The 144,179-nt window shown below is 45.4% G+C and overlaps 2 protein-coding genes and 2 long non-coding RNA genes across 11 annotated transcripts; 2 read left to right on the top strand and 2 right to left on the bottom strand.

The window, feature by feature from the left end:
• The first annotated feature begins 59,980 nt into the window (after positions 1 to 59,980).
• Positions 59,981 to 120,358, top strand: Fam20a (FAM20A, golgi associated secretory pathway pseudokinase). 4 transcript variants are annotated; one of them, XM_039086178.2, is made up of 12 exons: positions 60,951 to 61,072; positions 74,950 to 75,135; positions 101,507 to 101,691; positions 102,296 to 102,346; positions 104,377 to 104,455; positions 108,866 to 108,958; positions 109,677 to 109,792; positions 110,220 to 110,400; positions 111,843 to 111,952; positions 112,600 to 112,681; positions 113,088 to 113,147; positions 114,172 to 120,358. In XM_039086178.2, exons 3-12 carry the CDS (start codon positions 101,664 to 101,666, stop codon positions 114,434 to 114,436), a joined length of 1,065 nt encoding a protein of 354 aa, XP_038942106.1. In that variant the 5' UTR covers positions 60,951 to 61,072; positions 74,950 to 75,135; positions 101,507 to 101,663; the 3' UTR covers positions 114,437 to 120,358. The 4 variants fall into 4 exon arrangements, 3 of the variants coding, with proteins under 3 accessions (NP_001012237.1, XP_038942106.1, XP_038942107.1); NM_001012237.2 differs by lacking the exon at positions 74,950 to 75,135 and having other exon boundaries at positions 60,104 to 61,072; positions 114,172 to 114,699; XM_039086179.2 differs by lacking the exons at positions 60,951 to 61,072; positions 74,950 to 75,135 and adding an exon at positions 93,879 to 93,896.
• Positions 82,484 to 93,747, bottom strand: LOC134480894 (uncharacterized). The gene is made up of 2 exons (XR_010055861.1): positions 93,303 to 93,747; positions 82,484 to 88,584 (listed from the first exon to the last, which is right to left on the bottom strand). It is a non-coding gene; the product is annotated as an uncharacterized LOC134480894 (long non-coding RNA).
• On the bottom strand, positions 118,129 to 136,620 carry Prkar1a (protein kinase cAMP-dependent type I regulatory subunit alpha). Of its 4 annotated transcripts, none has more exons than XM_008768311.3 (11): positions 136,111 to 136,422; positions 133,163 to 133,345; positions 127,590 to 127,760; positions 126,764 to 126,855; positions 126,533 to 126,594; positions 125,547 to 125,593; positions 124,727 to 124,885; positions 122,971 to 123,031; positions 121,875 to 121,996; positions 121,059 to 121,140; positions 118,129 to 120,357 (listed from the first exon to the last, which is right to left on the bottom strand). In XM_008768311.3, the coding sequence occupies exons 1-11, from the start codon at positions 136,420 to 136,422 to the stop codon at positions 120,185 to 120,187; spliced, it is 1,464 nt and encodes a 487-aa protein (XP_008766533.2). In that variant the 3' UTR covers positions 118,129 to 120,184. The 4 variants fall into 4 exon arrangements, with proteins under 4 accessions (XP_008766533.2, XP_063124556.1, XP_038941226.1 ...); XM_063268486.1 differs by lacking the exon at positions 136,111 to 136,422 and adding an exon at positions 135,930 to 136,035; XM_039085298.2 differs by lacking the exon at positions 136,111 to 136,422 and adding an exon at positions 135,596 to 135,729.
• LOC100912202 (uncharacterized) lies at positions 136,546 to 140,314 on the top strand. Of its 2 annotated transcripts, none has more exons than XR_010055860.1 (3): positions 136,546 to 136,684; positions 136,787 to 138,023; positions 139,298 to 140,314. It is a non-coding gene; the product is annotated as an uncharacterized LOC100912202 (long non-coding RNA). The 2 variants fall into 2 exon arrangements; XR_010055859.1 differs by lacking the exon at positions 139,298 to 140,314 and having other exon boundaries at positions 136,787 to 137,232; positions 137,797 to 137,909.
• The last annotated feature ends 3,865 nt before the right edge of the window (positions 140,315 to 144,179 follow it).

Raw genomic sequence — 144,179 nt, 5'->3', positions numbered from 1 at the left:
GTTAATATTGGCAATGTGACAGGCTCTTGAATAGCTTAGAAGACAAACAGTTGACATTTCTGTTAGGGAATTTTGGGACAGAGTTAATGTGATTGGGAAGGCCGTCTTAAAATATGGGTGCCACCATTTTGTGGTCTGGGGTCCTGGGCTGAATAAAAAGAAGTAAGCGAGCTGAGCACCAGCATTCGTCTCTCTCAGCTTCCTGAGTGCAGAGATCATGTGACCAGCTGCCTCAAGATTCTGCTGGGACAGACCACACCCTCAAACTGAGAGACAAAATACCCCCTCCATTTAAGTTATCTTTGGTCAAGTATTTTGTCACAGCAACAAGAAAAGTGATGGCTACACAAGATAATGTCAGAAATCTTATGGTTTTTCAGAGCTGGAAAGACAGTGCCTTAGCTGAGAATGCTTGCTTTGTAATCTTAAGGACCAGGGTTCTTTGGATCCTAGCACCCACACAACAAGCTAGGTACCCCCATGAAGGCCTGTAAGCCCACATTTAGAAAAGAGGGCAGAGACAGGAGTACCAATGGGGTTTGCTGGCTTCTAGCCCAGACTAGAAAACATGAGCCTTGGGTACAGGGTGAGACCCTGCCTCAGAAAGTAGAGAGTAGAGCTGGAGAGATGGCTCAGTAGTTAAGAGTGCTTATGCTCTATCAGAGGAGCAAGAATTGGTCCCCAGCATCAAGATGTTGACTCAATCATCTATAATTTCAGTTCAAGGTAATCCAATACCCACCTTTGGCCTCCAAGGCTACACACACACACACCTGCTTTGGAATATTGCTCTTGCTGTTCGTTGGGGTCCATGTACCTACTGTTCCCTCAGTGTATAACATTAGCCCCTTCTTTGAATGGAGGGATAGATGGGTAGATGGATGGAGAAAGGGAGGGACAGGGGGAGGGAGGAGTGAGAAAGGATGGGAGGGGAGGAGGGACAGAGGGATGGATGATGGAAGGGAGGGAGGAGTGAATGAAGGGAGGGAGGGAAAGAGGGATGGAGGAAGAGAAGGAAGAATTAATGAGAGAATGGCTGTCTGGATGGCAGAGAGTGGATGGACAGGCAATGTACAACTGACTGTTCTCCAGAACCGCCATCTCTTCAAACTAGAGAGGCATATTAGATTACCTCAAAGTTTCAACATCACAAGGCTTCAGTCAACACAAATAACACAATGAGTTAGGTCAGACTTTTAAAAAGATGGTATTCCAAGAAAAGATGCTGATGAGTGAAAGGTGAGAATTTTTGGAGCATTGCAGGGGCTGGTATTTTTTTGGTCCTTAAATGATACCTTCATCGCCTGCATAAAAATGTTAGTCCTGATGGGAAGTACCCACCAGCCACTCCGGTGAGGATAAAAATGAGATGAATGAAGAGAGACAGGAAATAAGAGTCAGACAGGAAACCATGTTTATTTTTTACCTTAAGTTAGCCACACTCCCACACCCATGCCATGCGTTTCCTCTGTTCTGTATTATAAGGTACTGCGAGAAAATAACTCTCCCCACCCCTTCTCCAAGAAGCTCTCTTTCTGTTACCCCACTGGGTGAAAGATTATAGTGGAGCTTGGCTAATGATGGGGGAAATGCCCCACCCTCCTTCCTGGATAACTCAAGAGAGCCATCTCTAGCCGAGAAAAACGTAGCTGGTATATTTAGCACACGCAAAGATTTCTTTATGAATGTATGCAGTAGAGACAAGGCAGCCTTGCAGAAAAGTCTTGACATCGCATTACTGAATCACCAGGTAGATCTGGTGCTGTTGAGAACTGTTCTGAAGGAAACCATGTTGAAGAAGACAAAAGAAGCAGTCACAGGATGTGCTGTCTATATATTCTTAATTCTTGCCCATGATGACTGACAACGCTCACCTCACCTCGTTATTTCGTTAATGATTCCTTCAGTGAACTTCCTTTATCCAATAGACTCTTCCTGAGAAGCATGAATGTGTTCTCTAATTTAGACTGCTCTTTTAAATTCATCTGAATTACTGTTATTATGCCCAGGCTGCCTTAATGATGCACCTTGTTAGGCCAAAATGTCTCCAAGGCACAGACCCTTAATGAGGATCTCAGGGCAAGAGATATAATTTGATCAGTCTGCCATGGAGTGCACCAGCTCAACCTGGCCTTGCTGCTACTTGCCCTGAACTTCCCACACCCTCTTGGGAGGTATGGTGTTTGACTTTCTTCTGTAGTGTTTGGAACAAGTCACCTGACTGTCTTTCTCTCCAGATATACCTGCCCACTCTCCATGTAGCTATAGCAGTAGAGTTTAACAATGACAGAAAGATTAGGAAAGTGCCCTACGTGTGTACATATAGGGAAAAAAGAAAGAAAAATGAAAAGAAGGAAGGAATGAAAAAGAAAGAGAAAGTAAGAGAGGAGGGAGGGAGGAAACTTGCTATAGAGTTGATTGATGAGTTATTGATACTCAGCTGAAATAAGGGTTTATTTAGAGTCCATATTGACACCTCAAACTTGAACTTAATCCTAAGGATCTTCCACTGGAAGATTAAAAAGGAGAATGTTTGAGGCCATGCCCTTTGACCCTCTGAGTGCAGCCTAGTTCCTTTGAGAACACCTTCTTGCCTCCGTACCACAACTAGCTTGTAGAGCGCCATCACCAAGAACTAGCCATCTCTGCCTCATATCTGCCAGGAAGATCCTGGAAACACTTGATTGGAAAGTGTATGTTACTGGTCAATGCATCCTGCCATGAAAACAGAAGAACTTTCCAGCATAGAACACCAGGCTAGAAAGCAAGAAGGTGGCGGTAAGTGGAAGGAGAAGGCAGGAGAAGTCCAAGTTCTAGTCTCACCTTTGCTTCCAACAGTAGAGTCACCTTGGGCTTAAAACTTCGTTGTTTCTTACACAGAGTACAAGGACAACTCGCAAGGCCTCTCTAGGTTTGGAGTTAATCTTTTAAAGGTGGTCTAGAATTGGGATATGAAGGGACATTGGCAGGAGCGGCAGAGGGCACAAGTAATGAGGGTGGCAGTAAATATGATCAAAATACATTATACTCTTTTGTGGCAATAAAATGAAGCCCATTATTGTGTATAATTTATATATGCTAATAAAAACTTTAAACAGAAAAAAAGGTAGTCCAGTCTAGGCTCTGTCTAGTCTGTTTGTTTGTGGAATAACTGCACAGGAAGGAAGTTGGCATTTCCAGAGACCATGGCAACAGACTTATCCAGCTGTACATGAAGATGTCAATCAACCACACAGACAGGTATGGGAAGGAGTCCACAAATTTGTCACTGTCTCAGTAAGAAACACCCAGCTGATCTGCTTCCATGCTGGACCCAATGTCAGGTCTTTCCTCCCTGGGCTTGTTCTTAAGGAAGGTCTAACACCTAGAAAAAGTCTAACACTCACAATGTGAACAGCTGCAGCTCCAGAACAGTGTGCCACTCTTTCTGACTCATCAGAAACATACCACCACCTTTCCCTTCATCTTCTTTTATTTTCAGATGGGAAATCTTTCTTAGCCTCCTGAAACTCCAAATATCATATATCCATAAGCTGCAGGATAGATTGGTGTAATTAATCACATATTTGTATTTTTCTGAAATAGGCCAGAACCCTAATTCCCAGTGTGATGGGATTAGGAGGAGGGATCTTTGGGAAGTAATTAGTTTGTGAGAGTAGAGACCTCATGAGTGAGTCTTGTGTCTGTAATTGTTGAATTTTATTATCAACATTGAGACTCATCACAGAAACACATTCTGGACGTCTATAAGTGTTTCCAGAAAGGTTCAACAGAGCAGAAGAGACCTACTCTGAAAGTGGGCGGCATCATTCCCTAAGCTAGAGTCCTAGGTCAAGCAAGCTGAGCACCAGCTTTCGTCTCTCTCTGCTTCCTGACTGCAGATGCCACATGATCTGCTGCTTTGTGCTACTGCCCTGCCTTTCCCACAATGATGGACTGTATCCTCTCCAACTGTGAGCCAAGAGAAACCCTTCCTTTCTTACACTGATCTTGTCAGGTATTTTGTTACAGTGATGAGAGCATCTTGAGGAGAAACTTGCTGACTGGCTGCAGCCTTGATCACCTTCACCAGACTCCAACTTTATCTCATGCCTGTGGTCTCCAGAAGTGTGAGAAATAAATTTTTGTTGTTCATAAAAACACTGCCTTAATTAGTATTCTATTGCTGTAAAAAAGCATTTATTTGGGCTGGCATACAGTTTCAGAGGTTTAGTCTATTATCATCATGGTGGGGAACATGGTGAACACAGGCAGACACGGTGGTGGAGAAGGAACTGAGATACATCCAGATCCATATGCAGGAAGAGAGGGATTCTGGGCTTGGAATGGGCTTTTATGAAACCTCAGAGACCATCCTCAGTGACACACTTCCTCCAATAAGGCCACACCTTCTAATCCTTTTAAATAGTGCCACTCCCTGGATACAAAATATTCAATATTCAAATCTTTGAACCTATGGAAGCCATCTCATTCAAACCACTATGGGTACCTCATATCTGGTAGTTTGTTATAAGACCTGGGCCAGCTAATGCTTTCTTCATTTAACATGTCTCAATCTTACCACTGTCCTTGCTCAGAAGTTAAAATGTACAGTTAAACATTTGGTTCATAAGGTTGCTTACTCAGAAGTAAGATCTCCTGGGTGTCATTTGTGACTTGCTTTGAGACCTCTGAACTTTAGTCTCAAACCAAAAGAAATGCAGAATAAGTTGGGGATGAGGTTGAACTACCAGCAGATCACTGACCTTATACTCTTTCTGGTCCCTGAATCTTGTCTAGCACTGACTTCAGGACAGAAATGTCACAAATATTAACAAGTAGAGCTAATTTTCCATCCAAAGTCTTCTCTGTATTGGATTCAGCATTCCTAGAATATTGAAGAGTCCCTCTCAATACTCCCTGCCAGAGTTGTCTTCTCAGTGGGTGGTCCTGCCCTCGTGACCTCCAATGTGGCCATCAGCTGACTATTGGAATCTTACACTAACCCCAGATAGTTCCCACAATTCATGCTCTTCCTTCTAAACTGTCCAGAGAAATGACTTTGCACTTAACTGTTGTAAGGGTGACTTGGGAAGGCATGTGTGAATGTGTGGAGGGCTCTGTGATTTACAACCCATTTCCACTGCAGAACAGTCAAAGGGGTTATGCACCACCTATTTCTCTAATAATGGAAGGTGACCAAAAATGTGTCTTGCTTCTCTAACAACCTCCAGATAATAAGAAAAGCAAGATGCAGACTAAATCTGTTCCATTGCAGAGGTATTCATTCAACTGGCATTTATTGACAAGCAAGCTCAAAACAATTATTTGTGTAGACCCAAAAGAAGTCTTATGGGGTTTGTGCCTTACATATACAACTATGAGCAAAGGTTTGGTCCAGACAGAGAGAACATTCCATAAACAAAATCCAGTAACTCTTACTCAGCTCAAACAACCAGAAATAGTTCAAAGTCAGAGGTGGTCAAAGGCCATGTGGTCACCTGAACTCAGATGTGTCTCAGGGACAAGTGCCACAACCCTGTACGTTTTTCATACTTGTCACCAAGAATAAGAGGTGGCCATAGAAATGCAACACACAAAACCTGGATTCCTTCATTTCTCTACTGAGAGATCACATTTGATGACCAGGGAAAGCCAACATGCTATTCTTTTACCAGGAAACATATGTCTCATGGTGCTGTGTAAGTTAGCAAAGTCTCAGGGTTTGAATCTGAACAACAGAGACCTAGATAGTAGCTCTAGATAGCAGCTTTGATACTACTAGATACTCCCCTGAATTAGATCCCGTACAGGTGCCATCCTTCATGTTAAAATATAATGTCTAGATATGGGGCTCGATTAGGTTAAAATAATAACTACCTGAATGACAAATGTGTACAGAAGTTATACTTCCCATTTCAGAAAAACAGAATAAAGAAAAGGCTTCTATAGTGGAGAGGAACCATGTGGAGTTGTGTCTCATTTGTGTTGTGCTTAAGTTACCTGTGAAATGTGAGACTTGTTGGAGTCCAGTGGGTAACTGTGTAGACAGGGAGGGGATTTGTTTGATTGGGTAAGTATAAGCACATAAATGCAGTCTATAGAGTCATAGAGGATGTAGGGGAATTTGGGAGTAATGTCTGGAAATTGTAGAGAGCACAGATAAGTAGGGATGGGTGGGAGGAATAAAGGCCAAGTGAAAGGAAACAAAAATACTAAAAGAGGCAACAGAAGACGGTAGGCAGCCATTGGAAAGTCTAAAGTTGATGGGCAAGCAAAATGTGGTACGATTACCTACTTGATCCTAAGGGTTTATGATGCTAGGAGTCATGCCCGGCTTGTGATGACATTGAACTGTTACCTTCCTGCCTCCACCTCATTGTTGTTGGGACTAAAGTTGCATACCATCAGGCCAACGTTATGAGGTTTGGGGGATGAAATGCAACGTTCCAGGCAGGCTAGCTGTCTACCAACTGAACTACATTCTCAGCCCAGCAAGAGGTTTTAAAGTGTTCTTCCTCGGCTCGCATTTGATGCTGTAGTTCAAGAATCTTTCATTGGTTATTTAACTTTCCCGCCTTCAGTTTTTCAATGCAACATGGAGATAATAATACACTTGTATGAGCCAACTTACAGTAGAGGTTGGTGCCTTCGTATTGGCACTCGCTACATCATGAAAATCCTGGCTCTCCCACTTAGCCGCTTTGCAAGTTGGGACAACTTATCTACCTTCTCTGTTTCTCTGTTCTTGTTAAATGTTGCTAGCAAAGGTCCAGTTCTTGGGCTCAGCGATTAAAAACACTCTGGCTCCTCTTGCAGAGAAGCTAGGTTCTATTCCCAGCACCTACATGGCAGCTCACGGCTGTCTGCATCTCCAGTTCTCCATGATCCAAAAGCCTCTTCTGGCCTCTGAGGGCATTTCACACACATGGGCACGGACGCACATGCAAGCAAAATACTCATACACACAAACAAATAAAAATTTAAAAGTCTCTTCTTTGACTGTTGTAGACATTGAATGAGTGAATACAGAAAGCAGAATGCCTCGCTTGGCAAGTGTCTGGTATATTACATGGTGAGGAAAAAAGTTTTCACCTTAATAAAAGGATTTATTGAAAACGTCCTTCAAAAAAACTAGTTTTTAAGAATGCTTTTTTCTCTTTCCTTTTTCTTTCTTTCTTTCTTTCTTTCTTTCTTTCTTTCTTTCTGAGCCTGTGTTTAGGATTCTACTGATTTCAACAGAGTTCTTCATGGTCTCCCTGTAGCTTCCATTACCCTCCCAGTGTTTTCTATGTCATGTGCTAGACAGACATTTTCTCAGAACTGTCCAAGGCCGTCTCGGCTTCTTAATACGTTCCAAAGCTCTTCATAAGGCCTGGGGAGATGGCTAAAAGCATCCACTTTATAAGCATAAGGAACTGAGTTAGAGTCTCCAGCGCCTGTGTTGAATGCTTTGGCTGCATGGCTTTGTATACCTGGAACCCCAGCATGGGCAGGGAGAAACAGGCAGAGCCTGGTTACTCGATGGCCAGATACTCTAGCCAAAATGGAAAGCTTCCAGTTCATTAAGAGGCAGTTTCTCAAGACAAAAAGGCAGAAAATAAGAGAGACACTCAATGTCCTCTTCTGATATCTATATTCATGCACACTCACATTCATGTTACACACATATCCCTCAGGCTCATGCGTGAACATAGAGTAACAACAACAACAAAGTAAATGGCCTTTCTATGCCTGGTGAGCCCCCTCGATCCACTGCCATGTACTCCTCTGTCTTTTCCTCTCCTTTGCTGTTGCTACAGGTGCCCTGGCCTTCTTCCTCATTGCCTAAGCACAACCTGAACTCTTCTCGCCTCGGGCCCTTGCTCCAGCTGTCCCCACGCTTCTTAGAATAGAAACAGAGCTTCCTCCCTCACTTCCTTCAGGTGTCTTCTCAAATGTCGCCTGTTCAAGAAGGTCGTCTGGGCACTGTGTTGGGAGCAGTGCCCCATCATTCCATCCCCTTGCCCTGATTTATCTTTCTTTATAGGACCAATCCCCATATAATATTTTACAGTTCTATTAAACTGTATAAGACCGCCTCCCCTCTCCAGTGGATACTTTTATCTACTATTGCTGTCCTTATGATGGTGTGTGTTACAGAACATACATTTAACTACTCTTTTGAGGGAATTTATTATTTTAATTACATGTAGACCTGTTTGCCTTTGAATTGATGTTTGCACATAAGTACAGATGCCTGCAAAGACCAGCAGAAGGAACTGATCATCCCCTGTCACTAGAGTTATAGGTGGTTGTGAGTGTCATGGTATGAGGACTAGGAACCAAATGTGGGTCTTCTGTAAACCAGTCTATATTCTTCTGGGCTATCTCTGCAGCCCCTACTCAATGCTTAACTAGATGAATTAACCATTAATAATTATGATATAAATAATTAGCTACAAAGTAAGATACACCTGTATTACTCATGCCTCTATTTCTTTTTTTTTTTAATTATTAACTTGAGTATTTCTTATATACATTTTGAGTGTTATTCCCTTTCCCAGTTTCCAGGCAAACATCCCCTCCCCCTCCCCTTCTCTATGGGTGTTCCCCTCCCCATACTCCCCCCATCGCTGCCCTCCCCCCAACAGTCTAGTTCACTGGGGGTTCAGTCTTAGCAGGACCCAGGGCTTCCCCTTCCACTGGTGCTCTTACTAGGATATTCATTGCTACCTATGAGGTCAGAGTCCAGGGTCAGTCCATGTATAGTCTTTAGGTAGTGGCTTAGTCCCTGGAAGCTCTGGTTGCTTGGCATTGTTGTACATATGGGGTCTTGAGCCCCTTCAAGCTCTTCCAGTTCTTTCTCTGATTCCTTCAATGGGGGACCTATTCTCAGTTCAGTGGTTTGCTGCTGGCATTCGCCTCTATTATGCCTCTATTTCTAGTTGAGACCCATGAGTCTTCTTTACCCAGAAATCAGAGGGGCAATGATGCAATCATAACTGAGAGCTCAGGTCATGTGATTCAGAGTCCAGGACTTGTATGCTCTGAGCTAGAGGCAGGTTGATCCCAAAGGGGGTTATTATAGATAATAATATTTCCAGGATGAAATAAAAGCTGAACATAACCACCACCATGTTCTATAGTCAGATAATTCAGGCCAGCAAAGCAAGGGGCTAACTCAAATGGCCTTTGGTCTGCAATGGAAGAGACTGGGTTATACTCTTCAGGGTTCATCTGCCACAAAGTGGATTCAGTATCATTGTCCTCAGTGGGGACTGTGCCAAGCATTTCAGTAGGAATAGGAGTGTGAGGGCTATGCCAGGCACTTTCACCCTTCGACATGGGGGCTGGTCCTGCAATCACAGACACCGGACATTGTGGGTATATGTGGAAATGTGTGGTGACCTTGGTATCTAGAGGGGACATCACAGGACACTGGCACATCTAAGACCAAGAAACTTGTTGTCCCTCTCTCTGATGACCACTTCTGCCATGAGCCTTTCCTGAGGGTTGCCAGGGAGTGTTCTGAGTGGAAAAACAAGATGACCAGGACAGCTCTGAGACAACACTGCTTCCCAGGTTAAGACTGGATCCAAATGTGAGACTAATATGGACGTATGGAAGGCAGATGGGGTGACCTGGGTGGTCGACTTTGGTCTAGATGCTTCGGCAGACACGAAGGTCCAATTGGCAAAACTTGTCATTGGCTTAAATGTGGAAAGCAATGAAAGAGTTAACAGGGCCTCCAGGTAAGGCTTGAACAACTGGGATGATGGCGGTACCAATCACTAAGGAGGAGTCCCTGGATGAAGAATGTTGAACTCCACCTGGAGTTCTTGAGCGTCAGGAAACAGTGAGACAGCTGTACTGGCTAGATTCCTACCTGTGAGTGTAGCTGTTAAGAAGTGGGACCTTTGCAGATAAAAATCTCAACACGGAGTCATACTGAATTGTGGAGGTCTTAGTATAATGACTGATATCTCTATGAGGACAGGGAAATTTAGAGACTGACATCACAAAGGGAAGATGGTACAAGCTGTGTTGTCACCAAGTAGAAAGAACTACCAGGCCACATAAAGCTGGGATAACTGAGGAGGCTTCCAGGCACTGTCTCTAAACTTGCGAGAAAAGGCCTTCGACACTCTAGGGCCCCCTCACTCCTTTTCAGAATGGAATTGCTTCGAATCAACTGAACTCAGGGGGCTTACTTGTATTAGCAAGCCCATGCAGATTTGATTCATTCTTATTTACATCCTGTAAAATGCAAATAAGTATGGGCTTCCCCTAGTTACCTTAGAAGAAATTAAAGGGAAAAAATATACACGTTCTGAGTAACCCTATTGAATTCTCGTGATAATACTAAAATCCTCCCTCTGATGCCTTGGAAGTAATTACGTTCCAGCTGAGTGACAAGATCTTCATTTTCTAATTATAGAACAGATGTTTTCCGGAAGCGGTTACCCTGACACAGTCCGTAAAAATAATCTAACAAACTGATCTTTGATTTCGACAACAGCTGTGCGGGTCTGCCACAACAAACCCATATTTAAATAGAAAAGCCTTGTCATTTCTCTGCACGAGATGATCCAAGCAGCTCTCCCGGGGTTCTGATGGTCCAGGAAGCAGGCCGCCTTTGCCAGCTCCGTGAAGGTGGTTGGGCCTGAGTAACACCTCGTTTTGGCAGAAGTTCCCCGGGCAGGCCTCTTTTGGATCTCAGGATCCAGTTTCATCTCGCGCATCGTCTTCTCTGTAAAGGTGCTGGTAGCTTTCTCTTCCACCATTTGATTGCCCCTCGATTCTGTTGAGTCCCTGCAATCCCAGTAACAGCATCATTTACTCTCAACAGTTTGAATGCATCCCTGTTGTGGTAAAAATTTTAAAAATGAACATTTTCTATCAGTTCCCTCAAGCCGGATCCAATCGCTCCGGCTGCTACTCTGCCACGAGGTCTGCAAGCCGCCCTCTCCCAGCTGACTCCGGTTTAGCCTCCCTCTCCTCGAGGCCGGTCCCCTAGGCGGTAGTTACCACACCTGGCATGCGCGTGTACACACAGAGAGACACACAGACACACAGACACAGACACACACACACACACACACACACACACACACACACCTCGCTCCGCGGGCCCTGTGCATTCTCACTCTGCACCAACAGAACCAGATTCGCACGCTCCAACTGCCTCTCAGCCATTTCTTTCACACACTGTCCTCTTTAGCCCGGTGACATCAAAGTTCCAGACACTTGTAATTTAGCAATTAGATTTACATGTTAAATTCCCAATCCACAAGACATCCACACAACAAATTCACTGCCAATTAATAAAGATAGAAACAGCCCACCTAGACAAGATAAAATTGACCCAGTCCACCTGGATCTGGATCATCCTGCTCTGTCGTCATCTCCATCTTGACTTTTCTCTTCTCTTCCTCTCTCCTTTCTAGACTTTTCCCCACCTACCCTTCCTTCTCATCCAATGATAGACTTCGCCTTATCCTGGGCCTGCCTTGCTGCATAATGACATCATCCTACACATCACTAAAGGTTTACATGCTAGAAACGAGCGTGCGTGGGTGCGTGCATGTGTGCATGCGTGCGTGCTCTCATGTCTGTGTGTAAAACGGTGCAGATACCTATGTGTGCACCTACATGTGAAAGTCAGAAGCCAAGCAGGGTGTTGTTCCTCAGAATGTACCCACCTTGTTTTTTGAAATAGTCTCTCACTGGGACCTGACGCTCACTAGATTCGTGGCCCACAAAGCCACAAGCCTCCTCCTATCTCCACTTCCCCGGGACTGAGATTTTAAGTGCACTCCACCCTTGGTGCTGGGGATGGACCTCAGGTCCTGATGCTTACAGGGCAAGCACTTACTGACCGAGCCATCTCTCCAAGAAGGAAGCAACCACTGAGGAAGGAAACCCTGACCATCCAAATTGCAGAGAAAAAAGGGGGTTCTGTCTGAGACCGCAGTGAGCTGCAGGGTTGTAGCTGTCATGAGTAGTCACCTGTGTTACAGTGGACTTGGCAGGGACGTGGCTACTTTTAAGTCATTTCTGCCCCCATGTAAGCAAACCCTTATCCACACTGTTAGTAACCCCAATATAAACTCGTTTATTCACCAAGTTGAACTTTGGTGCTATTATGGGTTCCTTGGTCTCGGTCTCTCTCTCTCTCTCTCTCTCTCTCTCTCTCTCTCTCTCTCTCTCCCCCCCCCCTCGGAGGTGGGGGGGGGCATTGATTCTCCCCAGGAAAAAGTCTGTCACTCAACAAGAACACAGAGAGCAAACACTCCAAACACCATACATGTTCCTACAGTTGTAAGATATTCAAAGCAAGAAACCGGGTTTCTTTGCGTAAACTGTGTCACAGACCTGTGGGATAGAAATGAAGAGAACGTGAGGGCGGGAGTCCCCTGGTGTCTTCAGTGGCTTTGCGGGAGGAGGAAGAGTCTGGAGCTAGCCCTGTTCTGTTTCAACGTGTGCAGGAAAAGCCCTCAGCAGAGGCTGAGCAAGTGTGGGTAGACGCAAATATCCAATTACAGCAACAGAAAACCAATCAGACATTCACCCTCATAACAACTGTCAGTGATTTCTCTGTACCCAAAGCAAGCTAAATGCTAGAGCTTACCAGGGGCTAGAGACTCTCCAAGGCAGCCCTCAGCATCAGGCTCCAGTCATAGCTCCTCTCCCCTGCACGGCCACTAATCGACCTTTGTCTTCTCCTTCCAGCGAGCTGAGTTCCCAGCCATGTTTATTCAAGAAACTCACTTCCTTGCCTCACCTCATGCTCCTTACGATCCATTATGGGTGCAGGAACATACAGGATATCTGGTGTGCAAACTCTCTGAACACATAAGGCTACGGGCAAGATTGTTCTCACAGATATGCAGTTGTCCTTTTTCTCATTTTCCCCCATGACTTTGTCTAATTAAAACAAAAAAAAAAAAAGCCTAAGTCATTCCTACCCACTGTAAAGTAATTTGATTTTTTTTTTTTTTTTTTTTTTTACTTACCTCCATTGCCCTTGGTTTCCTTCACTATCTGCTCTTCTAAAAAGTCATTACAGTTTGTCAGGAACACTACCTGGTCTTCCCTTTGCTCTCTCTTGTTTCATTCCAGAATTATGGGGGCTTCAGGCACACTCTTCACCAGACTCAGCGCCAGCACATGATAAATCTTTAGATGAGATTGCTGCGAAATGCATAAGATGGTTTAAGTTGCAATAATAAGAGTCGTTCAAACGGCAGCACGCAGTTACCACGGGCAGAGCTTCCCGTGCCTAGAAACGAGAGGTCAAGTTCTCAGACCAATAATAACCACGTGGAAACTGTGAGGGATTTTTTTTCTTCTTTTTCAACAGAAGAGGCCACAGTAGTTCAGCGATAATTCGGACATGACTTGCTGTGCAGTCAACCAGTTTAGGAGTTAAATCATGAATTGTGCTTTCTTTTTTACTGGAAATAAATTATGTTCTCATGCACTACATCCTGATGCATTTTCCCTCCCGCCACTCCTCTGAGGCGCCCCCTCCCCCACCATCTCTCTGCTCCCCCAGATTCACTTTCCCTCCATTCCATTCTCTACAGGTGGAGGGAGATGAAAACAATATTTTCAATCCTTTAATTCACAATCTAATAAAAATGAAATGACTCCTGAAATTTTTCATCCACTGGAGACTGGAAGGCCTCAGGTCAAGAGGCTGCATGGTGAAGGCCTTCTTACTGGTGGGGACGCTGTAAAAAGACGCCGGGCAACGTAAGGGATTTCATAGGAAAAGGTGTCAAACAGGAGACGGGACTAAACTGTGCAGACATTTGGGGCCTGGTTCAGATCCTTAGCACCTAGCATTTAGCACCTAGTTTATATTCTTAGAAGCTGGAAATGACCATGACCCCAGCCCTAGGGGTAGAGATAGTCTGATCCCAGGAGGCCACTGGCTACCAAGGCTAGCCTAAACAGGTGAGCTTCAAGTTCCTGAGAGATAAGGTGGAGAGTGATAGAGAAGGATAAAGACATTCGGCCAAAAAAACAAAAACAAAAACAACAACAACAAAAAAAAGACATTCGGCATTCCACAGGTGCACTCACCCACACCAATGTCCATCACACACAGAATGGAGTAAATGAAGAAATAAGATACCTCATTGACTCACTATCTATGAGTAGGTTAATGTATTCATGAGGGAAGAAGCGATGTCACCTAATTTCTTCCCGGAAGTCACACCTGCTCCTACTTCTTTGTATTGTAACATTGGAGCCTGTGAAGATACCTCACTCATGACATGAATGGCATGAGTGCAATTCCAAGATCGCCCACTAAAAGAGCCAGGCATTTACACTTGTAATCCCGGAGCTGGGAAAGCAGAGACAGGCAGGTTCCTGGAACTCACTGGTTAGCCTAATCCACCTAATTTTGTTGCTCCAGGCCTAATTGTGGTGATTAACCTCAATTGTCTACTTGACTAGATCTAGAACCACCTGAGAAACTGGTCTCCCCCGAATGCCTACAGGGCATTATTATCATGTTAATTGTGGTGGGAAGACCCGCCCCCTCCACTATGGGTGGCATCATTCCCTAGACCAGGAGCCTGGACTATATAAAGAGGAGAGCTGAGTACATGGCTCTCTGCTTTCCACTTGTAAATGCAACTTCACCAGTTGCCTCAAGTTCCTGCTGGCATGACTTCCCTGACATGGTGGACTGTACCTAAAAGTAGAGACTAAAAGAAGCAGTGTCCCAAGTTCCTTTAACTAGGATATTTTATCACAGCAGCAGAGAAATTAACTAATACAGAGACCCTAGCTCACACATATACACACACAAAAAAGGATGATACATGAGCAATGACACCTGAGATTGCCCTCTGACTTCCATGCGTAGGCACACTCTCATACCTGCACACATATGAACATGCACACACACATACGTACAGATAGAAGAAAATCCCACAATTGATTATCTGGAGGTACTGAAGTTCGATGAGAACCTTCCAAGAATGACTCTAGGTTTTTGTGTCCCAGAACAAGAAATTGAACAGACACACGGATAAGAGTAGCAGAAGCAATGGCAGTTTATTAAGAGAAGGAAGCAGGCTAGAGCAAAGGAAGGGTTTAGTTAAACAGCAATGCTATACCAAGGATCTACAAAGAGTTTCAGGGGTGTGGTGGGGGTACGTCATACAATGCAGACTTTAGGGCTCACTTCTTTGTGTAAGCTTTCTTACGTGTGTTCTGGGACATGTAGTTCTACAGACAATGGCTTGTACCACATGTCTTCTTAGCATCTTAACTCTTCACCCAGACCATACATTTTAGTGTTTTATGAAAGTTGTTTTTTTTTTGTTGTTGTTTTGTTTTTCCAGAGCTGAGGACCAAACCCAGGGCCTTGTGCTTGCTAGGCAAGTGCTCTACCACTGAGCTAAATCCCCAACCCCATTTTAGTGTTTTATATTGAGCGAGGTCACCTTCAGACACTACGGAGTACTTCTGTGTCTGTGTGGTAGCCAGATTTAGTGAGCCCAAGGAAAGTATTCAACTTCCTCTCTGCCAACTAGTTTCTTTCATATGCTAATTTTGAACCTTTTTCCTAGACCTCTCCATCTTACTCTCTGCCTTGTAATGTAAACTAAATTTCCATTCGGAGTGTTTAGTTTTGATATGGTTTGGGTTGGGTTGAATTTGGGTTTAAAGTCAAAGCCCAGAACTGTATTTGATAGACAAGGAATAATGATTGGTTTCTAGCAATAAATTCTAGGCTGCCAGTCAAGAGACCACTCTGGTACTTCAGACTCGATTCTGAAGTGTGAACGGATGGGTTTGGGACTAGAGGTCCAGCATCCTGTGATTTCTCTAACGTTCCTTAACCAGAGTCATGGGCATCTTGTAGCTACTGTATGTGGTGTGATTTCAGCCCCTGGCCACAGATAATTGCTTAGAGGATTATTCAAGGTAGTCCAGTCATTAGATGGCTCAGTAAAAGGTCAGTCAGAATTAGGGGTCGATGAGAATGGACAGTACCCCACCTCCTGCCACCCTCCTCATAATCAGCTTCAAGCCCTACCTCTCACGTCCCTGGTAACACACTAATTTATCAAGTGAGAATAGTCGTAAGTAATAAATGGGGGATGGGGGGTGGGAAATCACAAGTGTCTCTTCTTATAATTTGAAGTAATGTGCAAAAAATAAAGAGAGAGAGAAGAGAGAGAGAGTTACAATTGCTCCTCAGATGATTTAAAATATCATGTGGCAGTGTAGCTGTCGATTAGACACAGAAGAAAAGTTGAGAAAGCAGGATGCATGCAGGACTTTGTTAAGAGAAGAACATTTCCTGGGAAAGTAAGGGTCCTTTCATAGGCTCTGGGTGTGTGTGTGTGTGTGTGTGTGCGTGTGTGTGTGTGTGTGTGTGTGTGTGTGTGTGTGTGTGTGTGTGCTCATGCACACATACATAAGGGCCAGAGGACAACCTTGGGTGTCTTTCTGTCACTTGAGAAAAAGTCACTTGGCCTGGCACCCACTGATTCAGCTAAAATGGCTCGGCAGCAAGTCCTGGAAATCCAGCTGTCTCCATCTCTCCAATGCTGGCATCACACGCATATGCCACCAATACTCTGTTTCGTTATGTGGGCTCTGGGGATAAAACTTGAGTCCTCGTGAGCTGGAGAGATGGCTCAGTGGTTAAGAGCACTGGCTGCTCTTCCAGAGGCCATGAGTTCAAATCTCAACAACCACATGGTGGCTCACAACCATCTGTAATGGGATCTGATGCCCTTTTCTGGTATGTTGTGTCGGGCAGCTACAGTGTACTTATATATAATAAATAAATCTCTTTGAAAAATAATGGAAGTTGCTACAACAATGACTATACTAGTAACAGTTAAAAAAAAAACAAACAAAAAAACTTGAGTCCTCATGTTTGTACAAGTATTTTCCTGACCAGGCAACCCCCACAGTTTTTATGGATTTGTTTGTTTTTCCTTGTTTGCTTGTTTTTCTTTCTTTATCTCTTTATAATCTGATCTACTATATGACTTTTGGACAGACGAGTAGACTCAGAGGAGCCTGGAATGTATTAATGAGCATCCAGCCCAACATTTTAAAATGCTACCAGATAGCATCTGAGACCTACAGTGGAGATGCTCCTGCTTTCTTGTATCCTGCCTATTGGACATATCCACAACCCAGTGATCCTCTGCTGTCCGATGAGACAGGCTCTCCCCATATCTCCCAGAATTTACTCATCCCAGACAGTATCCCTTCCCCTTAAAACTTTGAGCATTCCTTTTAGACCTTAAAACCCATCCTCATGAGAGATGTCACTTGTACTTTACAACAGCTTAGGTGACTTCTGTGTTCTCTTAGGGCCAGGCCCATCCTGACTCCCACAAGCATGTGTTTATCCCAGTCATTCTCCCTAGACCCTCACCTAGAGTGTTGTTTCTAGGCCAATAAGAAGTCTTACAGATTGGGGCTGGGGATTTAGCTCAGTGGTAGAGCGCTTACCTAGGAAGCGTAAGGCCCTGGGTTCAGTCCCCAGCTCCGAAAAAAAAAAAAAAAAAAAAAAAAAAGAAGTCTTACAGATCTACTGTAGGAAACCATATGTGCTTTGCCGAGAACTTCAATGTGAACACGTCTTAAGCTTTCCTGTACTCAGGGGCCCAAGTTGATTGCCGCAGTAATACTGTTTCCAAAATGATGCTGGGCTTAAAACCTTGGCTAAAGTACAGCAATCTGGATTAGAAGTCCTGGCCCATCATTAGTTACAATAAAATTGGGCTGAACTGAGTGGCATTCTCACCTGGCCCAGATAGCTTTTTCCGTGCCTGCTGTAAAGCTTTTGGGAGAATCTCCACCCTGTGTAATTTTTATTTTTTTCATTTTTAAATACTTCTATTTACTCTTTGAAGAGTTCGTGCATGTGTATAACATATTCTAGTCACACCCAATATCCTCCAACTCTTCCTACCGCCATCCACCCCATCGCCCTTCAAACTTTGTGTCTTCTTTTTGGTTTAATTGTTGCTCTTGATAACTTCCTGTGTCCAGTCAGTACTGCCTATATGCAAATGGGACATTAGCAACCTTCCTGCAGTCATTTCCCCAAAGAAGAGTGACTCTCCCATCCCCAGCAACCTTCAACTGTCAATAGTTCCCTGTCAAGCACGGAGCCTAGGGCCTCTTCCCATTCATTCTGGAATTTTGACTGGCTTCATCTTGAATGGGTCTTGTGTAGTCAACTAGAGTTGATGTGTGCAACAGTTCTGTCATGGCCAGAAGTCAGCATTTCATAGCTCTTCTCCTCGTCAGTCAACTCTCATTTTCCCATCACTCTTGTTCAGATGTTGGATGGGAGGAGATGGATGTTGAATGGAGGAGATGGACATTGGATAAGAGGGTATTACTACAGATGTTCCTTTACAGCTAAGCACCCATGGTTGCTCATGCTTGGCACTTTGACCAGTAACAATGCTTTACATTAACACCTACCCACCGGAAAAAGAAGCTTCTCTGACCAAGTGGAGATCTGCTCAAATCTATGGCTATAAACATAAGTGTTTAGAAGACATTTGGACATCATGATCATTTAACAGAACATCAACAGTAAGTATCCCACAGTTTCCCTAGTCATGGGCTTTGAGCCAGGTTTACAGTACCAGGCATGAAATCTCTCCTGTGCAGCAGGCTTCGTATCCAAGCGGAAAGTGATTGGTTACCCCCATAACTGTCCTACCACTATTGTACCATTGGGCGCACCTTTCCAGGCAGGTTGGTATCATAGTATGCATGGTGCAGTGCTAGGTGAGACTACTGAAGTCTTCTCTCCCCCAGTAACCTTCGAGGCACCATATAGCACTATGTAAGCTAGCCAACAAGGAGAGACTTCTCTGGTCACTTGAGGTTTATTTCTCTACGTACCACATCAAAGTGAGTGGTGTCTTCAGCAGTAACAGCCTTACATTTAGTTATGGTGAGAAATCAAGAGCAATATCAATAGCCTGAGTCTTCAAGATGTATCTTGTGCTTGATATTTTCACTTAGTAGCCCATACCTTTGGAGAGTATCATTGTCCGCCTGTGGTGGACCCATCTGTTAAAACTCCTTTGAAAAATATATATTACATTTAAAAAAAGACTTGTTTATTTTTATTTTGTGTGTATGTGTTGGCCTGCTTGTCTCTCTGTGTACCATGACTTTTCCTGAGGCCAGCAGAGAGCATTGGACCCTCTAAAACTGGAGGTTTAGGAAGTTGAAAGCTATGTTGGGTGCTAGAAAGGAATCCAGAACCTCTGCAAGAGTGACAAGTGTTCTTGACCACCATTCTGCCAGCCCTATATTGGGTTTTCTAATTGCTTTGCAAAGTAGTGAGTTTCTGTAAGGCTTCTATGCACATCCTTAGTTTGAGTTAGCCCACCCCTTACTACTCTCCCTACCCCATCACCTGTATCTCGTCTTCGCTTAAGCCTTTGACCCAGAGTACTTCCTCAGTTCTTCTGTAACATTTATCTTTCTTCTGTCCCCTCTGATTATAGTTTGTACTGACCACCCATGTTTAAGAGTGCCTTGATTTATGACCTTCTTTTGTTTGTTACTATAAATGCTTCCTAAAACTCTTGCCATGTGGATACAGTGTTTGGGATAACCTGCATTTGTGCCCTTGGGCTATGGTCACTCATGTTGAGTGACCAGAATAAACTCCCTTACTCCCTTTGAGGGGAAACTGTTTCCACTGACAGGCAATCATTGCCCCCTTCTACCCTTGACAGGGCCTCATATGATTCTGTAATAAACCCTGCCTGGCTTCTCACCCACCTCCCGTGCATCTCATTTGTGTTCTTTCTACAGAGATCACAACCCTGGGAAGCTAAGGGAAGCCAGGGCAAGATCCCAAGAACAAAATCAAAATACCTCCTCCAGGAACTTGGAAAACATCAGCCTCACTATTGACCGGAACTATAAATGTTAACCCTACGGTGACATGATAACTATCCTCTTTACAGTTATTAAATGTTTTTGTTTTGTTTTGGTGTGTGTGTGTGTGTGTGTGTGTGTGTGTGTGTGTGTGTGTGTGGGTGTGGGTGTGTGTGTGTATACTAAGCTTCACTTACTCCTGTCCTAACTCAATAGACAGAAGTAATGATTTCAGGAAGATTGAAACTGACCTACTATATTATTTATGGCTCTATTCTCTCTCCATTTCCTACTCCCCTTCCTTCCCTCCTTTCTTCCCTTCCTCCTACTCTCTCTCTCTCTTTCTCAATCTCTTTTAGTCACACACATAAACAAAGGGTAGATGAACTCAAAGCTCCCCCTCTCGTGCATCACTTTCTGAGCCAGCTGCAGGCTATCCACAGCTCTCACTCTCCATCAGCTGTTTACAAGCAGCAAAACAATTTGACAGCTGGACGAAACGGGGTGCCAAAGAGACGGACAAATCTCTCCATAAGCCAGCAGCTCAGTTAGGTGTCTAAGCCGATGCCAAGCGAGTCATCTGGGTACAGTTTAGACATTTCAGCTTCTTCATAATCTTTAGTCAACCATTATTCACAAGCCTCCATCTTAAGAATCAGCTCTCAGAAGTAGTCACTTACAGGGAGCTTGACTGCTGAACCTCTACTGGACCACAGTCCTTTTCCAAGCCAACACTTTGCTCAATAAGAAGTAGACCGTGGGATTGATATTCTCGTGGGATGCTATTCTGGTGTAAATTATGGAAAGATAAACTGTTTCCAAGCCTCACTCTTACCATTAATGTTAAACAAAACCTAGGAGAGAGGCTTACAAAATTCCAAATGATTGAACCATATTTGGACCCTAGTATGGTTGAAGGACCATCTTATATCTACTCATTTTAAGATGTAGATGTTCCACTGAGTCTACAGCTAAATGAGAAGAAGCCCATAAATGATCTTCATTCACAAATGCAAGGTAAGACAGACACGAGAGGAAGTGTTGTTTGCCCAGCTTGTTTCCTGACTTGCTTTGGGGATTGCAGTTAAGTGATTGGATGGATCTCTGAAGAGACTTTGATCTTTGGACTTTTAACATTGTTGAGACTGCTATAGACTATGGGGACTTAGGAAGTTGGTCTAAATGTACTTTTTCATTATGCTATAGTTCAGTATAGCACCCATAGACTCCTGTGTTTGAACAAGCCTATGGGGTCCAGGGAGTGGAATGTGATGATTTGTATATGCTTTCCAAAGGGAGGGGCACTATCAGGAGGTGTGGAGTAGGTGAGTCACTGTGGGGGTGGGCTTTAATACCCTTGTCCTAGCTGCCTGGAAGCCTGTCTTCTCCTGTTTGTCTTCGGAACAAGATATAGAACTTTTAGCTCCTCCTGTATCATACCTGCCTGGATGCTGCCGTGCTCCTGCCTGGATGATAATGGACTGAACATCCCAACCTGTAAGCCAGCCCCAATTAAATGTTGTCCTTAATAGAGTTGCTTTGGTCATGGTGTCTGTTTACAGCAGTAGAAACCCTGACTAAGACAATGGTGGGACACTCACCTTGGCAGTAACCAACAGCCCTCTAATTGGCCTTAAGGCCCAATCAACAAGAGGAAAAGCATGCCTGGTACTTCAAACCTTGCCCACTACCAAGGACTAGTGAGGTCATGGCTCGTGGAAGAGAGCCTACAAATGCCACTTTACTAAATGAGTATGACCCTTAACTATATTCTAAATATTTGTCCTTATACCCACAGGTAAATGCAGGCCTCACCCCTCTACAAAAAAAAAAAAAAACTTCTCTTTACAACGGATGGAGACCACTACAGAAAACCACAGCTGATCAAAATGAATTGTGGAACCCAGTCCCAACTGACACATCTACGAAACAACTCCTACGCTTAAGGCTCATGGATCATTGCAAAAGAAGGGATGGAAAGATTATATCACCCAGAGGACAAGATGCTTGCCATCAGATTGCATGTGTCTCCTGGAAATTTTGGAAGCTACACCCATGAAGTCTCACTTACTTGGTTGCCCGAACGTAACCTGAACAGGGATGATTGTAATAACAATATCAGTGTGGAGGACAGAAAGCCATGGGGTCTCAACCTTAGGCAAAGAACTACAGGTGATCAAGCAATACTGGGTGGGAGGAATAGTTTTCCCAGGGGAAGAAGACACCGATTGATTATCCAACATCAAATCATCAGCATACACACACATATACATATGTGTAAACATATGTATGTGCACATATGTGTGTGACAGAGAGAAGAAAGAGACATCATATGATCTGAGAAGGGTGTGTGTGTGTGTGTGTGTAAGAGAGAGATAAAGAGAGAGGGATCATATGGACTGAGAAGGGTGTGTGTTGTATTTGTGTGTGTGTGTGTGTGTGTGTGTGTGTGTGTGTGTGTGTGTTTCTCAACAATTAAAGAAAACAGATGCCATAAATTTGAAAGAGATCAAGGATGGGGCACATGAGAGGGTTTGGGGGGACAAAAGGAAAGGAAGAAATTATAAAATCATATTTTCAAAACTAAAATTATTTTTAAAAAGAAGTCTACTGTTTTATAGACTAGCTAAAATGTGATTTTTAAAGGGGTTAGCCTGATCGGAATTACTTTCCATGGGTACTTAAGGCTGCTCCCAGAAGTCACATCTTGCAAAGAGAAATCCCAGCACCAGGCACAGGATGCCTCCCCACAAGTTTTTTCTAAGATATCCCCCAGAGACTTTACAACATACACTGCTGTCATTGCTCTTGGATCCCCAATGGAACTAAACCGCAAGACCATTGCTGAAGACACTACACACTCCGGATATAGGACCCAAATGAAGCAAGTAGGAACTGAACTTCAAGCCTCTTCCATGATGATCAGCATTCACAGTGCCAGGAGGTGCCATGGAGGCTGATGAAAGAGATAAGCCACCAACCCTAGCACCTGACTGTAGTAGAGTCTGTATGCTACAACACTGAACTGTTTGCCAAGCAGTGCCCACAATCATGGCATAAATGTGTTGAGGTACCTAACTGCTTCCAGTTTGTGTCTTAAATGGAACATACAACCCGCGTACATTTGATGTAAATACTGACAAATCTAAGCAGTTGTCGTTGTAGGTATTGGAGTTTCCACCCATTGGGTATCTGGCTCAAACCATGGGTATTTGTTCTCTGGCAGTGGAAGAGACGACCTGTATGAGAGCAAGAGGTTGTTTCTTCTGAGGTAACATCCTAGCTTAGCGATGGTTACCGTCTTTCTTTGTCTCCATTGGGTCTCTCTTCTGAGTGTGTGCTCTTGTACCTTCTCCTTAAATGATAGCTTTTAGGTTAAAAGCTCACTGTAATGACCACATGCAGCCACATTTACTGCCTAATTGCCTGACTCCCATTAGAACCAGTTTCTCAGATATTAAGAGTTACAGCCTGAACAAGTGAGTGAGGGGACACAATTCAACCCATAATAGTCATAACCACTCAATGTGTACTTTTTTTTTTTACATATTCATTGTTCCCTCTTTGTCTCCCTCGACTTTGAGGGTAGGGATGGATTTTTATTGTCCTGACTTTTCTCTATTAATGTGAAACTCCACACACCAATCTTTTAGTGTTGTAGATATACTTGTGAATTATCAGAGCACAAGCCAAGTGAGTTCTTTTTTTTTTTTTTTATTAACTTGAGTATTTCTTATATACATTTTGAGTGTTATTCCCTTTCCCGGTATCCGGGCAAACATCCCCCTCCCCCCTCCCCTTCCTTATGGGTGTTCCCCTCCCAACCCTCCCCCCATTGCCGCCCTCCCCCCACCAGTCTAGTTCACTGGGGGTTCAGTCTTAGCAGGACCCAGGGCTTCCCCTTCCACTGGTGCTTTTACTAGGATATTCATTGCTACCTATGAGGTCAGAGTCCAGGGTCAGTCCATGTATAGTCTTTTTTTTTTTTTTTTTTAAGATTTATTTATTTATTATATATAAGTACACTGTAGCTGTCTTCAGATACACCAGAAGAGGGCATCAGATCTCTTTACAGATGGTTGTGAGCCACCATGTGGTTGCTGGGAATTGAACTCATGACCTCTGGAAGAGCAGTCGGGTGCTCTTAACCGCTGAGCCATCTCTCCAGCCCCCATGTATAGTCTTTAGGTAGTGGCTTAGTCTCTGGAAGCTCTGGTTGCTTGGCATTGTTGTACATATGGGGTCTCGAGCCCCTTCAAGCTCTTCCAGTTCTTTCTCTGATTCCTTCAACGGGGGTCCTATTCTCAGTTCAGTGGTTTACTGCTGGCATTTGCCTCTGTATTTGCTGTATTCTGGCTGTGTCTCTCAGGAGCGATCTACATCCGGCTCCTGTCGGTCTGCACTTCTTTGCTTCATCCATCTTGTCTAATTGGGTGGCTGTATATGTATGGGCCACATGTGGGGCAGGCTCTGAATGGGTGTTCCTAGGTAAGCGCTCTACCACTGAGCTAAATCCCCAGCCACCAAGTGAGTTCTTTATCCATGTTCTAGGAACACTGAAGACCTCAGAACACTTTAACTCCATTTATCCACATGTTTTCTTGGCCTGTGTTTCAGCTCAAAATACAGTTTGCTACTACTGGTTATGTGACCAATATTGATTTCTACTTACTTGCATGTTATTCCAAGAAACAAAATTGTCTATTTCTTGTAGTTCCTATGCGATCCTTGGATAGAATACAGGAAAAGGGATGTTAGTCTTCTGATAAGGTAAGTAGAGGCAGAACTGACATTCTAAACTCTACAGTTTTAAGGGAAAAAGACCAGGGAAATCAGAAAGTTATTCCCCGTAATATATGGATTCTGTCATATAAGATGACATTGTTTAGCTTCTACGGTGTTTATTTTTGTTGTGTCAGTAGGGGAAAAGGTGAAGGAACATATCAAGGGTGAAGGAGGGTCTGTAGATGAGAAGGGGGACTCTTGAAAGACATCCAAAGACCTAAGAGGGTTAGCTGGGAAATGTAACTGCTGACTTCAGTTGGAATTCAGGAGTTGGTAAAGGTTTGTCATTCCCAACCTTCAATCGCTGGATTAAAGGAGATCAGGAAATAAGAGCAGAGGCCCAGAAACCATGCTGGTGACTGCACAGTGAGGGCTCCTTCATATTTATGAACTCTCCCACAGTAAGCGTTCACTGAAACCACTGTAAATACTGTCATCCTGTCCTCGGGCTTGTGAAAACCTGTCTAGAGCTTTGCAACCTGTGAATATTCAGCCTCAATTAATGTGAATGAGCCCCGTGCTCAGGGTGAGTTGTCCTTCCTCTGCCAGCTCTACAACTTGCATCTCCTTAGTGACATGATTCTGGGAGCAATGTGGACAGGTACAACCTACCCCGTGGTTCCCACAAGCATGTGAAGGCTTGCAGAAGGCTAGACTTTGAGTCTGGCATATTAAAATCAGTTTTTGCTAAACTGACACCCTCAGAGGTATAGTGAAGCCATACTTCTGGTGGCAAAGAATCCCAGAACTTGGGCTGCCTGCAGGCCTAGAGGTCAGTTAAATGAAGGTCTTTGGTTCTCTTGGGTCTTTTCCTTTCTCACAAGTGAGGACCAATCAAAGTGTCATTGGACGTGCTTCAAATGAGGAAGCTTTCAAAATATCAACTTTATTATTAGAAGATGATATTTATTCTGGGTTGGCCAGGGAGGTGCGTTCATTGTACTCAGATCCCGTTCAGACATGGCCACAGTGCTGCCAGTTGCTCCTCTTATTGCCATATGAAAGTTTGGCAAGGTTGAATAGCTTACCCAAGGTCAACTATACAGGAAGTGCTGGGATCAATAACCAAACCTACCTTCAGGCTCCAATGCTTATGTCTTTGGCCATGACACAGTAACACACTAAAATGAGTAGTCCTCACTAACTGAATGAATTAACCCTAGTTTTCCTTCTTCTCACTATAAACTCAACATGGGTGAGCAAATGAAGAAAACCCATGTTCAAAACTCTGATCCAGCCACATTCTCAGATGCATTGCCTTATCCCCACTCCTCTTCCAGCGTGGGAGCTCTCTGGACTTCTTTTCAATAGACTGAGACAACCTGCAAAGAGGACAACTATGAGGGATTTCTCCTAAGAGAATGACAGTACTATTTAAACAGGAACGGAGCCAAGGGATGGTGGTGTAGCCCAATGGGAAAGCATTGAGAGTAGAGTAGAAGGAGGTTGAGATGCATGAGTGACACAAGTTGCATGATGGTTGTCTCATACTAGCTCATATTTAAAAGTGATAGATTTCACATATTGACCAGTTGTGGTATGGCATCTGTACACACATGTGTATGTGCATGCACATGTGCACAGCACGTGTGCACATGGTGTGTGTGTGTGTGTATGTCTGTCTGTGTGTGTGTTTGCATGTGCACATGTGTATGGATTTAGTGTAAAGATCATGTGTCTTCCTCAATCTCTCCCTACCTTATATCTTGAAACAGGGTCTTTCAATTGAACCTGGAGGTCACAGATTCAAGCCAGCACAGAACCTCCCACCCAGAGATTTCTAAATTTCTAACTCCCCTGTGTATCCCTACAGTATTGGGATGGCACATGCCACTACATCTGGATTTTGACATGGGTTCTGAGGATTAAAAGACAGATCTTCCTGAGTGTGGGGCAAGCACTCTACTGATAAAGTAATGTCTCCAATCCACACATCTACTTTGATAGCCATCAAAGTCATGTCTCTTGGCTGGCTCATCGTATAGGAGCAGGACATGGGTAAAGAGGAAGGCAGAGAATGTATTATTTCCCTGGCTCTTTTGTTTTCAAAGCTAATGATGTCAGAGGCCAGGAAAGAGTTAACAACTTCAATAAAATATTTCCTGGAAAACACCTTTAATAAGAAAGGGTAAGACCATGAAGGAGTTATACCAAAAGGAACAAGGAAGTCCGTGGTGTCATGTTTAGGCCAACAAGGGAGGCTCAAATGGGAGGGGCAGATGTCTTATCCCATGCCCATACAACCAGATTATGTTCCTAAATTTTAAAAAAGAATCCAAGCACCGGAAGAAACTTCTTGTTATCCGAGATTAAGCTTTTCCACCTTCATTAAACAGGAGTTAGACTGAATTTCAAAGTGTCAGAAGTTGTTTTTCTTGTACACCTAAGCTCCGGGGCTGAGTGAGATTCACTCCTGTGACAATGCCCACCATTGAATGCAGAGAGGCAGGGCTCCAGTGGCTGACTAGGACAGGAGAGCAAGGAAGAGGTTAGAAACAAGTCTGGGAGGTTGGGGACAGGCAAGGGGACAGATGGGCCATGTTTCATTGCCAAGTCAGCTCGGATGAAAGGGCAGTTTGTCTCTTTACGGACAGTAGGGACGTCAACAATTTCGAAAGACTTCTGAAGGAAAGGCCCAAGATGTTCCACAAAGTTCAAAGGTGATTTACAGCCACAGGAGCAGTCCTAAGGCCAAAGCTTCTCTCCAAGTGTTCGGGGGTTTGTTTCCCTGAAAAGTAAGGCTATGGTTGTGCATCCAAACTGGATGCCATTGTTCATTTTGCTCTTAGCTAACAAATGAGAGGAGGGAGGGCTCCGTGATTGGGTCCACACCGAGTCTCCTTTGAATGCCAAGTGTCTTGTTTCTTCGCTGCAAGTTGGAATCCAGCTTCATGCACCCAGGCACTCAGTGGATGCCTTGGAGACAGGGCAAGGGGAGGAAGGGCAAGAGGGGTGCATCCTGCATTCATAAAGGGCTCTTGACCTTTCTTTCCAAAACCAAGGCTCAGCAGAAAGAGTGGTGCCTGGGCCCTTGTTACAAATGCTTTGTTTGGAGGCCTGCCCTAGTTTGGTTTCTGTTGTTGACATAAAATACTGTGGCCAAAAAAACCAATTTTTTAAAGGAAAATGGCGGCATTTAGCTCACAATTCCAGGTTACAGCCTATTACTATAGGAAACCTACAGCAATGGGAGCTTGAGGCAGCTGGTCACATCCCATCCACAAACAAGAACAGAGAGCAATGAATGTAGGCATGCTCACTTGCTTGTGCTCAGCTCAATTCCATCCATTTCATGATCCACTGCCTAGGGATTGGTGCCACCCATAGTGGCCCAGGTCTTCTCATGCCAATTAGATTAATTAAGAGAGTACCCTGCAGACATACTCAGAAGGTATCCCAGTGTAGACAACCCCTCAATGAGATGCTCCTTCCAGGTGATTCTACATTGGATTAAGATGCCAATTAAAGGTAACCATTCACCACGTCAAACCAGATTCACTTAATTAAAACATTTCAAGTTCACACAAGGTCCCCCAAGTGATTCAGAAAGCTCAAAACAGTGTGAGAAACTTTGCTCTATGGAGCCAGAATCAGGTTTCTGAATAAAGTAGGAGACTCTCTCAGTAGCCCGGTGAGAAATATTCCTCCTTCAGGGAGTGCTTGCAATTACTCAACTGTCAGCGAAAGAGAGCAGATGCTGGGGTTAGTCAGACTGACTTAGGTGTGTTACAAAGACTTTGTTCTAAGGACTGGGAAGACAGCCCAATAAATAAAGTGATTGCTATGCAATCATGAGGATCCAAGTTCAATACCCAGCATCTATATAAAAATGCAGATGTGGCAGTGTGCACGAGGAATTGAAAAGGCAGCTCTCCGAGGCTCACTGGCCACCCAGCTCGACCTAATGAGTGAGCTCCTGGGCAGTGAGAGACACTGCCTCAAAAATAGACAGGGTGAATGGTACCTGAGAAATGACCTGCAAGGTTGACCTCTGCTCTCTACACAAACTAACGCAGAGAGAGAGAGAGAAAGAGAGAGAGAGAGAGAGAGAGAGAGAGAGAGAGAGAGAGAGAGAGAAAGAAAGAAACTGGATCTTTACAGAATGCACTCTGAAGCCATAAGCAATGTTATATCTGGGCCTGAATTTTTTCATCTGTTATATTAGAACAATGATAACAGCTGCCAATGTGGTTGTAAGCTTAGATGATTCAAAGTACATAAAATGTTTGGAATGGAGGCAGCTCGACAAGCCCTAAAAAATGTTAGTTACTGGCACTTTTTAACTAATTAATGTGCATGTATGTTTGTGTATGAGTGTGTGTGTGTGTGTGTGTGTGTGTGTGTGTGTGTGTGTGTGTGTGTGGTGTAGGTCAGAGGACAACTCTCAGGAGTCAGTTCTCCCCTTCTACCATGTGGGTTCCAGGGGTCTAACTCAGGTCACCCAGCTTAGCAGCAAGCCCTTCTACCCACTGAGCCATATCTCTGTCCCCAGTTACTGGTATTTTTTTTAGAGGGGATAGCTTTGATGTTTCAGATGCAAGACAAAGGTGCTAAAATCATCTTGTAGACTCCTCCCCCATCCTTCCTTCCCAGCTGAAGACCTGAGGCTGATTTGAAACCCTCCTGACAGTCCTGTGCCAAGACATGGGTCATGGAAAAAGTGCTAGGAAAAAAGTGGACTAAATCAGGGTTACCCAAACTTTACCCATTCCAGAAGCATCATCTGCACTCTTTTCTAACCATACCAATATACAACCCTTACGTGCTATTTTTATTTAAATCAATATACAATGAACTTGACTTTTTACAAATCACATCCTAAAACCATAAATAACATCTATAAAGTCAAAAGTTCAATGCAATGGGTCGTAATTCTTCCTACTGCACAGTAAAGTAAAGCCATAACCGTGAGAATAAATATGTTCACACATACATAAAAAGGTTGCAAGAGCTCCAGGCCGTCTCTCGCTTCCTAGGTTAGCATTTTTATTAGCTTCCAGCCGCACTTTGAGCTGGTTTTGACAGCAAATCTCTCTGCCCAAGTGACCTGTGCAAAACTTTTGCTTCAGGCCCAATCTTCTCCATCGAGGACCAGAACTGCCAAGTGACTTGCCCGAGATAATACAGCTAGAGCTGGGCAGATGGGAGAGATCAGGTCCCAGCTGTTTAATAATATAAGTGACAGGAGCACCTTTGCTGTCACTAAGAGCATGGAGACAGGGGCTATGCCTATGTCCCTATCCCACCCTCCCTGCTTGGTGACTTTTGTCTTCTCATTGTTTGATGTTAATTGCCTTTCGGATCTAATGTGATTGCTGAATTCATCAAAAAGAGATCTACAGACAATTATTCCTGACACCCACAGCTTTCATTTCGCAATCTTTCCGCGTTGGGAGATGGGGTGAGGATTTTCCTCAGCCTCAACCTGCCTGTCACCAAGCGTCCTTTAGGGAATGAGCTTCCGTCCTCTTAACTATTCATAGCTACCGCAAAGCACAGTCGTGAGCAATCGCAGTGAGGGTCGGCTTCCAGCCCATTGCTTTCCTTCCGCATGTCTCCCCTCTCCGTGAATTCTCACTGCCGATATCCTAGAGATCCTAGTGTGTAGGAGAGAGACTGCAATGTATGCGTATGTGCTTTATGCACTTGTGTGTGTGCAGTGTGTATGCAGAAGGCAGAGGGGACTCTGGCGTTCTCCTGGACCACTCTGCCTTACTCCTTTGAGGCAGGATCTCTCCGTGACTCTGGAGCTTGAATTTTCCAGCTAGGCTGGAAACAAACAAGGCTTGGTGATCTTCCTGTCATCCCCCAAAGACACTAGGGTTACAGGCCTGTGTGAGACCATGCCTACCTTGATATATGCGTACCAGAATCTCAATTCAGATCTTCAAGCACTTTTAGCCACAGGGCTCTCTTTTCAGGACCTCTGGTGATTCTTAGCAATGTTATTCAGCATACAAGGAAGAACAGATTAGCCCTGTCTCCTGGGCTTCACGGTAGGCGTGGTAAGACCCTAGCATGTTGCCTATTCTACACTCAACTCCATTCAGACCAGCCACAAGTGCTACCTACTGGGAGGTCAAGAGTCAATGTGGTATCTCACGGTCTTCATTAAAGGAGGATGTATCTGTTCCATATGGTCACCCCACCAATAAAGGTTTTCAGCTGTGTGTTTTTAAACCCTGTATTCTCAATAGAGCAGTTTTGCCTGGGGTCAGAAAAGGGTTCTTGAAAGCCAAAATATCTTACACATTACAGCCCCAAACAAAACATGTGACTCATGTTTCATTTCTCTCATCGGGGAGAAACTTAATTTAATTTTAATTGATTTAAGCAAATAATTCAATAATCTAAGTTTCAATTTTTTTTTCTTGGGGAGGAAACAGAAAGGGGGAACACTGGTAAATATTCATCTAGATGAAGGAAAACCTCAATGTGTCTGTCTGCCCTTGGTCCCAGCAATTGGGTTGCTATTATCTTCCTCAGAAAGAGCCCAAGAGAGAACAAACTGCTCATGGCATCGTCACCTCAGTAATAAAGCTCAGTATCCCTCAATCAGGGACGGCTCAATAAAGTACGATGCATCTCCTTTGAGAAATTCACTCGATGAGCTTCTGTGCTATTTTAATGGCTAGAAAAGGCCATTTGAAGAATGTCCCTTGACATTGGAAGGGAATCACCTCCAGGGCCCTTCAAAGATATTCAAAATCCTTCATTCAAAGGGGTGTGTGTGTGTGGAGGTGGGTGTGGTGCAGATGACTTTGTGGGTAAAGAACTCACTGATCAAGCGTGAAGACCTGAGTTTGAATTTCCCAACACCCGTATACAGCCAGACGTGGTAGCACTCATCTGTGGTTCTGTTGCTTCTCCTGAGAGAGGGGGTTGGAAGCAGGAGAATTCCGGGGAGCTCAAAGGCTGTCTGTCCTGCAGCATGAAGAAAACAAGCGGGTCAACCTCTAAGATTGTCCTCCGACTCCACATTGGCATCATGAGACACGCACATGTGAACTCACATACATGAATACACTCGCACACGGATACATACAAAAATTTTAAATAATAATTAAGTGATACACTAGCAGAGAGTTTGGGCACATCCTTCTTTATAAATCATCTTTAGATAGTTTACTATAACTAAACTGATGTAAGGGCTGTGTGAATAGTTCCTATGCTGTATTGTCTAGGATGTAATGACAGAGAAGAGTCTATACACATTCAATATGGGTGCTTCTTACACAAATTACATATTCTACCTGCAGTTGGTTGGATCTGCAGATGCAAAGCCTAGGGCTATAGAGTATGTTGATGTAGAGAGAAACATGTATAATCATAACACGAAGACACACAGAGAGAGACACACACACACATAATCACACCTATATTAAAATAAACCCACCCAGGTCTGTGATTTCCTCCTCCTCTTCTTCCTCCTCCTCTTCTTCCTCCTCCTTTTTCCTTCTCCTTTTTCTACTTCTTTTTCTCCTTCTTCCTCTTCCTCTTCTTCCTTTTCCTCTTCCTCCTCCTCTTCCTCCTCCTCCTCTTCCTCTTCCTCCTCCTCCTCTTCCTCCTCCTCCTCCTCTTCCTCTTCCTCTTCCTCCTCTTCCTCCTCCTCCTCCTCCTTCTCCTCTTCTTCTTCTTCTTCTTCTTCTTCTTCTTCTTCTTCTTCTTCTTCTTCTTCTTCTCTTCCTTCTCCTTCTTTTCTTTCTTCTTCTTCAAAACATTTTTTCATGACAGGTTTTTCTATGTAACCTTGGCTGTCCTGAAACTCACTCTATAGACTGTGCTGGCCTTAAACTCAGAGGTCCACCTGCCTCTGCCTCTGCCTCGAGTGCTGGGATTAAAGGTGTGTGCCACCACCACTGCCAGTTGCAACCTTCTTTATAAGCATGGTCTATACACAAACCCAAAAGAAAGTCTATAGGAGTGAACACTAGTGTGATACGCATAGCTACCCTAGGAATAGGTCAGGGAGGTCAAAGCTTTTCACACATCTTACATACCTTGATTTTGTCTTTCTTTTCCTTTTTTTCGCTCTGAGTGTGTGTGTGTGTGTGTGTGTGTGTGTGTGTATGTATGCCTGAGTGTGAAGTTATGTGTGTGCCTATGTGCATATCTGTGTAGAGGTCAAAGATCAATCTCAAATGGTTTCCTCAAGACGTCATCCACCTCTTTTTTGGAGACATGGTCTATCCCTGGGACCTGAAACTCACTAAGTGGACTAGGCGGGCAAGCTATCCAATCTCAGCATTGAAATGACAAGTGTGAGCCACCGTGCCAGACATCCTCTGTTGGTTCTGGGAACTGAACTAGGGTTCTCCTGCTTGCAAACCAAACACTTTGCTGACTGAGCTCTCTCCCAAGAATGAGTTATAAAAAAATCTTATAAGTAAGAGTAATAAATACTTTAAAAAGAACCCCTACTTCATTCATGTAAGATTAAAAACTATTTCCTTATCGGAAGAAAGATTTATTCATCCCTGAAGAAAAGATCTGTCACCGGATTTCTAATAAAACTAGAAATCAAAAGCCTGTGTGTGCTTCAGGCGAACTAAAGCCTTATCTTTTTATCAAATTATAGAAAATGACATAAAGATTTGCCAAGTCTTTGAAGAAATAACTCCCTAAGGTTTGACATTTAAAAAAAATCAAAAACTAAGAAAAGTAGACTTTACTAGTACAAAAGGGACCTCCCTTCTTAGAGGAGGTTTGGCAAATGTGTACCAAACCTAAATAAGAGGGGCTGTCCACCAGCAGCCATGGTCCTAGGAGTCACGCAAAGATGCTTATTTCTGAGTACTTGCAATGGAGAGAAGGAGAAGCCATAATGATCCACTACAGATGAAGAGAAGTAGAAGCCATAATGAACCACTACTGGAGAGATGGCTCAACAGTTAAAAGCACTTGCTATTCTTCCCAGCGCACATTTCTGGTGGCTCCCAACCCCCTCCAACTCCAGCTCCAGGGAATGCAGAGCCCTCGTCTGAGTCCCATGGGCACCAGCACACACATGCACAGGCACACACTTACAGGTAAATAAAGTAAAATAAAATTTTTAAATAGATCATTGTACTAATAGTAAATATATGAGAAGACTACTTGGGGGGGAGGGGGGAGGAAGCCAGAAAGTGAGAAGAGAGGATAGGCTGATTATGTCAAAGTCATAAAAATGTCACGTTGAAAACGCATCACTTTATGTAATGAATACATGCTAAGAAAAAAACAAACAAATTATTTCTAGGGGTTCGGACATACAAAGTACGGGAGATACACTGTAGACTGTGATTCATACTGAATACATCCCAATGTACCTTGTAGACACCCAAACTCACAATGCCGCTAAAATTTATATTCTAGTAATGCTGACAGTCTGATGAGTAATGGCAGATAGCATTTATATCATGGGTACACTGGACAAACGGACAAACTAGACAGAGTGGAACAGGACGAGGTTTCACCATCCTACTATTTACTTCTGGAAACCTTCATTTAATATTCTGAGACTCATGGGTCACAGAGAGATGACACGTCCTAATGTGAAACTACACATAAGGGAGACCCGCTGTATACAAAGAGGCCCTTGGGAATCATCCTCAATGGTGTCCCATGTTCACTGACATAGGAAGAGATCCCCAAGACGTTTTACATCAAAAAGTTCCTTAGAGGAGTTCACATTAGAAACAACCACATATATATATATCAGATGTATCTATGTGTGTGAAGATAGAAGGGAGTTCTCGAAAAGGTGTCCACCAGGATATTAAACCTTAACTGCTTCAGAGAAATGACTCAGTGGTTAAAAGCCCTCATGGCTCGAGCAGAGAACCTGGATTTGATTCCCAGCACCCAAGTGATGGCTCACAGCCACCTACAATTCCAATTTCCAGGGACCCAGCACCCTCTTCTGTCCTCCATGGGCAACTGCATGTGTGCAGTGCACATAAATATGTGGTACAAATAAGTGCATATGCGCTAAAGAAATAAATAAAACCTTCTAAAAATAAATCTCAATGTTCTTAAATTCTTAGGATTATATATTAAGTAATCAAGAAATTACATTGAAAGAGAAGCCAAAAGTATGCCAGGGATGTAAGGAAGCTTCTAGTGATGACACATACTCCCATGCTATTTAAAATAACATAAATGACTGCAAATAACTTGAGACCATGTTCTCCGCCAGTCATCCACAAAGAGTAATAATATTCCATGCATGTTTGTAATGCTGACAGCTACTATGTGTGCTAACATGAAACTTTTCCCTATATTTAGCTTCTCTAGAAGCAGATTGTAGCCTACAACCGTGCTATCCACCTTATAACGGGTTGTATCGGCAGCCATGTTTCCTATTCCGAAAACATTAAGTGGTAGGTGACCTAGTAGTAGCAGCTCCTTAACATCCTCAACGCATGTGTATGCGTTAGCTTCTGCTGCATAACAAGCAAATGCCACGACTTGGCTAGCATCGTTAATTGTCTCCTTGGTGTTTGTTGGCCAGCAATCCAGGCTTCAGATCTGCCTCAGAGTCATGCATATGCTTCAGTGAAGAGATCCACTGACCCAGGGTTAGTGTTAGACATGGCTGGAGAAGAATCCATATCTAAACCGTGTAGGTGGTTTCCAGTTCTTGCCATTTGCTAGGCTGACAGCTCCAGCTCTCTGCTGGCCACTGGTTGGAAGTGACCTTCATTTCCTTGCCACAGAGAAAGTGGGAGGAGCAAGGGAACAAGAGGGCAAATGAGACAGAAGTCACCTTTTTATAATGTATACTCAGAAGTGATATCCCTCTGCTTCTCCCATTTTTCTTTTTCCTTTTTTTTTCCCTAGATGTAAATTCCTAGGCTCAGCTTAGAGTTGGTTTTTTCTTTTGTTTTGTTTTTGTTTTGACTTGATTTGTTTTGTTTTATTTACAGGAAACCATAGGAATCAGGAGACAGAGGTCTCCTAGAACCTTCTTAGAAGCTATCTACCATAAATGATTCATGTAAAGACATACCATGAAGAAAATATTAGAAAGGAGGGGACATAACGCTGTATTATTGATGCTTTCAAACAAAAGCAACAGAGGAAACCAACTGCCTGTCACTCATCCTGCGGCTGCCTACCAATGAGATGACTAACGGAAGTGAAGACCCAGGAACCTGGGCTTATACTCAGAGACTGTTCCCACTTCTCACACTGACAAGTCAGAGGGAAGTGTGCGTCCTCAGGCCTGGGGGTCAGGAGACCCTGACAGGTCATGAAGGCAAGAAGCAACTGACTGGAGACTATTATTACACTTGACATCGAAATTCTCCTGGCCAATCTCAGCCATTGTGCAAATCACACTCTGAAGTAAAGACACTCAAAGTCACCACACCTTCAAGCCTCTTGATCTGGTGCCACAAATTCCTGACCCTGAATTATAGCGATCATTCCTCTTATTCTGTGTCTCTCCATAGGCTGCCAAATATTGCCGGAGGCACTTCTAAAAGCATCACCAACTGGCTCTGCCAGGCACACCCATGGCTCCTGCCAGTGAACTTCGAATTCTTTCTTCCCACCGCCCCCAGGGGCCACAAGACCTAGTTCTTCTCAGTTCACCAACTGGGAACTAAGTGTGTGAATATGTGAGCCTATGGGGGCGGAGGCATTCTCATTCAAAGCATCACACCTGTGCTCTTTGTTTTCCTTTTTGGTATTATTGCTTTGTTGTGTGTTACTTTTCAAATGGGTATATCACTGGACTGCCCAGGCTGGTCTTGAAATCTTGTGCTCAAAAAATCCACCTCCTATGTTAACTGGGGCTATAATCACAGACTACAACACATGGCTCCCCATATGCTTTGATAAGCAATGTCCAATTGTCCAATACAGTTTCTGTCTCTAACAGTTTTCCTGAATGGTGCCTCACTCAGATCTCTATTCCCGCCGTTCGGGCCCATCCTACATGATACCTGCTCAAGTCTGATTGTGGGCTGGTGGGGTGTATAGCTCCATTGGTGGAATGCTTATCCATCATACACAAAGACCTGGGTTCAATCCCCAGCATCACACAGAACCAGGCAAGTGGAGCAAGCCTGTAACACCAACACTCAAAAGGTGGGGCGGGGCGGGGCGGGGCGGGGCGGAGGCGGGGCGGGGCGGGGCGGGGCGGGGCGGGGCGGGGCGGGGCGGAGGCGGTAAGAAAATCAGAAGTCGAACGACATCCTGAGCTACCTAAGGAGTGAGAGACCAGATTGGGCTGCTTGAGACCGTGCCACAAAAGAAAAGGAAAGAAAACCCCGTTGCTCGTTCTTGTACTCAGAATCATCTAGCACCCTGTCGACTGCCCAATTAAGACTGAACTTAGTAACACTTCTGAGAGCTTCACTCACTGCCTTACAGCTTCAAGCTCTTCCACTCCTCTTACCCACACTGAGTACCACATGTGCTCATTTGACTTGTACACCGCATTCCTACTCACCTACCATGCTACTTCTCTCTGGTGCTAGGTTATAAATTCCTTTGATCTTTGGTTCCTTGGCGGCTTATCTTTATAATATTCCCCTGGGCCTAGATGCCTATCTAATCCAGTGCCTTGTATGGGCAAAGGGGACTTGATTACTATCCCATGGGAAGAGTATCCATTACATACATACTTCAAGTCTCTCTGCCTTTTTCCATGGCCAAAGGGACTCATCTGATTCCAGAATTTGACTAAAAGATCTGAGTTTGCTTGTCCCAGCATTCTCTTTCTTCCTAGAAGAGCAAACCACAGGCAGGGAACCTATATGCTCAGCAGATCATCACCAGTTCTCAGCCATCCCGGAGCCTTCTAGGAGGGGTCATTGCTGCAAAGGGAGCCTTCCTTTTGGGGCTGCGCGGTGTTGTTATGATCCGAGGGATCCAAACAAGCTGTCAGACAACCAGCTCTGAGTCATGGCTTATAATATAAAGTTCCGTGAGTAACTGAGGAAATGTTTTTTTCTTTTGGAGACACTGATTAAGAACTTTTAATCACTAGAAGAAAAATACATGGACATGATTAAACACAGGAAAAAATAAGTAGAAAGGGTTTCACACTAACAGGAAACCACTCCTTCCTTTAACCCTTACCCTCCTTCACTCACATAGCCAGTGACCCTGTGTGAACTTCTGGAATATTCTTAGGGTTGCGCACAAGCACGCATATGCGTGGGCACGTACCCAGAAGTATACGTTTCTGAAATTTTCTCTGTTTAATACCGTGTCTCGTGGTAGCATACAGACATTGCCCATTCTTTTCTAACAACTGCATCGGTCTCTATTGTATAGAATAGAATTCTGTCTTCTCAGCGCCTGCTCCTCCCTGCTGACCACTGTTCTGCCTGCATTCATTTCTGCTGTGGTAAGCTCAGCTACCACAGGCATCTTTGTATACCCTTCTTTAGCTTCATGTGACGGTGTTTTTCTCTAATGTGTATCTAGGAGTGGTGTTACTGGGCTGGAAAATGCACGTATAAACTTTTTAAATGTTGGAGTAAATACAAACCCACAAAAACTTTGTGAGAACAGTACTCAAAAAGTTGGTTGTTATTTTTTCCACCCATAAATCTCTTGAGGTAAGTTTATGCTTTTTTTAATGTTTCTTTTCTTTTCTTTTTTTTTCTTTTCTTTTCTTTTTTTTTTTTTTCTTTTCTTTTTTTCGGAGCTGGGGACCAAACCCAGGGCCTTGCGCTTGCTAGGCAAGTGCTCTACCACTGAGCTAAATCCCCAACCCTTAATTTTTCTTTTATTGGCTATTTTGTTATTTTCATTTCAAATGTTATTCCCTTTCCTGGTTTCCCGAACATAAGCTCCCTATCCCATCTCCCTCCCCTTCTTCTATAAGGGTTTCCCCTCCCCACCCTCCCCCTCCTTCCCCCAACATTCCCCTACACTGGGGGGTCCAACCTTGGTAGGACCAAGGGCTTCTCCTTCCATTGGTGCCCAACAAGGCTGTCCTCTGCTCCATATGCAGCTGGAGCCATAGGTCAGTCCATGTATATAGTCTTTGGGTAGTGGTTTAGTCCCTGGAGCTCTGGTTGTTTAAGTTTATTATCTGATAACTTTGCTGCTGGAATTCCTGAACACTGAATTTTATTTCCAGCAAACAGAGGGCTATCACACAATGCCAGTATGTGAGTCTGAAAACCAGTTTAGCCTTGATATTAAATTACTATTACCTAATTAATAGTCAGATCTCTGTTCAAGTTTCACCAGCTACTCCAATAGCATGCAGTGAAAAAGCTCACATGTATTATTCCACTCAACTTCACAGTTTAAAGTATCTTTTAATCTGTGACTGTCTGGTTCTTAAGTCTGTTTTACAATTCTTTCCACTTAAGGCAGGCTCAGTGGTTGGTTTTCCAGGTGTGTTAAAAAGCTTAAGGACACCAAGATACTGCATGCATCCTGAACATGTCCTGATAGAGCTGACTTGAAGTCTACCTTAGAAACCAATTTTCCATTTGTTCACACTGTAGATGGTTAAGCAAACAAAGCCCTGTGTTATGAATAGTGTAACAGCCACATAGCCTCTCTCAACAAGGGACAGTGAAATGTGGGATTAGAGAAGCATCCTTTGCTATTGTTCAGACAGCAGGAGGTTGGGAAAAACCAAAAACAAAGAAGAGGAAGAAGAGGGAAGAAAGAAAAAAGAGGAGGAGGAAGAAGATGAAGAAGGGAAAGAAGAGGAGGAGGAAGAGGAAGAGAAGGAAGCAGAAGAAGAGGAAGAAGAGGAAGAAAGAGAAGAAGAAAAAGGAGGAGAAGAAAAGTTGTTTTCCATGCCCAATTTCTCTTCTCCTCTCAAGAAATCCAGTTTTATTTTCATTTGGTCATCGGATTTAGTTTCCCGGTTGTATTTTGTTTTCCTTTTTCAGTTGACACTCTAAATTTACAAAAAAGAAGAAAAAAGCTTTCCTGTTTTCGTATTCCAAATCTTGTCTGGAATTAACCCTTCATGTCTAGCACAATCCTTTCCCCTGTACATTTCTTTCTCAGTGATTCTACGTAGGAGTACATCTGCCTCCCTGTCAGCCATTTGCAGACTTTATGTGTTGCTTACTTTTTTATCCTCATCTTAAAACATCTGCCAATCGGTTTCATCATTCGCTTTGTCTAAAAAGTGAACCTTCAAGCCCCCATCCTCCTTGGCTCCCGGGACTCACATCTTCATTCTCCTTAGGTCTTTCCCACCGACCCCGTGTTCCTTTAACAAAGCTCCCCTTGCTTTGAAGACCCTCTCATTTCTCACATCTCTGTGGTCCTCCGCTAGGTACCTTCCTCTCTCACTCCCTGCCCTTCCCTGTGGAAACATAGACAACCAGAAGAGGCTAGACTCTCCTTGCCACAAGCCATTCTCACAAACATGAACCCACTTCCATATGAAGATTGTGTTTCTTAAGGACATAATCACCCCTTCTAGTCAACTGTCCCCCTTCTTTTTTTTAATGAATTATTTTAATATAAGCTTAATATATATTATACACTTACATTAAATCCAGCAGTTGTGTTTGTCTTTGCTAGTCCCCTTAACACACAGAGAACACAAGGTTTATTTCAAGCGGCACCTCCATAAGTAAATATTTAAAGGATCTACCTTACCCTCTAAGCCCCCTAGTCACAATCTCATGATACCTGCGTATTATTATTGGTCTGTCTCTTCGGCTTCAGATGTTTGTTTTCATGGTCTCTTCTCAGACTCTCCTCTCCTCATCTTGACCTGAAACTTTTCTGTCTCTCTCCTCCCCTGGCTGACATAACCTTCTTCCCTATTCCATCTTCTGCCCAGCCATTGTGTGATCAGCATTCATTGACAAGGCAGAGAGTAAGTGGTAGGAATTGTTTACCAAACTTGAGACAGGAGATTCTCTGGATTTAAACAAGATTCGAGGGCAGAGAAATCAGCATTGGAATAACACAAGGGTAAACTTCAAACAGTGTACAGGAACATTACACACCCAAGACACAAACTGAGAAAGCCTCCCCCTTCTAACATTGCCACAAGGACAAATTTCCACAACAGTGTCGTAGGAGACAAAGCAAACCTAAGTCGTACCTGGAAGAAATATTATCCACATCTGACCAATAAGAATATAAACATATAAGCTCGCTCTCTCTCTCTCTCTCTCTCTCTCTCTGGGGGGGGGGGTGTGCAGCTCTGCATGCACATGTGTGCAGGTATGTGTGGAGGTCAAAGGTTAATCTCAGATGTTGGTCTCCAAGTATCTTTTTGACAGAGATGCCCATTGGACTGGAGATTGCTTTGCAGGCTAGACTAGCTGCCCAAGGAGCCCCAGAGATCTATCTGCAGGTGTATGATTGACTCCCCAGTACCGAAAATATAAGCAAGCACCCCACAGCACCTGGATTCTCTTACATGGCTTCTGAGATCAAGGTTAATCTCTCATAACTGGGGGGGAAGTCAAGCACTTTACCAACAGAGCCAGTTCTCCAGCATCCCAAAGGTTACTAAGAAACATTGTGCTACCTACAAAAGAGGCATACAGGAGAAACCCGTCTCTTACCCATCCTTCCTTTCTCTCAGTATGTTGTTAGTTAAGAAGATGGAGTACTAGGCTGTGTCATCTTGCTGTCATAAGAGAAGGCCAAGCACACAGAAGCCAACATTGTGTTCCACCATCCTGAGAATCACCAAGCCTTTGTGGCAACTACTCAGTGACAACAGCCAACTAGCTTAAAGCATTCTCCTGAAACGCTTCAGCTGATTTGCTTTCACGGAATATGTTGGCATGTCTATGCTGACCTCACTGCGACCCTTACTTCCAAATATTTAAATGAAGGATACTCAGTACAAACAAGTGGAACAGATTTGAAGATTATATGCTAATGTGGTCAGCTCTTCCTAAGTGGACTAGGTGCTGCACAGTGGGATGTAGGAATAATCACATATGAGATGAAAGGTCCATAGCAAGAAGGGGGCAAAGATGAAGACAACAAATGTTGAGAGTAGTGACCACACCATGGTACAAGGCTTCCGAAAGAGTTCTCCCTACTTAAAGGACAAGGTGGATAACTTTCAGCCATAGGCCAATATGATTAGATTTAGATTTTCTTCTCTTCTCATGGCCTCTTTCTGGTTTCTTCATCAAAAAACAAACAAAGAAAAACAAACAAACAACAAAAAAAGCACTCTGACTTCACCCCTCCCAGTGGTTGAGCAAAGCATGACTCAGAGTATCTACCCAGCATGGAACTCTAGTACAGACACTCTTTGCTCCACAGTACATGAAGAGAGATCTTCAGATCTGCGCCACAGACAGCTGCTCTCAGCAAGCCTTTTGTGCTCCTAGTTGATTCAGTGTCTGCTTGACAGGGAACCCAACTAACCTGAAGGATGCTAAATGGGTTAAGGAGTTCCTATCCGTTACACAATTTGATTAGGTAAACATTAGATCATTTAATTTCAAAGTAAAAGGGAAAAGATTAGGGAGTCCCTCAACTATCCCAAACTATTACCCACTACAACTCTTTTTCCAGTCAAGGGCTTAGCACTCTCTGTTTTGCCATTGCTTTAACGCAGTTACCCCGATAACATCATGCACCTTCACCATCCTTCTAAAATGGCCTTCATTCCTGTCACCCCATTTGCCTCCTGAGTTTTACCGTGAAATTGAATACTACATGAAAAAAAATGAATGAAGCTAAACTCCTAATAATACAGAAAGTCACTCAAACCCATGTGTGTCATCATCTCTGATTATTACCTGGCTCTTGTGGCATGAGATGAAGCCATTCAACATGTAACTCGTATTTTCAAAGGCTTTGCCTGTGAAGGTCAGGTTACACGGAGGTACTGAACACATTCTGGGAACACAATGGCCAGGAGCATTGTCGCTGGATTCATCGAAGCCCTTCTCCTTCTGAGAACCCGGCCTTTTATTTCACAAAGAAGCTCATTTTGTTTCCTCCTCTTATGTCAGTCATCACTGAGCTCAAACTAATCTCCCAAGAAAATCGCATATACCTGAAAGTCTGTTAGCACTACCTCCTTACAAGGGAACCACAAAGCAGATAAAAATCAGCTTCTCCAGTCCCAGGAAGCCGCTGCCACTGGTTTCTGTCCCCTGATGTTCTCTCCCAACGGTCAAACAGCCAGCATCTGCAGACTAACTCTGGGCCCCTTCCTATTTTTATAAATAAAGTTTTATTGAAAGACAGCCATTTCCATTAGTTTACATCCTATCTGTGGCCACTCGAGTGCTACAATGCAGAAATGAGTCACCACAGCAGAAACCATCTGGCTTACAAAGTCCCAAATGTTTATTCTCCAGCTCTTAAGAGAAAAAGATGTGTTAACTTCAAAAGTCATGCCTTGCTCCTACACTTTATATAATTCAAGTTTACTGCACTAACATTTTAGCATGTCAACACCGTTATACATAAATGTCCTTGAAAACCAATGTTTGTAAAGGGATCGTAGTGCATGCTCTCCTGATTTCATAGATGATTATTTTTAAATATATAGGTTTTTTAATTACCTTCTTCCTAACGGCATTTAAAATCTAGAGCCCCGGGGGCTGGGGATTTAGCTCAGTGGTAGAGCGCTTACCTAGGAAGCGCAAGGCCCTGGGTTCGGTCCCCAGCTCCGGGAAAAAAAGAACCAAAAAAAAAAAAAAAAATCTAGAGCCCCAACAGCTGCTATTCAGTTGGTTTTTTTTTTTTTGTTTGTTTGTTTTTGTTTTTGGTTCTTTTTTTCGGAGCTGGGGACCGAACTCAGGGCCTTGCGCTTCCTAGGCAAGCGCTCTACCACTGAGCTAAATCCCCAACCCCTATTCAGTTGTGTTTTAAAACAACCGACTCAAGCTTTAGAATGATAGCAACAATAATAAAAAGATTCATTGTCAAAAGATTAAAAAAAGTCAAACAGGGGGTTGGGGACTTAGCTCAGTGGTAGAGCGCTTGCTTAGCAAGTGCAAGGCCCTGGGTTCGGTCCCCAGCTCAAAAAAAAAAAAAAAAATCTAACAGTTTTAACTTTAAAAGAAAGATTTTATTTTTGTTTAATTTTTTTTTACACTCCAGATTTTATTCCCCTCCCTGTCTATCCTCCGACTGTTCCACATCCCATACCTCCTCCCCAACCCCTGTCTCCATGAGGATGTTCCCACTCATCCCCAATCCCCACCCCACCAGACCTCTAAACTTCCTGAGGCCTCCAGTCTCTTGAGCGTTAGGCACATCCTCTCTAACTGAACCCAGACCCAGGAGTCCTCTGCTGTCTATGTGTTGGAGGCCTCATCTCAGCTGGTGTATGCTGCCTGGTTGGTGGTTCAGTGTCTGAGAGATCTCAGGGGTCCAGGTTAATTGAGACTGCTGGTCCTCCTACAGGGATGCCCTCCTCCTCAGTTTCTTCCAGCTTTTCCCTGTTTCAACCACAGGGGTCAGCAGCTTCTGTCCATTGGTTGGGTGTAAATACCTGCATCTGACTCTTTCAGCTGCTTGTTGGGTCATTCAGAGGGCAGTCACGTTGGGTCTCTTTTTGTGAGCACACTCCATAGCCTCAGAAATGGTGTCAGGCCTTGGGGCCCCCCCTTGAGCTGGTTCCCACTTTGGGCCTGTCACTGGACCTCCTTTTCCTCATGCTCTTCTCCAGTTTTGTCCCTGCAGTTCTTTCAGACAAGGACAATTATGGGTCAGAGTTTTCGACTATGGGATGGCAACCCCATCCCTCACTTGATGCCCTGTCTGTCTGCTGGAGGTGGGCTCTACAAGTTCCCTCTCTCCACTCTAGGGCATTTCATCTAAGATCCTTTCCTTTGAGTCCTGAGAGTTTCACACCTCCCAGGTCTCTGGTAGGGAAAGTTTTTTTTTTTTAAGTAATTATTCCCTAACTTGGAAAGTGGTTGTGTATTCCTCTTTTCCCTTTTACAAAATCACGTCTCTAAAAACGCCTCTCATCCTCAGATCTCTAGACACCATGGGCCATCTGATTTTTAATGATATGACGAATCTTCTAAGAATTTATCCATGAGTCATAGAAAAAGAGAGCTTTACACATTAAGCAAAAGTGATGCAAAAAGGAACAAAAATCATCTTCTGCTGTATGTTATCAAGTGCACAAAGCCTCGGTGTGCTAGGATTCAAACATACCCACAAAGGTAAGTGTGTATTTTTGACTGTCAGCTTCCCGTGTCCGCTTTCTTGCTGGGCTGCTCTCTATTCATTAGAGTACACGCATGAATGTGGTTTCTGCGTGACTTTGCTCTTCTCCCTGAGTTTCATAACTTCCCTCTACTGCCTCCTTCTCAAAGGAGATACAATCACTTCAAGTTGTGTCTGTATCCACAGAGTCATTGGTCATATCTGGTTTTTCATTTTTTTTTTCAATGGATCAAACCCTGACTTTTATTCTGATGTCTCTTTACTTCAAAAGTAGCTCGGAGTTCTTCGAATGAAACTCATAGAAATACTGATAACCCCAAACCACAGAAAATAAAGCTTTGGTCGCTCACTAACTCTACCACCCAAAGAAATCACCATTAATGCTCTTATGCACTTATTTCTATAACCAGGAGCTAAACGCTACTGACCCTTGACCATACTAGACAAGATGTTTGTCCACTCAAAACTAGTAGTTACAGCTTTATTTAGGAACAAAAGACTTTTGTAAAAGCGCTAATCATCGTGCTAAAGATTTCAAAATGACACAGTTCAGGATTGTCTGTCAAGCCCTAAACCTAAGGACAAAAAAAACTCTTATAAGGAAAAGGGAGCAGCATTTTGGAGGATAAGGAGACATGAAGATAGAATCTGGGGTTTGGAGTGATTTTGCCACAGGCCAAAGAATGTCCGGAGGTTCTGAAAGCTAGAAGAGGCAAGGACAGACCCTCCCTTCAGGCTGTCAGAGGAAGTGTGGTTCTGGTTCCAATTTCTGGTGTCCAGGAGTACAAGACAAATAATCTGTGTTGTTATAGCAGCTTTATGGAATAGCAATACGACAGCCACAGGAAGCTCAGGTCACACATGTGTGCCACAGATGATTACCGAATGACGAGCCAGTTAGGTTTCAAACTTTACACAGAAATGTACATAAAGGTATGTTTGAATGGGTCTTAATGTGGCTGTTTTATATCAACATGTTTCTGTCTAGTAAAATAACCATACGTGGAGCTACAAAGATACCTTAGTGCTTAAGACACTTACTGCTCTTGCAGAAGACCAGGTTCAACTCCCAGTGCCCACGTGGTGCCTCTCAGCCATCTGTAACTCCAGTTCCAGGGGATCCAGTGTCTCTGCTCAACTCCATTGTCTCCTGCATGCACATGGTGGTATGCAGACATACGTTTAGGCACATGCATACACAGAAAATAAAGTAACTACTTAAAAATAAACAAGTAATTGCCCTTCCAAGGCAAACAATCAATACCGATCTACCTTGTACATAAACCACAACTTTACTTAAGTAGGTCTTTGTGGGGTTTTTTTCTTTTCCTCTTTTAAGTATTTTTACATTTATTTTCCTTATTAAAGATACTCTTATTTCATGTGTGTGGGTACTCTGGCTGTATGTGTGTCTCTGCATAGTTCAGGTCAGGATTTACATCCTGCCTTTTCTATCCCATCTACAGAATAACATAGTTTGATCTCATTAAAGTGTCTGTAACACCCAGGGCTTAGTACCCAGTGGTGAGTCCACCATCTACATTTCAGCCTTGGGCTGGCTGTGAGGAAACCTCCCTAGTCCCTCCTTGTCACCTGTTCTTTCTGCAGCTCCTCGTCACTTTCACTACTTAACCGTTATCTCTACTAAAATTTTCCTTTGAAACGTTTGGTGAGCTCTCCATGTCCTAACTGGATATTATCAAACACCATCAACTCTGTTCTCCCTAATCCTCACCAGTTTCATTCTTTTTATTTTTTTCAATGAAAATATAAGGGGAAAATGACCCCTCGTGCACTGCCTTTATCTAATTTTTCTTGGTTGTTAGAAAGGCAGAGGGGACACTGAATATATAGCAGCTTGAAATCATTAATTCTAGGAAAGAGAACGTGATACAAGGGACAGGGGGAAGGGAGACACTATTGCCGCTACAAAATACTCTGTCACTCCAATAGTCTACAAGGAATAAGTGTTATTTGTAGAACGAAAGATGCACACGTCTGAAAATGAGCTACTTCCGCCTCCTGTGACTGCTCACTGCTGGTGTCATCGAAGCTGTTGACTTTTGCTGGGGTGTGAGTGTGCTCATCAAACCTAATCCACATTAAGTCAACTTCTCAGAGTCACACTGAGGAGGAGGGGCCCTGAAGAAGCTACTGGGGTCATGGGGATCCTATCTCATGAATGAATTATTGTTCTCCTTAAGAGGCTGAGTTGTAGGCATAAATTTTCAGCAACCTACTTTTAATAAGGGTTCAACCTGTCCTTTAGCCCACCACCCAGCAGGAGTAGCAGAAGAGAAAAGTTAGTAGGATATGGGGGAAGTGGACCTGTTCAGCAATAGTTCTTTGGGGGTGACCTCCATCTTCTTTGGCAGCAGTTCAGTCCCATAGCAAACACCAAATACGAATCAGCAGCCGCAGAGCAGTCCTCTAGGCAGGCAGACACCACATATGAACCAGCAGTTGTAGTTCAGTCCTGAAGAAACCTCAAGGAAGAAGCCACAAGATGCTCACAGGAACCTCGCAAGCAGTTCTTGGGCGAGTTTCCCTAAATGGCAGTGTTCTCACAAGTTGAACTCAATGCTATGTAAGGCGAACCAATACATGAGCGCTGTTAGGAAAGAATAGCAAGGCAGGGCTAAGCAAGGCTCAGTGCTCTTCTCCCACTGTCTGTGGAGCCATCTTTATACTCCTTCATCACGAGTCCTTTTACGTGTTTGCTATATACAAACATCCTTTCACCTGTGTCTGCTTCAGGAAAACAGTCTTTCCCGTGTCTGCTCCAGCAAAACATCCTCTCACCTGTGTGCCCCAGCAAAACATCACTTGACATACTGTCTTTCCAAACAAACGAGAAGTTTCCACTTTACTGGGTTAGTTCCTCAAGGCCTGGACTGGGGCTCACGGTACTGGATTAGTCACAGTTGACGTTCTCAGCTTACTCTCTGAGTTCACTCTTACCACATGACCTCTTCTGTTTCCTTCTAGTATCCTACCAGTAGCTGGTCAGATGTGTCCACTGACAGGAGACAGAGCCATGAACTAAAGTACACCTCTTTTTATGATGATGTACTTGGCCCGTATTATTTTAGTTTAGCAATAAAAAAAATGGACTAAGCCACCTGTCTCGGCAGAGCTGACTAAATGCTTTAGAAATGGCATATCCAATAATTGTCTCCTGAGAGACACAGACAAAGCATATCAAATACAGAGGTAAATGCTAGCAGCAAACCACTGAACCAAGAATGGGATCCCTGCTGGAGGAATTAGAGAAAGGCTTGAAGGAGCTGAAGGGGTTTGCAACCCCATAAGAACAATACCAACCAACCATAGCTCCCGGGGACTAAACCACTACCCAAAGAGTACACATGGACAGACCCATGGTTCCAGCTGCATATGTAGCAGAGGATGGCCTTGTTGGGCACCAATGGAAGGAGAAGCCCTTGCTCCTAGCAAGGTGGGACCCCCAGTATAGGGGGATGTCGGTGGGGAGGGGAACACCCTTATAGAAGAAGGGGAGGGAGATGGGATAGGGGGCTTATATCCAGGAAACCAGGAAAGGGAATAACATTTGAAATGTAAATAAAAAAATCCAATTAGAAAATTAAATTTAAAAAAAGACCTACTTGGGAGCTAGAATGGGAATTACAGTCTACAAGTTATATTATAATTTTAAATTATAAAATTTGTAATTTTATTTAAAAAAAAAAAAGAAAAAGAAATGGCATATCCAGAAAGAGGCACCACAGGCTCCAATGATGATCTCTGCCTCATCCCTCTAGAACACCAAAGCAGAGTGGAAGCTCAGCATCTGTTAGTGTTCTGAGATGAGGGCTATGGTTTTATAAGCAACATGTTGTTGAGTTGAAGCCCAGGTTCACAGTTTTGTCCATGGTGTGGTCAACCATACATCTGGGGACAGATAGAGGGAAAGTATGGCCCCCATTGAGTCCCTTTGCAAAGGAGGCTCAGTCTAACCCAGAGAGGAAGAGGCATGGATAATTCATCACAGACATGGGCTACAGTCATCTGCCTGATCCTAAACTGACAAATAGCTTTTGATCTTTCCATTCTTCCTTCCAAATTGAAAATAAAACCACCACTGAGAGAGTTGAGATGGTCAGTTGATTTTTTTTTTCAAAAAAAAAAATATATTTTAGAGTATGAGAGTTGGTGGGAAAGGGGGTCAGTTTAACCCCAGCACTTGAGAAGTAGGTGGATCTCTGTGAATGTAAGGGCACCATAGTCTACATTGTGAACTATGTAGTGAGGCTCTGCCTCAAAAATCAGAAATAAATAGATGAGGTGTGAGAGTTAGGATGACGTCAGGACTTTGATCCCAGTGACTCTTAATCATCTGAATCATGGTCTGACAGAATCCAATTAACTTAATATAGCCAATTGCACAATTTACTATAATAAATGGCAGGCTGTCACATCGTACATACATGACGTCCTCTCTTGGAAAGAAGACGCTTGATTACACAGCCAACTAAGATGGTGCTGTTGAACTGCGCTGTGTGGGGAATGGAATGAAAAGGGCGAGGGACAGGAGGAAAGAGGATCGTCCTCTGTGTGACCGGGACAAGGCTGGAGAAGAAAACAGACAGCAGGAGTATACACAGGAGCACAAGGAGGGAGGGAGAAAAAAAGAGGCCACAGACACTTTGTGCAGACAGAGACCGTACAAAAGATATTTAGAAACATGTTGTGGGGCAGACATCATGGCCAAGCCTGTCTACCTGAGTTCAAGTCTCTGGACTCAGGTGGGGAGAGAACCAACTCCCAGTTGATGCTCTCTGGCCCCCACGTAAGTGCCAATAAAATAAACGAACAAACAAAAATAATAAAAGCCCTTATAAAAATGTGTTGCTTACTTCAGTAAGCTAATTCTCTCTTTCCCACCTTCTCAAAAGTTATTTTGTGGAAGCCACTGCTAAGCATCCACGTTCTTTGGAGTTGTGTCTATTTATTTTAGCCTTGTTGACTCTCTAGGCTGAACTTTGAGCCAAAACAGCCGCTCCACTACGTGGATTGAATGTGCTGTTTAAGTAGGACGGGGAGACACAGCCTTGGTCACCCTGGCATCTGAAACTCACTAACCTATGAGTGGGTGCAGCTTAGAATTATCAGGGCTGGAAACAATCTGATACACAGGGGTCTGTGGATTTTTTCTCATCCTGAAACAAAATTACAATTGCTGTGGCTCAGAAGCGTTCGAGCTTCCAGTGTTTCCCCTCTGTTGTATCTCCTCAGGAAACGGGGTAAATGTTTGACTTTTATTAACCTTGTTTCCCCTTCCCTTTAAAGCCCACCACTATTGAAAATATCCATTCAATGAACTAAAATTGGGTAAACATTTGAGAAGGCAGAGGTGTTTGACCTGATTTATATGTTACACAATACATCCCGAACATCACATGGCATCTCATAAAATGTACACTTTTGTGGTTTTGTGTGCCCATTAAAAACTAATTTAGCTGAAAATAATTACATACTCTTTAAATCCCAGCAATCAAGGGGCAGAGGCCAGTGGATCTCAGAGTTTGAGAACAAGACAAGTCAGGATTACTTAGTGAGAACCTATCTCAAAAAGAAAATTAATTTAAATTATTTTAAGTTAAAATAACCCCCGTATATAATGCCATAAAATGAACCAAGCCAAGCTTGTTTTGAATTTTTGAGTCAGGGTCTCAGGTACCCAAGTCGGCCTCGAACTTGCTACCTACTGAAAGAAGACCTTGAGCTCCTCTGGTCTCCTCCTTAGGAGTGTTAAGGTTCCATGCCTATGTCACCATGCCAAGGTTTAAGCAGTTCTGAGTATTCAGCCCGGGGACCCTAGTGTGGTACAGGAGCACTCCCCAAACACAGCTACGTCCCCTTCCAAAGTCAAGCTTTTAAATGAAGCGTGATCAACAGTCAGGCAAATGTGGAGAGCATGCGCAGTAGCGGCGGATCGCCGTGCAGCTTTGTCGGACTTCAGCGGGTTTTAACAATCCCAGTCCCTCCCTTCGACCCCACAGGGAACGTCACTGATGAATGTGCTGCTCGTTATAGGCCGATCTGTTCAGATTCAGATGGCCAGGCCAAAATCCCCCGAGGGGAAGGTGATCGAAGAAGAGGTACTTGGGGCGTAATGGAGGCACAAGGACGGAGCTCAGATGAATGTGGTTAGTGAATCACAGGAGGGCGAATGGCCAGAGAGGAAATGAAATGTGCAGGTACAATGAAAAGATGTCCTCTGAGGGCCAAGAACAGTCCTCACGAGACACCAGATCCGCCACCACCTTCATCTGGGACTTGTGAGAAACCCGCACTGTTGAAGCCACCCAGTCAATGACAGATTTGTTAAACTCACCCACACTAAGAGCGCCTACCATTCTCCTCCGTGCCTTCTTTATAATTTTACTGCACACGTATCTATGTATTAGTATCGAGAATTACTTTTCCAACTTTAAAACGTACTTAAACAGTCATAGCCCATTCCGCTCATACACACGTCATGAATCTTTATATGTTCGTGCAACCGGAGGATGCATCAACATGGAAAATACAGAAGTGTGTTCCTCTGTCCTGAGGGCTGTTTCCCAGTGTATGGCAGAATCATGTTTATGAACGTACCCTCCCTAGACGAGGGCTTATTTTCTATTTTACTTCTTTGCTACTATAAGCCAGACTACATTAAAAAAATTTTTTTTTCCAGTGGAATACGTGCAGCCTTTTTTTTTAAAATCCCTTTTGGTTTTAACCTATAGCTAGTTGATTAATCTAACTGTAATGGTTTTATTCTGTAACTGTGAGATAGATAGATAGATAGATAGATAGATAGATAGATAGATAGATAGATAGAACCAAAAGCAACTTAAGGATGAAAAGGATTATTTGGCTTACATCAGTGAGAAAATTCAGGACAGGAATTCAAGGCAGGAACCTGGGGGCATGGACTCTAGAGGAGTAGAGCTCACTGGCTTGCTGTCTGGTTCATGTTTAGAATTAACATCAGAAATTACCTCTCACTCATCACACTTGTTTATACAGCCCAGGACCACCTGCCTAGGAAATGGTGCCACCCACAGTGGACTGGGCCTTCCTACCTCAATTAACAACGAAGACAATCCCTCACACACATGCCTACAGGCCAACCCTATAAAGACAATTTCTCAACTGAGACTCTTTTCAAGTGGTTCTGGGCTCTGTCAAATTGACAACACCAACTGGGAAAACACCCAATAATGTTGACTTCATTTTTTTTAAATGTGTGTCTGTTGTTTTTAAACACGTGAATTGCTATGACCACTGGGATATAGAACAGTTCCATCACCCGCTTACCTAACACCACTCCTTTGTAGTCCAACCTTTGTCACCCCGTTGCCTGGCAACCAGTGATAGACTGTAATATTGACAATGCCATAGTTTGTTTGTTCATTTGTCTGTTTCATTCCTTGGACTGTAGCCTCAAACAGTGTACAATCTTTTGAGACTGAGCTCTCTCACTCAGCACAGTGCCTTTCAGATCTACCCTGCCACTGTGTGTCTCAATGTGACAGCCCTTCATCTTACTACGATATAGTCTATCACGTGTGATTCTCATTGTAGATTCCAGGCCGTCCTCCTGCCTCTGCCTTGCACTATGCGCAGAAACGCTGATTCTTGGGGTTGTGGGTTTGTATCCATTTGAGTACACATGTATACATGCATGCATGTGTATGTATATAAACATGTGGAAGCCAGAGGACAGCCTCCCATGTCACCTCTAGAGATGCATACCGTCTGTCTCCTTTGAGACAGAATAGCTCATTGGCCTGGAGTCAATTGCCAGTGGATTTCAAAGACCTCCCTGCCTCTTTCCCCAGTATTAAATTAGATGACAAGAGACACTGTGACACCTGACCTTGTTTTTAGATTTATTTTAATTAATTTATTTATTCAAGCAATCCCCCACAGACGTATCCACAATCCAAGCCAGTATAGACAACCCCCCATAGAGACCCTCCTCCCAGATGGTTCCTGGTTATATCAAGTTGACAGTTAAAGCCGACCACTATAGCGCGTGTTTTAAAGAGCTTCAGAAAAGAATTATCTATCAGCTTTACAAAGATACTTGCCATTTCTCGGCTCTTCCTTCACCCCTGATGATCCAGGCTTCCTTCTGGAAACACTTATCTTCTGAAATTTTTCCTTTAACATTTGCAAGAGCTAAATTCTCTTTGCTGTTTTTTTTTTTTTTCCAAATCTGAGGATGGCCTTATTTCATCTTCTCTCCTGAAAGAAATTAATGCTGGAAGGGAACTTTGAAATTGTCTAGCTCAAAATGCTCATTTGCATGTGAAGCAAAGCCCAGAGGTATTAAATAACTAACCCACACCATCTCTATAGCTAATGGCTGAGCCTGGGCCACGGGCTAACTCCTCTCTCCCAAGCCTGCGCTCTTCCCTCTACATAATGTCCTGACTTGTTATTTCAATTATTTGGCTTGCACTGGGAGCAAACTGATGCAAAATCGGCTCTTACTTGTTTATTAGGAAAAAATGTAAAGTTACCTCTTTTTTTAGAACTGAAGAGGGCTTTAGAGATCGTGAGCTTTGACGTTCCATATTTCTAAGTGTGGAAAATGGAGCCCAGAGAAGGTAACGCAGTTCCCCTGAAGAAATTGTATTAATGAGAGCCACGACTTTCTACAGCGAAGCCACACTACATGCCCACCGTTTGTAAACAGCAGGCTGATGCTGTCTCGTCGGCCGCGTTCCCGAGAGTAGTAATGGCTTGTGCTGAGCCAACACACTTAGACCCCTTAGGACTTCCTAATTACAATTGCAATGAGCAGCATTAGACTGTGCAGCCTAGCTGGACATCTGGGACCCAGTCTATGCCTCTGCTGCCATTAGCCTTGTCCTCCTAGCCAGTGATTCCCAGACTTCATTTGGTGTCTGATTCTCACAGGCTGTTAAAACAGTCTTGGTTTAAAGGGCCGGAGAGATGGGATGATGCACTGGCTGTTCTTCCAGAGGACTCGGGTTTGATTCTCAGCGCTCACAGCATGACTTACAGCTACCTTCTATAGCTGCAGTCCCAGGGAATGTAACTTCTTCTAGTCTCTGAGAGCACACACACACAGAGACATACATGCAAACAAAACACCCATACACATACCAATAAGTAAATATTTAAAAATGAAAATAGGCTCGCTGAAAATACACATTCCCATTCCCAGCTTCTCCTTCTTCCAAACATGCTTGTGCATGTGTGCGCCTCTCTCTCTGTCTCTCTGTCTCTGTCTCTGTCTCTGTCTCTGTCTCTGTCTCTCTCTCTCACACACACACACACACACACAACACACTCTCTCTCACCTTTCTCTCTCACAGTCTCTTCTCTGTCCCTCTTTCTCTCTCTCTGTCTCTCTGTCTCTCTCTGTCTCTCTGTCTCTGTCTCTCTCCCTGTATCTCTCTGTCTCTTTCTCTTTCTCTGTCTCTCTGTCTCTCTGTCTCTCTCTGTCTCTCTGTCTCTCTCTGTCTCTCTGTCTTTGTCTCTGTCTCTCTTTCTCTCTCTCTCTTTCTCCCTCTCTCTCTCTCCCTCTGTGTGTGTGTGTGTGTGTGTCTGTGTCTGTGTGTGTGTGTGTCCACATATTTGTGGAAATGCAGGCATGCATGTGGAGTTCAGAGAGTAGCCTCAGGTGTCAGTCCTCACCTTGTACCTTGAGACAGGGTTCATCATTGTTCCTGGTACAGAGCCCAGTCTAGCTGGAGCATGAGCTTCTAGAGACTCTTCAGTCTCTGTTCCTCAAGTGTACAGTTTTATATGGGCTCTGGGGATCCAGATGAAGCTCCTCATGCTTCAGCCTCGAGTGCTTTCTCCACCGAGTCATCTCCTCAACCCCAGCCCCAACCCTTCCAAACATTCTAATCCACTCAATCCAGGGCACAGCCTGGAATTCTCACTTTTATAAACACCAGGTAATTCTGAGACCGTCTGCACTCACTGAAGAGAGACATTCATTCTATATTGAAGCACTATGTTTCGGTTTCGGGTAGAAAATTCTAGAGCTTCTAATTCAAAATAAACAGATAGGCCAGGCAGTGCAAGTTTACAGTCCTGAGTACTACACTGACTGAGGTAAGAGGCTAGCAGAGGCTACCACAGTGAGTTCCAGTCCACCCTGGGAAACTGAGAGGGCATGTGTCTGACAATAAAAAATAAAAATGGGGCTAGAAGATATAAGTCAATGTTGCTGTGCTTGCTTAGAGTATGTGAGGACCTAGGTTCACTCCAGGACACCACACAGAAAAGATGGAGAAGGGAATTCTAGGCTGTCTGGATCTGGTAAACACCAGAGGCTACCCTCTGAACTTTGCATGTATGCCACCGAACAAATATGTGGGCAGAGAGAGAGAGAGAGAGGGGATCTACCACTCAAGGCCATTTCAAATGCCCACCTCCTCTCACTGATGGCTGGGAGGGCAGGTACGGCAGGCAGCACTGCCCTTACATGCACCTATTCTGCAGTAAAGCCTTGGGGACCAGGTTGTTTGCCTCCCTAAAGGCTCCTATCTACCACACCTTAGATAGCTGCAGTGGGATTATACTAGGTCTCTATTTCAATAGAGTGCTTTAAATCTGGGCCTGGGATTTATAGCTCCATGTTACTTTTTTCATGATGAACAGCATTGGAATGTGTACTTGGTTTTGTTTACCACATTAGCAAATAATCGCCATCTTCTACTCTTGCAGGGAAAAAAAAAGCCCATTCCTAAACAACTGCAAAATCCTATGACCAAGTCAGTATATCTTCCAAATTTCCTTCTGAATCTTAGATTGATTTATTTGGGCTGGAGAGACGGCTCAGTGGTTAAGAGCACTGACTGCTCTTCCAGAGGTCCTGAGTTCAAATCCCAGCACCTGCATGGTGGCTCACAACCATCTGTAGTGGGATTCGATGTCCTCTTCTGGTGAGTCTGAAGATGGCGGCAGTGTACTCCTATACATAAAATAAATAAATAAATCTTTTTTATGTTAAGTTGCCTGCCTGCTTGCATTTGCACTGCATGAATACCCACAGACACCAGAAGAGGGCATCAGAGTTCCTGGAACTGGAGTTAGGAGCTGTGCAGCTGATATGGGTGCTGGAAACCAAACACCCAGGTCCTCTACAAGAGCAGCCATTCCTCTTAACTGCTCAGCCATCTCTCCAGACCCCCAAGTTTTTACATTAAATAAAATTCCAAGTCACTCCCTACCCACATCCATATGTTAATACACACAGACAGTCACACACACACACACACACACACACACACACACACGCCATTTATGCTACAAAAAAAGAAATAAATATTGGTTTTTATTCATAGGCCATACTGTAGATGATATTCTGTGAAGGCCAAAAAGGGGTGGGAGGGCACACATGTCTTCATGAAATTACAGCTTAGCATTAAAAAAAAACTACACAAATAAATAAGTTATGTTTTAAGCATCATGTGAATTGCCTGTGTGGTAAAAGCAGCATGCGAGCTTCACAGATGAAGAGCTGTTATCTTCACGAGTTGACTCCTGGAAAGAGCAAGCTTGCTCGTTCGCAAGCCTGAAGGGGAGCACGGTGCCCTTGGCATTTGCCACTGGTGAGCTATGGAGGGGCATGGATTCCCTAATCGGCCTCGGGGCTTCATTTTCTTAATTGGCTTGCAGGTACAGATAGATCCATCTCTCTAATGACCATAAAAGATGCTTGAAAAGGCAGGAAGTAACTGTGTCAGATATTTCTTCTGTGTCTCCTACAGGTTTCCAAATTGTGGCATTTTATCATCACCAATAGTTAAGCCCCCGTGGTGTTCCGGACCCTGTAATGGCAGAGATTTCCAGTGGGTCTGTACCTCACGCAGCAAGCATTCCCTCAAATGGAAGGCTGTTAGAGACCCGTGTCGGTTAATAAGTAGCCTGCTTTCCCTGTGCTCAGAGGGAGTGCTCGGTGAAGGGCACGTGCATACGGTATTAGCCTGCAAACGTGGCTGTAACAAGGTATCACAATGCGGGTAGTGCAAACAACACAAATGTATCAGTTCATAGTTCTAAGGGCCGGAGCTCTAAGCTCCCGAGGTGAGCAGGGTTGGTCTGGTCTGAGATTTCTGCTCTGGGCCTCTTGCCTAGCTTTCCGAGATTTGCGAGCATTGTCCGTCACACTTTGTCTTGTAGTTGAATTGTCCTGACTTCTGTCTTCATCTTTACCTAGTGCTGTCTAGATGTGCACCACTCTGCATCCAAACTTCCCCTCAAGCATCCGCTCTCCTCCAGGTTGTCTCCACTGTACCTGCAATGGCCTCACTTCCGAATGTGTTCACACTCTGAGACGTTGGACAAAGTTAAGGTTTCAGCACAGGAGTTTGAGAAGGGGGCATGTTTCAGCGCTGAATGCACACAATGAATTACATACAGCATGGGCGATGTTGAAGTGTGGAATTATATGAGGAGCTGGGGGATGGGGTGGGACACAAAAGCTAATAGCTCTGAGTTCAATGGGTTCAAGGACATGCATCAGGGGGAAAAAGGGACGCGTGGCCAGAGTTTCGGTAGGAAACAGATAGATGTTCATCAAGTGGGTAAAGGAGCAAGAAAGAGCATTCAGCCGAAGAGAGTCTCTTGGAACCTGAGGCACTTAAAGAATTGCAGAAACCACCGTGGGGTAAAGACTGGGGAGGGGAGAGATCTAGAAAGGAGGCTGGAGGGGTTGGGGATTTAGCTCAGTGGTAGAGCGCTTGCCTAGCAAGTGCAAGGCCCTGGGTTCGGTCCCCAGCTCTGAAAAAAAGAAAAAAAAAAAAAGAAAGGCGGCTGGAAAGGAAGTTAGAAGCCAGACGATGAAGACCTGTGTCACAGCAAATGGCCTAATCTCCATGAAAATCTAAGGTGCGGGATGTCCTGGTTGTATCTTCGTGCTAGAGTCCCATTCTGGTGAGTGTGGGGGAGCGCTGGAATGGAGCTGTGCTGGAAGCCAAGAGGCGAGCCTGGAGCGTGTCTGCAAGTCTACAAACGTATGGTGCTCTGGATGCATCCGAGAGGAGAAGAGATGGAGGGGAAGATGGGCTTCCAGTGGGAAGCTGAAGCAAGTGGCAGGTCACGGAAAACCATTTGGAAAAGAAGCATTCATGGAAATTAGGTAGCTGAGGCTCCTTAAGGGAACCTGGGAGCCCAGACATAGAGAGGCAGAGAAGGAGAGCTCGTGTCTGAAACAGAAAGAGATTTGGAGAATACCTTGAAAACAGCTGGGTGAGCAGTCGTACTCTCCTCCCTAACCTCACATTCACTTTGTATCTGACTTCCATACCCTTGACCTTTATAGGGTATGTATGTTTGGATAACCTTCAAGCAAGTTAGAAAGAGCATTCCCTATACTGGAGCCAGATGAAACTGTCTACTGAGGAGGCATGAGGGCCCATTAGCTGGGGATAATCAAAGTCACACAGTTTATGGCATCTTTTATCAATCTAGAAACATGCAAACAGAACCCTATCATAGACAGGGCACCATTGTTGATCACCTGGCTTTTTCAGTCTACTGGCCATGGTGCCTAGTTAGACAAGGCAGAAGTTGCGAAGTCTCTCAGAAACTGACCACCTGTTAATATATAATGCTAGATAAAAATGTCCAAGTCCCACGGATCTCTGAGGCTGTGACCACACCCAGCTTGTGCGAATTGGCTGGGAACGTAGGGTCTTGAGGGTTTCTGAGTCGGACTCAGTCTTAAGGAATCTAGTCGTTTTGTCTGGTGTTTTGTACTTCCAGTTTTTTTCCTGTGGTTTTCGTTGTTGCTTTTGTTTGTTTGAAACCATGAAGAGTCTCCAACCTAGCCCAGTGCTTTACAAGAAACCAGAAGTAATTATCACAGGCAGAACACGTCTCATAGTTACCTGGCATAGGCTGGGGATGTTCAGAGCAGTGTGTACACTTTAACTCATTGTAAGCCTCGGGATGACCTCATGGAGTAAATTTGCATTGCGGAATGCTTAGGCAACAGCTCAATTAGTAAACTTCTTGCTATGCAAGCACTACGCTAATCTCCAGTACCCTCATAAAAACCCAAGGTAGCATGGTGGCAGACATTTATAGCCCCAAGTGCGGGGGGGGTGGGGGGGGGGCAGAGACTGGATGGTCTCTAGAGTTTGCTGATCAGCCAATCTGGTCCCTGAGGAAGAACCTGCCTTAAAATCACCAGTGTGGATCAGTGGCCCCTGAAGAATAACACTCAGAGTTGACTTCTGGCCTCCCTGTGCACGCGCGCGCGCACACACACACACACACACACACACACACACACACACAGAGTTTCATCTAAAGGTGAGAGGACAGCAGATGCCACAACTGCAGAGAAAACTCCAGTGTGAACCCACAAGCTACAGTGTCTCAGAAAGGAGACTCTAGCAAGAAGAGCCTGGAGATCTTTAACCAGCAAAATTAGCATACATAGCGGTTTTGCTGCCCAGGCACGGAACAGCTGGCAAAAAAAAAAAAAAAAAAAAATCTTTTCCTGAACATTCTCCAGGGTGGGGCCACCTCTCCAGGCAGACTCACATTTACTATACTCCCAGATTATAAGACAGAGTAAGCCAAGATTTCAGGGCCACCCTCTTCTGCTCCTCACAGGGAAGGAGCGTGGGTGGAGAAGTGTAAATGACCTCACAGGATATCAGGAGAAAGTCTAAGTAAGCGGGTCCTCCAGTGATTCATTTGGGTGGACGACTTTCACACCAAGACACATTCAAGAGTTCGGAGTGGGGTCATTTGGGGCCCCTCCCTCCCTGCCATTTCCCCTTTCCAAAGTACTGGCAGATTTGGAGTCAAACTCTATCCAAACAGGAAATCGCTCAGGTTCTAGCTTAACGGGTGGGGGTGTCTTATTTTGAAAGGGAAAACTATTTTTGCACACCACGTGGGTATCTTCAGAGCAAGTGCCTACTATGTGCTGGACGCATGGTAGTTATGAATCCAGTGTATGCCCTGCAAGGACTATGCTGAAAGACGAAATCTAAACCCCCATACACACATCTGGCAAAGCTTACGGAAGAAAGGCATTGTCCTTTTTTTTTTTTTTCCTAAAAACTAAAATTGGAAATAAAAGGCTCAAACGCACCTCTCTTGGGCTCACCAGGGTGTGTGTGAAGAACCCTGAGCAGGGAAAGTAGGAGGCCAGGGGCAAGGAGGAGGGGATGGGAGGAGAAGAAGGTTGATGACAAGCAAGGTGGAAGGGCAGAGCCGGCAGCAGAGGGATTGGGAGTTTGGCTGGCAAGCTACGCCAGAGGCAGGTGCCAGCTAAGAGTGGGCGGAGGTACCGGCGCCGGGCCAAGCCAGGCAGCAGGGAGGCTCGGCTTTACCTCTGCCTCTAGGAGTCTAGGCGCAAAGACAAGCTCGCCCCGAGGCGCCCCTGCTTCAATTCTCCATTCCCTCCGCTCCTGGCAGCCTGGGGCACGGGAGTCCCTGCCGCCTGCAGGAGGAGCCGCTAGAGCTGTCTCAGCAGCTGCGGAGCGACAGCATCCTTGGAAGAGACGCCCCAGGCTACGCAGACTCTCCAGTCTTTTCCTAGGGGGGCGAGAGCTCCCTTTCGCTCCCTCCAGTGATCGCCCCTACCCGGTCACCAGAGCCAGCCAGCACTCGTGTCCCGGGGACCTTTCCACCTGAGCGGCCCCTGAAGGAGGGGGTCACAGGGCAAAGAGACTCAAATAACAACCGGGTAGCCAGGGAACCCCAACCCCGCGTCTCTACTGGGCGAGAAAGACGACGCTGTCAACACTGTGAGCTTCCTGCACGCGGTCCCCAAGTTCAGGGGAGACACCCTTCCAGGAGGAGCTAATCCCCTGTGTGAGCATTCCAGCCCCATCCGGACTCCAGGAGCTTCTTCCGTCTGCACCCTAAGTGTTTTCCGGGTCTCTGCTTGGGCCATGCCCGGACTGCGCAGGGACCGCCTGCTGGCCCTGCTGCTCCTGGGCGCGCTCTTCTCTGCCGACCTCTACTTCCACCTCTGGCCGCAAGTGCAGCGCCAGCTCGGGCCGGGAGAGCGCCCCGCTGGCTGCCCGTGCTCCGGCCGCGCCCCCTCCACGTCCCTACACTCAGCCGCAGCCTCCCGGGACCCTGGCACCGCCTCGCACAACTTTTCAGGAGCCTTGCCCCGGGTTGAGCATCCCAGCCGCGGCCACCCTGCCCCGCGCTCTAAGCTGAAGGCCCTCTTCGCCCACTCGCTCTACCAAGTCCTGGAGGATCCGCCTCTCCTGGGACCCGAAGACTGGCTCCTGGCCAGCCAGGAGGCGCTGCGGTATTACCGGAGGAAGGTGGCCCGCTGGAACAGGTGAGGACCCTGCCTGGGGGACCCCCAGGCGCCAGACTCCCTAGCGTGACTCTCCACGCCCTATCTACCCATGTCTGTTCCCATCCTGGGCTATGGGAGCTTCACCCTGCCGTCACAGCCTGGCATTAGGCTTCGATCCCCATCTGGAACCCCAGCAGCTGTAGCCGACTTCAGACCATAGTAAGATCTCCATGTGAGGAAACAGCAAAGAAATGCTCGCAGCCACTCCCGTTGAGTTCCCCGGTTCTCTAGCCAGTTACTCTCCTGGTCCAAAGCTTTCTCTGGCCTCTTTCTTTCTCTCTGTCCTGCTGTGGACAGCTGTTGTGTGTGGCTTTTGTTTTCCAGAATGAACTTTGCGAACAGAGAGCAGGGCTGGCTCAAATTTAGCACAGACCTCCGCTCTTTGGTCAGAACTGACTGCCACATTCCCAAAGACCCAGTGTTTGTCCCCTGTCCCTGTTGGGCAACCCCCGCTCAGGGTTGGAGACCAGAGAGGTCACTGGAACAGCAGTTAAAGGCTCAGCTGTCTGATGTGGCCAATCCCTGTTGCTCTCTAAACAGAATCTGTCAGGGTTTTTGGCCAATGTCCCGAACTGAAAGCAGTTTGTTATCTTTTATTATTGTGATGATTTGGGGTGAGGCTTCTGGAGGGGGCAGGGGGCTGGTAGAGGCCTAGGAATTTTGTAAGCTGGAAGCAAAATTTGCAGCTAAATATTAAAGTATGTAGGATAAGTCTAAGAGTGTTTTTACAAGAGTATGTTGGATAAAGTGGGATAAATGTAAGTGTTTTTACAAGAGTGTTGTCGAGATGGTGAGGTAGTGATTACTGGGAGGTCCCCCAGCCTAGAACAGAAAGCCCTCATATGAGTTAAGGACTCTGTTTCAAAGTCCAGAGCTTGTCTGTCACTTGAATCCAGGGTTCCCTGTTCGTGCCACACCCATCTGTTAATACAAGAGATTTCAGAATGAGGTGGCAGGGGTGGTTTTTAAGAGTCCCTCGGGAAGATGAGAAGACTATAAGTCCCAGTTGGAACTCTGTGGCTAGCCCAAAATTTAACTGTTTTCTCACTAATTGGTGGGACTAAAACGTGAGGGGGTGGGGAAGAGTTTCCTCGGATGAAGGGAAAGAGGTTGAAAGGGATTGGCTGACGTCGAGACAGCGAATTGCATTTGCCACCTCCATGCCTGGTGATTTTATATTAGACAGCGGTTCTCAATTCTGTTGCTAATTGCATGCAATAAAAAGATTGCTTCTCAAGTGCCGTCGCTTTCAATATTCCCTTAATTTCATCAATAATGTGGGAGCATTGTGGACCAGTGAACTGGGAAACTTGTCCTTAGAAAAATCATCCAAGAACTTCAGGCTATGGGCAAAGTTGCTTGCGATTGTAAACATGGACGCTTGTCTGCCTAGTCTCATCCTGCCGCCTTAAAGTCCCCTACGTTACTTGGGCCCTGGAGGAGATTCCAGGGAAATATTTAGGGAGAAGAGCAAAATTCTTCCTCGCCGAGCTGAGTAACTGATTTTAAGCTTGCTTCTAACAATGTGTGTAAACACACACACACACACACACACACACACACACACATAATTTACTACCCAGAAATGTTGGTCATTTTAACAGGGAATCAGTAGGGGCTGGGGACCTTTCTTGTTTGTCTGCAGCCGATCACTAAACGTAGCAGTTTCCCAGGTCAAGTCCTATGGGGGGCTCGAAAGTTGAAGCTGTAGATGATTGTGCCAAACCTTGACCTCTGAGACAGAAAACACATTCCCTCCACCTGAAGAGTCCTGTAGCTATCAACAGGGTGACGTCCACAAGAAAATGGGTTATGGTTACACCCACGTTAAAAATGCAGTCGCTCAGAGTATAGCTCAGTAGGTAGAGCGCTTGCCTGGCATTCAGGAAGCCCTGGTTCAGTTTGCAGAATCCCATAAACCAGGCGCACATCTGTGATCCTGATCCTCAGGGGGTTAGAAAGTGGAAGTGCAGGATCCAAGGTCGTCTACTTGCTGAGTTGGAGGTCAGGGCTACACGAGAGCCTGTCTCCAGATACATGGAACCCAAAAGACTTATTGGCTGGTGTAGTTTGACTCTTCAGAAAACTTCTACTGTAGTCACACCATCCCTGACTAAGGCATGTGTCCTGGTGACTATGAGGACGGACGGATGTGTTCATGGACCCCGGAGCAAAGAAGCATCCAGATCCCCGAAGCAGATATTTAGAATGGGCAGCCGCAAGGGAGGCATAAAGAGTAGTCTAGGCAACTGTGGCTTGCACAGACATGCCCTTGCTTGTAGCCACGACCCTGCTAGCATTTTAAAGCTAGCGATATTTAAATGGTGCTTCCCTGACAATAATTACCCAACATTAATTGCTATCCGGAAACAAACCTATCAGCAAACTGTCTAGCACATTAGGAGAGGCAGAGGTAATAACATAGCCAAATCAGCATTCTTCATCCTTTGCCTGGAAGGGAATGTGATTTTTTTTTTTTTTTTGCTACCACATTAAGAAATGACAAAGGGAGCCAACTTCCAATAGGGGGGCATGTAATGGCTCCTTCTACTCCCGACCCCTGAACGTTCCTTTTGGATTTCACACAGTACCAGATGGAGTCTGTGCGCTGTCCTGAATGTCTTGATCCTCATTCCATGTCAGTTCATCGGATGTATTTTAGTTAGGTTGGACTGTGGAAGCGATGCTGTGTGTTGAGTGGGGTTGGCTCCTGGGCAAACCTCCTTATACGACAGTCCTTCCTTGACTTACTGCTTCTCTCTCTCTCTCTCTCTCTCTCTCTCTCTCTCTCTCTCTCTCTCTTATTCGAAGTGCAACCAAGTGTGGTGCAGTCCAAGTTTAAAATGTAATCAGGGAAAGTGTCACTGTCAGGCTGTCAGCTCCTGATCACAGCGAGCAAACCAGTGCCAGGCTCCATCAACCTTGGTGACACCTCTGGCACCTGTCTGGAATATCAAAAAGGCAGGGGGACAGGGAAATGTCAGCATCACTCTTTCAGGCCGTAAACCAATGAGGCAGAACTGTGCCGCACTTGCTGTTAGTCCTTGGCCGTCACGGCAATAGTGAGGCTTACCTGGATCCCAGGTAACCGTTCACATCAGCAGCCATGCTGGCACTCTGATCTTGGAACTTCTGTGGTCCACACTGTCCCCGCCAGACATCTGTTCTTGGACGGACATGTCAAAACTGGAAGGCTTGTCCTGGCCTTTTGCCCGCATATCTTTGGTCAGTTCTTCCGTAATCCTCTGGTCTTGGTGGTCAAGGTCAAATAGGGTCATGCCTGTTTTGCATAGCAACTCCAGCAGCGGGAATACAAGCATAAGTTCTCCGACCTCTGCTTTTCTTCCTGTCTTCCTCCCATGTCAGGAACATGGTACTGGCCTGCAATCACAGAGTCAGTGTCTCTCCATCTCGAGCTTCTACCAGTTCCCCTCTCCTACCTCCTTGTCATCACGGAAAAGAACCCTGGCCCAAAAGTCTCTCTTTAGAAATCACAGCAAAGAGACTGGGCAACTTTTCAAAAATGACAGTTGTTCAAGAGGAGTAAGCTGGCTGAAGTTTTTCTGGGGGAAGCTCTGAGAAGATCCAGAAGCAAGGCAGACAAGAGGAAAATAGAGAGGAAAGGCCAGGAGAGGAAAGAAAGAGTTCTGCTGGAAATAAGAACTGTCTAGTCTAGGAATCTCAAAAGATTAGCTCTCTCCTCCCACAGCTCTGTGCTATGAGCAAGGCACCCTTCCACTCTTCTGCTTTCCTCCTCGGTGTCTCTGTAGGTCTTTCTGGCTTACCTCCAGACCATTTGCAACATCCATTTCTCAAGAGCAGGTCAGCCTTCGGGTGGACAGAAGTCCAGATGAACAGTCACTGACAATGGCCTTCCTCCCAGAGTCAGCAGGACTCTGCTAGCTTTTGTTGGCTTTTGTCTGAGTATTTGTCCAGCAATGCTAGGTAAAGAGAGATATGGCCGCCCAGGATTTGGGAATACTCCCCAGCCTCGACCTATGCATGGTGAACAACCAGAGTGAGGATTCATTTCCATCCAGCTTAATTAGAGCCTGGCTGGGTTGGTTTGGGAAAAGCTATCATCTTGATGGTTTCCCAGACCTGGGACTGCTCTATTCTGCTCAGAATCAGAAGCCGCAAGCAGATGGTTTCTGGGTGAGTTAGTCCAGGAAACCAGTTCAGGCTCCTCTCTCGTTGTACCCTGACTCACTCCCTCAACAAAGGGCTGGATCAGGAGAAGTATCAGTGGTGGTCCTCGAAGGAGGGTAGCACATCCTGCTTCTAAACAGATCAAAATGAAGACCTTTGCTTGGTCAAGAGTCCGAAGCCATGCCATTATTTCCTGTCCCTGGCTGTCTTCTCTCACCTCAACCATTTTCTCAATGATTCTGGAAATTCAAGTAGCTATTTTTATATGTGTAAAAACACACACACACACACACAGTTGATTACTCTGGCCTCAAGGTTCGGTAGAAGTAGGTACATGTAGTCAGGAGATTTCCTAGATGGGCTCCAAAGATTTCCAACCCTGGTATATGCGCGCACGCACACACACACACACACACACACACACACACACACACACACACACACACACACATGCCTACCCCTATCAATTCCTTTTGTGTCTGCTCTAAATATATTTGCAGATGTCCCAGGACAGGGGAACTCTCTGATGGGGCTGATGCCAACACATAAATCCCTAACTCAAGATCCCTTGAGTTTATGGACAAAGAGGAAACCAGAGAGTTTGACTAGTACTACTGACTTGAAGGGGGCAGGGAGCATTTGGCAGGGAATATAAATGACCTTTAAGAGTCCAGGTTGGCCCCTGCTGACACACAGCAAGAAGACAGAAATTTAGGTCCTGCGACCAGGAAACGAATTCCCACTCTCAATGGGAAAGGGTCTGGCAACAGAGGTTATACCCCATGCCACACTCCCCAGAGCCTCCACACAAGAATTCAGATCAATCGGGACCTTAACTTCAGCTCATGCAGGTCACATATCCACTGAGAGCAGGGCCTCTGCCCTCCAGAACTGGGAGGTGAAGTAGGGCGGGGAGGTGTTTAAGCTGCTGGATTTGTGATGGTTCTAAGGACTGTGATAAGTGAACACGGTGCTTCCCTTTGGTCTACTGAGTGGAGGAAACAGGATGAGAACATTATACAAAGCAGTCCAAGTCAGGCACATAGTCAACCATACCAGGCTTTCCTTAGAGTTGGGTCCAGAATCGTGTCTGTAACTACCAGCTCCCTAGCCCTCCCCCTGTCCGGTACCCTTTGACGTCCAGAAGCCATTGCCTGAACTCTTCAGGATTGTCCTCTCTGACAGCACCCTTACTGGTCCTTCTGTGGCTGTATGCCTTCTGACACACATGCCACAAGGTTTTACTTGATCATCTGCTATGCCCAACCTTCACTTCATGGGTCTTGGAGGGAGGCGGGAAGATGAATGGCCCCTTGCTCTTGGCACTGAAAGCTTGCCCACAACCACACACCATACCACACACCCCCATACATCTGTTTCAAGGTTTGCCATGGGGTAGATCTCAAGTAAACATCTGTGGAATGCATAATCGTGAACAGATGACACCAAGGCTTAAGGCTACCAGTAGATCGTCTCCTACTGGATAAAATAGATCCCAGCTGTGAAGTCACCCCCACCTGACTCGCTGACGCCTATGAAAATCTGAAGCGAAACCAGCCCAATGAGCCAACGTGAGGTTTGCATCTGGGTTCACTTCCCATGGTAGGAGCCTGAAGCAAGTCAAGTTCAGACCTGAGAGCCAGGCAAGAAGGAAAGTTGAGAAGGTGTCATTTGCTGGGATGAAGGACTTTCTTCAGCATCTTAGGCTTTCTTAGGAAGAGCAGCCAAGAAGCCTTGCATGGAATAAAAATGGGAAACGCGGGGGCTTTGACTGTGCCAAAGCGGTCCCTGCCCTGCCCCTTGGCAGGTGCCCACCTATATTTTTCTTGTGATTATTCATTAAGCTGGAAGCTGATGAGAAACTGTGGGTCCTGCTGAAGTACGCCTGCGTACGGCTTAAAGCCCAGCGGGGGTACCATTCTAAACAGCTGTGGCTTTAGTGGAGCAGAAGTTACTGGGCACAAATGACTACCTGTTATCATAGGCAGGCACTCGTGTATGTGCCTAACGAAAACCACAGTATGGAAAATACACTTAGCTGTTTGTGCCGCCGCTTGGCACAATGTCCTGGGGCTGAAAGTGGGAAATCGGGCCAGAATTGAGTTTGTGGGCTATGGGGAGAGGCCAGCGTCCAAGACTTTCCATCTGTAAAGCCTGGCTTTAGGGTCCAAGCCCTGAGGGCAGCCAGGAGAGTTTGGCTGGAGCAACAAGAGACCAAGTGGAGTCCCAGCGAGGGCCTGTTTTATTGAATTCACTAGTAATAAGCCAGATAATAAATTTGTGGTGCCACAGGAAACAGAGCAGTGAGGAACTGTGGTTCCCAAGAAGCCCTGTGTCTGTAATAAACCCAGCAAAATACAGAAATGCTGGCCAAGGGGCTGGAGAGATGCCTAGGTGGGGAGAGAGCCCTCTGCACAAACTCAGTAGGCTCAGTGGTGCACGCCTGTAATTTTAACACCGGGGAGGCAGAGACAAGGGGGACTCGCTGCCTCGCCACTCTAGACAAATGGGTGAGCTCCAGGTTCAGTCAGAGAACCTGTCTTTAAGAAATATAAAAAAAAAAAAAAAAAAAAAAGGAAAGCAATTTAGGAAGATACCCAATGGTGACTTATGACCTCTGTATTCATATGCAGGTTCGCGCATGGGCGTGAGTGCATTGATGCATGCGTGGGTAGGTGTGCATGCATACGTACATCTGTCTGTCTCTGTGTCTGTCTGTCTGTCTCTCTCTCTTTCTCTCACACACACACACACACACACCACACACACACACACACACACACACACGTTGGCATAGAAGAGTATATCTGAGAAACTGGATGACAAAAAGTACGGTGGCCTGGAGTTATTTTACCATACGGGGTGCCAAACCCAATCTAGATCCCCCTTGCCAAGCACCCACTCCACCATTAAGCCCAAGGCATACACCAAGGAAAAGCAAAGCTGTCCATCCACTAAGCTAAGCGCAGCTCTCAGACACTAAGCCTGTGTCAGTCACCAGCACTTGGGTCATAGGTAAACATTTTTGATGATGCTAACCAAACCAAAATCTACACACAGGAACAGATCATCTCTCCTGGTCTACCAAGTCACACGTCTCAGGGGAAGTCTCAGCTTCAGCGGTTGAGATGGGCGTGTGTAGCAGTCTGGTCCCTTTTTCTCTTTAACAGCAGAAAAGCCACAGGTCCTGTAGGAAGAGGGCAGATCTGTTCTCACAGCTCAGCTCACGGTCTTTCTTACCCTGAGAATAACGCACCACGGGTGGTGCTTATTTCTGCATCCTGTGCTCCCCTGAGCACTCAGGAAAGGAGTCAGACTGAGTGACCCCAATTCTGTAATCAAATCTAACCTCTTATATTAACCAAAGTTTCGTTGCAGGGGATTTTAACTGGGGTCACTGTTATCCCACTGAGTTCAGGTAGGATCCACATTTTTCCCTTGAATTATGCAAATTTGCATTCTGAGCATATGTTCGCCCTCTTAGGAAATAGTTCATTATACTTGCAAAGTACTCCTCGCATCCATCAGGCTACTTTGGTTTCAGGAGCCAGAAATACAATTCAAGGTGGCTCAAGCAGGACTAGGGAACAAACGTAGAAGTTCAAGAAGCCAAACCGGAGGAGAGGGCCAGCAACTCACAGTAGAAGCAACCTTTGGCCTGACCCTGTTCCTGCTCAGCACAGCACCCTTGCCTGTCTCCACCCTTCCTGTGTCCGTTCTTACTGTCCAGAGCCGTTCTTTCCACAGACCGACAAGAACCAGAGGTCTCTTGGCTCTCCTCTTTGAACCTCCTTAGCTTCCCTGCCTCCTAGATGACATAGCTAGTCTCAATCCTTCCATGAGGTAAAATAGTTCCTCTCCCCTTACTCCTTTAATCTGTTTATACAGGTAGACTGAAAGTCCTGCTTCTTCTAGACGCCCCTCCTTTGAAGTCAGAAGCTCAAAACCGGCTCTTTATGGTTCTCTTATTATATAACACTAATCGTCAGGGCTGGAGCTCTGGCTCAGTACATAAGCATGCTGGCTGCTTTTTCCAGAGGACCAGGGTTCAGTTCCCAGCCACCAGCACTGCATGGTGGCTTACAACCATCTGTAACTCCAGTTCCAGGGAATCCTCCAAGGACACCAGACACTCACCTGGTGCACATAAATACATATAGGCAAGCGTTCATACCCAGAAAAACATTTTAAAAAAATAAATCTAAGTTAATAACAATGTCCAAGGCTAACAGATGCTGTGGTTGAAGGGGTTAAATATATATCCACTTCCTCTCTTAATAACAAATGTAACATTTAGAAGTTGGGGATTTAGCTCAGTGGTAAAGCGCTTGCCTAGCAAGCACAAGGCCCTGGGTTTGGTCCCCAGCTCCGGAGGGGGAAAAAAAAAAAAAGAAACAAATGTAACATTTAGAAACAATGAGGAGGGGTGGAAAGAGGGGACGATGCCATTGAGATGTAAATAAGAATCTATTTATTTGGAAAAAAGGAAACAATAACAAAGACTTGTTTCTCCTTATGAGGTTTATTAAGAGTTTGTGTTCTGTAACAGAATTTCCAGAGAACACTGTCTTTCCGTTTCTCTGTTGGACATTGGTGATTTGGGCTGAGAATGCCTCACTCACTCCAAATGCTCAAGGCTGAAAACATTTTGGGTTTCGGACATTTTTATATAGAATGAGAGATGTAGGGGTTGGGTACGTGTCTAAACACATAGGTGGCTTTGTAACACCTGTGTCCTGCACACATAGCCTGAAGGTAACTTTGCACCAGATGATTAGAACGCCTGGTCTGACCGTGTTCCGCCACATGACATCAGTTAGAGAAAAAGTCGCTGCCCTCCTGTCATAGCAACACTGAAAAATTTCCAGATAGGGTGTCCAACCTATAATAATTGTCAGCATTAAAACCATGAACATGTAGAGCCAGCTATGTAACTAGTTTCCTACTGAACAAGACTGTTCTGAAGCTGAACATGACGCACGTGCCTGTAGCCTATTCACTCAGGAGTCTGAGGCAGGAGGATCCCAAGTTCAAGGACAACCGGGGCTATATAGCAAAAAGAGAGAGTGAAGTCTCCAACAAGCAAAGTATTAGTTATACAGCCAGTAAGACTGGCCTGAACAGCCCCTTCCAAAGCCAACAGACAATTCACAGTTTCTTAAGTGCAGATGCCCCTACAGTTTCAGTTGCCTCTGCATAGGGCCTGTGGGGGGTTGAATAAAAATGGCTCCCATAGATCCATAGGGAGTGGCACTATTGGGATGTATGGCTGTGTCGGAGTAGGGGTGGCTATGTTGGGGGCACCACTAGGGGGGTGAGCTTTGAGGTCTCAGAGGCTCAAACAAGACCTAGTGGCTCATATCCTCTTCCTGTCGTCCGCTGATACAGAGGTAAAACTCTTGGCTCCTTCTCTTACTTTAGTCCATTGGAGTCCCCTAGCCCATAAAATTCTGCCAACGCACATTGAAGTTGGATCTTCCTGCCTCAATTAATTTAATCTAAAAGCTACCTCACTCACCTGCCCAGAGGTCCATTTCTTGGGTGAGTCTAGGTCCTATCGTTATTAACCATCACGCCATTAAATAAATAAATAAATAAATAAATAAATAAATAAATAAATAAATAAATAAATAATAATGGCCTCAGTGCACCTCCATGGCCCCAAAGCAATATGGAGGAAAAGTGTGTGTCCTATACTTACAATTGCAATGTTACTTTAATGTATAATAATTTTTAAGGCTGTACCGAGAAACAATGAATGGGTCTCCTAGGACAGTTTGCTATCGGAAGACAAAAATCCATGAGGTAGATTTCCTACTATAAATGTTTCTGTCCTCCCTATCCTCAAGCTCTCTACGGAGACTCTTCACAATCCACGCAGTCCCGGCTGGGTGCCTGAGACGTCATGCTTCTAGCCATTTGGAAGCCTTGGGACCACCCTGCAATTCCCAAGCACGGGGGAATCAGGCACTGTCTTTGTTACCGAGGCTGCTGTAACATGTTGCATCATCTGTGCCATTGACGGTGCCTTCAAACAGCACCCCTTTGCTCTGGAGCGATGCAGCCTGGGTGCCAGCCAAAAGCCTTCCTCCAGAGGCTCCAGGGAGGTTTGAGTCTTGCTTCTTCCAATGTCTAGGAGTCAGTGGCACACATGAACACCTTATAATGGGCTTCATGGCCACATCTCTTCCATGCTTATGTGTACCTGTCTCTTCTGCTGTCTCTGTGTACCTGTCTCCTCTCCTGTCTGTCTGTACCTGTCTCCTCTCCTGTCTGTATGTACCTGTCTCCTCTCCTGTCTCTGTGTACCTGTCTCCTCTCCTGTCTGTGTGGACCTGTCTCCTCTCCTGTCTGTGTGGACCTGTCTCCTCTCCTGTCTCTGTGTACCTGTCTCCTCTCCTGTCTGTGTGGACCTGTCTCCTCTCCTGTCTCTGTGGACCTGTCTCCTCTCCTGTCTCTGTGTACCTGTCTCCTCTCCTGTCTCTGTGTACCTGTATCCTCTCCTGTCCATGTAGACATGTCTCTTCTTCTGCCTTTGTGTATCTGTCTCCTCTCTTGTCTGTGTGTACATGTCTCTTTGTCTATCTTTCCCTTCCAAGACTCTTGTCATTAAATCCATGACCCATCAACATAATACAAGATTATCTCTTCTCAAGAACTAATTTTCATCCACAAAGAGTCTTTTTCCAAAGAAAGACGTGTTTACAAGCTCAAGGGGAGCGGGTCAGAAATGTATTTGGGAAGTCACCATTCAGCCCTGGATATGTTTCATTACAAATACAAACTCTGTATAGTGGCCAATTTAAATGGGTTTTTGAAACCTTTTTGATAAAACAGAATCAAATATTACCCATCAGATAAGCTTTCAGATATATCATAAAATAATCATGACTGTTGCGATATAAAATAAAAAAAAAAAAGAGCTGAAAATTAGGTCAAAGAGAAAATGAGATTCAAGATCAGTGGATCTGGGTATAAGGAGTTTCTCATAGTCTTTGCCAAGAAAAATGCCAGAATCAGTTCTGCTTATAAACCACTAGCCATGTCTATAAGACAGAGGCCCACAAAAGCACATCAATTCCTCGAGGTGACTCAGCAAAAGAGTGTCATCCCAAAGCCCTCCTGTCTTAACCCCCATCACTATCACCACCACTGCCACTGGCACTGTCACCACCACCACAAGTCATAATGTTGCATAAGAGCTGCCATACTCCTCCACATCCTTAGGGCACCCCCCCCCAAGATGGCCCTCAGCATCACGTCTTGTGGAATTATGTTCACCCAGACCCATGGCTGGGTCCTTATCACACCAAAGGAAAGAAGGTAAAGTCTTGATGCTACAGGGCAGTGGACATCAGCCATCATTTGGACCATTCTCCACGAGTCTTATCTTTTCTTTTTTTTTTCTTTCTTTTTTTTCAGAGCTAGAGACCGAACCCAGGGCCTTGCGCTCGCTAGGCAAGCGCTCTACCGCTGAGCTAAATCCCCAACCCCCGAGCCTTATCTTTTCAATGGAGCTTCCGATCTCGACACTTGACTGACAGCTGCATTAAGCTAAAACTCCAAGAGCGCCTGGACTGCAGCTTCTCAAGGTTGTCATTCAGTGCAAAGAAACAGAATCAGAAATCAACTGAAGTGGGACATAGGAACAAATGGTTCTGTCGTAGGTCGTAGAGTTAAACAGGCAAGAAAGTGAACTCAAAGCCACTGACCTCTGTCCAAAGAGAAACCAAAGGTCCCCAGGCCAGCTAGATTCTTCTCAGACTTCACTTTCAAGTCTGCTGTAATAAGACAATGTGTAATTAATCAATCAATATGCCATGGATGTGGCTGCAAATTTAGGGGCTGGGAAAAAGTTAAATCGATTATAATCAGATGAAAACCTGATCAATAACGTGATCGTTGACTGCCTGATGTATCAGTGGCCTCTCCAAGATAAACTCATTACAAAGCGAAACAACCAGATACCCCCATTGGGCAACATTCTGTACTGCTGTTAGTTCTAAACCCATTAAGAGATAGAAGTCAGCCAAAAGCTTATAAGCTTGGATTTATACATTTTTGTATTATATCTGTACAAGCCATGACCCCCTTTCTTTGGCAACCATGGAGTCCATGATCTACAAAGACGATTTATACTTTGTGATAGTAAAACCATTTCATCTATATGCATGAGAAGTACATCTTCCCCGATCTCCTGATAAGGAGCTCTGTGCTCCTCTCATTGGAAACATTACCTACTGACAAGGTTATGATTTAATGAGCAGGTACACCAGAAGAGCTCAACTCTCCCAGAGTCAGCCAGCTAACTCTTCCACTTGTCTAGGTCACCTTTTCAAAGAAAAAAATGTTCTATGTTACCAACCAAAGGGAATCCTGGGTGTTTCTTTTCCCCAAGCCCCATTTAACTTTCCAACACAACTTGTTACAGTCTTGTTTATTGAATAACCTCACTGGATCCTAGGCTTCCTAAGGATTTCTTGGGTTGAATGAGGGTTCCACATTTTAACTCCTGGGTCCTGGGACTAGCATCTCACTCTGGGAAGCAGGGGGAGTCATTTAAGTAATTAAGTCAAAAATAACTTTTGATTGATTTAATTAAGTTAAAATGAAAGCTCATTGTAGACTATCAAGATGCCTCCCCACCCCCACAAATCCATTGCCAAGCGTCCTTATAAGAGAGAGAGTAAACACAAAGGAGGTGGCCATGCAGACAGAGACTGGAATGAGGTGTCCAAGATGACAATCATGGTCACCAGAAGCTGGAGAAACAGAGAAATAGACACTCACATAGAGCCCCAAAAGGAGTTCAGCATTACTGACATGTCTTTCAGACTCTTAGATTCAAGCTGTGAAAGAATATGTTGTTTCGAGCCACCAAATTTATGATGACTACCTACAATAGCCAGAAGACATTCATAGAAGGGTGAAGGTGTGTTTGTTCTAGTACCTAAAATACCACTTGTACAGCATAGGTGTTCATAAAATATCAGATAAGTGGATGGATGGATGGATGGATGGATGGATGGATGGATGGATGGATGGATAAGTGAGTGAACGAGACAGTTTAAGGGGCTCAGTAGGCAGTTCCTGAGCTCCATTATGGCTGCCCCGTATGTGCTGTGTAACCTGAGGCTTATTTCCTGGAGCCTGAGTTTCTCTGGTCTGTGGAGGAGGGTGTAATATGAATCCAAAGGGGAGCTGGGATTCCCTCAACACTGGTTTCAACACTGAGTCACCAGTAGTGAAAGACCACCAGCTGGTTTTCCGCTAGCATTCCATGTGAGTTATTTGGTTCCCAAGCAATAGTCGGCCCTCTCCGTTTGTGTTTGGTGGTTGGGTTAAGAGTGAAGAAACAATGTCCGTGGTCTCCCATGCCAAGAAAAATTCACCCACACTTGCAGGCTGGTGATTGCCCTTTGTCTGACTTAGACAGAGCTGACCCTTCCACAAAGAAAGTAGGGAGCAATCTCTCCCGCAACGTTCAATGTCAAATACCTAGAGCTTGGAGGTGGATAGAGAACATAGAGTAATCTCTCGCTGTAGTGTGTTCACGTGTTTCAGAAACATTTTCTCCATCCATCCATCCATCCATCCATCCATCTATATATGTATCTATGTGTCTTTGTATTTATCTATCATCTGTCCTCTATCATCAACTACCTATCTATCTGTCATCTATCTATTTCTATCTCCTCTTTCTGCAGATTTTAGAGAGCTCCCTCTCTTTGACTAGCAAAACAAGCTGACCTCGACTTACGAAGACCTTTTCCCTCAAGCCGTACCTCTATGGACCTTGCCATACAGAGGAGGCAGCTGACATATGACAGCTCTTCCTGCTTGGGACAGTGTTAAAACAGTGTATCATTTAACCCTCAGAACTCCGTGTGAAGGTACTCTTGTTATCTATATATTCAGACTAAGGAAAAGGCTCATTCAGGCTCGGTTACACAAAATAGCTAGACTTCCGTGTCGGGAGATGTTTTGGGCACAGGGAGCCAGGTCCTTGTACTGTTGCTATAAGAACCTGAGTCCATCTCCAGAATCCACGTAAAAGAAAAGTGGGGGCTGGGTGGAAGGTGCTGATCTCAGTGCTGGGGAGGTGGAAATTCCTGAAATAGATTCCTGAGCTTTCAGAACATAGCCTCAGGTCAGTGAGGGACCCTGTCTCAAGAGCTAACAAGGTGGACAATGTCTGAGGAACCATAGACTGTCCTCTGGCTCTCACAAACATACTCACATGTTCATGCATACACACACGCTCCTGCAGACACACACACATACAGAGAGAGAGAGAGAGAGAGAGAGAGAGAGAGAGAGAGAGAGAGAGACATAGAGAGACACAGAGAGAGACAGAGACATAGAAAGTCAGGGACACAGGAAGACAGAGACATAAACAGACACAGAGAGCAGAGACAGACAGACAGACAGACAGGCCCATAGAAAGACACAGAGACAGAGACAGACAGACAGACAGACAGACAGACATGCGATAGAAAGACACAGAGACAGAGACAGACAGAGAGACAGACAGACGGACATGCCCATAGAAAGACACAGAGACAGAGACAGACAGACAGACAGATAGACAGACACGCCCATAGAAAGACACAGAGACAGAGACAGACAGACAGACGGACAGACAGACAGACAGACGGACATGCCCATAGAAAGACACAGAGACAGAGACAGACAGACAGACGGAGACACAGAGAGACAGAAACACAGAGAGAGACAGAGAGACATCCAGAGAGCCAGACAGAGACAGAGATAGACACAGAGGCAGAAAACACACAGAGAGAGAAAGAAGAGAGACAGACATAGAGGCAGAAGACAGATACACAGAGAGACAGACACACAGAGAGAGAAAGACAGACAGACAGACAGACAGACACACACACACACACACACACACACACACACACACACACACACACACACACTGGGTTGTTTCAGTTCAGACATTTTCAACTGTAGACCTGAAATGTAACACTGAGTTCAACTTCATTTCAGCCAGGTCATAGAACCAAAGACCAGATGAACACGAGTTCAAGAGGCATACTGCCCAGTTGTCTGGGGCATCGATTCTCCTCTTTGAAGCTCAGACATTAGGGAGGCAGATTTATTTCCATGGAAGTGTAAGCTGTAGTAGTCTGTGTTGATAGTGGGTCAGTACTGGTGGGATCTCTGGATCAAATTCTGGTGTCCTGGGGGCGGGGATTTAGCTCAGTGGTAGAGCGCTTGCCTAGCAAGCACAAGGCCCTGGGTTCGGTCCCCAGCTCAAAAAAAAAAAAAAAATTCTGGTGTCCTGCTTGGAGTCTGTCATAAGCAGGAATTTGTCATAAGGCCGGTTGCTGACAGTGCCACAGCCATTGGCACCAGTTCCTGGCTCCCAAATCCTTACAATGGAGAGAATAAAACCATGCTGATACCATCACGAGCTCCAGTGAGGTTTGAATGGGTTAAAATTGCGATGTTACCTAAACAGTGTGAGGAATAAAGTCAGGGTTGTGTCAAGTTTACCCATTGCCTTTGTTCAGACCCATTCCGGGTCTCTGGTTGCTCTGAGATTTGATTCGTCTATTTTCCTCATCGGGACAGAAGTCCCTGTGGTCTGCAGCCCAAGGACAGTCTATGATGTGCACATTCTCATTTGGGTCCCTCTCCACAAGCCACACCACCCTCTGGATAGGTATTACGCAATAGCTGAGCCAGGGCTGTGCACGTACAGGGTCAGGGCAAGGCCAGCACCAGGCAGTGAAGAGGCCCCGTTGCAACACATCCAGATTCCAGCTCTTGGGGAGAGGAAGCAACGTGTCCTCGTCACCGAGGGAGGACTATGCGTCAGGAAACGGGGACTTTTTTGGTAATCATCTCACTAAATGTCCATGCCGTTCTTGCTTTTTCAAACAGCAAACGGATGACAAACCCCTGTGTTTCCCCACACCACAATCACTGTGTGCAGGAAAGTGGCATCAATCAGCTTCCTTATTAATGTTTTAGCGCACAAAAACGTTGGGTTTCATTGTGTTCCTTTCGCAAGGGTGTATCATTGCCTGACACTCAGAGTCACTCATTAACTTCCCCTGTGCCCTCTGCATAGGATATGTAAACCTTAGTTCCACATAGGAAAGGGAGCAGACAGTGTGTCCTTTTCCCTTCCTGTCACCCTTTCTTATTTCCTCCCGCCCTGACTCCCCACCAACAGTCCCCCTTCTACTTTTATGTCACTTTTTAAGTCTAGACTCTGCGCATGGAGGCACGGTTTACCTATCGTAGCACGATGCCGTCCACTTCCCGGCAATATTCTTGCGAATGACATAAGTTAATTTTTCTTTAGCCCCCGTGTAGGTGCATGCGTATATCTGCACCCCATTTTCTCCATCCATCTGTTGATGAGCATCTGGACTGGTTTCCTATCTTGGGGCTAACAGAACTGTGGGCAGGTGTCTCCGTTCTAAGTACTGGATAAATACCCAAGTGGTATGGCTGGGTCGTGTCTATTTTTAGTTTCCTGAGGCTGATTTCCATAGTGGCTGTGCTAATTTGCATCCCCGTCAAATTAAATTCTTGACAAGGCATCAGTTTCTCTCAAGCTACTGGGGAAGAGCGGGAAAGGCTGTGGTCAAAACCCAGCTTCATATTAAGCTTCCACTTAACCGTTATTACTTCTACTTGTGGACCTTAATCCTCTTCCGGGTTGGAGGGTTCTAGAGTAAGATAATCTATTCAAATGGCCCAAAACTCTGCCTTCAAGGAGTGCTACACAAATGTGCAATATTGATGGCGTTAAGTTAAAAGAAATCCTATAGCAGAGGCATTACGACGCATAGCCGTAACGTGTGTGTGTGTGTGTGTGTGTGTGTGTGCCTGATGCCAGGCCAGTGGGTGGGTCCTGTGACCAGCTCTAGCTAATGGCATGATGTCAACTGCAGCTGCCAACGTCACTACGTGACAAAGTATTGGGAAGCCAGGGCTGAACCCCACGGTTCCACTCCTTGCTTCGAGGACCCTGAGGTCCATGTCCTCGAGATCCTTTGTGTCTATCAAACGGGCTTCAAGCCATTTTACGGAGTGGAATCCCTAATGACCTTGGCTAGTCGCGCAGCATAACAGAAATCTGTCATGGTGGTAGCAAGTCACTGAGGTTTGAAGACTTAAGTGTTACTACTGTACCCGAACCAAACGGAGTCTGACTCACACGGGAGGTAAACGGGTAGCTGGATCGTGCGCCACCAGTGCGATCGGAAAAGAAATGAAGATCTGCCTCGTTCTCCAGAAATCAAATCAAAGCCCCCTTTCTATTAAGACGGCTGCAAACTGCATCTCAGACACCACAGACCTCCTTCTAGCAGACCCCCCCCCTTAGGGCCAATGTCCTTAGGGTCCAGGTCTTGTGACATTTGCAGAGAGCACATCCCAGCCCATGCATATGGGTGATGCTGTCACCTCTCGGTTGGGGTCCAGCACAAGACTATTGGTTGAGACTGAATTCCTGGTGCCTAAAATGAGTCTTTCTTGGTACCAGCCAGGTCCTCTTCAGCAGAGGCCCACAGGCAAATTCCCTCCCCTGACTTGAAGAATGCTTCATGCTTCTCCCGACTTTTGTCCACTTCCTTCTCCCTGCCAATCCACACAGCACATTCCTTCACCCAATCGGGACTTTCAGAAAAATGAAACAGAAGGAGGAAAGAGAGCCAGTCTGCTGTTTCAGCTTCCAGTCGGTTCTGAATCATAATCGCCCTTTAGACAAGGAAGCATGAAGGCCCAGTTGCCTTCTTATAACAGAAGTGTAGAAAATTCCAGAAGACCAAAAGAAAAAAAAAAAAGCATTAAATTTCTCAATAAATTTTCCAACCACATGGTTGACCGCTCATGTCGAGAAGGGAAAGAGGCCAAATCCACAATTACTATCTATTTGTAAATCAAACGGAAAATAATACCATGCAAATTAGCAGTGGTTCATAGGCCAACGACTGGAAAAAATTTAATCTGGGTGGATCACAAGGAAATTTGCCTATATGCCACAAAAAAATAAATAAGTAAAATAAAATAAAAGCTTGCCCGCCCTGCGGCAAGCCCCTCCATTCAGATACCATTCTCTTTCAATACGCATGGGAGACCGGAAGTCCCACACCCGAGGATCCCGGCCAGCAGCAGCTCTCTGATCCCAAACCCCATGGGAGAGAGACCTCACCGCCTGATCAGGCTGCGGAGCAGAGGAGACCACCAACACTGCCCACATCCCTGGCCCAAGAGGCAACTGTATAAGGCCTCTGGGTTCCCGTAGGGGAGGGCCCAGGAGCGGCAGGATCCCTGCGCCTGAGACACCGCCAGAACCTGAAGGAAACAGACCCAGACCGGATAAACAGTTCTCTGCACCCAAATCCCGTGGGAGGGAGAGCTAAGCCTTCAGAGAGGCAGACACGCCTGGGAAACCAGAAGAGACTGCACTCTGTGCACATCCAGACGCCAGAGGAAAACACCAAACGTCATCTGGAACCCTGGTGCACGGAGGCTCCCGGAAAGAGCGGCGCAGATCTTCCCGGTTGCTGCCGCTGCGGAGAGGACTTAGGCAGTACCCCACGAGCAAACTTGAGCCTTGGAACCACAGGTAGGACCAACTTTTCCCCTGCAAGGAACCTGCCTGGTGAACTCAGGACACAGGCCCACAGGAACAGCTGAAGACCTGTAGAGAGGAAAAACTACACGCCCGAAAGCAGAACACTCTGTCCCCATAACTGACTGAAAAAGAGGAAAACAGGTCTACAGCACTCCTGACACACAGGCTTATAGGACAGTCTAGCCACGGTCAGAAATAGCAGAACAAAGTAACACTAGAGATAATCTGATGGCGAGAGGCAAGCACAGGAACCCAAGCAACAGAAACCAAGACTACATGGCATCATCAGAGCCCAATTCTCCCACCAAAGCAAACACGGAATATCCAAACACACCAGAAAAGCAAGATCTAGTTTCAAAATCATATTTGATCATGATGCTGGAGGACTTCAAGAAAGACATAAAGAACTCCCTTAGAGAACAAGTAGAAGCCTACAGAGAGGAATCGCAAAAATCCCTGAAAGAATTCCAGGAAAACACAATCAAACAGTTGAAGGAATTAAAAATGGAAATAGAAGCAATCAAGAAAGAACACATGGAAACAACCCTGGACATAAAAAATCAAAAGAAAAGACAAGGAGCTGTAGATACAAGCTTCACCAACAGAATACAAGAGATGGAAGAGAGAATCTCAGGAGCAGAAGATTCCATAGAAATCATTGACTCAACTGTCAAAGATAATGTAAAGCGGAAAAAGCTACTGGTCCAAAACATACAGGAAATCCAGGACTCAATGAGAAGATCAAACCTAAGGATAATAGGTATAGAAGAGAGTGAAGACTCCCAGCTCAAAGGACCAGTAAATATCTTCAACAAAATCATAGAAGAAAACTTCCCTAACCTAAAAAAAGAGATACCCATAGGCATACAAGAAGCCTACAGAACTCCAAATAGATTGGACCAGAAAAGAAACACCTCCCGTCACATAATAGTCAAAACACCAAACGCACAAAATAAAGAAAGAATATTAAAAGCAGTAAGGGAAAAAGGTCAAGTAACATATAAAGGCAGACCTATCAGAATCACACCAGACTTTTCGCCAGAAACTATGAAGGCCAGAAGATCCTGGACAGATGTCATACAGACCCTAAGAGAACACAAATGCCAGCCCAGGTTACTGTATCCTGCAAAACTCTCAATTAACATTGATGGAGAAACCAAGATATTCCATGACAAAACCAAATTTACACAATATCTTTCTACAAATCCAGCACTACAAAGGATAATAAAGGGTAAAGCCCAACATAAGGAGGCAAGCTATACCCTAGAAGAAGCAAGAAACTAATCGTCTTGGCAACAAAACAAAGAGAATGAAAGCACACAAACATAACCTCACATCCAAATATGAATATAACAGGAAGCAATAATCACTATTCCTTAATATCTCTCAACATCAATGGCCTCAACTCCCCAATAAAAAGACATAGATTAACAAACTGGATACGCAATGAGGACCCTGCATTCTGCTGCCTACAGGAAACACACCTCAGAGACAAAGACAGACACTACCTCAGAGTGAAAGGCTGGAAAACAACTTTCCAAGCAAATGGTCAGAAGAAGCAAGCTGGAGTAGCCATTCTAATATCAAATAAAATCAATTTTCAATTAAAAGTCATCAAAAAAGATAAGGAAGGACACTTCATATTCATCAAAGGAAAAATCCACCAAGATGAACTCTCAATCCTCATCTTCGATTGGTTTATATACAAGTGTGCAATTTCTAGGCTTGAAAGTAAAATGATGCTATCTGGTGCTGGATAGAGGAGCATTATTTTTTATTATGGCAGCTTGCTATTTTTGTAACATGGTGATTTGGTTGAACACAATAAAGTACAGTAGTAACTGATCTCCCCCTCTTCCTGGATGAGTGAGGAGATGATTAAATGTTGATGTCAGCATCCATGAGCATATTCAGATGAGCTTCTGCTTCTGTTGAAAAGGATGCTGTGTTTGATTGTGGTCCGAAGCTTTGAAGCACCACTTGGCATCTCCTTCCTTGGCGGTCTCACTGTTTAAACATAACAGATTTGATAGCTTGTTGGTAAGGTGAGGTCCAGCTTGTCTCCACTAGGTCATCTTCATGTGAATCCAGTGGTTATACGGTTTTGTTCTAGGGATATTTCATTTTTTTAATAACGGTTTTAGCTGACATTCATGGAGAGAATGAATCCTTAGAACTGTGCCACTAGTGAAAGGAAATCCTGTCTAGAGTATGTTTCTTTACAAAGCTGTGTCACACCATCCTTTGGGCCCTCAGCTGGAAAAGTAGAATCAAGTCTCAAATAATGCCTTTTAAATTGTATCCTCTAGTATTATAGATGTAGGACAGTACTGTATCATACCTCTGTGGATGTAAAATAGCTTGTACCTGCTTTATGATACGTAGTAGTGACCGTGCTTTATCAGAGCTGTTTTTAATGATGTTGCTCAGAATGTTTTCTTTCCAGATGATGATTGAAAAGCTAATTTAAAAAAAAAATGGTGCCAGGTACCACAAGAGTAACAGAACTGTGCTGTTTTCTCCGGTTTTGTTTTTTTACTTTTTTTTTTTAATGGAGTATGCTGGATGTCTCTACAGTTTTGTTCAGATGACTGCAGAACCTGGAAAAGGTGTTGCTGCTGTTGATGCATAACACACTGCTATTATTGGTCTTTTTATATAAATATAAATATATATATACAGAAAAAAAAGAACTGCTAATCTTTTCAGAGATTTATAGAAAATTGTTATCTTTCATATTACCTCAAAGCACATGGAGTGCTAAACTGAAATAGGAACAGAAATATTTCACTTTTAATTTTTTGGTTTAAATACTAATAGACTAGTGAATTTATGTTAAGATAATTACAGAACATTTTAAACATCATGGAAGGTATATTAATTTATAGAGAACATATGTATGATGCATGAATATTGAGAGATAATGATGTAAAAAAGCAGAATATTTCTTTTTTAGAATTTTTCCTAATTAAAAAAAAATACGCATGGGAAAAGGATAGCAAGGCAGAGTTCTTTGTTGAAAAACAGAGATACAGCAAACCCTTGATTGTTGGGAACTCCAGGGTGTGTATTTTTTTCTTCTTTTTTTTTGGAGCTGGGGACCAAACCCAGGGCCTTGTGCTTCCTAGGCAAGTGCTCTACCACTGAGCTAAATCCCCAACCCCCAGGGTGTGTATTTTTAAACCACCTGAGTCTTCCTGGTCTGCTGGAAGTATTATCTTTAAACCACATTTCTGCTTTCTGTGCTCAGAAAAATCTCAGAGGAAAGAGAGGACTCATACCCATCTACATCAGTGTTATGTACTAAAAATGGTGTGTATGCGCATGTGTGTGTGCGCGCATCTATGTTGTATGTATGTATTATGTACATAACTGTGTATAGGTATGCATATGTATATATGTGTATGTTTACATGTCATGTGTATATGTGTGTATATGCAAATGCATGTATATGTATGCATATGTGTGTGATTACATGTCCTGTATATGTGTCTGTATGTATATATGCATGCACATATTGTATTGTGTTTATGTGCATTTGAATGCTTGTGTGCATATGTGTATGAATGTATGCATGGGGATATGAGTGTGTATGTGTATATGTAAGCGTATGTGTATATGGGTGTATGTGTATATAGTTATCTATTCTAGGATTGCACATTAAAGGGTGAAATACAATTTGCCATTTAAAGACATCGACACTGCACCTACTGAGTTTCAGTGTCTTGTCAATAAGTCTGTTAGGCTGGGGTAAGTCTGACAACGAATGTTCTCTGATACAGATTTACATAAAAAAGCAATTAAGTACCATTTTAAATTTCTGCTGTACAGAAGATATACAGCGTATGGGGCCCCGAGGAAGACGTTTATGCTGTCTACTGAAAATATTAAATTGCTCAGAGTCAAAAAATCCATCACAGCGGTTCTCGGGCTGTCATCAGAGGATTAAGTGCTTTATTTCCTCATGATTCCGTGGCTCTAGTCCAGGGTTTCCAACCCCAGTATTACTGACCTCTGGGGCCAGATAACCCCCTGTGGTGGGACTTTGTTCATTGCATCCTAGGGCACTCCCGTCTCTCAGCACTCCGCCCAACCGTTATGGCTCCCACCAGGGCCTCCAGGCATTGCCAACTATTCCTTGAGGAGAACTAACTCCTCACTGAGAACCAAAGCATGCAATCATCATATGAAAAGCAGTGGTCTGTGGCCGGGAAGCCCTGTTCTGTGAAACTCCATATCACAGTGAGGCTGGGAGGCCCCGTTGGGCTGGTATTCACGGTTCATATTCATGGTTCACATTTCTGAATGTACGTTGCATACAGCCATTCCTGGGGCTGTGGAAAGAAGTGTTCTCTAAGCAGGAGCCTTCGTTTCAGGACTTCTCTGAACTTTGGCTTGTCCTCTGTGTACTAAAACTCACCGGAAAGGTCAAAGTTCAGCTTCTCTTTGCAAAGCATTTGCCTCAGACCAGTGATGTTTATTAACCATTCTGGTCCTTAGCTCCACACCCAGAGCTAGAATCTAGGAAAGGATCTACAGTCCCCTTTTGTGACTCTGGAAACCCTTAGACTAGTGGGTCCTTCTCATGTTTTGCTCCAGGGTGTATAGATCCCCACATCTCCCGTGATCAATCTACATACTGCAAAAAGAGGGAAATCTTAATGCCAGTTCCTGAAATGTCCCTTCTAGCTTGCCGTGGTCCTCTCCTTCGATCTAGAAGCCATCTAGACTCAAATGTGTAAGGCCATTCAACAGTAGCAGTCAGTGTCTGGGCGAGTCCTGGCACACTGAGAAGCCATGAGAAAGAGTCACGCCTGGACTCCCAAGGACCTAGGATTCCTGACTTTCTCTAAGATTTCTGTATCGGTTCAAGTCCCTTTGTTCTTGGTTCCTAACTGGCATCTTCTAGGAAGGTCTCAAACAGATGTGAGATTTAATTGAAGGCTAAGTACTGTATTCATTGCAATGCATTTATGGTTTTCCTTATAGCAGAGTGGATTTGGAGACTCAACACATGTCTAAGCGAGGCCCTGGGAACTCTTAGAGAAATGGAATCCCATCCCTCAGGAGATTCTTCTCCCCGCGGTATGGAACTGGATAGAAACTCGTCTGTGCGGCTAATGACTAGTAACGTGTAGGGTAATTTGCTGTGTGCACAGCACTTTACCAAGTGCCAAAGAGGATCCAAGGCAGAGTCACGTCCTAAGGATGTCAGAATTTAGTTGAGAAGGTGACACATGGCGGAACCTTTCACTCAGCCCCGTTTTCCCTTCTGATGCTCTGGTAACACTGAGTTTAGAACCAAAGTTTTGCCTGGGTGGCTGCCTGCCTCCTTCCTGCCTTCCTGTTTAGGACCCCAGGACTAAGGTTCTTCCACAATGCCCTGATGATGGGAAAGGGGGTTACCCATTTTAGCCCCCTACCAGCCAATGGCACCTCTTGGAATTGCTTGAGGACGCGTGCATGGCTCTAGGACATGAGCTGTGGTCCAAATAATTCGGGCATTTCACCCGATTCCTCCCCGGGGAATCTCAGTAAGTCAGTCTGCTCTGCTGCACGGACTAACGGCTGGGTAAACAGTGACTTTAGCAAAGCATCGCTGCCCTGGCGTGCGATTTAAAGAGCTCTGCTTGAGCAGGTTTTGCATCGTTGCTTCTGGAAGTGAGACTGTGGCAAGATGCCAGCCAGAGAGTAGTGACCTCAGCAGAAATGACAGAAGACCTTCCCGTGATCAGTTTAGTCTTTCCTGACTCAGGAGGGCTAGAAAGTTTTAGGAGACGACGCCACGGAAAGAAGGAAGGATGGAGGGGAAGATGTCTGGACATTTTAAACACAGAACTTAGATAAGAAAGGAAAAAATGGGGACTGGGGATTTAGCTCAGTGGTTAGAGCGCTTGCCTAGGAAGCGCAAGGCCCCGGGTTCGGTCCCCAGCTCCGGAAAAAAGAACCAAAAAAAAAAAAAAAAAAGAAAGAAAGGAAAAAATAACACACATGTTGCATATGTACGTGTATGTGTATATAATGTATATGTTTGTGTTTGTGTATGTATGCATATATGTAATGCCTATGGTATGTGTATATGTAATGTATATGTGTATGCGTAATGTTTGTGTGTTGTATATATGATGGATATGTATGTTTGTGTATGCATATGATGCATGTATATGTATGTGTATATGTAATGTATATGTATATGTGTATGTGCAATATGTGTGTATATATGTAATGTACATATATGTACTAATATATGTGTGTATGTATGTAATGTGTATATATAATGTATGTGTATGTGTATATGATGTATATGTTGGTGTTTGTATATGTATATATACGTGTTTGTGTAATGTATGTATATGTGTATGTGTAATGTATGTGTATGTTTATGTGTATATGTATGCACACACATATATGTATGTATGTGAGTCCACTTGGGATATGTTAAAGGTTTTAAATCAGAGAAGCCATGGAAAGATTCTATAAGAAGCAAATGCTTGAAGACACATTTCACAGCTGATTTTGATGGGACCCAGAGTGAAGAAGGGAAAAAAAATAAAAGATTGTCATCATAAAAATCAGCTAAGAGGCTATTCTGCATGCTGGGGAGGAGTGCAGCTCAGTTAGCACAGCGCTTGCCAGGAATGCATGAGACCCTGAGTTCAATGCCCAGCACCACACAAACTGAGCACAGTGGCTCTCGCCTTGGCTACATGGCAACTTTGAAGCCAGCATGACGTACATCTGACTCTGTCTCAAGCAAACGAAGAGGCTGTTAGCAAACTTGGGGGTCACAGTCTGTACCCCTGGTTAGGTTGAGCCACCCATCCCCGATAAGCCAATTAAAAGAGCCAAATTAAAAACGAAAAGCAGAAAAAAGGCATGTGTTCAGTGTGGCCACATTTGGAAGAAAGACAAGTAGTGAGCCCCTTGTGTCCAATATCCTGAAATGAGATTAAAGTTTAAATTGTTTCAGATTTATTTATTTTTATTTTATATGTATGGGTGTTTGTCTGCATGGTCTGTGCACCATGTGGATGTTGCACCCATAGGGGAACAGAAGGGGTTGTCAGAACTAGAGTTCAACATGGTAAAAAAACTAACACGTGGGAGCCGAGAATCAAACCCAAGTCCTCAGGGTGAGCAACCAATGCTCTTAGCCACTGAGCCACTTCTCCAGCTCTGAGATCAAAACTGAAGCAGGGAGCTGAGGATGTGCGCATCTAAGCCGTCCTGGCAAAGGTGTGGCCCTGACCTTTGCCCCGTCATTATCTGGGTTTCTGTCTCATCCTGTAAGGCGTCTGACAAGTCCGTAGGATTGTTTGCAATCTCTTTTAGGGAAACAAAGTTACCCCATCCAGCTTGTGTCTTTTCCTTCTCCCAGGTTGAGATTCCTTGGGCGGGGGGGGGGGGGATTCCCGTGTCTTTGGGGTTCATTGTTTCAAGACCCTGGTAGTGAGACTGAGCGACACACGTGTCTCTTTAGAATAGAGTCATCTGCCAGGCCGGATACAGGGCTATTCCACTACCCAAGCAAGAGAACTGAGTGACAACACAGGCCACCGGAAGGTAACCAAAAGGAAGAACCTGTGGGTGCAGAAGTATAGAATGTGGAAAGGAAGGGGGTCAAAGACGCCTGCGTTTGTGTTGTGCAGCCAGGACTGGGGAACAGAGCTAATTCTACATTGTCAGAAGAGTGAACGTGCACATGTGTGTACACACAGACACACACACACACACACACACACACAGGTTTTCTACTTTCCCTTCCAATTCTGTCCCCATAGCTCTTCCTTGACCGCCATCAGAAAATACTATGTGTTCGTAACTGTCTGGTCTGGTACCAAAATTCTCCAAAAGGGCCTGATCCCTGGGGTTGGGGATTTAGCTCAGCAGTAGAGCACTTGCCTAGCAAGCGCAAGGCCCGGGGTTCGGTCCCCAGCTCCGAAAAAAAGAAAAAAAAGGGGGGGGGCCTGATCCCAACACAGAAGGAACACTACATAGAATAAAATCGACACATGTGCCCTAAAATCAAGTGTGGATTGGGAGTGTCAATCCTAGCCTTTCTATTTCCTCAAGACCAAGAAATGCAGGCACCAGGAGATGCTTCTAGAACAGAAGCTGTGTGGCCTGTGGCTAGATGGGTGAGGAGCTTGCCCCAGCCTGTGCAAACCCTGTAGATCCTCCTGGAAGCCTCTGAGTCACAGCTGTCTTCCCTCAGAGTCTCACAGCGCCTGCCCGGTTAGCACCACACCCCAGTAGTGACTCTTCCCTCCCGATTCTGGTAGGAGAATGGAATGCAAGTTGATGCCCTCAGCTCCTTGAATCCCATGAAGCTAATGAAAACCCAGGTCCTGCGGACTCCACTTAAATCTCACCTCCAGCGCTGCCCACCTGTGTGTCTCCCACAAATAGATGTCCCCACCTGTGTCCCAAGCACAGACCTGCTGGATTGCCTTGTCCTAGCTTGATTAGAACTTACCCTGCACACTGAGACACCATGAACAAGCTACAGCGAGACTCTGAGGTCAGGCATGATCTTCGCCCTTGAAGACTTGCCAAAGCTTGCAATGATGGTAAGAATCCCTGTGGCATGGATGCGCCCCCCCGCCTTGATTGTAGGGTGTCCTAGGGGTTTCGTCCTAGCTTGCAAAGCAGGTTGCTTCCGGTTCCCCAGTAGAATTGTAGTTCTGAAATTCCTCCTCCTGGTTCCTAGTCTCTACAACTGGTAGAAAAGTAGTCATTAAAATGAGCAACCAAAGGTTGGAGATGGAGTTCAGAGGGTACAGGGCTTGCCTAACATGAACAAAGCTTAAAAGTTCTATATCCAGCCCTGCATACATCAGGCATGTTGCAGCATGCCTGCAATCCGGGAGCTTGGGAAGTAAGCACATCATTCTCGGGTACAAGTGAGTTCAGGGCCAGCCTGGGCTACAAGAGACCCATGTCAAACAAAACAAAAATGTCTACGGTGAACTCACTTTTGGGTTGGGTTTCAGTGCTTGTGTTGATAGACAAGGATAGCGTTCAGGACCTTCGTTTTCCACAGTTACATAAACCGAAGCTCTGGAGCTTCAGTGAACTGTTGTCACTAAGACCGTGTCTTGGTCTGTTTTTTCCTTTGCAAACTGTGGGTAGGAATGGGCATCTTGTCCAGGGGTCGGAGGGTCATCTGAGATATTGGTGCTTAGCAACAGTGCTAGCTCCACCCTTGGAGGAGAGGTGGTAAATGGGTGTGGCTGTTCAGGAGTACACTTGGAGGCCAGAAGGGGAAGTGGGTCTCCTGATGGAGTCTGTCTCTGCCTCACTTCCTTGAGACGTTGTATCCCAGTGCACCTGGTGCTAGTCTGGCAAGCCGGCAGACTGGACAGCAATCTTCCTGCCTCTGTCCCAACACTGAGGTAACAGACATGGATGCAGCCACACTCAGCTTCTGACATTGATGCTAGGGTCCTCTGCTTACATAATATTCACTGTTGCCCACAGTGTCATCTTCCTGGGCCCCAGAGTCAGCACTGTGTGACGCAGCCATGTGTCCTTTTCTGTGATAGCATTCCCAGTTAGCTCTTGTTTGGCTCACTGTGTAGATATCACACTGTGTAAATATACCACACTGTGCGGTTACCACACTGTGTGCACACACCACACTGTGTAGATGCCATACTGTGTGCACACACCACACTGTGTGTAGATGCCATACTGTGTGTAGATGCCATACTGTGTGCACACACTGTATGTAGATGCCATACTGTGTGCACACACCACACTGTGTAGATGCCATACTATGTGCACACACCACACTGTGTGCACACACCACACCATGTGCACACACCACATGTGTAGATGCCATATTTTGCACACACCACACTATGTGTACACACCACACTGTGTACACACACCACACTGTGTGCACGCACCACACTGTGTGCACGCACCACACTGTGTAGATGCCATACTATGTAGATTCCACACTCTCCTCATCCCAGCAGGGGTCTAGACTGGCCCTTGTCATCACTGTTAATAAAAAATAGGCCTTGTGCTTTGCCTTCCCCTGTTTATTCTTCATCCAGAGTGTCAACGATAGGATGGTAATGGAGATGTGGGCATTTGAAGTGGTCCTTGAAGGAGCTCTCAAGGTAAAGACTAATGTGAAGATAGATTGGAGTCTTGGGTCCTTTCCCAAGGAAAAGATTGTCAGGGAAGAGAAGAGCAATGGCTATAATTTATCTAGAGATGAACCAAGGGTTAATCATGCAGTGGTGGCGCTGTGACTGATGAGAGTGGCACCTCCCATGATCACTCGCGTGTAAGAGAAGAATAAGGAAGTAGTTTTGATTAAAGAGGAAAAAAAGCCAAAACTGGGCTTGGTGGCTCGCACCTGTGACACCGGCGCTTAGCAGAGAATCAGAATTTTTGTCTTAACAAAAGTCAAAAAGGAAACAAGCAGGGGAGGGGCCCCTAAAAATTGTAGATGTGGGGTTGGGGATTTAGCTCACTGGTAGAGCGCTTGCCTAGCAAGCGCAAGGCCCTGGGTTCGGTCCTTAGCTCCGGAAAAAGAATAAATTGTAGATGTGGCAAATGGGTTTCAGACCCTTGCTTGGATGTTGTAAGGCAGAAGACATGGCCAGTTCTGTCCTGCCTTAAATGGACAGTGTAAAATAGGAGCTGGCATTGTCTCTGATTCTGTTCTGTGACATACGAGGAAGATCTCAGTCTTTCAAAGGGCAGCAGAGAGAAACCCCACCCAAGCCTGTGGGAGGAAGGTGTTTCATTAAAAGAGGCATGAAGCCCAAACGTGACAACTGTATTAAGATAGACAGAAGATGTCACTGGGCCATCTGGCGACATCTTGCTCTCTGATTTCCTTTCTCCCAGTGGTGACAACTACAGGGAGGTTGTTCTGGCCACCAGCATCTTCTCTTTTATAGTCTCTTCCTCCTTCCTCCCATGATAGGGTATCATACAGCCTGGGCTATCTTGTTTGTAAATCATAGAAATGAAATAATCGTTTTAGGCATATAAAGACGACGAGGGAAAGATTCACGACCCTCTACAAAATAGTCCAAGAAATACCAATGTCTCCCGAGAAGATGTAAAGCAGCAGCCTCGCTTACAACAATAGAGACACGCAAACTCAGAACACAATGAGGAACCACTGTTCACCTTTGCCAGTTGACAAAGATCCAAAAGGCGTAATAGCACTTGTGTGGAAAACAGTCCCGCACCGTGCGTAGCAGGGATGGGGAATTTGAGCGTCTCTAACAAAGACCTGCTTGCCCTTATCCAACACTCTGTCACCTCTCCAGGAATTTATCACACAGATGCACTCTCGCACGGGGGAACACTGCTTGTCAAACGCTCAGAATTTCGGAAGTTATATTAATAAAACCCCAGAGGACGGATGGCTTGCACGCAACGTTCATTTCTCGCAGTTCTGAATGTTTGGGAACTCCAGAGTCAAGTGAGTCAGAGAAAACACTGTCTCGCTGTGTCCTCACATGGTGGTGGGGCCAGAGCTAGCTCTCTGTGAGATAGATAGATAGATATATCCTAGTCCTGAGAGCTCCACCCACCCCCAAAACCTTGTTAGACCCCCACCCCTGGAGAATTGGTATCAACATATGCATTTGGAAGGGCACAAACACCCACACAGAATGTGTCCCTTTCTTTTCTGTTGCTGTCATAGAACACCCTGAACCAAAACATCTTAGAGGGGAAAGGGGGTTGTTAGGCTCGAAACCCCAGGTCACAGTCCATGACTACAGGGAAGACACAACAGCAGGGGCTTGAGACAGATGGTCACAGCCCATCCACAGCCAAGAGCACGGGCCACCCTGCCTGCTTCCTTGCTTAGCTCCCAGCCACCTCTCTCTACGTTTAGACAGTGCAGGGTCCAACCCAATGAAATGGTCATGCCTACCTTGAGGGTGGGTCCTCCCATCCCAATCAACCATCAAGACACTTCTCCCCAAGCCCAGAGACGTGCCTACAGGTCAACCTGATCCAGTCATTCCTCAATCGAGACTCTCCTCCCGGATAATTCTAGGCTGTGGCGAGTTGACATTTTAGCACTAACCATCACACCGTCGCAGGTTAATTACATGATTTTCACACATCAGGCTGTGGCCTCGTCTTAAAAAAAATGTTCTAAATAGAGAAGCCAGGCACCATGGTGCATGCCTGTAATTATAGCACTCGGGAAGTCTACATACACAGAAAACAGTTGAGTTACAGCCCTACCTTGACAATTATAGCAACTTATCTGGAAAAAAAAAAAGATAGCCTTCTGTATACGGAGTTGAAAAATTGCCAAGATCTTTTGGTGTAATTTCTTCGTGTAGATCTTATAGCACCACATATTTAGAAATGAAGGTGAAAAACAGTGAGTGGCTAGTGACATCACTTGGCCCCAGGGAACAGGGGTGCAAAGAAATGTCAGAGATTTAAAGTTCTGAATTATGTCAACACGTTTTCTATTCAAAACTATGTAAGTTTTAAAAAAAAATCCTACACTTTTACAGTGTGTTTTACCCAAAAGGGATGCTGTGCTTTTTAGGGAACATTTACTAAGGGAACTTCATCTCTGCCTAGAGAAAGGAGCACAGAGTGGGTTTTCTAGCTCAAGGTCAGGATGGCACTGGTAACTAAGGTGTTTTATTGACGTGGGGAGCGACCTTGGACAGAACGTCTAGTGCTTAGTGCTTCGTTTCCATGCTGAGTACTTTTTCCCTTTGAACGACAGTTAGCTTCAAAACCGGGGTACTCTTGTGATCTTCCACCCTGCTATACAGATCTCCACCTTATAGGAACAGGTTTTTATATACCCACTTAAAATAGAGTGATATTCTTTCAGATGCTAACTCTAAGCCTGCTTCCTCTGGTACTTGGGGCTTCCTTAAACCCTCTGTCCAAAACCCCCTCCCCACCATGGGGTTGTTTCTCTGCCGTGCTGGATCTGACATCGTATCTGCTTGGATGGCATGACTTCTTCTCCAAATCATGGTGGATCAGATCTACCTCTTACAGCATTTCTTCCTGTGATCACACACACACACACACACACACACACACACACACACCACTGAGCAAAACCACAAAGCATGGAGGGGTTACCTTGTTGCCTCGTCCTTTGAGGATATAGACCTCAATATACAGGTATGGTAGGATGCCTTGGTGCCTTAGTTTCTGATGTGGTGGGAACAAGGTACCTGCAGCTTAAAGGGTGTTTAGCCATAAAAGGCGTATTCTGATCATCGGGAGACAGTTACCAGGACACCCTACAGCCTTCCTCAGCAACCTCATATAGAGCTCCTTGTCTGCAAGGTGGTCTGGGGTGCTCCCTCCCTGGAATAGGTAGAGGCTCTTTAAGCTACCCTTATGCACAATTTTATCTGTTGCAACTAAATGTACTAGATTTATGAATAAGTAAGAAGGTCACTGTACCTTGCGTGTATTCCTCAGGAAGGTCTTGTCCGTGTCCATCAGAACCTGACAAGGCCAGCTTTGTCATTTTCCCGGAGCCCTGTCATTTCTCTTATCTGGTCAGCTTGGCTATCTCATACCCAGCTACAAGTCCTCTTACTCATCGCTGCCCTACCGAGCCGCTCTGTCAGACTTTTGCTTTTTTTTCTCTCTCTCTCCCCCAAAGCCTGATACGCAGGGTTGCAGAAGCAAATAGATTTTTCTGTATATTTACTATTTTTCTTTCCTAAGCACGCAGCCACCCTCAGACAGGCTGCTCTGGGCAGCCGGCCTCTCTGAGAGTGAAAATGCTCTAACTTGTAACATTTGCCAAATGCCGTGGTGTAACCATTCCAACCATGTTATGCGTCTAAGCCATCTCTCCAGCGCCTCCCCACTGGCTGGCTACTCAGAAGCAGAGAGCACTCGCACTAAGCCTCTGCAAGAAACGGATTACTCTTTGCAGCTTTACTTTGATCACTTATAAGAAAAATTCACAGAGGAGGACATCCCAGCAGCATCCTGTCTTTCTCCTACACAGCCAGCAGCCCTAAGAGAAGTGGGACTCCATCTCTGGTAAGGGCCAGCATGGTCAGCCTGTGAGGCCTGGACTCCCCACCTGACAGGAAACCATTTATGACTGAAGATGCACTCCGTTTGCCACACACGGGTGTTCCGGTTCAGATGCTGTGTCCCCCAGCTGTGTCCCTGACTTTGGCTGAAGCTATGATCTATTTGCCAGCACTTAAGAAAATGCCACCTCATCCCCAAACCCGGCTGGGCCAGGAAAACCATTTCTCCTCCTCCAACTCAATCCCGTTCTGTGCTGCTCTGGTTCAGGGTGACTGACTTGGCTGGCCACTTCCCACCCCTTCCAGCAAACTCCCAAGAGAGTCTAGCAATCATACAGTGGTAGCTTCCAGAGTCCTGGGAACTAGGACGGACAGATCTGGGGTTTTATTTTCTTTTTCTATTTTCTCCCCCCTCCTAAAAATAAAATGTTAATAAAGGAAAAGTTGGCTAGAGACCTGGCCAACAATTTGCCCTCTCCCTTGATTTCTATAAAATGCTACTTCTAGAAAATTTTAATACTGGACGTTTTCAGTAATTATAAAACTAGTACATGTTGACCTTTTGTTGGGGAGGGAAAAGGAGGAGGACTTCACTGGCCTGCGGCTGAGTTTCAGAGACCTAGCCAGCCTGGGTTCCCTCCCTCTACCCCAAGCTCGAAGCTAACCAGGGGCTTGACCTTGTGGGAAGAAAAAAGATTCAGCCACAATTTTTTTTTCTGTTCTTGGAATCAATGTCTTTAATAAGAAGAATGCTTCCTTGTCTTGTCTCATTTGTAGACTTTCCCCAGCCTGTCAAATCAACACGGTGGAGGGTGGGCTTTTAATATCATTTCACATTAACATTGCTTGTTTCCCAACAGGGCAGCGAACTCAAAAGGGCTATGAACTTGTTTGGCCTCAAATGAGATGCCGTTTAATCCAAACCAACCTTTTTTTTTTTTTCTTTTTAAATGGAGATACTTAATTGGGATAACGATCTGGATGTGTGGCTTCCTTTGGAAAAATTCAGAATAAATTACTTGCCTGAAAGATGTTCCATGAGAAAAAGGAAAAGCACTTTATTTTGTGTGCAGCTCTAGTTCCAAAATATAGATCAATATCTAGCTCTCGGCAAACATTTGACGGATGAATGGTGTCCGTTCAAAACAACACTGAGCTAAAAATGAAAGCAGTTGCCCGTTGTTGTCTGGGGAGTTCCTCTCTAATTTGACAAACTCGCTCCTTGCTACCTTCGGCCTGCATTCTTTTCTCCTTTTTGGTGCCTGCCCAGCGTGAGAACGATGTGCTTGTGAGTACACATTTAATTCGCTTCAGGCACACGAATCAGTCTGTCCTCTCTGTGATTGTTATAAAGTTTACATGTCTCCTGCCCGGTGACCCCAGAGAATTCAAATAAAAAGTCTATCCGAAAGTCAGTTAACCATTTTAGGTACAAAAAGGAATGCTCTGAAGCATTAATTGAGTCGTCTACATTTAAGAAAAAAAAAAATTAGATCCGGGATGGTGGTTACATGCCTACTATCTTATATTCTCAGCACTCGGGAAGCTGAAGCAGGAGCATGGCGAATGCAGGGATGCCTTGATATGATAGAAAGATGGACGGACGGATGGACAGACAGACTGACACAAACTGAAAAGAAAGAGAAAGGAAGTGAGGGAGGGAAAGAAATGTAAGGTATAGTTCTGTTTCGGTTTGGTTTTTTTGAGACAGGATCTCAATTTGCAGCCCTCGGTACCTTGTGACTCACTACACAGACCAGGCTGGACCTGAACTTACAGAGATCTGCCTCCCTCTGCTTCCTGGATGCTAGGATTATAGAATGTATTTAAAAAAAAAATAGGGGGTTGGGGATTTAGCTCAGTGGTAGAGCGCTTGCCTGGGAAGCGCAAGGCCCTGGGTTCGGTCCCCAGCTCCGAAAAAAAGAACCAAAAAAAAAAAAAAAAAAAATAGAAAAGCGCTTAAAGTAATGGTGTGTGGCTTTTCAGCCTCTTTGTGAACAGAGCATGTATCATTTCTCACTACTTTGTATAAGCTACCTTAAGCTCAAAGACGTAAGCAGCACCCATTTTGTTCTGAAGTTCAGAGGTCGAGGAGGACGTGGTTTGATCTCTCACAAGATTAAAATACAGTCCACTGTCAATCAGGAGATAAGGGATCCCATTTTGAGCACCTTTCTACTGTTGGTTGAGTCCTACTGTTGGTAGATTCTGTTCCTTATTCGGCCATCAGGCAGTAAACATTCTCAGCATTGTGTGATAGGTGGGTGGTCCTTGCCCTTGACCTGCGCAGTCTTGCAGTCTCGGCTTTTGTGATTGGTTGGTGGTCCTTGCCCTTGACCTGCGCAGTCTTGCAGTCTCGGCTTTTGTGATTGGTTGGTGGTCCTTGCCCTTGACCTGCGCAGTCTCACAGTCTTGGGCATTTGTGATTGGTTGGTGGTCCTTGCCCTTGACCTGTGCAGCCCTGCAGTCTCGGCGTTTGTGATTGGTTAGTGGTCCTTGCCCTTGACCTGTTCCAACTTCAGAGCCAACCACAGTGGTTTTGCTCTTCCTAACGATTTGTTTTCTTCCTGCGATTTCGATTTGCTACCAGCCAGAGAAAACCTCTTCTTTTAAGGGTCACAACAACAAAGCAGAGAGAGCTTAGCAATCATACTCCATTCAACGGTACCATGGACTGCTGGCATGATCACAACTGCAAGGAGGGATCGGAGATTAATAGTCTGCACTGTAGAACACTAGAACGGTTATGATGATAAGGATGGAGTCACAGAACAGCACTGGGAATGAGGTCACGGAATGTGTGAGGCCAACCTTAGAATACTATATATGAAAGCATTCTCACATTTTCTTACAGCTATGAGATATGTTCTTTTTTATGTTTTTTATTCAAAATGCATTCTGGCTTTGGTTAAAATAATAGAAGGGACATGTTCTCCCCTTCCCTGGGCAATGTAGAGCCCTCACACTTCATTCTGGATGTCATAAATAGGGTGTGCAAACATTACTGCCTTTGTCCATTTAAACCACTGTAACAAAACACCATACACTCAGCGGCTCATAAACAAAAGAAATTTACCTTACTTTCCATAGTGCAGAAGCCTAGACCTTCCAAGATAGGCATGCCAGTCATTGGATGTCTGATACACCCCACTTCCCGGCCCATAGGCAGTTAGCTTCATGCTCTCACGCTATACATCAAAAGAAGCAAAGCTTTCTCTCTGGGGTATTATCTTTGTAGACACTGATCTGATTTAGGACGTCTCTGCTTTCTAGACCCAAGTATCTCCAAAGCCCCCCCCCCTTTCTAATAGCAGCACTTAGGAAACCAGGATTTCAACACATGACCTGGGGGAGGGGCAGAAACATCCTGTCCATCACAATAACTAAGATCGGCAGATGGACCCAAACCTCTGGTCTTGGAAGAATCATGGGAGTCGTCGGCAAAACTTAATATGAACATGTAGTAATGCCAAGGCCACACAATAACTATCTTTGAATATCATAACGTCTACAATGCAGGAAAGGAATGTGTTCTGCCTAACTTCAGGGCCTAAAATAAAACTCATTGATAGAAGGTAGGAGAATATTTTGGGCTCCATGTTGGAAGTAGACAGATTGAGCTAATCTGCTTGTGGCTTGATGTTCTCCCCGGTACACTGCTACAGAATGAAAAGGTAACAACTTGATAAGAATGACACGAAGAGGAGGAGTTGGGCTAGGTCCACCTCTATGCTCCCTCCCTCCCCCTCCCCCTCCCCCTTCCCTTCCCCTCCTCCTCCTCCTTTGTCTTTGCCTGTGATGTCAGGACTCTTTCTCTATCATTTTCCACCTTATTCTTTGAGACGGGATCTCTCACCCAAACCCAGAGCTCACTCATATCATTAGTCTACCTAGCCGGCTTACTCCTCAGGAATCCCCTGTCACTGCCTTCCAGAGTTGGAATTGCAGACCAGCCACCACATGCATCCAGTGTTTATACAGATCCCAGGGATCTAAGCTCTGGCCATCTTGTTTGGTCAGCAAGTGGTCTAACCACTGATCCATCTCCCAAGAACCTTCATACATAAATTTCTTCCCACCTTTAAAAACCATAAGTTGAGAGGGTTCCACAGGAGCTCAGGCTGCTTTGACCTTGCTATATAGCTGGCTGAGTATGGCCTTGAACTTCTGATCCCCTTGCCTCTACCTCCTGAGTTCTGAGATTTCAGTCATCACACCCAATTTATACAGTGCTGGAGATGGAACCCAGGCCTTCCTGCATGCGAGGCTAATACTCCATCGGCTGAGCCACATCCCTAGCTCTCCTTTGAGTTCTCTTGAACCCTGAGGTCATTCATTATTTGACAATGACATCACAACTTCCTTTACACTTGCTTCTTTGACCCAAATCCTCTGCTTTTTTTTTTCTTTTTTTTCTGCTCCTCGACCAGGTACACCTCTACTTGTTCTCCACCATGATGGTAAGACGTTACCATCTAAAATCAGATTCACCGCATCCCGTTTGCAAGTTCCTTATTTTCACAATTAAGTCTGAATAACAGAAAATGTGGAGTGCGGATGGAAAGAGAAAAGGTGGTTGATTGTGCAAAGGCATGAGTGTAAGGCCAGCAGAGCTCTGAGGGATAACCATGGGGGTGAGACTCGGGAGAGAGGAGCTAAAGGCCAAGGATCAACAGAAGGATAAGGTACAGGCAGGATAGGGGTTCTATCGGGCTACGTCCAAGGACAACCCAGGATCATAAACACAAATGAAAATGGACACAAGGAACAAGGTTAATGTAACAATTTCATGGTTAGAAAGTCTGTGGAAACCGTTTTTATAAGATGGCAAAGCTTCAAGACTCAGAACGTAGCTAAGCAGGGAGCTCGCTTTGGCCCTGAGTGGGAAAGCAACTCTCAGGAGACCAACCACACGGTGAATTCAAATGTCAAGAACAGAAGATGGCAGAGACCCAGATGGGTCAGAGTGGATATTCAATGCCAGGTGTAAGAACTTCCCCCAAAGACTAAAGAACCCTTCATCCAACATCAACAAATTGGAAACCTTGTCCCTCAACGCTGCCCTTTCAAAGGAACAATTCCAGATGTTGAAGGGCTGATTCCTGGATCAGAGCATGCCCGGATGAACAACCTGATCAGGTCCCAGATGTCCAGGGTCAACGACACCTGACAGTTTGAAAGCCTGATAGAAATGGAATTTGTCACTGCCTCTTCTGGACTCCTTAAACACGTCGGGAAGTCACTCTTGTGAACATAAAAGATAATGAATGCCTTTGTTCTGTGGCCTTCTTTTCCAGTTAGGGGGTTTATTTGTATAGGTAGAGGAAGTCCAGATTGGTGTTTCGTAACCAACTCTTGGTTTCTTGGCCAGTATCACTGCTACATCCTGCATGGTTAGGTCCTGGAAACCTGGCTGGGGCAACTGGGAATGAAGAAACAATAGATGATAAAGAAATGGCAGATGTGTGCCCAGAAAAGCTGAGATCGTGTGGGCTCTGCTTGCTCCCATGGAGGGCACCTGCTATGCAACCAGAAACGTGTGAGTTTACTGTATACAGTACAAGAAAGAGGGATTGGCTAGGTTGGGCTGGTTGGGGAACACTCTCAGGTTGCCATCATCCTGGAGGAGGAGGCAGAGGATGCTAGTTTTGCACACACTGATCAGTCATTCATGAACACTCAAATTTGAACTACAGGAAGACATTCCCTTTTCTCTGAGACTTATCTGAGGAAAGGCCTGCCATTGGTGGGGGCGGGAGGGACAACACTGGGAGTAGAGGAGATGACATGGCAGTGCTCGTGTCAACAGGACAAATTTACTCAGCATCCATCCATTCTCCATTGAGCTTTGTCTTCACACTTGGCTGAAGAAGAACTCTAACATGGACATCAAGAAAGGACTAGGGCTCTGGGAACATCTTTAAGAGCCAGAGGACCAGGAGGACTGTTGCCAAAATGTCTTCCCGGCTCCCTCAGGGATGCAGCACCCATGAGCTCTTAACAGTCCAGCTACCAGAACAAGACCTTCAGAAAATTGCCCACAACCAACGTGCAACAGTGGATGAAGGAAGAGATCTCAAAGCCGCGCCACAACGTCAGGACACCGCTGCTGAGGGATGGAAAGCGGTTTTACTCGAGAACAAGCCTCCAGATGATTGCCCATGCCCATGTGTGCTGCTTGTGACCTGGACTACTCGCTGCCCGACCCTACCTCCCTTAGGGGTTGGAGGTGAGGTGGCATGGAGTCAATGGTACAGAGTCTGGGGAGCAGGTTGAGAAACGCCGCAAGCTCGTCTGAACGCTTCTGCAAGCTCCTTTAATATCCTCCACCTCATTGGTCCCAAGGAAGCATCTCTTCTGAACAGCAGTTCCCGATTGGCTGGCACTGTTTGGGTCAGCCATCCTTGGTCTCTCAGGTAGTCTTCAATTAGGTCTTTCTGCAGGAGATGAATTTGCAGCTGCGTGGCCACTGGCATTTACGTAGAGGTGGGTGCCACCGTTCAAATACAGGTGCACAAATTAATTGTACTCAGTAGTACGTGCGGGTGCATGCATGTGTGCATGTGTGCGTGCGTGCGTGTAACTGTTCTAGAAGAAGATGACATGAACTTGAAAGCTCGAAAATACTTTGTGTTCATGTATAAAATTCTAAAATAAATAATAAACAATTTTAAACGGATTTTTTTTTAAGCTCGCTGTCTTTTAAGCCTAAAGTAACAGGAATCAGTAGCTTTTCAGTCCGACCTTGTGAGTTAGTGTTCACCACAGAGGGGTAGAGGCGGAACACAGAAGTCCATATTTGCCTGTGCCGAGTATTTGCACACTCAGAATTCATACATAGCAGCATCAGTGTCCAACGTATTGGATTTTTTCTTTTTTTTGGAGCTGGAGACCGAACCCAGGGCCTTGTGCTTGCTAGGCAAGCGCTCTATCACTGAGCTAAATCCCCAACTCCAATGTATTGGAATTTAAAGGTAAATTTTCCTATATTTCCCTAATTACTTCCTAAGCATACCATGTGTCTTCTGAGTGAGACTCTGAGCTAATCAAAGCAGAAATGTAAGTTTCTGCTCTCCTCCTTGCAGGAAATCTATTGAAAGAGCAGTCAGAAAACAGCTCGTCATCCTTTTCCCTGACACCAAGACCCACACCCTCCATTCCCTTTATCCTTACTAGGTTACCTTCTCTCCATGGCCTCCATGCTCCTTGAGGTGTAAAATATTGAGAGACATAAGAAATGCAAATGGTCTCAAAGTCAGGACATGCCCACTTCTACTCGTAACCATCTGCCTTTTCTTTCAGGATCCTCGCAGTTTGTAACTCAGTATTTATGTCTGCATGTAACCATGTTGCATGAGTCTGTTACTTAGTATTTATTTATGTCTGTATGGAACTGTGTAACATGATTTTTCTCATTAAGATTAGAGGCTCTCTGAGGACAAGGAGGGAGCAGGGGCTGTTTTATTCCCCGTGGTATCCTAAAAGCGACATAAATCCTGGCTTGTAATAGATGCTCACACACCTGCTGAATGAACAAAAGCATGAGTACATGCGCAGAAAGTGCATTCCTATTCTACCAACCCAACAACCAAATCGCTCTCCTGGTTCTTGCAGACGGCACAGGATATACAAAGAACAATTCAACCTCACCTCCTTGGATCCCCCAGTGCAGTTTCGACCAGAGGCCAGCTGGGTCCAGTTCCACTTGGGGATCAACAGCCACGGGCTGTACTCCAGGTCCAGCCCTGTCGTCAGCAAGCTCCTCCATGACATGAGGCACTTCCCCACCATCAGCGCTGGTAAGGTTCATGGGAAAATCTAGAAGGAACTTTCTCCCAGAGGCTCGGGCTCCAGGAACCAGTCAAGAGTTGCCAGCAATACATGATTATACAAGGCCAATAAACATATCATACTCCTTATGAAGATTGCATGGCCTTAATCTCATCACAGAGACCTAAGTTCTGTACTCTTTAAGGAAGGTGGTTGACATTGTTTACCGAATGCTCCCATTGTACCAGGAGCTGTCTTCTTTTTTATACCATTCTGGTATAAATATCATCGCTGCCATTTACAGGTTGCGGATCAGCAAGCTGGCAAAGCCAGTGCCAGAGCTAGGACTTGTATATAGGTCTACTAATCCCAAGCACCTATGACAGACATGCAACCTGGGAAGTTATTAGCTAGACCAAGAATGGCTGGCGTATACAGAGATGGGCTAGAAAGTGTGGAGCCTGGAATGGAGGAGGCAGAAAATTGTAACCCCTGATCTCTAAAACCTAGCCGTCTGGGTACTCATGGCTGTAATTCCCAAGCTACATCAGTCCCTCCTCTCGTAGGGCTGGGTCAGAGGTGGGAGCCCGTCTTTGGCCAGCTCTCTCAGGATTACTATTCTTCCCCTTGCAGATCACAGCCAGGATGAAAAAGCCTTGCTGGGGGCCTGTGACTGCTCCCAGAGTAAGTGACATGACTCCCCGCCTCCAGCCAGCCTCCAATGGGCTCTCCCTGACCAACCTCTGAGAATACAACACCCCCCCCCCAAGCCACCCACAGTAAAAGGCATCTTGGAATCTCTGAGGAGCATCCTACAGGTCAAAATGCAGTCGGTACAGGGCTAAGCGCCGTCAGCATCACTAGGGAGCTTGTTAGAAACACAGAATCTCCAGCTCTGCTCCCGTTTTCCCAATCAGAAGCTGAATGTTGGTAGAATCCCCCGTGATTGGAGTAGGATTTCAGATCCAAGAGGCAATCGTACAGGACAATGGCTCCTGATGCTGCTTCTCAGCCCTGAGAGCTTTAGAAAGTACTGTTGCCTGCCCCCCCCCCACCTCCAGACGTCTGGGCTCAAGTGCGGCAGAGAGGGAGACCCATGGCAACCTTTTTAAAATATCTCATGTGGTTCTCACACAATCAACGTTGAAACTTAACTGGAGTAAATGACAGACAGAATGGAAAATCCAGGAGAAAAAAAGGTAACAGAGCTCCCCTCTGGGTGCTACAGACTGGTTTCAGGTAGGTCTGAACAGTGAAGCCAGGAAATTGCCCCCAGTCCTGAGTGGTCTTGGTTATTTACCTAGATGTGCTGAACACAATTTCTATATATGTGTGATCGGCCACATGCTGTAATCCCAGAATTTGAGAGGCTTAAGCAGGAGGATCATGAGTTCCAAGGCCAAACTGGGTTACATAAAAAGGTCAAAGACAGCCTCAACTACACACCGAGACCCTATCTCAAAGAGTGAAGGGAAGTAGGGGAGGGGAGGGGAGGGGGCAGGGCACAGGAGAGGAGAGGACGGGAAGGAAGGGAGAGGGAAAGGGGAAGGGAGTGGAGGAGGGGAAGAGGAGGAAGGGAAGGGAAGACGAGGAGAGGAGGAAAGAGGAGGGGAAGGAAGGGGAAGAGGAGGGGAAGGGAAGAGGAGAGGAAGGAAAGAGGAGGGGAAGGAAGGGGAAGAGGAGGGGAAGGGAAGAGGAGAGGAAGGAAAGAGGAGGGGAAGGAAGGGGAAGAGGAGGGGAAGTAGGGAAGGGGAGGGAAGGGAGGAGGAAAGGGAAGGGAAGGGGAGAGAGGAGGAGAGGAGGGGAGGGGAGGAGGGGAAGAGGAGGAAGGGAAGGGAAGACGAGGAGAGGAGGAAAGAGGAGGGGAAGGAAGGGGAAGAGGAGGGGAAGGGAAGAGGAGGGGAAGGGAAGAGGAGAGGAAGGAAAGAGGAGGGGAAGGAAGGGGAAGAGGAGGGGAAGGGAAGAGGAGAGGAAGGAAAGAGGAGGGGAAGGAAGGGGAAGAGGAGGGGAAGTAGGGAAGGGGAGGGAAGGGAGGAGGAAAGGGAAGGGAAGGGGAGAGAGGAGGAGAGGAGGGGAGGGGAAAGGAAAGGAAAAACTGGTACAGAAGAGAAATGAAAAGACAAGAAGAGTAGGGGAGAGGGGAGGAGAGCAATGGAAGGGAAGGGAAGTCAAGAGGTTAGGGAGAAGCATAAGCATCACGATAAATCTTCAAACTCACAAATTTTCAGGTCCGTAAATGGCATTCGCAAAAATACTATTTCAAGACAGGAAGCAAAAAAGTTCCTGGTTTTGATTCCCAGAGCCACAAAACAAAATAAGATAAAACCAAGAGTTTTATAAGCCCTAGACCTAGCACAGGCGCAGGCTCTTACACAGGGAGCCATTATAAACACTGACAATGGACAATGTAGTGGGAACCTACAAGATCACAGCTGAAACCCAGGGAAGAGAGGCCCAGTCCCTTTAGTCTATGGGAAGTTTTCAGGGATGTCTTCTTGGGGAACCCTGTGTAACCTGACCTCTCCCCAAACTGGCAGAATAACTGTCCTGGGCCCCTCTGAACACATGGACCACAGCCTGATGCGGCGGGCTTTGCCACTAGGGCTTTGCAAAGCCTGTAGTCTCTGGTGTCTTTTTAAGTAGCAGAAAAAGGTTGGGTTTCTGAGTAGCACCACAGCCCGCAGCTTAGACATCCCCCCTTCTACCCCTCACAGTTGTGAAACCCAGTGGGGTCCACCTGAAACTGGTTCTGAGGTTCTCAGACTTCGGGAAAGCCATGTTCAAACCCATGAGGTAAGTGAAGCCTTCTTCACCGGGACCCCTGGTGGCAACCCTGGGGAAGCTTTGACCAAAAGGTAGTAAAAGTAACCTAGTACCCTCAGACATGTCTGCCCCACACACAGAACTCTTTTGGTGACAAGGATAATAATTAAAACCAGCAATAGCTAATGTCTTAGTTAGGGTTTTATTGCTTTGGACAGATACCATGACCATGGCAAGTCTTACAAAGGAAAACATTTCACTGGCGGGAAAGAGGGTGGCTTAGAATTTAAGAGATTTGGTCCATTATTATCATGGTCGGAAGCACAGTGGAAGGCAAACAGACCTGATACTGGAGGAGGAGCCAAGGGTTCTCCATCTTGACCCAAAGGCAGCAGGAGACTGTATGCCACACAGGCATAGCTTGAACACAGGAGACCTCAAAGCCCGCCTCCACAGTGACACGCTCCCTCCAACAAGGCCACACCTCCTATGGGTCAAGCATTCACACACATGAATCTATGGGAGCCACACCTGTTCAAACCACCCCGGCTACTCTCACGGTTGACTTGGTCCCTCAAACGCACCAGTGCTACATACACTACATGAATTGTGGGTTTGGACATCAACAGTCTCACAGACCTCACGAGCCATGTACTGATATAATTTATGTCTATACTGAGGTGAAGATACCAAGCCTGTGAGAGGCCAGCTTGCCCCGGACTCCACACAACAAACAGGAGGCCCAAGAATTGCAGCCAGCGGCTAGACTGCTGAGCTGACCCTCTCCCATTGAAATGAATCCTCACCCATATCCAGGATTAAGAATACCTCTTTGACGTCACAGGGTTTTCTTCACATGACGATGCTTGCTTTGATTGAAAATCTAGGCACCAAGGAGGGCTGCTATAAAGTCAAGTGTGTGTTTATATTGATTTCAACATCTGTCTTTCGATTTGAAGTACGGTGTATGTGGGTGGAATGATGGCAGAGAGAGAGAGAGAGAGAGAGAGAGAGAGAGAGTGTACTAGCTCCCAGAGGGTCTGAAGACCACAAGTTTGGCTTTCTTGGAGTAGAGTACAGTGCTTTTGGCCCCAGAGAATGTCCCCCTTGTAGATGACATGCATAGGAAAGAATGTCCCCATAAAGGGTTCCATGGCTCACATTCCTCTAAAGTTTCCTGCCTTCCAGTGCTGTTTATTCCTGTTAACTTAGATCCACACTTTCTGGCCTACCAAGAAGACACCTCCTGAATAGCCCCCACGCAGTGGAGCCTAGAGACAGGAACAGTGCTAATCTCTCAGTCTCTGAACTAGGAGGAAAACAAAAAGCGTCTCTTTAAGGACAAGTTTGGAGTAGGAGAGCAGCATGCTGGATTCCCTTTGGAACTTTGAACAACCTCGATGTCTAAGTCCCATTCTCTCAGAGCCCAGTGGCTTCCTCCAGCCCCACTCCCCATGATCCCAAGGCCCCAGCAACCTTCAGAACCTTTTAGATGAGGAGTTTTCTCCTTTGGGAATGCAAAAGACCAAACTGTTTACAACCATTCAGTGGTGATATGAAAGAAACATTTGAGTATCATCTGTTCACACTTGTTGATTTTTTTTTGTTTTATAAATCTCACCACCCGGCCTATAAAACAATACATGAACGTAAAAATGTTACCCATACACACATGTCACATATCAGTTGCCATAAGTACTAGTTCTGGACTCAGGCTGAGTGTCAGGGTTAAGCTGAGAGTCAATTCCTCCCTCTCCTCTCCCATTACCACCGCTGTTTGGGTCACTCCATCGGGCCACACGACCAGCACGGAGGAGGTCTTCCCGCTGTTAGCTTTTACAAAGCTGTAACCAAATGTCCAATAAGTAACTTCACAGAAGATTTGCTTTTTGCTCAGTGTTTCAAAGGGCTCAGATCTCTGTGGTGGGGAGGGCATGTTGGAGCAGAGCAGTTCTTAACCGAACTACCTAGGAGGCAGAGGAAAAGGCATATAGGATGGGCTCAAGGCCCAGTGACTACCCCTGCCTCCTTCCTTTCGCTGCCTCCCCCAAGATGCCCTCATAAGTATGACCTAATTGGCTCTCGAAAGGCTATACACATATCCAGAAGTGTTTTTGCTGACTTCCTAGGCTTTTCTCAATCTAATCCAGTTGCCAATGACGCTTATAACCACCGCACACGCTAATGAATCTGCCTCTGTCAGATAAATTAAACCATGAAGGAAATTGAATGGAAGAACGTTACTTTTCCTAAGGATGGTTTCAGAGGGGATCTCATCATATGGCCAAACACAGAGAGCACTAAAGTCGACAAATTGTGCGTGCGTGCGTGCGTGCGTGCGTGCGTGCGTGCGTGCGTGCGTGTGTGTGTGTGTGTGTGTGTGTGTGTGTGTGTGTGTGTGCGCGCGCGCGTGCGTCCGTGCGTGCGTGCATACACGCTCACCTTAAGTATTGTTCCTTAGGTCCTGTGTGTTTGTCATTCTGTTCATTAGTTTGTTCCTTGAGATAGAGTATCTCACTGGCCTAGAACTCAGCAAGTAGGTGAGTGTCTCTTTGAATGTGGGTTCTGATTGAGCGTCCGTTCTCCAGCTTTCAGATTGAGCTACCTCCCCGAGGTCATATGCCTTTGTCTCATATTTAGGAGACCGGGTTTTTCCATGGCTGGTCTCAGACTCCTGGGCTCAGTGCTCTCTCTGTCTTGGCCTCCCAAGTGGCCGTGCTCTTCAGTCCGAGTGAGCAGACACAGCCACGAGCAGAGACCCCAGTAGGCGTGTGACGCTTCAGCGTCATCCTCCTAACTCCATCAATGGGGTTCTGGCCAGTGAAGAGTTTAAAATCACGAGGGCCTGTACAAGACTACCGGTTAGATGGTCATCCTAGGGACACTGATGAAGGAAGCGAAACAATGGAGGACATGTATAGCCATAAGTACTACATGAAGTTTCACCTGCAGGTCTATGAAATTCAGTTCAAAAGAATCAAGCATAGTGTCTTTTAAAACGTATTCCCTTCTTTTGAAAAAGCATGTGGGCCTTCCCTCTGAGTAATATAAAGTGAAAAAGCGCTTGTCCCTTTTCGGAAAGAGTGCAAGTTTATCTTTGGAAAGTCTACATTCTAAACGAGAAGGTGATACTTTTACATTGATTTGTTTGTTGTTTGTTGTTTGTTTGAGACTGGTCGAAAACTCTGCAGCACACTCTTGGAAGCTCTTGGGACTCAGATCTCTCCTTCCGCTATGTGGGACCCAGGGACAGAACTTGGGTCATTAAGTGAGGTGGCAAGCACCTTTATTCACTGAGCTGTCTCACGGTCTCCAAGGTGATACTTTTAAAATGAAATATCTATGACACATTACCCATGAGAGGTACACTCCTTAGTGCTCAAAATAGAAAAATCAATGGTGTCGAGGAAAAAATAACCTTCCAATTTTAAATCTATCATAGCTCATATGAAAATCTGAGAGCGTATGCTCATATGGTAGAATGGGGACAGACAGGCAGCATCCAGCCAACACCCTCAGCCCTGGACTTGACGATTACATTAGACCTGGCTGCATCTCTGTCTGTAGTCTCTGTTCGTACATCTGGCAGCCTCAGTGCGGATTTTCAGGATTGGCCTGTGCCCTTCTGGCAAGGTGTGCCTTACTATTTTGGTTGTGGAACCTGGTTGTCCGTGTGTTTGTTCATGGTACTCCCTCCGTTTATGACTTCCTTTGCTTTTCCAGCCTTTGGAACAGGTCCACATTCTGGACTATAAAATTATTCGAAGGTCATTATCCTTCCCCATTTATTATTAGCATAACAGGGAAGTCACTGTGGAGGCCCTGGAAGTCCGCTCAGGAAGCCCCAGTGATTAGGAAGCACTTTCCTAACAGGGCACCACAACCCCACCCTCACATCCCCCGGCAGACTGATTCTCTTCAGGAATCCATCAGCAATTTGAAAACGGAACCGGATCAATATCATCTATATCTGCTTCCCTTAGCTCTCTGGCTGGGCCTGTTCTCACTCCCCACCTGAGTTTCTAAGAGTTCTGTCGCCTGTATTTCTCCCCCAGACCCATAACTTTCCAGTCCTTGCTCCCATTGCCAGGTCTGAGCACGCCTCACCGTTTTGGGTGTCTAGGTCCACCCCGCCATCACTTCTAATATCCCACACTCTCGATAACACCTGCACGGGAATGCTTGGTTTTCTTCCCTTGATTTTGGGTAAACCAGCCACTCCCCTGCAGAGCTCCAAGTGCAGACTTGACACTGCCAGTGCCTACAAAAAGCCTGCTTTTTCCCACTTTGCATGTCTCCTCCCCGCTCAGGGAGGGAGGGGCCCATTGCTCATTTGCGGGTCCACCATCCACATCCACATGAAAAGCACCACACAAGGCTCTCTCCTAGGGCTTACCACCGAAGGCTGAGTCCAGGGCGTGACCCTTCCCTTCCTTCCAGACAGCAGCGAGAGGAGGAGACACCCGAGGACTTCTTCTACTTCATAGACTTTCAGAGACACAACGCTGAGATCGCAGCTTTCCACCTGGACAGGTAGGTCTGGCCCCTGACCGGCACCGACTGCAAGGGCCAGTGGTGCCCTGGGGGAGGGGATGCTACCCAGACCTTTTCGGAGAGCTCATTCTGGCTTCTCATCTCTTCTACCTCAGAGTAGGGCCTTCAAGTCTACTATCTCCTTCCAACTCTGTTAGGTTAAAAACGCTTAATATAATGGACAATTTGTGAATATTTTTATCATTTTATTAAATTGTATTATGTTTCGCCGAGGAGTATTATGAAGCTTGGTTTGATCTCGTAGCCGAGGCTAGATTTGAACTTCTAATCCTTTGGTCTCTGTTTGCCAAATACTGGGACTCCAGGTATACACTTTGCCTGGAAATACGAAACAATTATAGGGAAACATTTATTGGCCCAGACACAGGGCTTTCTTTCAAATCCCACCGACAGCTGCATACTTCCTCTAACTGGGGACCGGATGTTCAAGTAACTGAGCTTATGAGTACATTCTCTTTTGAAGGGTTACTTTATACGCATTGGTGGTTTTGTTTTTTTGTTTGTTTGTTTGGTTGGTTGGTTGGTTTTTTTTTTTTTTTTTTTGGTTCTTTTTTTCGGAGCTGGGGACCGAACCCAGGGCCTTGCGCTTCCTAGGCAAGTGCTCTACCACTGAGCTAAATCCCCAACCGACACAGGGCTTTCTTTTTCCCAGTCCCTGACGATCCTTCACATCTGAACAAGAATCCTTCTCTTCCAGGATTCTGGACTTCCGACGGGTGCCACCCACCGTAGGGAGACTATTGAATGTCACCAAGGAAATCCTGGAGGTCACCAAGAATGAAATCCTGCAGAGCGTTTTCTTTGTGTCTCCAGGTGGAGTATCAGCCAGAGCCATACTCTGGGTCTTAAGTATATGGTAAGGCATCATGTCCACTGGTAGGGTCAACGGTGGTCTGAGCTCTGCCATTAACGCATGCGTCACTGGGGTAGGAGGGTGCTGCTGCCCAACGCTCCCAGCCAGGTCTCCTTAAGTGTAACACCAGATGAACTACGGACAGTGAAGAGTTGTGTGAGAGACTGGTCTCCCAGGTGCTGGAGATTATACATCCATCCTTCCATAGAGCACTCATCATACGATAGGATGCTCTGAGACATTCGAAACTTGGTACCCTAGGCCCAACATCCTTTTCCCAAGCTGGGAGTTTGAGTTCCCCATCCTATTTCTAAGGGGTTTCTCAGGGCAGAAGATGACTGACCTATCAGCCCCTGCTTCATTTCTCTCTCTTCCCTCAACTTCCAGCTAACAACGTGTGCTTCTTCGCCAAGTGTCCGTACATGTGCAAGACGGAGTATGCTGTCTGCGGCAACCCACACCTGCTGGAAGGTTCCCTCTCCGCCTTCCTGCCATCCCTCAACCTGGCCCCCAGACTGTCTGTGCCCAACCCCTGGATCCGTTCCTACTCACTGTCAGGAAAAGAGGAGTGAGTCGGCTCCCTAGCCACACCCCCTGCCCAGGGCCCTGCAGTCCAGTTCTTCAGGGTGGTCACCCTAAACCCTAACACTGCCTCAATCCTCTTACTGATCCTAGGATCGACAGATTGGATGTTCACTACTCCTGGTAGCTCATATACTGAGCTTCAAGGCACTTATTCTATAACAAAGAACCATGGGGGAGAAGTTCAGTGGGTAGTGCCTGCTGTGTCAGCCTGAAGACTAGAATCCAGATAGACAAAACCCACTGTCAGCCAGGCATGGCAGCCACCTACAAACCAAGCATGTGAGAGACAGGGACACTGGGTCCCCTATTCCAGGTGGCTAGAACAGATAGACTCGTGGGAATTAGCAAGTCAGAAAAGACATTGCTTCAGTAAATAGTGGGGATGCATGGAGGAAGACACTGGACATCGACTTCAGGCCCTGCATACATGTGCACCTACACACACACACATGTGCACCTACACACACATATGCACCTATACACACACATGTGCACCCACACATGAACATGTATGCATATATACATGCATGTCACAGATAACTCAAAAAAAAAAAAAGCAGCACACAAGAGTTGAGGGAGTAAAACCTGGAGCAAGACCCATTGACTATACGCCCATATACAAATATGCTATATATAGCATATCTTGCACAGTGTGTGCACCAAATGAATGGACTCCATGAACAGGTCCATTGGCACATCACCACAGTTATGACGGGAAGAAAACATCTACAGAAGAATTTCAGGAGGACATGACTTTGGGAGACAGCGTGAAGGCAGGACATGTGAGGCAGACACCAGTCTATGGGAGGTCATAGGTGCTGTGGGGATTTTAGAGGAGCAAGGACCCAGAGCAAGCAGGTGCAGTGCCAGTCTTTCTGCCACCTGCTCTGTGACCTCTCTCTAGCACGAGGCACCCCCACCAGCCACTTAGCGTTCAGCACAGTCGGACTCTAAACCTTCCCCTCATCTGGAATCTGCAACCTTTCTTTGTAGATGTCCTTCCCCGGGGTCCTCCTGGAGGGAGCCAGCTACTGCCTGGCATCTTGAGATCCCTGGGGGGTTGGGGATTTAGCTAGGTGGTAAAGCGCTTGCCTAGCAAGTGCAAGGCCCTGAGTTCGGTCCCCAGCTCCGGAAAAAAAAAAAAAAAAAGAGGGGCTGGGGATTTAGCTCAGTGGTAGAGCGCTTACCTAGGAAGCGCAAGGCCCTGGGTTCGGTCCCCAGCTCCGAAAAAAAGAACCAAAAAAAAGAGAGAGAGAGAGAGAGAGAGAGAGAGAGAGAGAGAGAGAGAGAGAGAGAGAGAGAGATCCGTGGGCCAGGGCAGGTTTGGAGAAGCAGGGATGTGTGCGTGCGTGGATAAAATGGAGAGGGGCCCCAACACCCTGGCATCTTGGCTTTTCCAGCCCCAGGACTTCTTCTCCCCCTCAGGTGGGAGCTCAACCCCCTCTACTGTGACACGGTAAAGCAGATCTACCCATATAACAGCAGCAACAGGCTTCTCGGCATCATCGACATGGCCGTCTTTGACTTCCTGATTGGTAAGTACCCGACCCGGGATACCTGGCAGAACTGTACCCCACTCTTTGCCTAGGATTCCTTCCGGGAGACCTTCGCCAAAATTGCAGCCGGGACCAGGATTAGACAGCCCTGCATCTCCCACATACTCATCGGAGTCCAAGGGAACAAACAACGTGCCCTGGTTTCTTAGAAGGGGGCGGGGTAGCGCGGGTTGGAGGTAGAGGTTACTGAAGGGGTTCCCACGGTCGAGGAAGATGCACCACCCTGTTAAGACCCAAATGGGCAACAGACTTGAAGCTGGATGTTCCCTTCACTTGGTGAGAGAAAGCCAGGACAGGGAGGGCCAAATCAAGGCCGCAGCCCCACAAACCAGTAATTCTACCCTCTAGTCCCACTGGGACCCGGAAGGAGGCTGCATGTTTGAGGCTGCCTGGGCCCAGAAAGCCCAACAGCGATGTGTTCGGGAGGCACAAGGGCACAGTTCTGCTCACTGGGCTGCCAGGTTAAGGCTCCAGGATGGGTAAAGTAAAAAACCTAGGCACGTTGTGATCCGAGCTCAGGCTCCTGTCTAAGTGTTACCGACCAGCCACATCCCCAGGACCCAGGTCAGGCTCTTCTGTACCTGTGGCCTTCAGACCCTAGCTCTGATCTCTCCCCTCCATTGCAGGAAACATGGACCGACACCATTATGAGATGTTCACCAAGTTTGGGGATGATGGGTACCTTATTCATCTTGACAATGCCAGAGGGTGAGCACCGCTGCCCACATCCCACTGGAGAACCCAGGAAAGCCTGCACTGACCCGGCCTGTTTCCATCTGGCCCTTTTTCCCACTAACCTTTGGGTGTTTTTTTCTGCCCCTTACTGAAGAGCACAGATTCTCCGGTGTGAGAGCACTCTTGTGTCCACCAGTGAACCTGACTGAGACTTTCAGTAGATGCTACTTTCCTGGAAGCAGAGTATGGCTTAGCCTCCGAGGCTGGCCTGCAGAAGCAGGGAGCTTGAGGCATCTGTGACCTGACTGACTGACAGGGGTGGGGGTGGGGGCCGTTGAGATGGTTGCCATGGTGTCTAGCGCCTTATCCCACCTAATTCACAGAAGGGTTATGGCAGAGATCACCCAGAGTGAAGGAACAGCTCTGTCTCCTCTCCTAGGTTCGGACGGCATTCCCAGGACGAACTCTCTATCCTCGCCCCTCTCTCGCAGTGCTGCATGTAAGTTTCTGCGCCATGGGTACCACGAGCTGTGGGCAGCACCCACATCTCTGGCCTAGGACGCTTCGGACAGAATGTGAGCTGCCTAGCTTCCCACACTGCAGCTACCGGCGTTCCCTGATGTCTTCCTCATCCTTTACCAGAAAACGAGTTAAGATCTGATCTTCTAAGTCACCAACTTTAATCTTTAGCCCACTCGGATAATCACCCGCTTTTACAGATATCAGTGTTCTTTGATATTGCTAATCAGCCCTTTGGTTTCCTTATGTAAGCTCTTAAATATTGCTATTACAGCACCATCTTAGCAAAACCTCGAAGTCTGGTAAAACTGGGTCAGACTGAAATTCCAGCCCCTTCTCTAAAGGACACCTAACCTACTTCCGTATCTTGTGGCACTAGGGCCCTCTTAGCTGTCGCTAATTATAAAGATGTGACTGAGACCTAGCAGAACCATCCCATTTGTCCCCTTGGCACATGAATGGTCCAAAGCAACTCCTTGGGTTCATTCAAGTCTCTCTCCTCTGGACAGGATGAGCAGTGGTTGCTTTGTGTCAAAAATCAAACAATCAGACTGCTTGCATGAGTCCAAAAGAAATCCAGTCCCTAAAGTCAAAATGGACCTAGTCACTTGTCATCCCTGTGGTTTTAGAATCTGACACAGGAGACGCATGATGACGTTGGCATGTTGGAGGTTGGATTTTTCAGACAACAGCTTCATTCACCTACTCAAAGTTTCTTCCATCAGCTTTAAATCTTTAAAACCAACAAACCCTAAGCCCCCTACCCTCCCCTCTGTGGCTCCCTCCCTCCCCTCCCCCCACCACACACAGAGCAAGTAAATCGAACAAAGGCTGTTACCCACCATTAATTCCTTCTCCACATGGCTCTTAGTGAAGTATGTTTGCCTAGAAATAAAATCTCTAAGAATACCAGCTGCCGACAGCGGTTTGTGGGGAGTGGGCAAGCGCGGGTGAGCTACCTTCCTTAATTTGCTGATCTGGCCGCACTGGCTTTGTCTCCTCAGGATAAAAAGGAAAACACTCTTGCACCTTCAGCTGCTGGCTCAAGCTGAGTACAGGCTCAGCGATGTGATGCGGGAGTCACTACTGGAAGATCAGCTCACCCCTGTCCTCACGGAACCCCACCTCCTGGCCCTGGACCGCAGACTCCAGATCATCCTTAAGACAGTGGAGGACTGCATAGAGGCCCACGGAGAGCGAAGAGTCATAGCTGATGGGTCAGCACAACATTCAGCTCCAGACTCTGGCCAGGCTAATCTGACAAGCTAACGGCAGCAAGCGTGGGGCCTCAGAACACAACTGGAGCCAGCACTTCACTTCGTGCTGATTTGTAGGCCCCTGCTGCCCCATTCCACCCTGGGGTGCTGGAGGCCGAGTCACAAGCTCAGGGAGGAGGCAGGAACACTTTGAAAAAGCACACGGGATCCACCAAACCTCATCTTTACCCTTGGGTGGAGGCCACTGCTTTTACAGTGCACTGGCTGGGGCTCTCTCTTGGCTCCATGAGGGCTGCAGACTATCTTCTAAGCACACTGTGAAACCTGGACCTGGGCCAGGCTTGGAAGGTTCGGAAGCTCTGTTCCTAGGAGCGGTTTTTACTCTACCATGTCAAATAAAGGGACATCAAGTGGATAACTGGCTTCCTCCTAGTCCTTACTGTATGTATATGCAGGTACAGTAAACCACATTTAAAAAGAAAAATCTCCAGACCTAAAATCTGTCAATCTCAGGCTGATGCAAAAGAAAAAGGCCATTCTTTTTTATTGACATTCTGGTCCCTCACACTATCTGAATACAATAATCCCTACCAGGTCACACCTCAGAAATACTAAAGGTAAATTTGCTCAGTAAAGGGACACTTCAGTCTGAAGAGTGTTATCAGCTTACGAATTGGCAACAGAGGAGCTTCGTGCCTCACACAGTTGGTGGAGTGCTTGCCCATCAGGTTCAACCCCCAGCATCACATAAAACCAGGCACAGTGGCAATACCTGTTAACTACCTGCACTCAGGAGGACCACAAATTCAAAGACATCCTTAGCTACACAGTGAGTCCAAGGCTAGCCTGGGCTGCCTGAGGAAGTAACACCATGTATGTCAAAACTAAGAGACACAAAAGGGGAACCTGGCAGCAGGTTAGGGCTGCATGGCTCTATCGGGTCACTTTTTCTTCTGATAAAAGGCAGAGGATCAAAAAAGTATGGAGGGGAAGAAGAAAAGGCATCACTAAGAACCAGAAATGTCACCCAGACCTCTCTGCTCACGTCCAAGGACAGACGGGATGACCGACAATGGGTAGTATTGTCTTGGTCTTCTGAGATTGGAGTTCATGTATACCAGGCTGGCCTTGAATTCTTGATCTTCTCGACTCCACCTCCCAAGAGCCTGGATTAAGGCATGAGTCACCATGCTGGTCTCCCGGTGGATGGTTCTGATTCATCCTAGCACCCCACATTATGGGCACACAACCCCTGAACCCAGTTTGCATAATAACCTTGCTTCTGTTCACCCTAGTCTTGCCATGTCCCAGACACTTTATTAACCATCAAGTCAACACGTAGGTTTGCAACCCTTGTGAGCAGGCCCAACCTTTTACTTCCAATGTGTGAGGAAGAGAGCTAAGGCTCTCGAGGGAGAAAACCACATCGTCTTGTGGTTTAGGCTTATTCCAAAATGCACATAGCATCAAACCCGTTTGTGAAGTCAAATTTGTTAGTTGGAAAAAAATTAAGCTGGGTGCTGTGACTCAAACCGGCAAATCCCAGCCCTTGAGTGACTGAGACAAGAGCGTGAAGTTGAAGGCTGGTCTGGGCTATGGGAGGAAAATAAAATATGCACATCAACTCTTTACCAGAGAAAACTCCTTCCAAAGACTTCCCTATCAGGGAGGCCCTTTGGTGGGGGCACAGCTTCCTACAACATCAGTTGTTTCTCCTCTTCCCCCCTTAGGGCAGCACTAGGAAGGGGGGATGGAGGTTGGGGGGGGGGGCGCATGGTCTGAGGCTTTCAGCCAGTCTCGCTTGGGTGAGTTGCAGTCCCCATCTCCAATGTGGCCTCCCTGGATGCAGACCAGTTTCTCAAGATTCTGAAACAACATTTCTGCTATACTTTTCAAAACCGAAGTAACTGAATTTGATCACAATATGTGGGGTAACTACATAGATTACTTTTCACCATCGGTTTTTCTAACACCGACGGGGGGAAAAAAAAAAAAAAAAAAAAAGCTTAGACCAGCATTTTTCAAAAATACCAGAAAACAAAAACATTCCATTCTCAAGAGTGTCAAGCTCTTACAACTTACGCACTCTGAAGCATTGCTCAACTTCCCATGGAAAAAAAATATTCCGAGTCTATGTGAAAACTTTCCATGTTACCACTGGCAAACAAATAAAAAACCAAAGACTGTGTGAACTGGTAGGGACCAGTCTGAAGGGATATGCCACTACATTCTCAAAATCCGGGACAGTTCTGATCTAAGGATAAGTCAACTCTCATACAGGCAGCAATTCTGTCTGTCCTATTAAGCCCCTGGCCGCTGAACTGTAAATTGTTACTGCCCCCCAGGGGAAACACAGGGTTAGGCTCCTAGGATTCTCTGGTCTGATTTCATCGGCCCATTACTACGGAATCTCACCTTGTGTGGTAAAGACCATCCCTTTACACTGTTGGTTCTTTAACCCGGCATCTGCCTACGACACATTCACAGTACGATACAGCTTTCTCACACTCAGGAACGTGAGCTGGCCCATGAACACTGTCCTTAGGGACCTTTTAAATACTGAGGGACCCTTAGTGACATAGTCACAGCTGAGATGAGGCAGACCTCACTCTGCCTTGGGTGGGAAGGAGTGCAGGGGATAATCACGGTTTCCCTGTGCATGCAGCTCAGGCCCCGGGTGCTTCTGGTGTTCTGGTCTCGGGGTCACACATTGTTCCAAGTAGGAAAACATGCAAATACAGAATCTGCAGACACCAGGGACAGCTGGAGTCATCTGGGCTTGACAACGCTGAGAAGAATGTAAAAGTTCTCCATCTAGTGGCAACTTTTTAAAAATCACAAAGCTACTTCAACTCATTCTTACAGGGACACACCTTAATGTCATAGTTCTAAAGTTATGTCAAGAAACAAATTTTGTGTATGGACAAAAGAATGATTCGTACAGAAATCCCTCGAACATAACAAGGGAGAGACTGGTGTTTCCCCTTGACAGACATGCTGGAGGACAAATTAAACGGTTAGCTAACCATGATTTTGGTCCACCTGGAGGTACACTCCAGGGCTTAGCAAAGTTCACAAAGGGTGCACCTCTGAGGTTGGAGACCAAGTGTCAGCTGGCTCTGCCATCCTGCTAGTTCAAAATGTCCACACAAGGTAGGATGAATCCCGGGCCACGGTTTAAAGGAAGGACTAGGCCACACTGACGGCTTGGGTGACATCCAGCTGGTGAGAGGAAGGGAACTGCGAACCTGGACCAGGTAGAGCGGAGGAAGCAGAACTCCGAATGCTCCAGACTAACTCCTGTCCTGCATGTGATGACACAGAGTAACCCTTTAGCTACTCCTTAAACTCCAGGAGAAACGTAACCAACAAGGTTTCCTGTGTGTAAGATCCCTAAGCAGCTAACAGCCCATCTGATAAACCAACCCTCTGCTGACAAAGAAACCAGAAATCCTATCAAGTCTGTGAAGCCCCAAGGCACAGACATGTCTGTGCTGTCAAACTGAAGCTGTGGCTTGGGACAGAATCTTCCTTCTAGGACTTGTTACTGAGTCTGCCCCACACCCATGAGCAAGGTTTGGAAATCCACCCTTTGACAAACTGAACTGGAATGTATTAAAAATAAATAAATAAATACATTACTTTTTCAAAACTCTAATCCCAAAATTCACTTTCATTCTTTCCCACTGAACTTTTGGGGAAGAACAAAGGAAGAAGAGGAGGAAAGGAAGAAAAACTGATTCATTTAAGAATTTAAATGATTTCATCTTTTTATTCTGTGACCTACCATGGAACAGTGTGTAACAAAAGAACAGCGATTAGATTAGCACAGAGTGTATCAGACTAGTGTCCAGGAAACAGCAACTGTCCCTTTGGCCAGCTCCACTTTCTCAGCAGATCTCCTAAATTCACCCACCCATCCAGGGACACCGGTGCCTAGAGTCCACAAGGACACAGTATGCCAACCATGACTTCTGACTGATTTAAATTGCACAAAGATAGAGCTTTAAACGTGGTAATTTTTAAATTTAGACTTATCTTGAAAACTCTAAGTAAAACTACAAAAGGGAGTGCATAGCGAGCTAGCATTGCGTGGGACACTTAGAAAGCGGGGCGTGTATCTCCCTCCGTACAGACCAAGGGGATCCACACACATGAAATGCATTTTACGGCGTGCTACATCATTCACTTAAGTACATTGTTTTGGCATTTAAACAAATATCAAATTAAGCTTTAAGCTAGTAACATAATTTTTATTTTTTTAAATATAAAAAAGATAGCCAACCACAAAGGAAGTACAGAAACCCTCATTTAATATAGATTATGGAAGTTTTAGATATGGCAACAAGGCAGCTTTCTACCCCACACTAAAACCTAAATGAAACTTTTTCCCAAGTTAGTAACAATCTAACAGCTTTTTAAGCTACCAAGAAAAAAAAAAAATCTACCGTACCCAACAATTTAAGTTAACTGGGAAAGGAGGGAGGGGATTATTAATCAGGCCCACTTGCACACCCATGGAAAACACAGTCACTCCCAAATAGAACCCGACATTGTACATAAGTCACAAGATAAACATGCCTAGTTACGAACTGTGAATTTTGTTTAAAAAATAACAGTAATAAAAATAAACTGTTGGGTTATCATTGGAATAATGTAACACATAAGGGTGGAAAATACTGAAATACAGTTGAGAACACAAGTTTACTTTAAACACACACACACACAAACAAACAAAAAACAATAAAGAAAGTTTACCAGAGAAATTCAAGGTTAGACAGGAAAAGGCAGGACTCTCAGCAGGATGGCCTATCAGACCACAGCACAGCCACGCCCTACCCACCTGGTAACATAAACCCAGACACACAGCTTCCTGTTTCTGGACACCTACACTCCATCCGCCTTAGCAACACTGCCTCCATTCCCTTCTCTCTGGAGCCTGTTGTCTAAGTAACTCCAACGTCCGAGAACCCTCAGTGAGGGCGTGAGGGCCGATCACACAGTTACGCAGTTAACTCCCGAGTGACGCCCCCGCCCTCACTATCCTGCACCTCTTCAGCATTTGGCACCAGCAGGGTAAAGTTATCAGAACCTGTGAGCTCTGACAGGCGTGGTTAGGTCACCACCCAGTACTTGCCATCTACGGCTTGATTTCAACTTAAAGGCAGGTATAGACAGCCAGCCACACCAAAGTATTTCAGAGTTGGAGAAGAAACACTAGCCACAGACAAACCAAACCAGGCTGAGAGGGGACTGAACTAGTTGAATGTGTCTGGTAATTAGCAAAACATGGGCACTTCCCACACTTAAGCTACTTTAATTACAGGCAGGAGTCTTTCTACTGTGCTAGGATTTTTCTATATTCATTCTTCTATTCCTTAAAGGTTAAAGTCATTTATTCTATAAAGAAATACAGCAAACATGGCCACAGTCTAAATATGTCACTTGTGTCATATGGAAATGGAAATCCATGTCACTTAAAACCCCCGCACTGTTATTACATCATTATGGTAATTCATGGTGCAGGGACCGCCCTCAGCAGAAAGCACGGCACTGGCTGCCCAGGTTGAACACTAGCACTGCACAGAGAAGCGGTGACAGCCGAGTCCATACAACTCTATTTATTTGTGAGTGAGCATTCAGTAACGCTCCAATGGAAAATGGTGCAATAAAGCAACCTTTAGTATACAGAGACAAGAAGCTGTGAAGCCAGTGGCCACTTGGCGCTGCAGAGAGGGAGGAGAAAGCAGTCTGCGTGAGTGAAGCATAGACTGGGGAGGAGAGGCACAGGAGGCGGATCTCAGACGGACAGTGACACAAAGCTGTTGTACTGCTGGATGTTTCGCTTGAGGATATCTGAGCATGGGCCAAGGACGCGTTCAAACCGAGGTCGGTCCAACTTAACGCACTTCAAAGGGCCACGCGCAACCACAGTGGCAGCCCGAGGACGATTCATCAGCAGGGCAATTTCACCTGGAGAAGAGTGAGGCGGTTAAGACATCTCCACAGAAGCTGTCTTACTTCTGAGAAAGTGAACAAAGACGCAAGTCTTCTACTCATTTAGTGAACAAAGACGCAAGTCTTCTACTCATTTAGTAGAGGCCACACAACACATTTGTACACTAATTAATAATAAAGTCCCTACAGTCATGCCTACAACACAACACTTAAGGGGCAGAAGGTGACCAGTGAGAAGCAAGCTTCACTGTACAATGAAGTCCAGGGAGTTTAGGTTACTTAAGACACAGGCATGTGTGTGCACGTGCACACATGCATGTATGTCTGTGTCCATCTATTAACTGAATAAAGTTAAATCTTACAGTATTTCTCTGAGAACCAAAAGAGTGTGAGTTAAGAAATCCACAGGTACGACTATAACCCAACACTTAGGAGGCTAAGGCAGATCTGAACAAGGCCAACCTGCACTGTTACCATAGCCCTAGCTCAAAACCAGTAGTAAAGGCAGGGTGTGGTGGTGCCTACATTCTAGCTCATCACTCTAGAAACAGAAGCAGATGGGTCTCTGTGAGTATGGGGGTAGTCTACAGAGTGAGGTCCAGGCCACTCTGCCTCAGAACTAAGTAAAGGAATGAAAACAAAACTAATTATGAAAAACTATTCTGTTCCACAAAAGATAATTACACCGTATGTTCTTATGAACAAATTTAACATACCAAAATAGTCAGAAGGCCCCAGGCGTCCCACTTCAACAAACTCTTCGTTTTCTGACCGACGCTGCAGCACAGCGGCCGTGCCCTGTAAGGACACCAGCACAAAGCTGAACACATGCTTCCTAAGTAACCCGGAGGGAGCGCACACGCTGTGCAGTCGCCGGCACCTGGGTGAACTTAGCAGTTATTTCACATTGTGTGCGTGCTTACTGTCACATGTGCAGGGCAAGTCAGATCACCCCCAACCCCCACTCGCCCTGTGATTTCCACTGAACCAGCACCCCGCTCACTGATCAAGCTCAAGCACTTACCAAGGAGGTTAGACTCGGGTGGGTAAACTTTCTGTAAAGGGTCAAACTCCAGCTTGCTGCACTTTCGAAAGTAAGTTTTTATAGCCTGTCACACTCGGGGCTCTCATCTCTACGGCTGCATTTTCAGTGTGACCAGAGTTCAGACTCTGAAGCTCTGTGTGGACCTGCCTGGCAAGCAGGGGATAGAGGGGGATGTTCCAGATAACGCTAACTTCTAGAACTGTCAATCATTACTAAATGGCCGAAGCACTCACACTTTTAAACAATGGCTCAGACGCACCGGATCTGTGAGGACTGAGGGACTTTTAGAAGAGTCATTTCACCAATCATGTATGGGCCCTTGCAGGATTCTGACTCTAATTCTTTAAAACTGTGGCAGCCTATATTCACAAAGTTGTACTTTGAAGTAAAAGATTTAAATAAAGCTGTCAGGTAGCCCTAAAAAGTAAAGCTACAAAACTCAGAATGGCTGCGCGTCTCCTAGGAGATCACACACAGAACTCTGTACCTCTAAAATAATGAAGAACTCATCCCCCGGTTCTCCTTGCACCACAATCTTCTGTCCATCTTCAAACTGGACAGGCTCCAGTGCATCAGCTACTGTGAGACGCTCCCACTTGTCCAGAGACTCTGAAAAGGAAGAATCAAAAGAAATTCTCTACATATCCAGAACAGCTAAAAAATAAAAGTGAAATAAATAAAACAATAAAAGTTGAGCAAAACCAAACTCTACAGAGATGCACTCATGGCATCCCCACTGTACAAAGGGGACTACTCTAGGTCAAGCGCAGCCACAGCAGCTGTCTGCAATCCCTCCCAGCCTCAGCAGGACTCCCCTATTACTGCAGATGCCTCAGAGCCCTCCTTTTACCGTTAGCTTTTATCAACGTGCTAAGAAAATGCAGTTCTGAGCACTGACTAGGTGATAGGTTCCCGGTCACAGCACTGAAAGGTCAAAGTGTTTATCCACTCAACCGCTCAGCTCAGTCTGCCTTGTGAGCCAATGACAAGGTGCTACAACAAATACTTTGTTTCCAAAGACCCAACTAATATTCAGAACACTGTAACAAGCGGTAAATGAGGTAAGGAAAGGCATCACTGCAACAGAGCAAAGGCAGACTCACCCACCCACACCCAACACCGGACAGGTTTTAACATCTCCAGTTATGTAAGGAAATCTATAGAGATAGGGTCAATCGACCACTTGCTTTTAAATTTCAACAGCTGTGGATCTTCTCCAGAGGCCAACAAATAAATAAAAACTTTTCCCAGACAAAACCCAGTCCCAGGAAGAGCAGCAGGAATAACTGTGAGTGTCTAGAGTGCAAGGTATAGTCCTAAAAGGAAAGGACAGCACCTTGGCGGTCACAAGCTTTGCCAAGTGTGATTGCGGACGTCTGTCATATACTGCAAACTGAACACACGGGAAAATTACCATTTACTTTGCCAAACTTTCAACACTGTCAAAATGCCGTATAACCACGATTAGCAAAAGCAAAACAATAAATAAAAAAAAAATGGAAACATATGAACTATAAAACTTCTGTAAAAAACTGTGCCAAGTATCACAAATTATCAATTCTCCATATAATTTTCCAACTCACCTAAAATAGACACTTTACTAAGAAATTCTTCATACATCTTCCTCTTTCGCAGAGTGCTTCCCTATAAATAAAAAAATGTCATGTCTAAAAGAGATGTGATTATCACACAATGTTGCAGAACAATTTACATTTACGTTTTAAACAAACTAAAGGAAAGGTCCATACGAAGCCGGCTGCTCCTGCTCCATGACTCTAACCAATTTCCTTGTCCTGCAGTGGGCGCTGGGTGAGGACCCTAAAGCAGCAGCGGGTGTGCAGCCCAGGGAAGAACACAGTTCCCACAAGCAGCAAGTGCCACAGTTCTCTAAGGCAACCAAGTGGCTAATGCATGTCTGTGCATGGGACCTCCACACTGGAGCAGTTTTCCCAGTCCAGGATGATCCCCAAAGGCTGCACACAGGGAACAGACTCCTGCCACTTACAGGGGAGAGGACAGGGCCACAGTCCTAAGCATAACTAGGCTTGTCTAGTCACACTATCCTCAACACTCTAAATATCTCTAAGACAAAGCTTACTGGGTATACTTGAAAGAAGCAGGAATACTAGTGGTAGAGCGCTTGCCTAGCAAGCGCAAGGCCCTGGGTTCGGTCCCCAGCTCCGAAAAAAAAAAAAAAAGCAGGAATACTGTATGTTTTATGACAAACTTTGCTCACAAGGTAAATGAATGACTTCAGCACTACTACATACACATACATAAGTGCATATGTACATGTGTACATGTTACATACAACAGCCACTGGTTCCACATCTGCAGTCAATTGCAGACCAAAATCTTAGGGGGCCCTCAGGGGCCATAACACACTGTTGCTCAGCATGCGGACTTTCTTCCTGTCACTTCCCACAGACGAGAAGGTCTCAACAATCTATTAAACAGTGTTTAGTTTAGTTTAAGTACCTCGGCTAAGCTAGTGATGGCTTCCAGCATACAGACCATGTACACTTAATATGTGCAAACACTGTCATTTTAGGTAAGGAACTTGAGCATTCATGGGGTTTGGGGCACATGACAGATGACCAGAAAAAAAGCCTGAAGCTGAGGAGCTAATGAACACTGACAGGATATTGACACATATGCGTGTGTGTACATACACACATATATGAGTGCACAGAGGTGTGAGAGGGACACGATGCCCTCTCCCTCAGGTCCAGTGGTATAAAATTGCCAAAGAATAAAAACATTATTTTAAACAAAAAGAAATACACAAAGATTTCAAAGCATATAAATTAGCTTATTTTTAAAAATCCTGTGTATGTCTGTGCACAGGTTTGTGCACAGGAGTGAAGTGCCATGGAGTCTAGAAGAAGGCATAGATCCCCTGGAGCTAGAGTTGTGGCTGTGAGCTGTTTGGGGTATGAAACCAGACTTAGACCCATGAAAAATCGGTGCAGCTCTTAACTGCCGAGCCATCTCTCTCCAGCCCCAGACTGCATATTTTCAAATAGCTATATGGGCACCACGAAAACTTGGAAGAAGACAATTTGGAATGGCTAGCACCACTCACTGAAACATCTAAAGCTCCTCTATAAAATTATCGGATTGCTCAGGCAGTCTCACTGTAAGCAGAATGCCTCAGTGGTCTTCCTGTTCTAACAGTCCTCTAGGAAGGCAGCATGAATTTATTACTGATAACCCAGTTTTAGTCTAGAGACCATGATTACTTCTGAATGGCTTTAAATGACATCACGCACTTAAAACTAGCCCATTTGAACTGGGAACAGTTACATGGGTCAGAAGTCTAAGCCCACAGCCTCTCACCATGAGGATTCTCCGGTAGCTGTCTCGGTCAATGCCCCACAGTTTCACGTTTGTCTTTGCTTTGACAGTGGCTGCTCTGGGTGTTCCGTAAATCAAAGCCAGCTCTCCAAAGCTCCCTCCTTCCCCAACACTGGTTGCCCATTCATTATTGACATACACCTAAAATAGAAACGACACCAAATGTGTTAACTCTCAAACTTTTCCAAAAGGAAGAATTCTGAACCTGTTTAAACAATAGGATATACACTACATGTGTAGAACAGAGCAGAGCAGAAGCATTAACTTCTGACAGGTTAAATGATCTGATAAATGTGCCTCATGAGGATGAGGAGAAACATTTAGACAAGCATTAATATCAAACGACATACATTTACAAATGCTGTGCTGGGCACCTTATGTCTACTAGGTCACTGGAGTTTCTCATAATCCTATGAGACTAATGCCATTTTCTTCTTTTCACTAGTTAAAAAAACAGACTTTTAAAAGCTGTACTATTTCACAGTGGTGCCCTGATTTCTCTTACACCATAGGATACATGCACTTTCCAACTGCTACCCCAGAGAAAGTAGTAAATGGCATGTCTAGACAGGCCTCTAAAGTCGGTCATAAAAATACTCGGCAAGTGCTGATGGAATTGATTTGTCAAGGTCACAACTGTCTGCCCCTGCAAACACTGTGCTTACTATTTAGAAATTAAGTTAAAATCAAGATTATCAACATATTTTTCCTATCATTAATAACTCTTTCATCCCTAGCAATCGCAAGGCCCTGGGTTCGGTCCCCAGCTTCGGAAAAAAAGAAAAAAAAAAAAAACTCTTACATCCATTTCTCCTTGATCAATCACATAGAAGTTATCCCCTTCATCCCCTGAAAAAGAGTAAAATGTCAGGATAATTAATGAAACAATCATAGTTGTTTAACATAAAATAGTAAACTCATTGGTGGATGCTAAGTGACTGACTAAAGGGAAAAACAAGCAACTTTAAACAAACGAACATGAAATTAGCCACTCTTTTTGGTCACCTCACAATCTTCTACAACTGTTCTATAATAAAGCAGTTCATAGACCCGTGAGACGGCTCAGCGTGTAGAGCATCTATGGGCAAGCAGACAAGCTGAGTTTGACCTCTGAGTGAGAAACCTCAAGATGTCTTCTGAGATCACACACCAATGCTGCAGCACACATGGGTGCCTGCATGTGTGCTCCATATACACAAAATAAATCAACAGTGTAACTGTAAAAAGTTAAGCCATTTATGCAGACAAAGTTAACTACTACAGAATGTATAAGCACTACAAACAACAGTGACTAACAAGCGGCCACCCTGCCATAAAAATGGAGAAATACTTGGCTTATGGGGATCCATAAAAATGTTAGGAGTAAGAAAAAGAGAAAATACCCAATAGATAAGATTCTTGTTAGTCTACATGGGTAAAACTGGTTAAGATTCTGCAGGAGACACAGAACCATATAACAAATGGGCTATACAATGCAGAGTTATGGGGTGGTTTTGCAAATGCGGTTATTAATCAATAAAAAGGACATGAGAATTATTGTTGTTCTGAAATTCTACACAATATCCAGTGTAACCCTTCAATGGTGACTATGTTATTGTCAGAAGTAGTAATCCCATAAACTAAGTGTTCTTTTTAACTTAGAAAATTAATGAAGAATTAAGACCCAATACTAATGCTAAGACCCAGCACGCTCATACCTGTGCACATACACAAACACACCACACACACACACACACACACACACACTATCCCTTTCTTGTAATCACAATGCACGCCAACAGTCCTTACCTTGCTGAATAACTGTCTCTCCAGCAATAAAGGAGACTGGAAACATTGCATCAAAAATGTCACTGCAGGACAAAAGAGGCCTGGGGTTAGACTTCAACCCTTCACACTGAAGCTCTCAGGTTCTCGGTCCTGTCAGGTGGTCAACAGCTAAATGCCTAGAGCGTGCAGTAATCGCATGAGTTTGGCACCTCCACCCCACTGGGAAACGGTGTGAACAGAACCTGCACCTACCTTCTCTCATTGTCATCAAGGTGTGAAAATAACACGTTCTTTTCGATGGCCTTGGCTAAAGCAGCCATTGTCTTATAATCTTTTGGTATAACCTAGAAAAATATTAAAGATCAATTGACAACCTAGAAACCAAAGACACTTCATGTCTGCAACTTGCATTCCAATTAAATACCATGCCACATAATGGTATTAAACACTGGTATTTTGAGGTAAATGTGTTCACTACGAGATACCTGTATGACTCAGAAAGTGCTCAACAAATAAACTGATTAATCCCCTTGCCTAAAGCCAGGCTTAAAATAAGGATCTGTACTTGATTCCAAGCTAACAAGTAAATAGAAAACACCTAGACAGAGATCAGTAACTGAGGCGTAACTAAGTGTTTTGTAACAATTGGTCACTTTGTAAACTGTGATACAGTATTACTAGTTTCACAGGCATCGAGTGCCTGGAGCCCTTTTCCCCCAATGGTAAAGCCTAACTCAAGTGGCTAGCAGGCCCTGAGGAAGAGCTGACCAGGACCAATGTAACTTGCAGGATAAAAGGTTAAAGCCCAAACCTGAATTGTAGGGCATCAAGAGACTAACAGCATGCCCTGAGAGAAAGGGAGGCCTGCCTGCTTCTGCTACAAAAGAGCACAGAATTCAGCACCGCCTGAGCACAGTCACTCGCTGCTTTACAGTCACTACTTGCCCCTTGTGGAGCCATTACAGAGTCTGCTCTCAAGCTCTAACACCTTGTCTGTCTGTCTTTGCAATAGAGTATATACGCAGCTATACACGAGGGTCTCAGAGATAGCTCCCAATCACTTCAACAGCGAAGCTACCTTTCTAACGTAGGACGCAGCATCTTCCTCAGTGTAAACCTCAGCGCTGATAGCACCGCGGCGCCGACGGCCCTTCACCACCGGATTTGGGGGTGGAGGAGAGATCTCATCCTCCCTCGAGTCTGTACGAATGCCGGATTTCTGTAGGCTCTGAATCTGTCTTGCCTCCTCCTGAAAGAAGGTTGCTTTTTAGAATCTGATAGCTGGTCCCTCAAACCCCAGCGATCACTCAGTTCACTTCAAACCTCTTCCAGTGCCGATGTAAGTAAAAAGAACAAGTCAGTTCCAAGTTGGTGGGGAAGAGGGGTGAACAGGACAACAGAGTAAAATCTAAGAAAAATCACTCCAGTACAGTTACTGGGGTGGTCCAGCACACTCCATTAGAGGCAAGAGTCAGGTCACATGAAGACTGAGATCTATGATTTCCTTCTTATTTAATTAACCAGCTTCTAACGGTCACCTTTCATTTCTTCATTCGCTTCACCCATTCTTTGACCCCACCAAAACATCTTTCGAATTCAAATTAACTTAGCAATAAGCAAATTATTTAAAATAGAAGTGATAAAACTTAAACTATTTGTCTCCTACATAGCTCTTGTCCTTCTCCCAGCGAGTAGACCAATCCATGGAGTCTCTGCATCTAAGGAAAGGGAGGACTGTGGCTACCAAGAGGGTATGAGAGCCGCTCCCCACTAGTGCGATTTCTTCTTTAGAGGAAAGCTCTCGACCCAGGAAACAAACCCAAATGAGGAAAACAAAACTCTCTGCGTTTTGCATGTGTGTGTCTAACCCGGAGCACATTTACGCCATGACTCAGTATTCCAGCCCTTCTGCTTCTAGATCCAAAACAAGCTCATGTGTGAAATGACCTCTATATGGAAACATATCACCTGGTTTATTTCCTCAAAATAAAGCACTGGAAACAGCCAAAATGAAGACCGGTGGGGAACAGTCATATTGTATTCATACAACAGGGTGCCACCCTGTGTTAGAAAACACATGCAACTGACAGGGCCAGGGAGTTAGTTCAGTCAATAATGAGCTTGAGCAATCCTAAGGACCTGAGGTCCAAACCCACTTGAAAAAGACAGACAAGGCCAAACTTGTAATCCTAGCACTGGGGAGGAGACAGTCCCAGCTCCCTGGCTGCCCAGCCTAGAAGAGCCAGGCCAAGGAGAGATCTGTCTCAAAAGTACAAGATGAAGGCTACTAAGGAATGGACCCAGTGCTGTCTTCAGCCTTCCACATTCTTAATACATGAACACATACATACACATGCACACAAGGAAAAAATAAAACCACTCTTTCAGAAATGAATGTTATCTATAAACACCCATAGATTATATCCAGAACACTGGCTACAGAAAAAGACAATAATAGGGTGGGAAGATCTTTTACTGTTAAGCCCTTTTAAACTGGCTCAATTTCAGTCTCTCACTCATTTAAAACTGTATTTTAGAAAATTCACTCATTTCATGCAGGTAGTCCTAGTAACCAGTAAGACCTTCCTGTCCCATATTAGCACAGAATCACAAAACAAGTCTTCCCTAAGTTCAAAGCATTTAAAAAGAAAGAAGGAAGGGAAGGAAGGGAAGGAAGGGAAGGACGGAAGGAAGGAAGGAAGGAAGGACGGAAGGAAGGAAGGAAGGAAGGAAGGAAGGAAGGAAGGAAGGAAGGAAAGGAAGGAAGGAAGGAAGGAAGGAAAATTCTATACCCCAAACTAATTGTCACTTCAAAAAAGTTTCACTAAAAGATTCACAAATGAGGGGCTAAGGAGGTGGCTCCATTCGTCATGGACCTGCCATGTGAGCCTGAGTTCAGATCCCAGCACCCAATAAAAAAGCTCGGTGTGGGGGTTGGGGATTTGGCTCAGTGGTAGAGCACTTGCCTAGCAAGCGCAAGGCCCTGGGTTCGATCCCCAGCTCCGAAAAAAAAAAAAAAAAAAAAAAAAAGCTCGGTGTGGGTGCACACAGCTACAAATCTTAGCACTGGGCAGACAAGCAGATTCTTTAGCATTTGGACACCCAGTCTACTCCTTTAACCAGTCAGTCAATGCCAAGTTCAGTGAGAGTTTCTACTTTTAAAAGATAAAGAGAGAGCTGGAGAGATGGCTCAGCAGTTAAGAGCAATGACTGCTCTTCCAGAGGTCCGAGTTCAAATCCCAGCCACCACATGGTGGCTCACAACCATCTATAATGGGAGCTGATGCCCTCTTCTGCTGTGTCTGAGGAAGCTACAGTGTACTCACATATGTAAAGTAAATAAATAAAATCTTTAAAAAGATCAAAGAGCACCTGACAAAAATCTCTGGCCTCTACATGCATGCATACGCTCATGTACCCAGTAGCATACACCACATTCACAAACACTGTATGCACTAGACACACACACACCCTCACAAATGAAGTCTTATTTAGGACTGACTGTATTCTAGTAAACCAAATTTTAAAGATAGTTTTGAGATAACAAAAGCATTCTGCTGTCAACATTCTTGTGGATTCCAGTAAGTATATAAAAGTTATCTGATGGGGTTGGGGATTTAGCTCAGTGGTAGAGCGCTTGCCTAGCAAGCACAAGGCCCTGGGTTCGGTCCCCAGCTCCGAAAAAAAGAAGAGAAAAAAAAAAAAAAGTTATCTGATTATAAGCCAATCTTAATGGCTCAGAGCCACTGCTGCTACCATCAATTGCTAGCTGTACGAGGGCACACGGTTATACCCTTACTCTGCTCCCGTCAGTCAGCTCTGAGTCTTCCTCAAGCTCTCAGTCTATTCACTGGCTAGTAATTTTCCTGACTCTTCTGCACATACTCTGTACTAGACTGAGCTAAAAACTCTCAATTCTTAGGTTCGAATTCTGCTTTCCCACTCTAAGGATCTATGTCCTCCCTGTCCTTGTCATCTTTCTCAGCAGACAAGCGTCCCACCCCAACCTTAGCGTCCCACCCCAACCTTCAGGCCTAGTCACACGACTTGCTTAGGCCATGCAGTGTAAGTGGATAGGTCATACTATTCACATTACTGTGGTCTGCTTCTGGTGGCCTTGAATTTCTGTTCTTTCTTTGACTTACCAGCAAGCCCTAGCCCTACCAGACCTGAGCCCCTGAGAATATATAACTGACCCCACTGTCTGGCCTCCTGAGCCAAACGGGAGAAAGCTTTGAATATGTCCCCTTATATGAGGAACTCAGCATACAGACATTTACAGTATCCCCACTAGAGTGGGAACTCAGTCTGGTAGGGCTAGATAATGGCTGTTCTTCCCGCTCAGTAAAGACAAGGGAGCCACATGACCAAGAAGGACACCAATCATGGTAAGTCACTGAAATTCCAGGGTTACATGTTGTTGAAAAACCCAACTCCTAGGATCACAGCTATGATTTAATTTAACTTCCCTTAGAATCAACTGTTTGCCTCAGGAAAATGGTATCAACAATCTACGCTACACATCTAAAGTAACGGGAAAGAGAAAGAGAGAGAGAGAGAGAGAGAGAGAGAGAGAGAGAGAGATAGATGCTTCACGTAGTACTTGGCACACAGGAAACATTCAAAAGTAACAGCTACAATTCCTCTTATCTACCAGACAGGCAAGGTTTTAGTAAATACAGGCATAAGAGTAATCTAGTAAACTCCAGGCCCAATGTAGCTGTCTCCATTGACCAATTCTGACCATTTTGTCTATTTCTTCTAAAGCCACTGAAGATTCCAGAAATAAAGGGGAAGGAGATGGTAGGAATGTAATAGTTTATTTTCCGACATAAAAATTAGCACATGATATATGAAATAATGGCTTTGTTAAAAAAGCAAAAAATCTAGTAAATTGAAAATCCAAGTGTGTGTATATATATTTTCTCACACACAGAGACACACAGACATACACACACATTCAACTCTGGAAAGTTAACAAAGAATTTCAATGTACAAGAAAGGTGTCTTATGCACCTTCTACTGGAGAGAGGACAAAGTTCACGCACATGAACTATAAAATCCTACCTACAGAAAAACTACTGATTATTTGCTGGTTTCTACCTTGGTTAGTCCTCAAGGCCTATGGTAAATACAGGCTTTGAAATTAGTGTCATGCATGCAACACTCCCTATAAAAAGACAGGCACTTTATGTCTCACCAACTTAATCCTCCCATTTGATTTCTATTGATGTCTGAAGAAGAGGGATCACCTTACCGTGACCCATTTCAGAACCAGATCTCCAGGAACGCGCTTGATTTCAAAACAGAGCACACTCCTGGCCAGTGTGTCCATTATTCAGCCATTGCTTAAGTAAGAGAAAGCCAGCATTTCTATTAACAAATCCAAGGTGGCAAAACTGTGCAGAGACTGTTCAGCAATTGTCTTTTTTCCAGTTGATCTAATCATAATCAACGGCATTTTAAAAGTGTCCAAGGAAACAGTATAAAATACCTGCTTACTGAACTACTCAAATGCTTCTTAAAAATCTTCACACATATTTTTATGTAAAAACTTGCACAGTACGAAACTGTCCAAACCAATGTGAATACTACAAATGTTTCTGCTCTACAGTTAGGTATTTAACATGTGCTAAAGACATGAGCCCCGGCATTGGGAGCCTCTTCAAAGCCTGAGCATTCACAGCAAAGCAGTACAGCCCCTCCAGGGACTGACAGAACAAAGTTGGATCAACTTCTTAAAACACTGGGGGGACCCAAACTTTTACACTCATCACTTCTTGAGGAAAGTGCATTGAAGCATCATCATCCTGTATGCAAAATTGTAATTCTGCTTAAAGATGCACACCCTGGAGGCTGGAGGAAAGCTCTGTAGTTCAGAGCACTTGCTGTTTTTTGCAGAGGACTCAGGGTCAGTTCCCAGAACCCACATGATGACTCAATACCATTCCGTAACTCTAGCTCTGAGGAGCAGACAAAAACATTCATACACATAAAAATAAGTAAATCTTTAAAAGAAAGAAATGAATATCCGCTTTGTCTGTGGGGCACACTAACCCACACAAAATACAGATGCAACGAGGAGTAAAAACCAGACTGTGTATTTTATGGGAACAAGCACCAGCCAGCACTAAACAGAGTGAGCAGGTGGTGGCCACCAATCAGTCTCCTGTCTTCTCTTTACACTTAATCCATCCACAGTAGAGCAGGACCTCAGAACCTGTTATGCTTACACCACCCCACACTAGACACAAACCTATTTCTATAGCTTTAAAGGTGGGATAAGCTAAAAGCTCACCTGCTTTCTTGAAGAAAACCATGAACTGCTTTTAATTACTTCTCAATTCGCTGTCACACTACTTTTGATTGATTCTATCTTTTAGTCTATTTTACATATTATTTCAAATAGTTAAAAAAAAAAAAAACCATCTGGAAACCCTGTATTAGCCACACAAGCAGCATCAATTTTGTTTCTGGCAAGTTCTAATTAAAATTACTAAAAAGATCCTTTACTGCCTGATAATCTGAATTTCTGTTACATTTGTTATTTGGTCAGAGCTCCTCTTCCCCAAAGGCACAAATCAGTGACATTCAGAGGCACTAAGCAGGGCAACTGTCACAGTCGTCAAATGGCTCCCTCATGTATTTTACCTTCTCCAGCCTCTCAAAGTATTCCCGAAGGAATGCCATGGGCCTCTCGGGCCGAGCAGTGCACAGCTGCACGATGGAGTCCTTCAGCAGGGCCTGGATGTTGTGCTTCTGCACATAGAGCTCGCATTCCCGGAGACTCCGCTCTTCCTCACTGGCTGCCATACTGCCAGACGCCATGGTTCTCTGGGAGAAAAAGCACAGGCATGCTGGGTAAGCTATAAAGCACAAATATAAATTAGGCCTGTAACTTATTTAAATTCACTAGACAGCAGATTCATATATTTCTTTTCCTTACTCAACAGAGTTCCGTTTAAAGAGGAGGTGGGGCTGAATATAAACTATCCCAAGATTCTACCCTTCTGTCTTAGCTGGTGGATCACTCACAGAAGACCCTCAGCTCCTGAGAGGAAGGATAAGCCAATGTGCCCTGCTGAGCAATCAAGGCTGTGCTGAGGCCTCATGCCCTTAAGGGACTTTCATTCAGTTCTCTTGCAAAAGACATCATGACTATGACGTGGGAAATGTGTAAATGGTAAACAGGACAGAGAATTACAAGGGCACACAGGTCGGCTCTAAGTGAAAGCACAGATCACAAAGAAGAACACCTGACCGTCCCCTGTGTGCACCTCCCATCCCATGTGCGCAGCTAATGGCACAGCAAACCACAGGGGCAAAGACGCTGATTAGCCAAATATTAGTGGAATCGAATTTTCTGAAACACAAAAGAAATCTTAGGTGCCTTTTCTCCAAGATCTTTCATTCCATTACCTTTTACTAAACTCCAGCCCTTGACTTCGTAATTCAATTGCCAACAGAAAGAGTTAAAAAGGCTGCAGTACAAGAAAGTAAATAATCTCTACCGAGAAAACTAAGCTGTTCTTCGTCTGGACAGGAGTATGTTAAAATACACTGGTTTAAAGCTTACAGTGTGACTCAATAGGTAAAACTGAATTTGAACGACAATAATGTGAAATAGAAACACTAATGGGCAGCCAACCTGCCACAGAATTAAAAGCTCAGTACTTTAAGCAGCCATTCAGTTTTCCCAACCCCTAATTACTAAGCACTTGAGATTAGAGATGACTCCCTCTCCACTCTGCATACCAATTCAACAGTAACCACGCTTCAAATCATAATGCTCACAAACCCACTGCCGTTAAACTGAACTTTAAAAAAAGCCAGGACAAAGAGCTATTTTAAAGTGCTGCACTGATAATGTTTTGACAACTTTCAAGATGAAGGTCAATAAGAAGCAATCAACAGACCAGGAGAAAGTTTGCAGCTTCATGACAAGCACAACAATTAGAAACCAGACACACGCACACTCATCAACACACACGCACACACACACCACGCTGTTAGCTCGGGATAAATACTAAAGATTTTTACTGTAAGATATCGTTTGTTCTGGCTGTGCTTCTAGGTCAATCATATGAAACAAAGAATCCACTTCAGTGGAATTTTCTCCATTTCAAATACTGAAGGCCACCAGGAACGTGGATAAAACAAAATCTATTCTGCTTCAAAGCACCCAATTTTATTTCAAGAATGTCAATATATATTATATATATATACACATACACACACATATATATATAACTGATATATAATATACATATATTTAACTGATCGAAGAAATCCTTCTTAAATCTGGTCTCTGGCTGGGAGAGATGGCTCAACTGGGACTAATAAGTGAAACATAGTTTATGCATTACAAAGACCAAAAGGAAGGCACTGGTAAGAAAATGCAAACACTCCCCCCAAATTACTGCACTCATCATATGAAACCCCAAATTATCTAATTTTATGGCCTCAGTATTTTTAATCCGGTATGTCTTTGTTCCACGTTTGTACTTACTTTTTAAAAACCCAACAACTTAACTACCCTCCAAAACAAACACTTTAAAACCATCATCACTGCACCGAGTATTCATAAGAGGGCAGATTCTTAAAGAAATTCGGTTCTGATGAAACTCTCACTGTCAGAAGGGCCACATTGGAAGACATTTAAAACGCTTTGAGAGCCTGTTGCTGACAGAGCCCACGTCTCCTGGAGGATACCGAGCAACTCTAACAGGGCCTTGGGGGAGGGTCATCACCTAACGCGAGCTTTCATTTCTCTGCTCAAGAAACCTATCTATCCTGGCTCCCTCAAGTCATCGGCTATCCCCCACACCCGCGCTGAGCTGGAGGGGTTAACAGGCGCCGCGTATTTTCACAAGGGAGGGCAGGAAAGTGCCCTTCACTTCACTTAGGCCACGGTCATGACCACTGAGTGCAGAAAGAAGACCCCCTCATCCCCCATCAGGCAGGAGACCGCAGACGTTGAGCCGGAGACCTGGGAAGGCAGGAGTGGGCGGCGGGGCTCTGGAAATCGGGAAAGGACGAGAACTGGAAGGGGGACAAAGGGAAATGGAGCTAGACTGAAATCACCGAGTGGAGGGGTGGAGGGAGACGAGCCCCGTAGAGGAGGGGAACCCGGTGCAGAAAAAACGACCAGGCAGAGATGAAGACTACAGCCCAATGACGAGGCCAGATAGAAAAGCCATGGCGGATTCCGGCTAAAAAATCGAGCTGTTGTCCTTCAGGAAGTGGGGGAGGGAGGACGGGCACGGAGGCCGCGGCGCGCGGGGGCGGAGGCGGCTAGGGAGCCCAGGGAGGCCGAGAGCAGCGCAGGACCGGGAACCAGGAGACGCTAAGGCCGGAGGAGGGACGGCGGGGGGCACGGGCGGCCTAGAGCCCCGCGGGGAGGGGTGCAGGTGCGGACCGGAGCAGAATGCGAGGCCTGCGTGAGGCACCAAGGCCGCTTCGGAGGCGCAGGGGGTGCGGCCGTCCCCCCGCAGCGCGCTCCCCGGGGCGCCATCTTGGCTCGCTCCCGCGCCTTCAGGAACGCGCAGCGGAGCGCCGTGGCCGGCGGCTCCCCGGTCAGGCCTCCGGCCTGCACTCACCTGAGGACGGGCGGCGGCGCGGGCCTGAGTAGCGCAGGGCGAGGCTGCCGGGGGTACCGAGCGTCCAGAGGGCTCAGCTCGCAGCCTCACTCCAGTCTGCGATAGCGGGTCCGCGACGGCTCCACCGGAAACCAGCCGACCGCGGCCAATCAGCGTTCGGCTGCTGACGTCAATGCGCCTCGCTCTGGCCAGAGCGGTTGCCTTGGCAACCTTAAAGGCGCAGACGCCTAGGTTCCTCCTCCGCCCCCTATCCCCCCAACCCCCACCCTTAGCCCGTCGTCGTCTAGCTAGAACTGTTCTCTTGTAGCGCATCTCTCCATCTTACCTTGTCGCGTATACGCAGCCCCTTCCTCGCCCCCATCTTTTCCTTCTCTTCACGCTAACCCGTTTCTTTCTCCTTTTTCACTTGCCCCTTCCTTACCAGGTGTCGAGGGATCCTCTAGATTGTTCTGCTGTTCGGTGATCTCCGCCTCTCCTCCGTTCCTCCTCGCGTCTGCCTCCCTCAACGCCTCTGCCTTTTCTCCCTCCCTTCAACCCTCCTCCCGCAGACCCACGTGGGACGTTTCGATGACAGGTGGGCGACTCCGCCCTGGGTCCTATGGGGCGGCGGAGAGGGGCGGGGGGGGGGGCGGTTACAGGACGCTGGGCGGACAAGGAGATTCCTGCTGTTTTCCAGGCCCTGGAACAGGAGGACGCCCTAGCGGATCTGCCACAGCTGAACACAAGCGGATGCTGGGATGCGCCTGATGGACACAGTGCGCATCCTGTGTAGACCCCCGCAATATCCGGGGTTCCGGGCTCGGCCTGTCATCCGGTCCAGGAAATATGAGCCCCTAGGGAGCCTCTGCGTGGCTAATCTGACTGCTGTCTCCTCTAGTGAGCTGCCATCAAGGGAGGCCCTGTGGTACTTCCAGAAGCACCAGACATAGGAAAAGACTTCCAAGAGGAACCCGGAGTTCTGATCATGCCCTACCCTCCTATCATTCAGGACTGCGTGGTGGGCAGTACAGACAGACAAATAGACAGGCAGTACAGCAGATCAAGTCACTGACCAAGCATGAAATCTGAGCTGCATGAGAAAGCAGGAGAATTCATTATTCCCTCAGTCAACTTTCTCCTTAAGTATGTGAAAATGAAAGAAGGGCAGACAATTTTAGACATATGAAATTAAATAACATAGGCCTAAATAAATACATAAATAAAATAGTCCCTCGCAGTGTACAGTTCTGAATAGCGGCAAGCTGTTAACAGCCTCGTCGTGTATGTTCTAAGGCAATGTGTGTAGAAAACTTTGGGCTAAGTGGTGTTTGTAAATTTCACCTTTTGAAGCCTGTCTTTGTCCTTGAATACCCCAAACTATGACAAGGGCTTTGAATATTACCCCCTGCTAGTGAGAGGAGGGAAGGGGGAAGAGAAGGATGTCACTTCCTCTGCTGCCCCTCCCCAGTATGTTGACTATTGGTGCTTTTTTTTTTTTTTTTCCTGAGATGGGTAGAATGGAAAATTAGAGACCTAGACCCAGTCATACAGGCTCTCACCCTCTCCAGTGCAAAGAAAGGCTGCTGAACTCAACCGTAAGCTGGCCAACAGGAGAGGACATTTGATAGCATTGAGCATGCCTGGTCGTGTTCTAAGGAAAGGGGAAAAAAAAAACCCTACTGCAGATAAATCGGAATTTGTTTTCAGGTTCTGCCATCTCCGGTGATGAACTTAATCTCCTTGAGCTTCATTTTCCTCCATCTCCGAAGGGATAACTGGGACTGCATTAACATAGACTAATAAAAGCAAACAAGCAGAGAGCACCTACCACGTTTGTAAACTGCCCCGGGCGCTCCAGACAAACTCATAATCATTCTGTGATGTTAACCGTTCAGAAAGAATGGGACACAAGAAGTTACGTGACTATAGCTTGGGTAGGTCAAACTCAGGCAGTGATGGTAAATCGACCTCCCTTGAAGCATGCACCACACACACACACACACACACACACACACACACACACACAGATGCACATACATGCAAATGCACACACATACACACACAGATGCACACACACAGACACAGGTACACATACACACACACACACACACACACACACACACACACACACACATAGTGCCCCCACACAATGTAGGAAACATGAAACATTAAATGAGAGTCTTCTTCCTGTGTCTCTCCCTTCCTAACTGCAAGGTTAAGTGCGAGTGATTTTGTGTCCAACATTAGTGTTACCTTCCTAAGGCAGCTTAAGCCAGGTTAGAAGAAGAAAATGAGCAAGCTGGTGACATCGAGCCTGATGTTCGGAGTGACAGCTGCTTCCCTGCTAAGACCTGGCTGCGTGTCCCCATTCAGCCGCATGCAGGCGTCAGTCCAGCCACCACCGTTTCCTGTGTCAGCCACAACCAACGATGTTCTGGCTGCCAGATTCTCATATGCTAGAGCTTTAGAAGACAAAAAGGGAAATGGGCAATGGATCGTTGAACCCGGGAGGGGTCATCGAGACAGCTGTTGTGAAAATCCAACAGCCTCCGGGCTTTCCAAAGGGCGCAAATGTGCTTGCAATGCCACTTGGCCCACTCTGAGAATGCCAGCCGGCCAATTACATGGTAGAAATAACAGTTGTCTGACTGTAGCATCTTTAACATTTCCCTTCCCCAGAGACCCTCTGCCCTAGACTCAAAAGCTCTGACATTTATTTTCAGCCCGTGCCCTTAAGAAGCTTAGATTTCTAAGACAGTGAGTTTGTAAGTGAATTGTATTCTTTGACACAGACTTCCATAATATGGCAATGTTTGTAGAACAGTAGCAAAAATAATTGTCCCCCAAAGCAGAAGAAAACTGTAGCACAAAAAGAGAACCTAGAGAGGTGTCTCTGGTTAAAATCGCTTGCTGTTCTTGCAAAGGATCTGGGGTCAGGTCCCAACATACACACGTTGGCTCACAATCTCCTATAACTCCAGTTCCAGGAGATCTGACATTTCTGGTCTCCTCAGGTAAGAGGCATGTATGGGAGACATATTGTATGCATTCAAGCATACAGGTACTCACATATACACCTAAATTTAAAAAAAAATATCAATCTTTCCTCTTTAAAGAATGTGGGCTGGGGAGATGGCTCAGTGAGGAAACTGCTTGCCCCACAAGAATGATGACCAGTTTTTTTTTTTTTGTTTGTTTGTTTTTTTAGCCTCGGCACCCATTTAAATGCTGGGTTGGCTTAGTAGCACCACACCTATAACCCTGTGGCTCAGGAAGCAGAGACGGGAGATCCATCCCTGGAACAGGCTGACTAGATGGACTGGTTGAATGAATAAGGTGTGTGACCAAGCAAGAGACTCTCCACAGATGAGGTAGAGAGAGACTGAGGAAGACACCAAAAGCAGCTGCACACAGTGCACGCTGTTTCAAAAGGACCACTCTGGTGGGCCATTTCTGAGTGTTGCTTATGCTTAAAGTTCTACGGACTAAACGCAGATCCACATACTCCCAATTTCCAAGGAAAACTTTATAGACCATCGCAACCTAGTTGGGGTATGCACTGGCCTGGGTATTTATGCTTCCTAAGGGACCTAAAGTTACGATTTCGGATAAAACCCAATTCCGGCACACATTCCAGTGCCAAAGGTTGTCCTATTTTTTCCTCCCAATGGAAAATGCACTGAACCAAAAAGAAATGTTTATCTTGCTCATGTACTGAAACGCTTAAACAGGGGAGAGCAAGCTTGGGTCTCACCCTAGCAAGTGAGTTCCAAATAAAGCTATCTTTACCCCAAACATACTTCCATCGAAAATAGCACATTGAACCCCACAGTGTCCAACAACAAGAAGGAATTATGTCAGTAGGGGTTCACCAGAGAATTAGAACCCATAGGGTATGTGGACAGAGATTTATTTTAAGGGATTGGCTTACACAACTGTGGGAGCTGGCAGGTCTCAGATCCCCAGGGCAGGTGCAAGACAGTTCAGCAGGCTAGACCCAGGGAAAACTGGTACTGTAGTCTGAAGTCCCAGTCAGATATCCTTTCTCAGTCTTTTAAGACCTTCAGCAAGGAAGAGAAGGCACACCCATGTCATGATTGGAGGACGCCTGCTTTACGTAAAGTCTTTGGTCTGAGTGCTTCTATCTTTAGAGAAAATTTTACAACATCATCTAGACCAGGGTGTTCTCTCTCTCTCTCTCTCTCTCTCTCTCTCTCTCTCTCTCTCTCCCTCCCTCCCTCCCTCCCTCCCTCCCTCCCTCCCTCTCTCTCTCTCTCTCTCTCTCTCTCTCTCTCTCTCTCTTTCTTTTTTTCAGAGCTGGGGACCGAACCCAGGGCCTTGCACTTGCTAGGCAAGCACTCTACCACTGAGCTAAATCCCCAAGCCACAGGGTTCTCAACATAAGGGTTGCAACCCCTTTCACAGGAGTCATAGATCAGATATCCTGCAAGCAGATGTTTACATGATGACTCATAACAGTGGCAAAATTACAGTTACGAAGTAGCAACAAAAATTATGTTATGGGGGTTGGAGGAACTGTATTAAAGGGTCACAGCACTAGGAAGGTTGAGAACCACTGGTCTAGAGTATAACCTACCCTGGTTAATCCCTAGTTAGCTCTCACAAACATGTATCCAACAGCCCTGAGCAGGGAACTCAAACAGAGGCCATTGTTTTCAATGTACTGTCTGCCAAGGACTGTGACCTCCACTATAAAGGACAAACGCAAACAAGTCTCCTCTAGAATCTAATGAAGAGAGGAAAGGATTTTAAAAATTAGTAAATTTTCTTTTTTTTAATTATTTTTATTGGTTATTTTATTTATTTACATTTCAAACGTTGTCCCCCTTCCTGGTTTCCCCTCTACAAATCCCCCATCTCATCCCCCCTCCCCCTGCCTCTATGAGGGTACTCCCCCACCCACCCATTCCCACCTCACCATTCTAGCATCCTCTTATGCTGGGTATCAAGCCTCCACAGGACCAGGGCGGGGAGCCCTCCCACTGATGCCAGACAATGTCATCCTCTGCTACATATGTAGCTAGAGCCGTGGGTCCTTCCATGTGTCCTCTTTGGTTGGTGGTTTAGTCCCTGAGAGCTCTGTGGCATCTGGTTGGTTGATATTGTTGTTCTTCCTATGGGGTTGAAAACCCCTTCAGCTCCTTCAGTCCTTCCCCTAGCTCTTCCATTAGGGTCCCAAGGCTTAGTCTGATGGTTGGCTGTGAGTATCTGTATCTGTATTGGTCAGGTGTCAGCAGAGTCCCTCAGGGAACGGCCATATCAGGCTCCTGTCAGCAAGCTCTTCTTGGCATCCGAAATAGTGTCTGGGTTTGGCATCTGCAGATGAGATGGATCCCTAGGTGAGGTAGTCTCTAGATGGCCTCTCCTTCAGTCTCTGCTCCATTTTATTTGTCCCTGCATTTCCTTTAGACAAAAACATTTCTGGGATAAAATTTTTGAGGTGGGTGGGTGGCCCCATCCTTAAATGCTGGCTCCAATGTGGGGAAAACAGGAAAATTATTTATTATTGGTGGGAGTACAAATAGGTGCAACCACTATGGAAATCAGTATGGGGTTCCTCAAAAAGAAAGGGAGGGAGGAAGGGAGGGAGGAGGGGAGGGAGGGGGGAGGGAGGGAGGGAGGGAGGGAAGAAGGGAAGAAGGGAAGAAGGGAGGGAGGAAGGGAAGAAGGAAGGGAAGAAGGGAAGAAGGGAGGGAGGAAGGGAGAGAGGGAAGGAGGGAGAGAGGGAAGGAACAGAGGAAGGGAGGAAGGGAAGAAGGGAGGGAGGAAGGGAAGAAGGAAGGGAAGAAGGGAAGAAGGGAGGGAAGGAACGGAGGGAGGGAGGAAGGGAGGGAGGGAGGGAGGAAATTATATCATCCAGCTATACCTATATAGCGTATATATCTGGTCATATGTCCTAATGACCCTATCACACTACAGAGATACTTACCCATCCGTATTTATTGTTATTCCATTCCCAATAGTCAGAAATAGAAGCAACCTAGTTCTCCAGCAGCTGATGATAGAAACGTATACATATACCTTAATGGAATCTTATCCATCTGTAGAGAGAAAGGAAACTATGGAAATTGCAAGTAAGCTGATGAAGCCAGACCCAGATCCAACGTCAAATGTTCTCTCTCCTATATGGCTTCTGACTTTGAACTTGACATATGTGTGCTTGAATTGGAGTACCCACAGAAGACAGGGGACTAGTAAGGGGCCATGCTGGAATTTCAAAAGAATCAGGGAGAGTACATGTGCTAAGAAAGGGGGAAGAGGAATTAGGGAACAGAAGGGATTAAGTGGCCTATGGAAGGGAGGGCAGAGTGAAACACTAAAGACCTTTAGGGAGGCCATATGGAAGCCTACTGTAGACAGTCCCTAAGTTATATATACAATACATATACAGACAGTTTAAATGAAATTACCTTGTAATCAAGGAACAATGGCTTTCCCACACACTACAACGAGCTATCAAATTAAAACCCTAGCGCCAAGTATGGGTTGCCTCTTTTCAAGTTGTTGCTTGGTAAGAACACTAAAGGCTATTTCCATTGCTCTTGGTCACCCTCCAGAACTTAATGGTAAGTCCCTGCTGCTGAAGACACCAGGTACTTGAGTAATAGGACAGAGATGAATCAAGCTGTTGCTGACCTGGAACCTTCATCCCCATTGGCTAGTTTTCATAGTGCTCGAAGGTTCTATGCACACTACTGGGGGAGAAATAATAATCAACTGTCAAACACATCTGCAAACCCAGTGAACTAAAGTGACCACTGACCTAGCAAGATACGCTGATTGACGCAACAGAGGCATGACTGTTACAGGAGCAACCAACCACTGTCCCATCAGATTTAAGGACCGTTCCACAGCCATGCCTAGTATTGTTAACTGGGCCAAGAACCTGTGGCTAGCTAGCTCATAGGCCCCAAAGGAGAACCGACTACAGTTATTTTGATCAGTGAACATAGTAGTAAGCTGCTCCTTGAGTACTTATCCTTACACCCATGGATTAGTGCATTTCTCAACCTTCAGAGAAGCTTAAGCAGTGAATGGTAATTAATACAGAGACCAACCACTGGTCACCATGCTGAGAATGAGAGGAGAGTGAGTGGAGGTTAGATCTGATCAAAGCACCTTATATGCCACGTATGAAAATTTTCAACAAAAAGAGTGTAGAGCATCGCCAGCTTTACACTAGACATCTTCGTGTAGTGGTCTCCATAACGGTCATGAACGAACCTTAATAAAGAGCTCTTGGCACTGGCAACCCTGGAAGGGAATCTCAGCTTGCAAACTTAAAGACTCCATTTCTCCTGGATTTGAATCCCAGAACGGAATTTTCTCCTACTTTGGGGTTGATTGGTCTTATCCACTTGTCTACTCTCTGTCTCTGTCTCATCTGTCTGTCTGTATATGTCTTTCAGTCTCTGTCTTTGTTTCTTTGTCTCTGTCTGTCTCTGTCTCTGTCTCTGCCTGTCTTTCTCTTTCCTCTTTTTTCTCTCTTTCTTCTCTTTCTTTCTCTCTTTCTTCTCTCTCTTTCTCTCTCTCTTTCTCTCCTCTCTCTGCTCTCTCTCTCTTTCTCCCTTGCATGTGCACACACACACACACACACACACACACACACACACACACACACACACCGGCAGAGAGAGAGAAAGAAGGAAGGGGGATATCCCTGATCTCTGCACCGAGTTTGGCATTCTGCATTTGCCGGTGGCTTCCTAGCCATGGCTCTAGTTCTATGGACCCTTCACTTCCTGCAGTATCCGTGACACAGCCTAAGGCCCTGCTCCAGTGTTTGCCTGCTCTTTGCCATTTTCCCACCATTTATTAATCATCCTAGATTGCTTGCTCTTCAACAATGTTTACAAGTGTGAGGTGTCAGAAGTATGCGGTGCAGTCCTGGATGTGTGTGACCTAAGGCTGGTGTGATGGACTTTGGTGGTTAACAGGCAAAATGGAGCCATCGGGGGCAAAAGTATAAAGAGAAGTTATGAGTCACTGTAGCCTTCAAAGTACAGTTGTCCAAACATTAAATCCAGCAATGCTCAGAGTAGTGGTCTCTGCATCTGACCCTGTCCGTA

Source organism: Rattus norvegicus, chromosome 10 (assembly GCF_036323735.1).
Source record: "Rattus norvegicus strain BN/NHsdMcwi chromosome 10, GRCr8, whole genome shotgun sequence".
Lineage (NCBI taxonomy): Eukaryota > Metazoa > Chordata > Mammalia > Rodentia > Muridae > Rattus > Rattus norvegicus.
Note: the sequence above shows the minus strand (reverse complement) of the source record. Positions and strands in the feature narration are given on the sequence as shown.

Excerpts from the sequence above, each read along its gene's own strand:
- Fam20a (NM_001012237.2), top strand. The coding sequence starts at position 60,669 with ATGCCCGGACTGCGCAGGGACCGCCTGCTGGCCCTGCTGCTCCTGGGC. Across the intron at positions 111,953-112,599 it reads CGTCTTTGACTTCCTGATTG|GAAACATGGACCGACACCAT; the intron begins GTAAGTACCCGA and ends CCTCCATTGCAG. Across the intron at positions 112,682-113,087 it reads CATCTTGACAATGCCAGAGG|GTTCGGACGGCATTCCCAGG; the intron begins GTGAGCACCGCT and ends CTCCTCTCCTAG.
- Prkar1a (XM_008768311.3), bottom strand. The coding sequence starts at position 136,422 with ATGCGCTACAAGAGAACAGTTCTAGCTAGACGACGACGGGCTAAGGGT. Across the intron at positions 127,761-133,162 it reads ACTTTGAGAGGCTGGAGAAG|GAGGAGGCAAGACAGATTCA; the intron begins GTAAAATACATG and ends ACCTTCTTTCAG. Across the intron at positions 126,856-127,589 it reads CTGCGTCCTACGTTAGAAAG|GTTATACCAAAAGATTATAA; the intron begins GTAGCTTCGCTG and ends ATATTTTTCTAG.